This window comes from Myodes glareolus, chromosome X (genome assembly GCF_982192425.1).
Source record: "Myodes glareolus chromosome X, mMyoGla1.1, whole genome shotgun sequence".
NCBI lineage: Eukaryota > Metazoa > Chordata > Mammalia > Rodentia > Cricetidae > Myodes > Myodes glareolus.
In genome coordinates this window covers 69,352,478-69,496,656 of record NC_142053.1, presented here as the reverse complement: position 1 = coordinate 69,496,656, position 144,179 = coordinate 69,352,478, and the positions used below count along the sequence as shown (strand labels likewise).

At 34.7% G+C, this 144,179-nt stretch overlaps 1 protein-coding gene and 1 pseudogene across 2 annotated transcripts; both read left to right on the top strand.

Annotated features, from left to right (window-relative positions):
• Nucleotides 1–48,077: 48,077 nt before the first annotated feature.
• Klhl4 (kelch like family member 4) lies at nucleotides 48,078–133,064 on the top strand. 2 transcript variants are annotated; one of them, XM_048417960.3, is made up of 11 exons: nucleotides 48,078–48,732; nucleotides 95,202–95,366; nucleotides 95,930–96,066; nucleotides 98,238–98,434; nucleotides 103,132–103,344; nucleotides 116,775–116,961; nucleotides 121,696–121,920; nucleotides 123,369–123,531; nucleotides 125,366–125,578; nucleotides 130,957–131,128; nucleotides 131,681–133,064. In XM_048417960.3, exons 1-11 carry the CDS (start codon nucleotides 48,311–48,313, stop codon nucleotides 131,738–131,740), a joined length of 2,154 nt encoding a protein of 717 aa, XP_048273917.2. In that variant the 5' UTR covers nucleotides 48,078–48,310; the 3' UTR covers nucleotides 131,741–133,064. The 2 variants fall into 2 exon arrangements, with proteins under 2 accessions (XP_048273917.2, XP_048273918.2); XM_048417961.3 differs by having other exon boundaries at nucleotides 48,079–48,732; nucleotides 116,775–116,943.
• A 6,093-nt stretch (nucleotides 133,065–139,157) lies between these two features.
• Nucleotides 139,158–139,347, top strand: LOC148117364 (Nuclear RNase P; annotated as a pseudogene).
• The last annotated feature ends 4,832 nt before the right edge of the window (nucleotides 139,348–144,179 follow it).

Here is a 144,179-nt window from a genome sequence, read left to right as displayed (position 1 = left end):
AAAGAGCTCACAACTTTAAGTTATAAGAAAAAGCAGAAAGAGTACACTGGAAGTAGCCCATAGATTTTTGAAACCTCTATGTTTGCCCCCAGTGACATACTTTCTCCAGTAAGGCTGCATTTCCTAACCCTTTCCAAACTGAGGACCGAGTATTCAAGTACCTGAAACTCATGGGAGACACTTCAGTCAAATCACCACAAAATTAAAACTATGAAGAATTCTTTTCTTTTTAAAAATAGTTAAAATAGAGTTACATCACTTTTCCCTTTCTTTCCCTCCTCCAGTGCCTCCTAGGTATCCTTATTCCAACTTTCCCATGCCCCCTACCCTCACTATAATGGCATCTTTTCCTTTTATTATTGTAGTTACACATACATACCTATGTGTGTATGCACAAATGCATAGATGCAATCTGTTGAGTGCATTTTTGTTGTTTGGGTGTATATTGTTTCAGGGCTGACCACAAGGGTCTCATCTTTGGGACAGTCTAATTCTCCATCTGTAAGAAGTCATTGCTTGCTGGAAGCACTTCATCTAGACTTGAAACTCACAATTTTCCCCTTTCATGTTACAATATCTTTTCATATTGTCATTGTTCATGTCTTATTTATGTAGGCATTTCTGAGAAAAAGTGTTTCACAAAAGAATTCTCGGTATTCTCCTGCAATCTTTTATCCCTGTTTTCAGGATGTTGTCTGAACTACAGATGCAGGAGATGTGATGATAAAGCCAAATCTGTTGTGGCTAGGTTTCCCATGATTCATTGATCTCTGCACTGTCTCCAGTTGTGATTTTCTGTGATAGCCTTTGTTTTCTATAAAGAAAATTTTCTTTTATGAGGGGTGTTAGATAATCTTATCTATAGGTATCAGGAAAAGATTTAGAATGTAGTTAGGAACTATGCATATCGAACAAAACTGGAGAAGTGGATTATTTTCTAAGGTCCATGAGTTCACTGCCCTTAGGAAGTTGGCTATATTTTTAATACCAAACATGATTTCCTTTCCCTTGAGTGGATATTTAAGTCCAATAAGACAGTGGTTGGTTACCACCAATATGTGACTGCCAGTTCTTGGATTTTATGTATATCTTGCCATGTTGATAATTGTTTATAGGTGTTTTAGTAAGGTAGAACTTGAACAAAAATTTTTGTAACTAGGGAATCTAGACTATGAATAAAAGGGCTCTGTGGTCAGATAAAGCTTGAATCATCTGAGTTCTGTGCCACTATTATGCAGTATCTTCAGAAATGGGGGGCTTGGAGAGGCAAACAAAGGATCCATAGATAGTGTATACTGTTTTAAGAGTTGTTTAGGCTACCATGACCAACCACTGGAGAAGAGGTTTTTCATGTCTGGTTCTGGTGGTTTTGTTAATTTATGGTTGTTTTGAGGAACATTGTCAGTCCTATAATAAATATTTTGTTTATTATATCAATATTTACTATTAACATATAATTTATATAATTTAAAAATAGATAAATATATATTATGTGCATGTTTTAATTTGCAGTAAATATAAATATAAAATAAAATGATTTCTTTGAGGATTTATGAAACAATCCTGGAGTTATTTGTCCCCATACCTTCCTTCTTGTATGTGTGTGTGTTTGTGTGTGTGTGTGTGTACATGTGTGTTGGTTTTTCTTCAAATTTGGGGTTTCTTGAGCCTAAGCTGGGAAATTAAAAATCAGACTATCCAATTAAATATAATAACAACATTTTCTTCTTGTTTTATATCTTATTTTAGTGACTCCATAATATTTGTAATGATTTTCTCGATTTAAGAAACTCTGAGAGATTTTATTTTGCATTTTGTTTACTTTGCCAAATTTATTTTAAAGCATGACTTTTGTTGTTGTTTTTCTCTTTATTATTAATTCTTTCCTATAATATATTTTAATCATAAACTCCTCCAAGATACTTCCCATCTCTCTAACCACCCAATTTTATATATTTCTCTATATCTAAAAATAGAATAAAATAGAAAATAAAAATAAACCCAATTTAACAAAAATAAAATGAGACAAAAATGCCAACACACACACACACACACACACACACCACAAATAAAAAACATGGAGTTTATTTTATGTTGGCCAGTGACACTTGATTATGGGACCTGCCCTAGGTTGAGGTTGATATACACAGTGACACTCCATTGGAGGAAATTCTCTTTCCTAGCAGGTATCAATTGCAAATGGCTTCTTAGTTAGGGGTGGAATTTTGCATCCACTTAATCTTTTCTTTGCTAAGATGTCGTCTGGTTTGAAACTGTGTAGATCTTGTGTTTGGTGCCACAGTTTGTGAGTTCATAGGTACAAAGGTCTTCCTGTGTCTGAAATATACTGTCTTTTCTTATCCTACTGCCTCCTCTTGCACATACCTCCCTGAGTCTTGAGGGAAGTGGTTTGACAAAAACATTATGTTTAGGACTGAGTGCTCCAAAATCTCTTCGTCACTGTACATTATTCAGTTCCAGGCCACTGTTTTAATTTATATTATTGCAAGCAGTTTTTCTGATGAGGTTTGACAGCTGTACTGATCTACTGGTATATGTCATTAGGAGTCTTTTTATTACTAAGTTTCTTGAACAGAATAATAATTTTAAGTTTCCCCCTAGGACCATGACTTATCTAGTCTCAGATTCTTAGCCAATTTAGTAGTGTCATGTATGTGTTCCAGTGTGTTCCACCTTGTGGAGTGGGCCTTAATTTCAATTTTTAAAAACTGATTAGTTAGTCACAGATCATTTGTGCACTAATGTACCAATATATATTGCAGAAAGGTCACTTTTATAGATCACAAGATTTGTAGCTAGCTGATTGTGATGATTATCTTTCTTCTCTAAGAACATGGAGAGTAACTTCTAGTACCATGACTAGTCAGTAGGAGTGAAGCTTCTAGCTGTGAAAATTTCACCTTTTCCATATTTCATGACAAGTAAGTAGTATTTTCAGCAACCAGTCATAGCTATCAGATTGTGAAGGGTAATGTATTACTTTGGCAATATCCTGTGATATTTTGAGGGGTCTGGGGAAACCCTGTGGCCAATTACTCAACAAGATGCAATCCATCCTTGACATTAGCAATTTTGCTTGGTGGCAGAAGGTGTGGGCATTGTCTTCCTCATTATATGATAAGTCGATTTAAATTTCTTTAATATATATATATATATATATATATATATATATATAATTAAGGAAGCTTCTAGAGTAGAATATTTCAAAATGGAATTTCAAGACACCTTTAGTGTTAATTATCCCTTTCCCATTCCCCTCTTGATTTAATCTTCCTATTCTAGTTTCCCCTTTGTCTATAACACTATGTTTTGTTTCTTCTTCCTTTGGAGATTCCCTCTTTCGACTAGTCCCTTACTAGGCACCTAACATCTGTAGTTATTCAGATTGGAGCAGTCATGTTGAAAGCTTAAATGCTAACTTATACAAGAAAACAGTCAATATTTGGTTTGGGGAGTCTGGGTTACCTCATTAAGACTGGTAGTATCTAGATCCATCCAGTTACCTGAAAAAATCATAGTATATTTTTTCTTAACAGAAGAATAATATTCTGTTGTATAAATGTGCCATATTTTTTATTTATTCATCAGGTAATTATGTATGCCTCAGCTGTTTCTAGTTTCTGGCTATTGTAAAATTGAGCAGAAGAAACAGTAATTTGCAAGTATCTCTGGAGTAAGATATAGTCTCCTTTGCATATGTTTCCAGAATAGAATAACTGGATTGAGGTAGATAAGTTTTTAACTTCTGAGATACCACCACAATAATTTCTGCTGTGGTTTTCGCTCCCATCAGCAATGAAAAAGTGTTCTCAAAGTAGTTTTAATTGCAATTCCCTGAGCATAAGGATGTTGAATGTTAAGTGTTTCATCTTCCAAGAATTCTCTGCTTAGTTCTGTATCCCATTTTAAGTGGATTGTTATTTATGTTCATTTATTTTGATCTTTATGTATTCTAGATAGTCATCCTCTACCAGTTGTATAAGTGATAAATATGTTTCCGCTCTTTAGGTTGCCACTTTGTCCTAATGAAAGTGTCCTTTACTGTACATAAGCTTTTAACTTTCATACCATTGCATTTATTTGTTGGTGGTATCAATAATATTTGCAGGTGTCAAAAAATGGAGATGTGCTGGAAAGAAAGGCTCATTTTGAAAAAAAATAATTTCAAGTGTATACCCCTTATTCATACTATTAGAAAGTTCTGACTAAAATCGTATTCTGTAACTTCTATATGATGGTGCAGGAAATAAGGTCTTAGAAAGGTTAAGTATTTAAACGTCACACCAGCTGGTAAGACATGAAGTAGACTTCTCTGGTTCAACTTTTTCTTTTCCCTTTTTCGCTGCTAATTTTTCTCCCTAAGTGATTCATTTTCTAACTTGTTTTAAAATTCAATTTGAACTATTAAAAATAATTTCCATGACTCTAAATATTGTCATTATTTTGTTTCTATAGTGACAAAAATATTACTTTTGGAACTTTAAAATTCTTATTAATTTTTTCAAAAGTTTCTGAATAGTGAAAATGAAGAACGTTCTTTAATTTCTAATTTCTGTATGAGCATACCTAGCATTTTCACCTCCTTGCCTGGCTTCATTTTTACTTAACTTGCAATTACTAATTGATCAGTCACCATTTAAGAAATGGGGTTTTGTCGTATTATTAAGAGTGCACAAAATTTTACTCCACTCTCCGTTCTATATCTCACATGCTGAATTTTCATTTTCCCATGACACTTGAAAGTAGTTTTCATGAGATTATCACTATTGCATCTACAGATTTTAGACTAATTTCCTGGTATATTCACAATAAATATTATGTATGTACTACACAAATGAATCAATACATTAACAAATAGTATGACCTAATTTCCAATACTGTGGGTTTTATTTCTGAAAATTTATTTCTTTCTTACTGAATTTTTGCTTTTATTTTCTTTTCAGATATTGCTTTATCTGTCCAATTGTCACACCTTTATTTCCTTCTTAAAACTGGACTGATTACTAGATTAAAATTACTGATTAAAATATATTCCTATATGTATTGTTTAGTTTGACATATGAAAGAATTTTTTCCAAAATTCTAATTAAAGCACAGTTGGTAGTATTATACAAGCATGTTTCAATTTTTGGTACACTTCGAAGAAAAATAATACCCTAGAATAAAATGTATATAAGTAGTCAGGGTTTGATTCATGAATATACTAATTCCTAAAACAATTCATAATCATTTTACATCCGTGTCATTTTACTATAACCATAAAAACATAACTAAACAGTAAGGGACAAGAATATTTTTCCTTTATGTATTTTCATGATACATACTGAAAAAAATATAATGATAACATTTATTATCATATGAACATGTGACAAATAAAATTTTTTTGTGCATGCTATTCTCTTGAGGTTGTTATCTACTCATAATTAGTGGTAATTATATTCATTGGAAGATATTAAAAATAAAAGATTATTAATCCTGTCCCAAAGTAATGAACTACACAATACTCTTTGATTTCATCATCACAAGTTGTATTTCTGAACTTAAAAGCAAATAAGTGAAATTTGTTTTATATGATTGTGCTGACTACCCTTGAAAATTTGACAGTATTTTATCATTAAATGATGTTCAAAATTTTGTTGAATGGATAATTCATAGAGTATCATTTATTCCTACAAAGTTCCTCTAATTTTACTCAATTTTGAATATATTTTTGCAATGTATAATTGCTGATAATTTTTCATTTTCTGTTAATTACACATGTTTAAAATATTATTACCTTTATGATACAAAATGTGATAATTAATGATATAAATAGGATTTGTTAGACTGAGCTTAGGAAAAAATATTTTCTGTAAATAGAAATAGTTCTCTTATTAGGAAAATAACTGTTATCTTTAGGTCTTAATTTTATTGCTATACTTAAAACCAGTCAATATTTGTATACTGTTACTTCATCTTCAATAAAAATCTTAGAAGCACAATTAACAATATTGAAATAAAATCATAACTGTAATAATATCTCATAGAATAGAATGCACATTTTTTGTAAGCTTTCAACACTTGTTTCCTCTCAAAGAATACCTAACCATTTCAAAGAAAAGAAAGTGTAATTTTCTGGGGGAAAACAGTTAAATGTAATTAAAATAGTAATTAAATTATTTCTTTCTTATATATTACTTGAATAGTTTGGGGGTCTAAGAAGGGAAAAATTAGAACCTAATTATTAGAACAGAGTGAGCTATTAACCTTGTGAGTAGCTATGTAAGCTGCAATTAATCACAAATTGATGTTTGTGTGCTTCCATGAAGTGGATTTATTGAGCCTTGACACATTTTTCCTTCATAAATGAAAAAATAGAAGTACATGCTCCTGGGGAATCAAGGTTAGACCCCAGAAATTTAATAGGATTTTGTATCCAAGTTGCCATGGAGATTTGTAAAGCTCTATGAGTCTGTGCTTCTGTGTATTGATGGCTTCTGGTAAAAGCTTCACCTTCTTTTTACTGAAAGGTTCTAACAGGACATTACTTGAAAGAATCAGGACTTACTTCATTCATTCTGTCCTGAAAGATATTAAATCATGCTTTTCTCACTTCCCCCTTGCTCCTTTGTTCCTTCTCTTCCTCCCTCCCTCCCTCATTTGCCCTTTAACACAGCATAAAATGTACTGGTATTAGGAAACATACTACTGAGTAAGCTGGGCCCAAATATAAAACAAACCTAAGAGAATTGAGAAGCTAAGAATAAAAGGAAAATTAAACACATTAAATTATCTTCAGTTATGCTTTTTTTCTTAAAAATGTGTTTATATTCTCTATTCAAATACATTCTAAGTCTTATGGTCTTTTCAAAGTGCTTTTTATTTTATTCTTTAGATGCATAATTTAATATTGAACAATATTTCTATTTACACAACTGCATACATGAATTTTAATATTCATTTAAGACTATTTTGTTTAGTAACAAACAAAAGACAAGATCAAAGCATACATAATACAAACAACATGAAAGAAGTGCTTGAGAATATATGAGTCTACATTCTTGGTTGTTAAGGGGTGGACAAAAATTTTATCTTGATAAAAATATGTAAGGATTTATGAAAGTTTTGTGAAGGATGGGGATTTTAGCAACCAATAGTAAAAACACTGTAAACAGCATAATAAACTTACAAACACAAAGATTTGCAGTGTCCATTGTGCATTCGATGAGTAATTGAACTGGACTTGAAAAGAAAATAAAGAAAGAGGGAGACAAAATGTAAAATTACAAAGAATAAATGTTAATCTCTGAATTTCTAGAGATACATAAAGTAATAATAGCAACAACGGAATTTAAAGAGAATTATAAAAAGGCAGAATAGAAATTCTTCACCTGAACGCACTTCAGAATTCATTGCAAAACTTAAAAGAAGTTGCTGTATTTGTAATTTCCTGGTCATTTCTTTATTTATAGTAATCTAACCAAAGCTGAACACTGGTTACTGCTCATAGAGGACATAGAAAACGTACTTTGCAGTATCTCATATTCAGATTTTATTCCATTTAATTATGCATGCAGTTGCATAATCTGCTGGATATACAGCTCTATTGTTAATTTTTAACCATAATTAATGATCTAAGATGGCTAAAACACTAAGGAACATTAAAAGTTTTTAAATTGATTTAAATGAAGCAGAATAAAGTTCACCAAACAACGAAATTTCTCTCTCTCTCTTCTCCTTTCTCCTTCCTCTTCCTCCTCCTCCTCCTCCTTCTTCTCCTCTCTCTCTCTCTCTCTCTCTCTCTCTCACTCTTTCTTTCTTTCAGCTTTCTCTGTGCAACTCTAGCTCAAGCTAACCTCAACAAATTTCTCTTTCAACAGAGGTTTTTCATGAGGTAATTTTACTTTCTAATGTTTTTCTTCACTTTAAAAATTGAAAATAATAGTACATGATTGTTTTGGCTATCCTGGGTTTTTTGGTTTTCTATATGAAGTTGAGTACTGTTCTTTTGAGGTCTGTGAAGATTTTGCTGAGCATTGTATTGAATCTGTAGCTTGATTTTTGTAAGACTGTCATTTTTACTATGTTAATTCTATCAACAGAAGAGTTTGAGATTTTTCCACTTTCTGGTGTCTTCAATTTCTTCCTTCAAAGACTTAAAGTTCTTGTCATACATATCTTCCACTTGTTTGGTTAGAGTTATTCTGAGATATTTTATGCTATTTGTGGCTATTGTGAAGGGTGATGGTTCTCTAATTTCTTTCTCAGCCGATTTATCATCTGTGTAAAGGAGAGCTACTGATTGTTTTGAGTTAATCTTGTATCTTGCAATATTACCAAAAGTGTTTATGAGTTGTAAAAGTTCCTTGGTAGATTTTTTGTAGTTCCATATGTAAACTATCATATCACCAGCAATAGCCAGAACCTGGAAACAACCTAAATGCCCCTTGACTGAAGACTGGATAAGGAAAATATGGTACATTTACACAATGGAGTATTACACAGCAGGAAGAAATGACATCTTGAAATTTTCAGCTAGAAAACATCATATTCAGTGAGTTAACTGAGACCCAGAAAGACAAATATCATATGTACTCAGTTATAAGAAGTTTTGGATACAAAACAAGGAAAACCAGCCTACAAATCACAATCCCAGAGAACTTAGACAACAATGAGGACCCTAAGAGAGAAATATATAGATCTAATCTTCATGGGAAGTAGAAAAAGACAAGATCTTCTGAGTAAATTGTGAGTATAGGGACCATGGGAGAGGGTTAAAGTGAAGGGGAAAGAAATAGAAGGGAGTAGATAAAAATGTATAGTTCAATAAAATCAATTAAAAGAGGAAAAGAAGTGGCTGAGAACTCAGCCAACTTAAGGCTGGGAATGTAAAATGTCAGAAAAGTCTTCATAATTGTAAAATAAAGTTTTATTGCCATTTTCACATTGTGGGCAATAATTTCTATCTTAGAAAGTTAAACGATTTGTTTTTAAATAAGTAATATCCTTAACAATGTCTAGCATATGCCATGTAGTCAATAGATTTTTCCCTTTTTAATAGACTAGTAACTGAATTCATAGTCTTCAATCTTTGATATTCATATTCTGCATAGATATTTGCATTTGTTTATGAAGAATATGACAATTATTTAACTAAGTATGGTAAGTGGCTTTGTCCTTTAAAAACACTATAATCAATAACAATTTAATATACTTAATTCCCAAATTATAACAAATTGCCTTTTTAGAATTCTGTAAATAGTACAGCTAAAACTATGATTTAACTAATATATACTTCTTTGTAGGTTGAATCAATTGTATACCAGATCTAATAATATGAATTTTAAAATTAAATCCACAATAATTTGACAATTTATTGAGTTACTTTTTAAATTACCATTATGAAATCTCGAAAAACTTTTAAAACAAATAAAATAAGAGTAGCCAACATTCAGTATCATACAGAGGCCAAAACCAACCAAAGCTTGTAAGTGTATATACTCTCTAAGAATTGGTTAAAGTCATAAAAAGATAATTACATAGATTTATGTGATATAGATGTACAAATAACTTCTATCTTGTAATTGCTGTTTTTGAACATTTATTATTGTAATTACTATTTGATTAGTATTTACATTGAATGAATCTACAAATGGCTCTAGTTTCAACTGAAATCATTTCTCTTTCTCTTCCCATTGACTAAGTCTGGAAACACATGTATCCTATTTCTAGTAAAAAGATACATATGGGGTGGCTTGAGTAAGAATCACACACACACACACACACACACACACACACACACACGCTCATATATTTGAATGATCAGTCACCTAGGAATGAAGCTGTTAAGATTTGAAATATTAGGGGGTCTGTTGGAGTAGCTGTCGCCTTGTTGGAGGAAGTGTGTTACTTTGTGGCATGGGATTTGGGACTTCAAAAGTCCTGGAAAGGCCCGGTTGCTCTATTTCAATGCAGCTTGCAGATCCAGATGTGGAATTCTTAGTTACCTCATCTGCGTGTTTGCTACCATGTTCCTTGATATGAGAATGTTGTCCTAAACTTCTGAAACTGTAAGCAAGCTCCAGTAAATGTTTTCTTTTATAAGAGCTGTCATAGTCATGTTGTTTTAGAAGACTAAGATAATATACATGATGCTTTGCATATTAACATATTTATCCTGCATATAAGGTTTACTAAAAGACTTCATATACTTTACTTTTCTGAACTGAATAATGAGTAGATATTTGAGGATGCAAAAAATAACTTTGTGATGGTAAATATGTTAATTTTCCTCATAATATTAATTACTTCCCTGTTTGTATGCATCAAATACTGTTAATTTTGCAAACTTTGAATTTTATTTTATAGTGAATATAATGTGGGTTCTAGAAAAACAAATAAAGGTGAATGAGGCATAGGCTGGATGTAAAACATGAAACACTTTCAGTAATGTAGCAGGATACTAGAGCAACTCAAAAAAATTAGTAGCCCTCCTGTACACAAATGATAAAAATACTGGGAAAGAAATCAGAGAAACAATACTCTTTACAATAACCACAGAGAGCATAAAAAATCTTGAAATACCTCTAACTAAGCAAGAGGAAGACTTGAATAACAAAAACTTTAAATCTTTGAAGAAAGAAATTCAAGAAGACGCCACAAAGTGGAAAGATCTCCCATGCTCTTAGGTAGGCAGAATTAACATAGTAAAAATGGCAATTGTACCAAAAGCAATACACGGATTTAATGCAATGCCCAGCAAAATTCCAGCAAAGTTCTTCACAGACCTTGAAAATATGGTACTAAAATTTATATGGAAAAGCAAAATACCCAGGACAGCCAAAACAATCCTATACAATAAAAGAACTTCTGGAAGCATCACAAACACTGAGTTCAAACTCCACTATAGAGTTGCAGTACTGAAAACAGCCTGGTCTTGGCATAAAAACAGACAGGAGGACCAATGGAACCAAATAAAATATCCAGATATTAATCTGCACACCTTTGAACACCTGATTTTTGACAAAGAAGCAAAAAATATTAAATGGAAAAAAGAAAGCATATTTAACAAATAGTTCTGGCATAACTAGATATCAACATGTAGAAGAATGAAAATAGACCCATATCTATCACCATGCACAAAACTCAAGTCCAAATGGATCAATGACCTCGACATAAAGCCAGTTACACTGAACCTTACAGAAGAGAAACTGGGAATTAAACTTGAACGCATTGTCACAGGGGACCACTTCCTAAGTATAACCCCAGCAGCACAGACACTGAGAGAAACAATTAATAAATGGTACCTCCTGAAACTGCAAAATTTCTGTAAAGCAAAGGACATGGTCAAAAAGTCAAAATGACAGCCTACAGAATGGGAAAAGATCTTCGCTAACCCCATATCAGACAGAGGTCTGATCTCCAAAATATACAAAGAACTCAAGAAATTGGTCATCAAAAGAACAAATAATCCAATAAAAAAATGGTGTACAGACCTAAAAAGAGAACTCTCAATAGAGGAATCTATTATGGCTGAAAGACACTTAAGGAAATGTTCAACATCCTTAATCTTCAGAGAAATGCAAACCAAAACAATTCTGAGATTCCATCTTACACCTGTAAGAATGGCCAAGATCAAAAACACTGATGACAACTTATGCTGGAGAGGTTGTGGGGAAAAGGTAACACTTCTGCATTGCTGGTGGGAATGCAAGCTGGTTCATCCCCTTTGGATGTCAGTGTGGCAATTTCTCTGAAAATTGGGAAACAACCTTCCTCAAGACCCACTAATGGTGTGGGAGAATTGTCTGTATTCTGTCAATCATGTTTTAAATAAACGCTGATTGGCCAGGCATGAGGTTTAGGTGGGAAAACCAGACAGGAAGTGGAAATGATGCAAGGAGAGCAGGAGAATTCTGGGAAGGAGGAAGCTGATTACTCCCACTCCTGCCCAGATCACTGAAGGAGAAGGATGTGAGCTGTCTCACTGAAAAAGGTACTGAGCCACATGGTTAAAATAGATCAGAAAAATGGGTTAATCAATATGTGAGAGTTAGCCAATAAGAAGCCTGACCTAATGGGCCAATCAGCTTTATAACTTACAGAGATTTCAGTGTGATTTTTCTCTGGGATTAAACAGCTGGGGGAACCGGGCAGAACAGAAATCCAAACAAGCCTAGCCCCTCATGTTACACACTAATACCACTTTTGGGTATATATCCAAAGGATGCTCAATGGTGCCACAAGGACATGTGCTCAACTATGTTCATAGCAGCATTGTTTGTCATAGACAGAACCTGGAAGCAACTTAAATGCCCCTCAATCGATGAATGAATAAGGAAAATGTGGTACATTTACACAATGGAGTACTACACAGCAGAAAAAATAGTGTCATATTGAGTTTCGCAGGAAAATGGATGAAGTTAGAAAACATTATTTTGAGTGTGGTAACCCAGATACAGAAATACAATTATCACATGTACTCACCAATTGGTGGTTTTTAAACATAAAACAAAGATAACCAGCCTACAAACCACAATCCCTGAAAACTTAGACAACAATGAGGACACTAAGAGTGACTTACATAGATCTAATCTACATTGGAAGCAGAAAAAGACAGGATCTCCTGAGTAAATTGGGATCATGGGGTCCTTGGGGGAGGGTTGTAGGGGAGGGGAGAAGCAGAATGGGAATCGGAGAAAAATGTAAAAATCAATAGAAAGAATTAAGAAAAAAAGACAGTTTTGAAATTCAGTCCTTGTCTTCTAACTTTTGTTCTGGGGAAAAAACACTAAGACCATCAGCTTAGTGCAGAAAGTACCTTTCTCCCAACTTCACTTTGAAGTTATCTATCTGTCTATCTCTCTGTCTCTGTCTCTGTCTCTGTCTCTCTCTCTCTCTCTCTCTCTCTCTCTCTCTCTCTCTCTCTCTCTGTCTATATATCTATTTGAGATCTGGTCTTTCATTAGGAACTGGGGCTTGTCAATTTGGTGATACTTGACGTAAATGTAAGGAATCAACCCATTTCTACTTTCTCAGCTTTGAGATTACAACTCTGTACTTCCACACCTGGATTCTTAATAGGGGTTCAATACAGGTCCTCATGATTGAGGCAATCAGTCTGAAATTAGTTTATAATTAAATTTAAAATTATAAATCTACTTAAAAATATATAAGGTACAAGCAACAATATAATATCCTTTGTCCTATAAGTTTAATGCTTTTGCTTCTTTAGTGTAGTCCCACAATATTCAAGTAGATTAGCTTATTCATGAGATACAGAACACAAAATACAACTGATTATTAACATAACTTAATATACTTATTTACTTAAAATTGGTGATAACTAAAATCACAGATGAAATCTCTACATAGTTTTCTTTTGTTTCTTCAACTTTGTGTTACCAATACAAATGTTTATAATTTTTACATGTATATCTATTATGAAGTATTGTTGTACATTGCTATTTTTAATTCTTTGATTTAAACTTTTGTACTAAGGTTAAGATTGATTTAATTACCACCATTTCAATTTGTTTATGAATGTACTTTACTAGTAAGATTTTTGTTCTTGTATGATTTTGTACTATTGTTTGAAGTTTATTCAGCTGGACTCCAAGGTTAAACAGGTTGTTGGCTAGACTCCCTGGTTAGGTGGTGCTGTTATTTAGGCTTTTGGTTAGCCTCCCATCTTGGCTAGGCTTCCTGCTTGGGTGTGAGCTCTCCTGCAGAGTTCAGCATCATTGCGGATACTAACTTGCTATCACAGTCAAACAGTACAAATTAGAGGAACTCCACATTTTCATGAAGGTATTGGTGGCAATTCAGGTGACGGAACAAGTGCATATGGGTGTAGTGTCAAGAGCAGTTCTGTGTAGTGAATAAGTGTGATGCCTCCTGTTATACTCCTTGCTTTCCCTAATAGTATAACTGCACCAATAACAAAATGTTCAGTTTCTAAAACAATATAATAATATTTAGCCCAGAATTTTCTGTTCCAAAATGATTAATAATAAATACTGGGTATCTTGCACAAGGTGTTAAAGTATTGCTATTGAATCCTAACCTTTGTCTGTCTTTCTTGCTCAAAGAGAAATTGATTTCAATGGTATCGTTTCCTACATGTGCTTTCCTGACCCAACTAAGAGTACGTAGAAATTAGTGTCATTTGTACTCTTATCATTTGTCATTCCATTTGTATGTTCTGTTAGGGTTCCATGGCCTCATCCTATATTATGGAATTCAAATAAAGACATTCTTCTTTATGAATAATACTAAAATCGTGTTTTAATCAAGGAATCATAATTGTGGTCTTATTCCCATCTTTCTGAAGTGGGTCCAGTGTGGGAGAATTTTCTGTATTCTGTCAATCATGTATTTTAATAAACACTGATTGGCCAGGCAGAAAGTATAGGTGGGTCAACCAGACAGGAAGTAGAGGTGGGGCAATGAGAACAGGAATATTCTGGGAAGCAGGAAGCTTCCTCTGCCACTCCTGCGCAAACCACCAGAGGAGCAACATGTGAGCTGACAGCTGAAAAAGGTACCAAGCCATATGGCTAACGTAGATAAGGATAATGGGGCAATATATGTTATAAGAACTAATAAGTAGCCTGACCTAATGGGCCAATCAGCTTTATAACTTATAGAGATCTCTGTGTGATTGATTTTCTTTGTGACTTGCCGGTTGTAGAGTACCAGGTGGGAACAGATACCCCAACAAGCCGGCCTTCATGTTACATGGGTCCAGAGTCACCATGAAGTTCTGTGTACTAATTAGTGTGCTGATTTCTATTCTAATATATTTTACAAACTTTGTAATTTAGGGCATTATCTCTGAGCATAATTTGTCTTTTCTTTTAAAGATTATTTTTATTTATTTATGATGTGCAAAACGTTCTGCCTGCCTGTATGCCTGCATTATAAAAGAGGGTACCAGATTCAATTATAGATATTTGTGAGTTACCATATGGTTGTGGGGAATTGAACTCAGGACCTCTAGAAGAGTTATCAATGCACTTAACCTCTGAGTCAGCTCTTAAGTCCCATAATATTTCCATATATTTATATATGCAACAATTACTATCTTCTGTATCTTTCCTTCATGTTTTAATATTAAAATGAAACCCCCATGTAATTTACTTGTACAAAACTCCATCTAATTGCTCCATAATATTTTATTTTCTTAATACAATTCTTCAAAAACACATTTCCTTATTTTAGTATTAATTCCAAATAATTCTAATTTTTGTTCATATAGTTCCAGTGGGTTTCCTAAGTCATTTTGTGATTATGATATCTGATCTGTGAACTGTATCAAGTAATTATGTTGAGATATGTGGAATGTCTGTGGAATCCTTCAATTGAATACTAAATAGAAATGTTTTGTATCATGTGGATTTCAGAAAATATTCATGAAATTAATTATCTGTTAATAATAAGGTTGAGTAATAAAAATAGAATCTCGGTAGAGTTCTATTATTAGCTGGAATGCTGATTACATTACTGAGGCAATCCTAAAGAGGTGACCTAGAATGATTAAAAGGTCAAACTTTGCATCATTTTTAGGTAATCTCACAACCATAAAGTACAATTGAATTCTTATAAAACTTCTTTTTTGCACATATTAATTTTAACAAATGAAATGATAAGTTTTAGTTATGGCAATTTCATACAAATATTTCATGCACATTGAAAATATACAATGTTTTTCTAAGTCTGGTTTATTTCATGTAAAATTACCATCTCTGTTTTTATCCATTTTCTTATAATTGATGGAATTTCCTTCTTCCAAAGAAAATGTGGTCTCCATAAGCGATGAAGTTTGATTCATTCATAAATTGTGCTATAATTCTAATAATTGTTTACAGTGAGATACAGTGTTTGTGTACACATATAATATGGCATAGACATAGGAAAAACACTGCCATATGATAAAAATTAGTCCAATGATCAATCAATTCTATCTTCAGTAGCTACTGTATCTATCAACATTTACTTTCTGTTGAGAAGGTAAGAGACATATAGATAAGTAACTTCTGAACTAAGTGAAATAATGAGAATTATGCATTTAGACAGGAAGCTATCAAGAGATCATGACTGTGCAAAATGGAAGTGTTAAGTCATTGATTATTTTACATTTTATCTGAATTAATTCTTTGGAATTGTCATAAAACCTTCTGGACTTTCTCCTATTGAGAATGAAGATACTATATTTTACAGGATCCAAAGAACTTCAGAACTCCCCTCAAATGTCACACAGAGGTACAGAAACCATGATGTCAGAAGAGAGAAGAGATCAATAAATATGGAGCAAGTAGATGTGAGTCCTGAAGAAAGATTTAGGTTGTTCAGAGTGGAAATGGTGATCTTGATTTTTAAATCAGAGAAAATTGTGTAAACACAGACGAAAGTTGATAATAGAGTGTATTATTCACTAATATAGCTAGAACTGAGAATCTCACACAGAAAATTTCAAGCAATATAGGTGAATAACTATACCACATTTTGGAATTCTTAATAAATGGGGAAGTGAGAGGACCAAAATAATATTGAATTCTTTTTACATAGCGCTTTCTCACATACTTTCTTCATCAATTTTACTAGTATTCTTTCCTCTCACTGATCAGTATTGTTTTAAAACTTCAGCTAGTGCTATAAAGCTACAGGTCTAATGAAGAACAATCTCAGCCCAATGTTATTTACACTTTCTTTTAAGAAACATGTTTATTGTTTCACATTTTCAACTTAATTTGAGACTAGCCTTTTAGGAGGAGGAACTGAAACATTATACTTCATAATATATTGGGCTGCTATATACGAACAATAACAGACCCATCTTTCACAAGAATATCTATTTCTGAAGCACAGCAAATTATTCACAGCTTTTACTCATGTCAGAATTTATCTCTTAATTTACTGTTTTGAGTTGATACTCAGTAGTCATGTTTTAGTGTGTGTGTGTGTGTGTGTGTGTGTGTGTGTGTGTGTGTGTGCAAATGGACTATTTGCTGTTTAGGAAATGACAGCTATACATATGCCAAGTCACTATAATACTTGTAAGTAAGTTATAAAGTAACATCTATTACACTGCATCAAATAATTATGGTTTAGAAGAGTGGTAATTTCTGTTTTAATGGAAGGAAGAGGTAAGAGAAAACAAAGAGCTCTAGTCTTTAAAAGGCCTTAAAGTAGCATCAAAACCATGTTGCAGCACTTCTTTCTCTACTACAGACCATATAATTTCATCTGGCTACTGGATTCCAATATTATATCATATATACATCTTCAAGCTCAACCTATTTCCTAATCAAACAACTTATTCCACTAGTGGTCATCATGGTTGGTAAAAATACTTCATTTAAGGTAGGATAGAAGGTTGTGAATATGGACAACTATTCTTTACATCTTGTATGCATTGAAAAATCTATTAATATTTCATTAGAAATGGACCAAGCATTTTTCCTTTCATTTGTATTCATACATCTCCCTATTTTATGCAGGTCTCTACCACAGTTGTTATGACATCTGTTGTTCTGCAATCTTTAATATTTAAAAGTTTTCTCATCACTGAATTCCCAATTCAAATTAATTTGCTTATTGATTTTGTATTTTTAATTTGGTAAGGTACTTTAAAAATTTTTACATGTTGTACTTTCCCTTGCACTTTACTTGGCAGACACATTGGTTGATTTATGCTAAATACACAGTTAATGAAATAAATTGAACTTCACTTAGAAACATATTACATAACATTGTATCTGTTGCTTGTTTCCCATTTTTATAAATAAAGTTTTAAAAGAATTTTGAGCCAGTGATATGGCCAAATGGGTGAAGTCACTGGATGCATGCATTCTAGCAGCATGACCCACAGTGAAAGGGGAGAATGAACTCTTCAAAGTTTTCCTCTGCTGTCCTCATGCACGCTCTGGTAATTTAGGTCAAATACATATATACATGAACACCTGGGCACATGTGAATGCATGTGTGCATGCTTGTGCACGCACACACACACACACACACACACACACCAAATAATTTCAATACAGTACAGTGTTTTCATTTCAGAATAAAATGTTCTAGAAGTAACTTCCATAAAAAATGCACACCACCTTCTACCTGCAATTAAACTTAATGCTTAAATATAATTATATATAATTAAATATATATGCTATATATTATTCTAGCACACACATACACACACACATACACACATACATATATATAATGATAACTCGGGCTGTAAAGTGTTTTCCATACAAATACAGGGATCAGAGTTCAATGCTAAATAACTATATGAAAAATAAAGGGCAAGAACTACAGGGCGCTGTAGTGAGGGGCTGCGGGCAACATATAATCAGGCCCAAAGCTGTAGAGAGGAAGAATTCCTGGGTATTGATGGTAAGATAATCTAAATACTTCAGTGAGCTATATGTTTAGTGAGGGACCAACTCAAATTATACAGTGGAGAGCAATATATGATAATACCCAAAATTGATTTCTGGTGTACACATCCACACTAAAACAGATTTACACACTCTAGAAACAGGTATAATACATGAATAAACACTCATACACACACACACACACACACACGTACAAACATACACATCTACTTGAAAGTATTTTAAAAGTACTATTTTCGCTATGATTGTAAACTGCAACCCTGCCAATAGGTGGTACTGAAATGGTAGAATCACAGTGTTATTATCTGCATATAATATATAATTTACCATAAAATTAAAATTTAAAAAGTTGTCTACCACCTAGTAAAACCATTGGATAGAACTGATTTTTAATAGACTCATCTTGCATAAGCAAAAATATACTTCCTATGCTTTAGGAATTATGGTAGGATAGTATTGAAGCTTTTTAGATTATCTTTAGTCAGTAAAATTGATTAAATATAGAAACCACAACATATATGCACTATTTAAATATTCAACAAATATATTCATAATAGTCCTTTTCAAAGCCTGAACTGAAGATGATATGAAATTTGAAATGTTTTGAAATTTTTGATAATTTGATTTATTTTTTACATATGTCTAGGTACAATATGCATTTACCATAATTTTTACTGTTAATGGTTTATATAAATTCATAATTAAATAGATGTTATAATTAGAAATTTGGAACTGAATTCCTGTTGCACCAAATTAGATTGTCCTTGCTTTATATTAGCTATATAATAAAGCAATCATATTTGATATTTTACTTTCCTATTATTTACATACTTTTATACTGATTCTGTAACTTCAATGTTCCAGTTTTGTGATAATTACACAAGCACAGCAAATTTCAATTATTTGTAGTAACTATACAAATAATTGTAACATCATAATTAATAATAATGAGGCAAGTTTTCTACATAACTCTGACTCCTTGTTCATAACATTTTCCTCAACTGGTCATCCTATAGGGTTCTTTTAAAACTTGTTATTTTTAGTTATGCATATATGTATATATGTGGTATGCTCATGGTGCCTGCACATGTGAAAATGCATTAAAACTTCCTGGAGTTGTAGTTTCAGAAATTTGTGAGCTATTGAATGTGGTTGATGGAAACTGAACTTGGGTCTTCTGCAAGAGCCGTCTTCACTCTTTACTGCTGAACCATCTCTCCAACGTTCATGGAAAGTTCTTAAATGCATATTTCTTCTTATAGGCATCTCATGATTTACAATCAATGTATTTTCATGAGTTCTAACAATAAATTCATAACAACCAACATTTTAACTCATGCTTGAATTAACTCTAACACTTTTTTTTTTTCCTGCAAGTCACATTATAACTTCCTTGTTCAGAAGCAAAATTACAAAGCACTATGCTTTGGGGGCCATTTCTAGCAATAAATTACTAATGTAAATTATGATGTACAATAAATTTGACACTATATAGACTATGGAAAGCACTTATTTGGGATATGGAATACAATACAAGAAAGCAGAACAGCTTACCTGACTTTATACAGAAATATATGCATATATATAACTATATACATGATATAAAGCAAATCAAATTTTTTTTCACTCTCTTCATAAGGGTTAGCAATGAATATGTGTGATAATATACTATACTGCTAGGGTATAATGTTAAATGGTAGTTATATTTAATGTATATTTGTCTAACAATTTCTCTTTACTGTTCCTGGGTTTATTGGAAACTAACCTCATTGTAATCAAGGAACATGAACACTTAGAGTGTTTAAGGAATGTAATTGATTATCTATTATGTACTCTTATATTAGCAATTTGAAGATTTGAAGAGTTAATGCATTAATTCTCTGATGCATTATGACTTCTCCTAAGAAACGTTTCATAATTTATGAGTCATTTTTAGGTGAAAGGAAATGTAAATTCACTTTATGTTTGGAACTTGTGTATATTCTCTTATATAAACAAGAACACAAGATTGTTTTAAATTAAATTGTTTGTGTTCAATGGATAGGGTATGAAGTTTAGGAACAAATTTAAATTACACCCTCACAAATGATAAGCAATCATTAATAGTTTTAAAAATACAGTATTTGATGGAATATATATTCCCAATATTTTATTTGCTTTCATGTAGAAATAAAAACTGGATTATACCATTGATTTGTATAAGCAGAGAGTTGTATACATTTTCTTTTATAAAATGTTGCTCCTATAATAGTACATATTTCAATGATAATTCACCATAGCTTGGACTTTTTCAAAAGTCTATGCTTGTACATATGCAATAACATATTTTATTTTACATTGTAACAAACTCCTAAAATGAAAGTGAATGCATTTTAAAAGGTCTTTAGAGAAATAGAACTGATAGAATGAATACATACAAGGTTTATTAGCTTGCATTAAAGCTTATGGTCCAACTATTCTTACAATCGTTGTCTCTAGATGGAAAGTCCAAGAGTTGAGTAGTTTTCGGTCCACAAAGCTCTGTGTCTCCAGTGGTCTTCAGTATATGCTGGAAACCTGAAGAAGTAGACTGTGATACCAATGAAGGAATGGATGTGGTAGCAAAGCAAGGGCAACCCAGCAACGAGCAAAATCTTTCTTCTTTGTCCTTACATAGACTGCCAGGAGAAGGTGTGACTCAGATTAAAGGTGGGGTCTTCTGACCTCAAGTTACATGAATGTAGCAAGGATCTTCCTTCATCAAATGATCCAATTAACTAGAAATCTCTCACATGTTTGACCAACCACTATGGAATTTAGTTAATTCTATATAAAGTCAAGTTGGCAGCTAAGAATAGCCATCATAAGTATATCCCTTTTCAACATGACACATAATCATATATCTCTAGCTTGCTTAATTTCCAAATAAAAACAATAACCATGACATAATCACACCCAGCTAGATATAAATAGCTCACATAGATATATACCCATTGAATAATTGCTTAATGGGTAATAACACTGGCTCTTCTTTCAGAGGAGGTGTTTGATTCCAAACAAAGTCACCTCCTAGGAATCCCTGCTCCAGCCCTCCAGGACACTGACTGTATATTTGGGCTATAACTTTATCTTCTAAAGGCTATTTCTTCCTTTCATGGAGCCAGATGCTACAGGAGAGTGGAGGACATGCTAATAAAGTGGATTCCATGATTTTGTGTCTATTGTCACACTTCTCTGGCTGTAAAGTGAGTTCCTTGATCAGAAGCAATACTGTGCAGAATGCAATAATTGTATATAAAGCATTCTGTAAATCCACACATCCTAGTTTTGGCAGAAGCATTATGTGCATTAAAGGCAAATCCATAACCAGGATAAAGATATAGCCTTGAGATATATCCATGAGGTAAAACTGCAAAGCCCTTCCTCAGAGGTACTTTGCCTTCAATCAAGGGGTGTCAGAGTCTGCAAACTGGTTTAATTCTTGATATTGGTTCATTCACTGATATTTTCTCTTGCTTCAATATAATGTAGCCATTCTTTTATTTGTTTGAGACTTTTCCCCTATTATACAGACAAACAAAATTCCAGTAGGCATCTTATCTATTTTATTCCTAGAAATATTTTGACTGATTTGCCAATACCAATGTTCCATATGAGTCATGCCACCATAAATTGCTTTGCCTGTGCTGCTTATTCTGGATCAAGCCATTATGAACATTGTTTTGCCTATACTAAACGTTACAGTAACTATGACCACTTTGCCTTTGGTGATTGAGTGCTGCCACCTGGCTCTTCTCTTGCTACTTCAGGGCCCGATTAAATTCATCAAATTTAATTCATCCAACTGAACAGCATCCATCTTGATTTATGAGAGATTGTGAGCCACATGAAGTGGCTGGTGGGAACCACGCATTGGTGCTGCGGCAGAGGACTACTTGCTCATAACTGCTGAGTCATATCTCCAGCCCCATCTTAAAAAAATAATTCCTTATTTTCCTGTAGTGCTTGCAATCAAATATATGGGTTTGTGCATGCCAGGCAAGCATTCAGCCAGTGATTCACAACCCTGGCCTTTTCTCTTTTCTTTATAGTGAGTTTTTCCTCAGTTTGTCTTGAATTTTTCTCTTTTTCCATTATTTCTTTCTGTTCATAGGTATATCGAAGGAACTATTAGCTCAGATATTGTAGTTTTGCTGCATTAGATTTCCATTTTTTTCTTTTTAATGGCATTTGAATTATTTAAATAATTATCTTTAAATAAACTGAGTTCCTTCAACTTTATCACAGATAATTCTACCAAAACTGATTATGAACCCTATTCCACTCAAACTTTTAGCATAATGATATTTGCATCATATTGGTTTTAACATCTCAGGTAGGAAAAAACCTCCAATTATTTATTTTTCTAACTATTGGCAATGGAGTAGTTTAAGGTTTGATTTAGATGGTAAAATTGACTAGGAAAGCTCATGGAAAAAACTCTGAAAGTTTATGTTAGAATCAGTGATGTTGAGCCAATTAGCAGTGCCTACCATTGTTAGATATTTGGTTGCTAAACAAACTGGGTGATGAAATGCTTGTCTAAAAAAATAGAATTCAAAGAATTAAGGTTCAGTAAGTGAACCCATTATTCCTAAATATAAATCATTCTAAATTCAGCCTACTTCTGCTAGTAATTATTCAATCTAGTATTTGAGTGCAAATAATACTCCAACATGGCAAAACTTATCTAAAAACAGAGTCATACACATTCTAAAGTGATATATTTAAAAAAATTAGAAATATTCTCAGAAGATTTTCTCCCATTATATTAAAGAAAAATTACTAAATTTGTTCAGCAATTTGTTAAATTTAACTGGCAAATACTTTATAGAAGAGATACATTATGAATGCAATGCTTAAATTAGTTACTTGTATTTTATAAATGCTTTTCCCAAGTTAGATACCAAGGCTGAATGCTTCCCTTTATTTTGTAGAGCACACACAGCTACAATAAACAAAAGTGAACCTTTGAATTATAACTTAACCTCCCAATTTTACATCTTGCAAAACGCTAGTAGGTATGGAATCTAAGGCAGGATGTTGACATGAATACAGACAGGACACAGAACAGATTTTTTTTACCACACATAATCACTATGATATCTTTCTATAGACAAATCTATACTTATTTTGTGTCTGTAACTCTTGTAAATCAGCAATTATTCTCCTTTTTATAACTCAATGCTTCTAAGAATGTAATAAAAGGAGAATCACAATGAATAGAATCAATATGAAAAATGGAATCATTTTGGATATGACCCTTATTTATTAGGCATGAATTATTTGAGGTTCATACAAATGGTTTCATATGTAAAAAGTTTATTACTACTGATGGTAAGTAATATATCACTAGATAAAAATACTATTGGCTATTTAACCATTCATTTCTTGAAATATATTTGAATAATTTTCCCATTTGGGCTATCAAAATAATAAATCTCATAAGTATTATGTATGTTTTTGCCTAAAAATAAATTTTAATTATTTGTGGAACAAAATACTCAAGAGTGAAACTGTTTGGTTGTATGGAAGTCACATACTACATTTTATACATTTATGAGACACTATTAAACACTTTTAAATTACCAATTTGCAACATGTGAATGACATTCTAGAGATGCTCATTAATACTTGATATTGTAGCAATCTCATTTTTGCCATTTTGTTAGACTGTCATTGTCTTAGTTCATTTTGTGTTCCTAAAACAATGTATTTTACAGTGGATAATATAAGAAGGTTTATTTTGGTACACTGTTCTGAGGGCAGAGACATGAGATTAAATGATATTACCCCGTGTTTATTAGTATGGGAGAAATGGAGGAAAGGTGCTTACTTCCCTTGACAGCAAACCCTTTGAAAACCTACTCATTTCTCCTTAAAACTAATCTTGATTTCCATATAATCCTTTCTTGAGTGTCATAAGCTTATAATCTTATTAACTTTCATAAATCTTACTATTTTAGAAAACTATGCTCAGAGAGCAAATCGCAACATGTGGCGAGCCACAGTCATACAAGAGCAGAACTCATGATGTAAATCTACAATTTTACCAGCAGTCAAAGATACTGAATAGCTCCTCATACATTCTCAAATGGCATCTTTACATTCATTTTGTCTTTGTGTCAGCTTGGGTCTTTTGTTTGGTTTTTAGTTGAATGATGTATTTTCATTTCATTGAGTTACTTATGTATTCTAAACCTTATTCCTTTTCTACCTACATATCTTGCTGACATTTTATTTTTATTTTTATTTGTGTGGGTGTTTGTTGAGAATATATACCTGTTAAATGCCCTCAGAGGTCAGAAGAGACCACCAAATCCCCTGGTACTAGAGTTACAGAGGATTATGAGCTGCCATGTGTGTTCTGGGAACCAAAGCAAGGTTGTCTGGAAGAGCAGCCAGTGCTCTTGACTTCTGAAAGATTTCTCCACTCTGCCTGTTGAAGGGAGGTCCCTTGTTTGTCCCAGTCACCCAAAACTAAAATAACCACACAGAAATTTTATTAATTAAAACACTGCTTGACCATTAACTCTAGCTTCTTATTGGCTAACTCTTATATTAATTTAACCCATTTCTATTAATCTGTATATCACCATGTGGCAGTGGCTTACTGGCAAAGATTTGGCATATCTGACTCTCCTGGTTTCATGGCATCTCTCTGACGCTGCTTTCTTCCTCCCTTCTAAGAAATGTTGTTTCTTAGAGTAATAGCCATAGAATCCAGTTAATGACTCCCACATGTGCCTTGGGTATAGAGTCACTCACTGGAATTTGTGAATACGATCAGTCCTCACATCCCTAAAAATAATTTGTCTCCTTCTTCTAGAAACTATCAACTTCCAATAGATCCTCAGTTCAGGGTGTGGCATGGAGATCATCAACCCCATCTATGACAGAATTCTGACTCTTCTGCAGTCACCCCTAGTTGTCATGAGTTTGTACATCTGTTAGAAACATCAAGCCAAAAACATAGTGCTTTATAGCACCCATTCTCCTATCCTCAACTTTTAATATTTTTTAACCTTTTCTTTCATAGTGTTTCCCGAGACTTGGTGTGGTTAACTTAAGATTAATCAACTATTTATGGCCACAAATACATTCTTGGCAGTTTTACACATTTACACCAACTGCTATCCACCACAAAAAGGAAGCTTTCCCAGCCAAGATTGAGAGAAGTCTAGGTCTATACCTTTAAGCATAAACATTTAGTAGCTTTCAGCATAAACATTTAGTGGCAATTTTATTTACTATAGAGTGATGCTCCAACGTGGTCTGCTAACTCCATGTAAAACCTGAGAGGGCTTTAAGAGGAGAGAGAGAGAGTTTAACACAGCTTTTTGTTGTTTGTGGGTGGCATGCCACAGAGAGAATTTCCTGACTCAGCAGCCTTAACAACAACAACAACAAAAAGCTGCACAATTTTAAAATGCTGCTTCCTGGGCCCTGCCCCTGGTACAATCTCCGTCTATGGAGCATTTCTGGGCCAGGATGTTTGTGTGCCTACTCAGGGTCAGGAACAAAGTAGCTGAGACCATGCTCATAGCTCAGCTCTTCCTGCCTGAGTAGGCAGCAGGATCAGGTCTACTAGAAAGTGGCAGTTTTGAAATGCCAGTTTCTGGGCTGTGCCACCAGCATGACCTCTGGCTCCTGCGGGAGACAGAGCATTTGAATGGGGTTTTGTGAGTAAAGTGCTACAGTTTGTTTGATGGTAATGTGGACTTGTTACTGTGTTCCTGGAACTGTGTGCGGCTTAGGGGCACCAAAGGGCTCTGAGGCAGGAGCAGCTCTACCATGCTGAACTGTGCTGATCTCAGGCAGGAACTATCATAATTATCATAATAACAGTGCAGTTAAGGTTTAGAATGGGCAGTAAACAGGTGGTACTTTATTACATCTATATGGTGCAATTTAAGTTTTTAAGAAGTGCTTACATTTTAAGAAGTACTTCTGGACAGTAAAGAATTACAGATTCACAATAGGACAGATTCAGATATAAAACACCTCTAAACGTGTCATAGTGTTAGATATACGTAGGCTTGGAAGAGAGAAGAAAAAGAGTATAGAGAATAAAGTTAATGCCTTAAAAAGAGGGGTAAAGTCTTTAAAAAGACAGAGTATAGATAGTTAGAGATTAAAAGAAATAAAGAAAAATAAGCCACATAAAAATGGAAAATTCACAGAGTGTCTGGATTAAGTTTATTGTGTTTTCTTTGAATTTTTTTTTTGACTCTGAAGGAGCTAAATACAGAGAGACATTTCATTGTGTGGCCTACTAAGCATATACATTTTAAAGATATCATGACTTACAAATTTGGGTCTGAGGATATGGTGCTTTGGAAAAGAGGTTCTTCTTTTGTTTTCTCAGAGGATGAGACCCTGTGGATTGTTTCTATCCCAATATGGCATGATAGACCATGCCCTCCTGAAAGGTTGCTGCGAACAGCCTCAAAAAATTACCTCACTCAACTGCCGACTCAGATTAACCTGGCACACAGGATACACCATAAAAGACCTGATTGGCAGTACCCCTATACAGCAGAAAGAAGTTTGGAGAGAAATAACTACGTCCATATTCCCAGATATTATTTATAAATGTTCTTTTACACTTAAAGGAAGATATGATATAGATATGAATAATTTGCATTGGTTTAAATTTTAAGGTAAATTTTGTTATATGTATATGCATCTCTGATCTTGATTAAAGTATTGTGATTGTGTAGTTCATTTAAAAATGTAATGTAAAATTTGGAAATATAGATTGATAATGGATTATCATTGAAAATAGTCAAGCTTGTTGTCATGTTAGTTAGATTTTCTAGATATATAGAGATATATTTCAGTTAAATAGGCATTCTTCATATCTTTCAAAGACTACAGAATATGGCATTTAATGTTTTAATAACTTAAGACTTTTCATAACATTGAGACACATCTGCTCCTGGCAGCACCAATCTGCTTCAAGAAGAGGAAGATGGGCATCAAAGAGGCTCCTTATGGAGTTGGTTAGACATTTGGACAAGAAACTGCTCTTACCTGGACTGTTGCATAAACTGGACACAAAGAACCTACAGAGAGAGGAATGCTGAACTTGCCTAAATGGGAGATGATCCTTTGGGGTTCCTGATTCGTGAAAGAGTCTGCGAGACATTCTGCAGGACACAAAAGAAAGTGACTGAACTGTCTTTGAAATTTCTGCTTCATGGAATTGTCTGCTGGATACTATGGGCCTGTAGGCTGAAGATGCATGCCCCAATGGTACAGAGGAACTTTGGGTGACTGTCCAAGCAGCAAGATGTCTCTGTCATTTCTAGAGTTTGGAACTTGCTTATTTCTTGTTTACTTGAGTAATATTATATCCTTCTGGAGTCTTTGATGGAGTTGAAGGATAGATAGATAGTTATAGTTTTCCTTAGTTATGATAAAAGATAAAATAGATATAAATATTGTAACTGTAATTCTTGCTTGATAACTATTTTGCTATATGTAATTTTACTATGTTAAAGTTAAAGCCTTCTTTTTTAATTTAAACAGAAAACGGGGAAAAGACGTAGGAGGATCTTCTTTCTATGTTTTGCTTTCATCAGTCAAATAAAGAAATTGCCTTGGTTTTTTGAAAGGGCAGAATTTAGATAGGTGGAGTAGACTGAACAGAATGTTGGGAGAAAAAAAGCAGAGTCAAGCAGATGCCTTGGCACTCCTCTCTAAGACAGACACTGGCTAGATTCATGCCAGTAAGCCACAGTCAAGTGACAATACACAGTAACCAAGATGGGTTAAACTTACATGTGAGAGTTATCCAATAAGAGATTGGCTAACTAATGGGCCAGGCAGTGTTTAAATGAATACAGTTTCCATGTAATTATTTCAGGTAAAGCTAGCCAGGCAGCCCGGAGCCAGGTGGGATGGGAAGTGGCCCACTGCTCCCCTTTACAACACACAGCCATTAAGTAAAATAACAATAGCAAGTACCATAGGGTTTATGACAGCCCTAAATATGGAATTTTATCCAAGATTGAGGATCTAGGCATAAAGTTCTCTTCTGTGAAACAGGCCTCGATTTCAATCTGGGGGTAGCTAGTTACTCAATAATAGCCTTGCCACCATTTTATCAGTGTGCCTACTTTGTCTGGCAGGTAATTATTGCATTGTGCTGCATCCAGTGTTGAGTAAGACCATTGATAATATTTTTCCTTCAGCAGCTTATAACACTTTCTGGTACAATGACAACCAGTCAGTAGAGAACAAATTTCCCTCTTGGTTTGAGATTTATTTTCCTATGTCCTACAAACAAAGTATGTGGTAACATTTTTATTTATATTTTTTCATTTTACATACCAACCCCAGTTACCCCTCCCTCTCCTTCAGCTGACCCCCTTACTCCTCCCTTACTGCCCCCCCAATCCAGTACTCAGAGGGGATAAGATTTCCCTTGGGGAGTCAAAAAAACTAGAATTCCAAGTTGAGGCAGAACCAGCCCCTCCCCCACCCCTCACCCAGGTCTCAAGGCTGAGCAAGGTATCCCACCATAGAAAATGGGCTGCAAAAATCCATTTCATGCATCCACAATAAATCCTCATTCCACTGTAAGGAACTTCCCAACAGATCAAGCCACATAACTTTCACCCACATCCAGTGGGTTTGGTTCAGTCACATGCAGTACAGAGTCTGTAAGCTCCCAGTAGCTTTCTCCATCATGATCTTGACACCTCTTGCTCATGTTACTTCTTCTTCTCTTCAACTGATCTCTAGGAGCTCAACCTAGTGCTTGGCTGTCCTTCACTACATCTGCTTCCATCAGTTACTGGATGAAGGTTCTGTGATGACAATTAGGGTAGTCACTATCTGATTATAGGTGAGGGTCAGTTCAGGTACCCTCTCAACTATTACTAGGAGTCTTAGCTAGGGTCATCCTTGTAGGTCCTGAGAATTTCCCAATCACCATGTTTCTTCCCAACCCCATAACAGTTCCCTTTATCAAAATATCTCTTTGTTTGCTCTTCCTCTTTGTTCCTCCCCATCTCAGCCTTCTTGATCCCTATGTTCCCACTCTCCATTCCTTTCCTATTACCCCTGTCTCCCAGTTTACCCAGAAGATCTTAACTATTTCCCCTTCCTGAGGTCCTCCATGTGTGTTCCTCTTAGGGTGGTTCTTTATATAGTTTCTCTGAGCTTGTCGATTGTAGCCTGGTTTTGCTTTGCTTTACATATAAAATCCACTTATGAGTCAATAAACACTCTGGGTCTGGATTGTCTCATTCAGGAAGATTTTTTTATATAAAAATTCAATGCAATCACCATCAAAATCCCAACACAGTTCTTCACAAACCTCAAAAGAACAATACTCAACTTCATAGAGAAAAACAAAAAACCCAGGATAGCCAAAATAATACTATTCAATAAATGAACTTCTGGAGGCATCATCATCTCTGACGTCAAGCTCTACTGTAAAGCAATAGTAAGTAAAGCTGCTTGGTATTGACATAAAAACAAACACATGGTTCAATGGAATTGAATTAAAAACCCTGATATTAATCAATACAATTATTTTTTTAAAGTAAATGTTATTAAATTATAAAAGTTTCCATTTCCGCCCCTCTTCCCAACACCCTCCCACTCCCCCCATTCCCTCTCCTCCTCCCTCTTCGTCCCTTAGGGTAGTCAGGGTTTCCTGCCCTGTGGGAAGTTCCAGTTCATTCCCCCTCCCTCCAGGTCCAGGAAGGTGAGTGTCCAAACAGACTGGATCCCCAAAATCCAGTATATGCAGAGGAAACAGGTCCCAGTATCATAGTCAATGGCTTTTCAGAAAGACTTCAGGCCAGCAACAGTCAGAGAATCCGGCCAAATTCTGAGAATCTGGTTAGATCACGTCCTCTTTCAGTCCCAGTCCAACTGGCCTTGGTAAACTCTCATTAGATCCGTTCCCTTGTATCAGTGGGTGATAACATCCCTCGCAGTACTGATTTCGTTTTTCATGTTCTTCCTCCTTCTGCTCCTCATTTGGACCTCGGGGGGCTCAATCCGGTGCTCCAATGTGGGTCTCCGACTGTATCGCCGTCCTTCGCCAGATGAAGGATCTATGGTGATAAGCAAAATATACATTAGTATGGTTATGGGCCACGGCCGATTCAGGCACCCTCTCCTCTGTCCAGAGAACAATCTGGGGGATCTCTCCTTGGACTTGGGATCCCATATATAATCAAGTCTCCTGTAAACCCTAAAATGACTCCCTTAGTTGAAATATATTCTTCCCTGATCCCATATTCATCCTTCCTCCCTCCCCCCCCATCCCAGGCCACCGAGCTTTCCCCGTTCCTCCCCTACTCCCTTCTCTCTAACACTCTCCCCTTCCATCAACCCTCCCACGCCCCCATGCACCCGAGGATACCTGGGACTCTTGTCTATTTCCTACCTCCTGGTGGATAGCTAAATAATATTCATCAGGTTCATCTTCTTATTTAGCTTCTCTAGGATCACGAATAATAGGCTCAAAGACCTTTAATTATGGTTAGAATCCACTTATGAGTGAATACATACCTTGTTCCTCTTTTTGGGTCTGGCTTACCTCACTCAGTAAAGCGTTTTCTATTTCCATCCATTTGCATGCAAAATTCAAGATGTCACTATTTTTTACCGCTGAGTAAAACTCTAATGTGTATATGTTCCACACCTTTTTTAACCATTCTTCTATTGAGGGGCACCTAGGCTGTTTCCAGGTTCTGGCTATTACAAATAGTGCTACTATGAACATAGTAGAACAAATGCTTTTGTAGTATGTTAGGGAATCTTTAGGGTATATTCCCAAGAGTGGAATTGCTGGGTCGTGAGGGAGGTTGACTCCCAGTTTCCTGAGAAACCGCCACACTGATTTCCACAGTGGCTGCACGAGTTTGCATTCCCACCAACAATGGATGAGTGTTCCCCTCACCCCACATCCTCTCCAGCATAGTCTATCGTTGGTGTTTTTGACTTTAGCTATTCTAACAGGTGTAAGATGGTATCTCAAAGTGGTTTTGATTTGCATTTCCCTGATCGCTAAGGAGGTTGAGCATGACCTTAAGTGTCTTCTGGCCATTCGAAGTTCATCTGTTGTGAATTCTCTGTTAAGTTCAGTACCCCATTTTTTAATTGGGTTAATTAGAGTTTTAGTGCCTAGTTTCTTGAGTTCTTTGTATATTTTGGAGATCAGACCTTTGTCTGATGAGGGGTTGGTGAAGATCTTCTCCCAGTCAGAAGGCAGCCTTTTTGTCCTACTGACAGTGTCCTTTGCTTTACAGAAGCTTCTCAGTTTCAGTAGATCCCATTTATTCATTGTTTCTCTTATTGTCAGTGCTCCTGGGGTCCTACTTAGGAAGAGGCCTCCTGTGCCTATATCTTGTAGACTACTTCCCACTTTCTCTTCTCTCAGGTTCAAAGTGGACAGATTAATGTTGATGTCTTTAATCCATTTGGACTTGAGTTTTGTGCATGGTGATAGATATGGATCTACGTTCATTTTTTTACAGGTTGACATCCAGTTATGCCAGCACCATTTGTTAAAGATGCTTTCCTTCTTCCATTGTATACCTTTAGCTCCCTTGTCGAAAATTAGGTGTTCATAAGTTTGTGGGTAAATATCTGGGTCTTCTATTCGATTCCATAGGTCGACTTCTCTGTTCTTATGCCAATACCAAGCTGTTTTCAATACTGTAGCTCTATAATAGAGTTTGAAGTCAGGGATGGTAATGGCTCCAGAAGTTCTTTTATTGTATAAGATTGTTTTGGCTATCCTGGGTTTTTTGTTTTGCCATATAAACTTGATTATTGTTCTCTCAAGGTCTGTGAAGAAGTTTGATGGGATTTTGATGGGGATTGCATTGAATCTATAGATTGCTTCTGGTAGAATTGCCATTTTTACTATGTTGATTCTCCCAATCCAAGAGCAGGGGAGGTCTTTCCATTTTCTGGTATCCTCCTCAATTTCTTTCTTCAAAGACTTAAAGTTTTTGTCAAATAGGTCTTTCACTTCCTTGGTTAGAGTAACCCCAAGATATTTTATGCTATTTGTGGCTATCATGAAAGGTGATGTTTCTCTGATTTCCCTCTCTGCTTCTTTATCCTTTGTGTATAGGAGGGCCACTGATTTTTTGGAGTTGATCTTGTATCCTGCCACGTTACTAAAGGTGTTTATCAGCTGTAGGAGTTCTTTGGTAGAGTTTTTGGGGTCACTTACGTAAACTATCATATCGTCAGCAAATAATGAAAGTTTAACTTCAACCTTTCCAATTCGAATCCCCTTGATCTCCTTATGTTGTCTTATTGCTATTGCTAGAACTTCAAGCACTATATTGAAGAGGTATGGAGAGAGTGGACAGCCTTGTCGTGTTCCTGATTTTAGTGGAAAGGCTTTGAGTTTCTCTCCATTCAGTTTGATGTTAGCTGTCGGCTTGCTGTATATTGCTTTTATTATATTTAGGTATGATCCTTGTATCCCCAGTCTCTCCAACACCTTTATCATAAATGGATGTTGAATTTTGTCAAATGCTTTTTCAGCATCTAGTGAGATGATCATATGGTTTTTTTCTTTCAGTTTATTTATATGATGGACTACATTGATAGATTTGCGTATGTTGAACCAGCCCTGCATCTCTGGAATGAAGCCGACTTGATCATAATGGATAATTTTTCTAATGTGCTCTTGGATTCGGTTTGCCAGTATTTTATTGAGAATTTTCGCGTCGATGTTCATGAGTGAGATTGGCCTGTAATTCTCTTCTCTTGGTTGTGTCTTTGTGTGGTTTTGGTATTAGGGTAACTGTAGCTTCATAGAAGGAGTTAGGCAATGACTCTTCTGTTTCTATATTGTGGAATACATTAAGGAGTATAGGTATTAGCTCTTCCTGGAAGTTCTTGTAGAATTCTGCATTGAAACCATCTGGTCCTGGGCTTTTTTTGGTAGGGAGATTTTTGATAACAACTTCTAATTCTTCGCGACTAACAGGTCTATTTAGATTGTTCACCTGGTCTTGGTTCAACTTTGGTATATGGTACTTATCTAAAAAAATGTCCATTTCTTTTACATTTTCCAACTTTGTGGCATATAAACTTTCATAGTAAGATCTAATGATTCTCTGAATTTCCTCTGTGTCTGTGGTTATGTCCCCCTTTTCATTTCTGATCTTATTAATTTGCATGTTCTCTCTCTGCCGTTTGATTAATTTGGATAGGGGTTTGTCAATCTTGTTGATTTTCTCCAAGAACCAGCTTTTTGATTCATTGATTCTTTGGATTGTTTTCTCTGTTTCTATTTTGTTGATTTCAGCCCTCAGTTTGATTATTTCCAGTCTTCTAGACCTCCTGGGTGAATCAGCTTCTTTTTTTTTCTAGATCTTTCAAGTGTGCTGTTAAGTCTCCAATGTGTGCTTTCTCCGCTTTCTTTAATTGGGCACTTAGTGCTATGAACTTTCCTCTTAGCATTGCTTTCATAATGTCCCATAGGTTTGAGTATGTTGTGTCTTTGTTTTCATTAAATTCAAGCAAGAGTTTAATTTCTTTATTTCTTCCTTGACCCAGGGGTGATTTAGTAGTTGACTGTTCAGTTTCCAAGAGTTTGTTGGCTTCCTGGGGGGAGCATTGTTGTTGAATTCTAATTTTAGTCCATGGTGATTTGACAAGACACAGGTAGTTACTAATATTTTTTTGTATCTGTGGAAGTTTGCTTTGTTACCGAGTATGTGGTCAATTTTTGAGAAGGTTCCATGAGCTGCAGAGAAAAAGGTATATTCTTTCCTATTTGGGTGGAGTGTTCTATAGATGTCTGTTAAGTCCATTTGATTCAATACCTCCAATAGATCTCTCAATTCTCTGTTTGGTTTCTGTCTGATTGACCTGTCCATTGGTGAGAGAGGAGTGTTGAAGTCTCCTACTATTAATGTGTGTGGTTTGATGACCGCCTTGAGTTCTAGAAGAGTTTCTTTTACGTATGTGGGTGCCTTTATATTAGGAGCATAGATATTCAGGATTGAGACTTCCTCCTGATGAATTGTTCCAGTTATGAGTATGAAATGTCCATCTCCATTTCTTCTGATTGATTTTAGTTTGAAGTCGATTTTGTTAGATATTAGAATGGCCACGCCCGTTTGTTTCTTAGGTCCATTTGCTTGGAAAACCTTTTCCCAACCCTTTACTCTGAGTAGGTGTCTGTCTTTGTGGTTGAGGTGTGTTTCTTGTAAACAGCAGAATGTTGGATCCTGTTTTCGTATCCAATCTCTAAGTCTGTGCCTCTTTATAGGTGAATTGAGTCCATTGATATTAAGTGATATTAATGACCAGTGGTTGTTGACTCCGGTCATTTTTTTTTTTTAGGTAGTAGAGTGTATGTGTTTTTCTTCTTTGATTTGTGCTTGTGAATGATCGCTAGATGTTCGAGTTATTGTAGGCCGTGTTGGGACTGTTGGATTCCTTGTGTTGCGATTTTCCTTCTAATATTCTCTGTAAGGCTGGATTAGTAGCTACGTATTGTTTAAATTTGTTTTTATCCTGGAATATTTTGTTTTCTCCGTTTATAGTGAACAATAGCTTGGCTGGGTATAGTAGTCTGGGTTTGCATCCATGGTCTCTTAGTTTCTGCAGTACCTCTATCCAGGATCTTCTGGCTTTTATGGTTTCCATAGAGAAATCCGGTGTAAGCCTGTTAGTTTTACCTTTATAAGTTACTTGACCTTTTTCCTTTGCAGCTCTTAAAATTTTTTCTTTAATATTTATGTTTTGTGTTTTGATTATTATATGGCGAGGAGATGTTTTTTTCTGATCCAGTCTATTCGGTGTTCTGTATGCTTCTTGAACCTTCATAGGAATATCGTTCTTTATGTTGGGAAGGTTTTCTTCTATAATTTTGTTGAATATATTTTCTGGGCCTTTGATCTGCAGTTCTTCTCCTTCTTCAATCCCTATTATTCTTAGATTTGGTTTTTTTATTGTGTCCCAGATTTCCTGAATGTTTTGTGAAAAGAATTTGTTGGATTTGCCGTTTTCTTTGACCAGAGCATTTATTTTCTCTATGGTATCTTCAGATTCCGAGATTCGTTCTTCTATCTCTTGTATTCTATTGGTTGTGCTTGATTCTGTAGTCTCCGTTCGTTTACCTAGGTTTTCTATATCCAGCCGGTTCTCCGTTTGTGTTTTCTTCATTGCCTCCATTTCAGTTTTCAATTCTTGCACTGTTTCCTTTACTTGTTTGATTGTTTTTTCTTGGTTTCTCAGGGTCTCATTCACGGATTTACTTATTTCTTCAAACTTTTTGTTATATTTCTCATCAATTTCTATACTCATTTCTTCAAACTTTTTGTTATATTTCTCATCCAATTCTTTAAGGGAGTTATTCATATCCTGTTTAAGGGACTCTATTGCTTTCATAATGGCACTTTTTTTCCACTTCTTCTGGGTTAAGGTGTTCAAGCCCTTCTGTTGTAGGGTCCTTGGGATCTGGTGTTTTCATGCTGTTTTTCAGATTGTTGGATGAGGTCTTGCCTTGGCGTCTGCCCATCTCTTACTTCAAATGTTCTCTATTGGAACTTCTGTTACCGGGTCAGGTTCTCTTCTTGGGCAGGGACTTCACTGACAGAATGCCCACCTTTCCTCAGGCAGGCTATTGAAGCAAAGGCACTCCCTCTTTCCTGGATGTGCTTACAATGCAGGCTCAGCTTGCGAGGCAGCTGAGCTGGGGAAAATTTTATGGCCCCAGGGGGAAGGGAGAAATATAGGAATTCGTACCTGGATGGGAGCTGGAATGGCAGGCGGGAGGGGGTAGCCAGTACTGCAAGGCGACCTGGGCGACTGTGGGGTCGGGGAACGCCAAAGCTCTTCCTCACCAGGACCCTGTCAAGGTCCGAAGCAAACTCACCCCTCTGATGGCCCTCTGCTAGAAGTCAGGGCCCCTGCTGGTCAGGAATGTGGCTGAGCTGGCACCTGGTCCACCTGTCCTCAGGGAGGCCTTTAAGACCCAGGAACTGCCTCGAGCCAGGCTGCGCCTACAGCCAAGGCCCAGCTCGCAAGGCAGCTGAGCTGGGGAAATTTTATGGCCCCAGGGGGAAGGGAGAAATATAGGAATTCGTACCTGGATGGGAGCTGGGATGGCAGGCGGGAGGGGGTAGCCAGCACTGCAGGGCGACCTGGGCGTCTATGGGGTCGGGGAACACCCAAGCTCCTCCTCACCAGGACCCTACCACGGCCCCTCAATACAATTATTAATACCTGGTTTTTGACAAGGTCTCCTGTGCCCATGTGTCCAATACCACTTCCTACTTTCTCTTCAATGAGGTTGAGTGTGGCTGGATTTCTGTTGAGGTCTTTGACCCATTTGAACTTGAGTTTTATGCATGGGCATAGATTTGAATCTATTTGTATTCTTCTACATGGTGACATTCACTTATGCCAGCACCATTTGTTGAAAATGTTTTCTTTTTTCCATTATACAATGATGTCTTCCTTGTTAAAACATACACTTACAGGAGACCACTTTATAAATATAACACCATTAGCACAAACACTGAGAATAATAATGAATAAATAGGACATTCTGAAGCTGAGAAACTTCTGTGAAACAATGGACACAGTCAATAAGACAATGTGACAGCCCACAAAATGGGAAAAGATCTATATTTTTACTTTTCAATATTGTTTTGCCTTTTAGTCTTATACATCTTTTCATAAATATTCTTGTATTTTGTCTTTAGGCTTATACCTCTCTTCATAAATATTCTTTTATCCTGTATACATCTGCAAGAATCTTTAGTATTTTTTAAACATCATGGTCAATTTATTGTGTCTTCATATTCCTGGAAGTGTGGCCTTCTAATGTACCATGGTCATCCTACTAAGACACTTAGCCTTAAATAACTGAGTTTCCCTTACCCAGCAACTGTCAGTTGATAATAGTTCTTTATCTAGGCATTGGACTTTATGCCTACCTCTTCTTTCCATGCTGAGACTTGTTCTGACTTGAGATTTCACAGGTATTATGTATGTTAATAAAAACTGCTATGAGTTAATATGTTGAACTTCTCTGTTCTATCCTGAAAACATTATTTACTTATATTCATATAGTGTCTCTCAGTCTTTATGCCTATCTTTATGCTTTATTTTCTTTGATGATTAATGAACCTTGGAAGGGAGGTTGTTATACAGATGTCCCATGCACTCTGCAGTCTTTTTCTCTGCACAACTATGAATTGTATGTCACTTTATTAATATCTGTGCTCTGCCAGAAGACATTTCTCTGTTGAGGGAGGTGATATGGAAGAATCTATGAGTACAGTGATAAGTCATTAGGAGTTTGCGTAGTACTGTATCTATTTAGCAGATAAACAAATGCAGTACCGGGTGTGGTTTTCACCCTGTGGAATTGAAATTAAATCCCATCGGAAAGTGGTTGGTTGCTTCTGTGATGTTTGTTCCACTATTGAAGCAGTGGACAGGTCTTTTCAGACCAGTTTCCCTTGTAGGTGGTAAGGCTTAGAGCTTGATAATATTGCTGTTTACTTTTTTCTCCAGGTAGCCAGCATAGAATTTTCCTGCACCATGAGAACCAGTCAGTAAAAATGAAGCTTCCATATTTGTACCAACCAATTTCTTCCTATTCTAAACTAAGATATGCAGTTTCTTCAGCAATAGAATTTTACCATCAAGTTCTAAAGGATAACTATGATACTTCTTGTCAACTTGGCTATATCTGCAATTAATTAAAATTCAAGCATTTGAGAACATCTGCAAAGGAGTTTTTTGATTGGATTATTTGTGGTGAGAAGACCTGCCCTAAATCTCAGCCGCAGTTTCTGATAGCAGTCTACATAAAAGGACATTGACAAAGGAAGCTTTTTACTTTTTGTTTGCTTTCTCTCACTCTCATTGGCAAGTTCCTCTATCCTATTGCTGACATGGCTTCACTGCCATTAGAACCTACTTAATCAGATTGCAACATAGCCTGAAGACTGGTTTAGACATCAAGATTTAGGGACTGTTTTGTTTGTTTCTATCATCAGACAGCCATTATTGAATTGACCAAACCATAGCATGTAAAACTACTCTGTTCAATTAAATATTTACATATTAACTAATTCTGGGCATAAGTTTTTTTTTTATATGTTAGCGTAAGGTCTTTTTATATGTTAGTGTGAAGTGGCTGTTTAGGTATTTTCTCCCTGTTATATAGGAGCTACATTTATCCTTTCTTATGTGTGTATTTCTATACTTTAGGAAGCTTCTACAGGAATATGCTTCCCTATGACTTTTTTCAAATATATTCAACGTTATATATCCCTTTCAGTATTACTTATAGCAGGCTGCCCTCTCATTCTCCACCCAATTTAACCCATACTTTTCTATTATTTCCTTTGTATACTGCAGCTACTCCTTTATTTACATAATATATGTATATAACATATACATATATAATTTACTTTTTATTCTATTTTCACTCTGTTGCAAACATATCCACAAGGGATACAAATGACTCAGTGATTTTGAAAGAATTTTTTGACCTTGCAGAGGACCCAATTTTAGTTCCCTGTAGCAACATGGTGCCTCACAACTAAATGCAACTCCTATTTCAGGGATGAAACACCCTATTTTACCTTTCATGTGCATCAAGCAAGGAAGGAAGTGGTACACATTCATGGATGCAAGCAAAATACGAACACAATTATTTTTAAATTTATTTTTCTCTCATACATTGCATCTAGACTGCAGTTCCTTCTCTACTCCTCCCAGTTCCCCTCACACACATCTCTCCTCTCCCCAAAATCCACTCCTCCTCTGTTTCCCTTCAGAAAAACACAGGCTTCCTAGGGATATCAACTGAACATGGCATAATAAGAAACAATAAACCTAGGCACAAACCCTCCAATCAAGGCTCATTTTAAGACATTAAAAATAGTACTTCCAAAATGATTTGTTGTACATGTATCTTCACTACTCACACATATGTGAAAATTTTATCACAGTCATATATTTGGAGTGAAACTTCAGTTTAGTGGAGTTATATCAAAAGTATTTTGAAATTGTATTACTCAAATATAACTGAGAATTATATCCTGTGGTATTACTTCATATTATAGTCAATGATTGATATTTTGATGCTATTCAATAATATTTAATAGTTGTACAATTTGTTGTTAATATTTCTGATAGTTTTTCATGTTTGATTTTTCAGTTTGTCTAAATTTTGGATTGTCTTTACGTACCTTGATGTTTTTAAAATTGGTTCTTTTCAGGGAAACCACTACAGAAAATGCAGAGTTTGGGGGCTCAATCTCAGTGGATATATCTACAAAACAATTCCACACCTGAGGGTCAGGGAACATTGTTAAAGAGAGGACATAAAATTTCAAAGGATCAAAGACTTTGCTCTGAGATTTTTATATCCTAGGAATGACAGAAGCTATACTCATAACACCTCATCAACATGACTGACCAAACATGAACTGAACAAGGATTTCACCAAGCAACATCCTCAAATGGATGGGGTAAGCCCTTAACCCTACACAAAGAAGTATAGAAAACTTGAAGATATCTTGGGGCAGAAGAGTTAGTTCTCCCCAGAGTTAAATACACCAATTGGTTATCCAATGCATACTTGTCAGCCCTTAAAATATATAGCACTTAACATATGAACCAAACAGATTGTATATGCAAAACAATGAAAACAGAGGTCAAGAATTGTAAAGAGCATAGGGAGGAGTATATGGGAGGATTGAGAGAAGAAAAATGGAAAGGAAAAATGTCCTAATTATATTATAATATCAAAGATAAAGTTTATATATAAAAATATTTGCTTAAATACACTTATTTTAAAATTTAGTTATAAATAGTATAGATTTCTAATATACATGCAATGCATATATATCATATATAATCAATACTATATCCGTCAATGCATACATATTTTATATATAATATACAAATATATTTGAACACACAGACATTCCACATATACACATAGAGAGAGAAAAACAGGCAGATAGATATAGCCAGAATTAGAGAAAAAAGCTTTTTGTTAAAATAATATAATCACATTAAAACAAATTTTCTCAAGTGTTTTGGTGAAATTCATATATTTTTTAATATAAGAAATTTAAGCATTGATTTTTGAAAAAAGTTTGAAAAACAGGAAGATCAAGGTACCTCCCTCATCTTTCTGATCTTAATTTGGTAGCCTTTTCTCTCTGACAGCACTAATAGGAGCAAAATTTTATATATTTCCTTATTACATTGCTTTGATCTTGCTAAACTGGCAAAACCATACATGCACTCACAGGGGATAAATGCATTATTTAGGTTGATAGTTAACTCTTTGAAGTGTGTTAACTTTCATTAAAAGAACTCTAGCTTCTTTTAAATATAAAACTGTAAACCTCGATTCTCATAATTGCAGTGTGTGTGCCTATCTAAGGTGGTCTGAATGTAAGTGACACCCATGAGCTCATAGGGAGTGGCACTATTGGGAGGTTTGTTTTTGTTGGATTAGGTGTGACATTGTTGTAGGAAGTGTGTCCCAGTTCTCTTTCTGTTGCCTGCTGATCAAGATGCAGTACTCTCAGCTAACTCTCCATTACCATGTCTGATTACACGTTGCCTTGATTCCTTCCTTGATAATAATGGATTAAACCTCTGAAATTCTAGACCAGCCTTAATTAAATGTTTTCCTTCATAATGTCATGGAGTCTCTTCACAGCAATAGAAATCCGAACTAAGACACCATTCTATTATATATTATTTTATTTACAACTGAGAATTAAGAATTATAAAATGTTCTATCATGGCAGTTGTTAGACAGAAACATGTAAATATATGTTTCTAACAGTAAAAATACTCTTAAATAACAGTGATAAAAAGGCATTTTTTACATTGTTTATAGATATCTATAAACACTTTATAGTTTAAATTACCTTTTCTCAATACATTTTATATACTAAAACACTGCATTGTTCTTTATTTTCTTTTATGTAGAAATTCTGAAGCACGGGATAATTTTTTTTCATGATTTTTCGATTAGATGGAACTGGTAAGTAAGCTGAGAATACTATTATTAAAATTATTTTCTTTTAAGTAACTATGATTGTTTCATTGTATGTCATTATTTTAGATATATTGCTATATGTAATTGTTTTAAAAATCTAGGATGTTCTTTTAAATGTAATTTTGCTCATAATATCTCAAATATACACCATATGCCTTCTGTGGAGCTCATCATTTCTACATGACCAAGTAGACATTAATCATATTTAAATGAAATAAAATTGTAAATTTAGTTCTTTCTTGAGTTATTTTTAGCAGCTGTATAAACATATTCACTGAACCTTGATATTAATTGCAATTTCCAGTTATCCGGAATGCTTGCAGTGAAAATTGAGAGTTGTGTGCATTTTCATGTATGTTCACAATTTATATCTCCCAAACTGCTGAAGATTCTGGTTATATAATGCTCATGTGAATTTCTTCCAGTTTGATAGATAATTAGTTTAAAGAATGACTCATGATGTATGTCTGCCTATTATTCTTTACATGAAACAATGTGGTGTATAAGCAAATACTAAATAGAATTTTTCTGAGCATATGCTCAGTGTTATTTTCCACACAATATTATATATTTAAGTAATGTTGGAACTGTGGTATATGAATTATATCATACAAATATCAGCCTTAATGTGTGTGGTTTGGGTAACTCAGCATGAATCTAATCTTTACTATATTTTAGTGTCATTTAAGCTCCATGTTGAACATTGTAGGTTCCCACTGAGTGGGAGGAAAAGCATGAAATTAGGTGGGTGGAACATAAAGGTGTGTGGGTAAGGATATGGGTTAAATTTGAGAGGAGTTGATGGAGGGAAAAAACATAATTAAAATATATTGTGTGAAAAAGATTAACTTTAAAAAAATATTTCCTAAACTCTGACTCTCAGTAGTTATTTTTATTTCTTTCCTCTATATTTTGGTTTCCATTTCTGTATAAATTGTCACATAAACTTACTTTATTTATTTTAATTGGACAAATAATTACCTACATATTAAGCTGTAAAAGTTGATAATTTGGTAAAAAGACTAAATCAGGCTAATTAACATCATTTGACTTCCATTATTTATTGTTCCTTTATGATATGACTATAAAAAAATTATTGCTCAAATATTTTGGAATATGCAATCCATCATTAATTACAGCCATCTTATTGAACAGAACAATGAAATTCACTTCTGACATCTGACTGAAACTTTGTACTCCTTAACTAGTTTCCCCTCTTTTCAATTGAAACCCTTTCCCAGCCCTGATAATCATCTTTTTATTTTGTAATTTTGTGAGTCCATTCCCTTTTGAGTCAATATATAGATTAGCTAATACTGTGTTTCTCTGACTCTTGCGTTTTCTTCTAAAAATTAATGCTCTCTAGATGAAGTGTTGTTGTCACAAGTGACATAATTTGTGTTTTCAAAGTCCAAAGGCTATTGATTTGTGTAGTTACATGAGAATTTTAGTGCATTTACCCACAGATGAACACGTAAGTTATTTCTCTATCATCACGACTTTGAATAAAGTTTCAATGAACATAGTAATATTGATGCCTCTTCAATGCATAGACATTAATTTTTTGTTTATATTTCCAGCCATAAAAGTATTGATTTATATGACAGTTTTACTTTTATTTTTTTGAAGCTTTCTTACTATTGTCTACAATTACTGTGCTGGTTTATCATCCTATCAAATGTATGAAGTTTCCTTTACTTGAACATCTTCTAGACACTTGTTTTATTTATTTAATAAGGTTTAGATTAAAATATAACCTATCATTTCCTCCCATCCACTTCTTCCCACAACATATTTTCCATCTCCAGTCTCTTCCATCTCCCTCTTAAATTGATAACCTAATTTTCTTTGATTATTACCATCTTGTAATTAGTAACTAGTTAGAGGGCTTGTCCCTGGAAGAGGTTGATTTTCCTCTCCCAAACTTAGCAGTCATTATTTGCCTGTACTTCTTTGTCTAGAGGGTGGGACTCCACCTGTATCAGTATGTCTATTGATATTGATTAGGCAGATATTCTAAAAGACACAGTCTTATAGCTGACTTCCTGAGCATCTGTCACTTAAAATCTTTGTACTGCCTTCTCTGTCATGTTTTCCGAGCCTTGGTACAGTTTAAAAGTATCAAATAGATTAAAAGTGATATTTCATTGTATATTTAATGTAAATTTCTTATTACAGAAAATGTTGAACATTTCCACATGTATCTGATGCCAACTTTATATTCAAAATTCTCAAATCTTACTTTGGCATAAATATGAAACAGAATCTCAGATCCTTATTTCCATCCTTGACCAATATTGAACTCCAGGTATAAAAATTCAAAGTTAAAGTCTATCATGTTAATGTTTCCCTAAGATATTAAAATCAATCAATTTCATACTGAATTTATCAATTCACAGTAACTATCCTTTCTTTATAATTAAGAATCTTTTACTATTTTTGTAGTTTTTATTTTTCTATCAGTCTCTGCTATGAAGAGCAAAATAATCTTTTCACATTCTTGAATCAATTTTGATTAAATATCTTAGTTAGAAGAAAAGTACATTGGTAGGTAAATAACTGTGATAAACCAAACTGGTAGATCTATAACATTGCCAGAGTACATTTAATACAGTCTACACTGCTTTACTTTCTTAAATTTATATTTGCTTAAAATAATTGTAAATTTATATGTGTTTACACTTATTGACATGCCATATGTCCCTGCCAGGTTTGTGTGCTTATCAGTGTACTTTTGTAGCAGTGGAAAATGAATATTATTTTATACAGAATCTTCTGATTTAAACTTTTTAAATTTTTATCTATAGAGCACAATTTCTTTCATCCTATGTCAATGTATGTATAGTTTTCATCAATTTAACAAGTACATGTATGTCATTTGCATTGAAAAATATGTATTTATTAAATATTATACTGAATTTGTACCACCTAAAAACTTTGGATTGGATTTTTCTTTTTTTTTTTTTTTTTTTAGTAAATTTTATTAAATTATAAAAGTTTCCATTTCCACCCCCCCTCCCAACACCCTCCCACTCCCCCTACTCCCCCTCCTCCTCCCTCTTCGTCCCCCAGGGCAGTCAGGGTTTCCTGCCCTGTGGGAAGTTCCAGTTCCTTCCCCCTCCCTCCAGGTCCAGGAAGGTGAGTGTCCAAACAGACTGGATCCCCAAAATCCATTATATGTAGAGGAAACAGGTCCCAGTGTCATAGTCAATGGCTTTTCAGAAAGACTTCGGGTCAGCCACAGTCAGAGAATCCGGCCAAATTCGGAGAGTCTGGTTAGATCACGTCCTCTTTCAGTCCCAGTCCAACTGGCCTTAGTAAACTCTCATCAGATCCGTTCCCTTGTATCAGTGGGTGATGGCATCCCTCGCAGTACTGACTTCGTTTTTCATGTTCTTCCTCCTTCTGCTCCTCATTTGGACCTCGGGGGGCTCAGTCCCGTGCTGCAATGTGGGTTTCCGACTGTATCGCCATCCTTCGTCAGATGCAGGATCTATGGTGATAAGCAAAATATACATCAGTATGGACATGGGCCACGGCCGATTCAGGCACCCACTCCTCTGTCCAGAGAGCAATCTGGGGGATCTCTCTATTACTTTGAAATTTCTAAATTCACTTCCAAGTTTCCTCTGACTTTTCTTATTTTCGAGAAGTGTTAGGAATTAAATTTAACTGTGGACCTTTACAGAATTTAGATATTAAATTATATAAAACTGCAGATATATTAATCTAATTATGCATAATTGTATGCATTTTAAATCCAATTATTTTCCTTTTTGAAAGCAAGTACTCAAAAGTGAAAAATAGTTTCAGAAAAAAAGATTCTTCTGAAAATATTGTAAAACACACATAGGTTCCTCCCACACAATTTAAGGTATTTTATTATAAAGTCCACTTTTCTATATTTTCATATAAAATAAGGAAATAGAATGCAAATTAAAAAGAATATAGTCTACTTTAATTATTACTAGCTAAATATAGTATATATATTTAGTTTTTAAAATTAAATGACAATAGTAACCAATTTTGCATGATTCTATATTCTTTCTGCTAGAAATATTTCAGAAGTCTAATACTTCAATATGTTCCTTGATTCTATATGATGTTATCTTGTAATTGAATTTAAATAAGTTAATATGAATTCTTATTTAGCATATCAAAGCTATAACACCTTTGGAAACTTGCTTCTAGATAAAGTAATCTTCTCCATAATTTCATCATTGTGATAGGAGCACTTATAAGAGGGAAGAAAAACCACATGATGACACAGGAAGTCTGAGAATAACTCAAGAATCAATTTTTATATTTTGTTTTTTTCTATTTGATAAACTGTTTGGTCCTATGACAGCTATGTTAATTTTTTCTAATGATAGATTCTCTAATCACTTTACTACCATCATTTTCATCCCTTCAAGGTCCCATCATCACCACCCATGGCTACATAGCAGAAGATGCTTCCAGCGCATTAACTTTTGTGGGGGAAGCTACATTCAAACCTTGGTATTGTTTAGAGCTAAATTTATTAAAATCCAGTACTTCTTATTCCTGTCACACATCATATACACATCTATTAAAACTCTCCAATCATTCTATCCGGAACATACATTTTACTTTCTCTTTGTGAAGCATTGTATTTTATGTATAGTGGGAAAAACATATACCATGAGTCTTAGGTAATTACTGGATTCCAGTAATACCTATTCCAGATTTTATTGTTTGTGCACATTAGCCATATAAAAAGAACTATTTGAGGATTTATTCAGTTATTTAGAGTTTGCATGATGAGTACTCTGCACAAACTGTCAAAGACAGGTGACTATAGATGCTAACACTTGAACTAAACAATCTATGGGGAGTAGAGTATAAATTTAGAGTTGAGAACAAATGGCCCATCACTCCTAAAATGAGCTCTATATCTGATCAGTATGTATTTAGTGACTTTTGGAAATCAGACAAGCTTGAATTAACCAGGGCTCTCTAAAGAATATAGCTAACGGTGTGCATGGTAGGAGAGAAGAGGTTAGAGTTCTCATACCTCCAGCAAGGAAGCTGGAGAAACACATGTTCTGATGGTATAGTTTGGGTTTGAATGATTTCAAGCATGAGTCCCAGAAAAAGGCAGCGTTAGTTCAAATTCGAACAAAGATTCATGCTTTCAACTGGTTAGATGTCTTACATGGAATTACACCAAAATATTTTACTCACTCTGTTGATGTAAGTGTTAAACTTACACTGACACCCTCAGAGAAACAGCCAAATGAGTGTCTAATCAAATATCTGTGGATTTTTTAACCTAGTCAATTCGCCATAAAATAACAGTCATGCTTACAAAAGCAAGATAGAAAAGGGAAAGTTGCAATAAGAATTATACACATCTAGAGATAAACACCAAACTTAGAAGAGTTAATTTCCTTCTCTAATTTCTTTTTAAAGCCATTTTGCACTGGTGTTGGTAGTTACTTAAAAATCAATTTAACTTCTTCATATTATAATAATTTTTCCCGGAGATACACAACTTATGAACTACAAATCTGAAACTGAAAATCTTACCAATTCAATATTGATTTTAAGGATGTGCTAAGACAAGTTCCCTTTTTTATTATTTTGAGTGTAAACCACAGATCTGGATATACTTCAAAATAAATTGCACAATGATGTTGGTATTCTACTAATGATAAATGTTAGTTTGAGTTAGAAATATTTGCCTTGGCATGAAATAGTCATTCTGAACTAGATGTCAAAGAATTTTGGATACAACTCAACACTGTGGTGATTTTGAGTTAATTTAAAACATGCCCTGCTGCATCCTTTTTAAAAGACTTCTGAACAAAGAAAATAAGCCTTATCACTGCCTGTGAAAGTACAGGGTATGACAGATAAAGAGGTGTTTATATAGGCAAGAGGCCAGAAGATGCATTCATTTTCAAGCTATGGTCAACGACAGAAAAACAACTCTTTCAAGTTAACTCAGAAAAGCAGTCTCTCCATATGTTAGCTTAAGTTAGTTACTCTTCCTACAGCACTTAGTGGGATGTGTGTGTGTGTGTGTGTGTGTGTGTGTGTGTTTTGTAGGGGTGTGGGGGTGTAGTCGTGGCTAATCAACATGATTTTACTATTTTTATATTTTCTATTTTCAAACAGAATGTTTATCCAGAGTCGTTCACATTTTCAAAAGAGCTTTGCATGTAATAACTGCAGATCCGCAGAAGGGTACTAAGGATACGATGCTTTTCCTTAATGAGCTATATTCAAATTTTACATAAGAAGAATCTCAAAATAGATCATAACGAATTCTCCATGACAAAATTCTCCTGAGACAAATTAGCACAGTTTTGGAAGTGGGTTACTGAAAAGTGAGTATGCCAGTGGGCGAGGGCAGGGGGGATGGAGAAATGACTTTAAACAGGTTGCTTTTACTCACATGTCTGTGTTTATGTAGCAGCTATGCACTTTGGCATCAAAGAACCTGGGTTCAGGCGTGAGGGCTGTGAGTTTGCAAATCTAGCAGCTGGAGTGTGTTTGTGGTAGCTGCTTTCCTGTGCTAAGCTGATTTACTTGTTTAAGGTCTGACCTCATCATCCTGTCAGTATGGGTTCCCACCTACACTGTTAGCGGCAGCTTTTTGCTTCAGCTAGGCTGGAAGTATTCACAGTGTATCACAGGCAGAGGGGGAGGGGAGTGAAAGCAAGAAAGACTGCTCTCTCTCTCTCTCTCTCTCTCTCTCTCTCTCAGCACTTGTGCTTTTGTTAGTTCTACACAAGAGGCAGAGAAACAAGATAACAAAGGCTCCATTTCCTTTCTGTTAGAGAAGGCTTTTGTCTTTCCTCCAGCAACAATGTCAGTGTCCGGCAAGAAAGAGTTTGATGTGAAACAGATCCTGAGGCTTCGCTGGAGATGGTTTAGTCATCCTTCTCAAGGATCGCCTAACACTGGAAGCTGCCTTCAGCAGGAAGGATATGAGCATAGAGGGACCCCGGTTCAGGGCAGGTTGAAGAACCACTCACGGGACAGAAATGGACTGAAGAAAGGCAGTAGTCCTGTCCACCACAATATACTGACGCCGGTGCCAGGATCAGCCCCTGCCCATCAAAGAGTCCTTCAGAATTGGCACCAACAGAACGTGATAGTACATCTTCAAGCAAATGAAGGCACTCCTAAAGCGGTTCCAGAGGAGAATTTGCTCAAAGAAGCTTGTGAGAAGCACTCAGGAGATTTGGAGATGATGGGTGATGACAGAATAGAAGATTCTAAATCACGGTAAGAGTTTTTGGTTATGTAAGTGAAAGCTTTAGCCTAGATTAACTTATTCTACAAAACTCCCATTTCGTTCTAAATAGAAATGTTACACTATCTCTGAGTTTGTGAACAGCCAATCAGGGTCTTCAAGAAACCCCCGCCTCTAGTCTCTGAAAGAACAGTGTAATCATGCATATGTTTTGATAATTAATGAGAAGTTATTATTCCTATGGTAGCTTTACTTCTGTTACATTCAGAATTCTCTTTTAGGTTTTAAGAGAAGTTTCTTTAAGTTACTAAGCTCTGTAGATGTTTTCAACAGTTTAGATGTTCCCACAGTGAGAATTGTTTTGACAAGTGCATTAAATAAGAACTCTTTCTGATTTTGTGAATGGGGCAACTTTGAAAAAATAAATACAAGTTCTAACTGCAGAGCAAATCGTTGTTTACTGCTTAGGATACAGTAATAATTTAAAAATTGTGTTTCTTTTAAAGTAAGAATATATAAAATTCCTTGGCATTTGAGAGTCAGTTATTTCCAGTGGCATTGCTTTCATAGCCAGTTTGTAGCACAGAAATAAATTACATTGGCAAGTAATAAAAAGCTGCTTGCATCAGCAGGATCTTAAAATAAGAAATGCCAGGTTTCAAGACATTAAAATGAGATAAGAAAATGAAATACATATTTTGGGGTAGATTTCTTATAAGATTTTAACCTAACTTGCTTTCATCAGTAAGGTCTGAACGGAAGAAATATTTATGCTATCTTCGAGCACTGTCAAGTATAAGTAAGCCTAGTGCATTGCCTGTGTTTTGTATTGCCATTAAAATTTTATATTATTAATTTGGTAAGTCATAATTTAGTTTTCAATTGAAATTAAGTTTTAGAAGTGCTGTAGAATAGAGATTTTGCTTTGATATGTTGAAAAATCACATACTAATGAAGAATGAAACTATACTAACTTCTTTGAAAAACTAAATGTTTGATATTGTGTTCCTATTAAGTACTGGGATATTTTCCTCATCATGTGGGTCTATTTAGTATATTTAGAACATGCAATCTTATTTCCATGAGTTTAAAACAGAATATCAAAAGAAAATTAAGTGTATCATGATAGAAAAAAAATCACATATGCAAAATGACAGCTTTATAAGAACTTGGTCTTAATGAACTGTGAACATGTAAAAATTGTCAAATGGCTTTAAGCACAATATTAGATCACTTGCAATATAGATCTTTTAAAATATCAAGTGTTTCTTTGTGAGCATATGAATTTTTTATTTTCCTGAAAATTAATATAACTACAGAAATATAACTACAATGAATGAGTACAGGATATAGCTCAACTAAAAGACTTTCATAATAGTATGAAAATAGTGTTTTTCAATTAAAGCATTTTCTTGTGAACTACTTCCATACTTCCTAACTGACAAGTTGAAGGTTAAAAGAAATATTTGTCTCTACTATATATAAATTTAAAAGTCCACTGTCATTTTCTAAGAAAACTCTGGGTATATCTCAGAATAAAACTAAAGAGAATAAAAATGAGTGTAATAAATTAGGCGCTAAAAGAAAATGACAGATATTTGTCCAGTTTAAAACAACACCAGATGATTTTATTTGTGATTTTGACATTCCTCATTTGCTAAAGAATTGTTCTTAATTATTAAATTTTCTTTGGAAAGTTACTATTTTCTTAAAATAAACACAGGAAGTATTTATGCATGTGTCAAACTATGAAGGCAGAAGGGAAAACTAATTTGAGGACTTTATTAGATAAAATATTATGTCTCTTATTACCTATTATAAGTTTACATGTTTTGTTCCAAGATAATTCAAAGAAAAGCTCTAGGATTTCTTGGTCCTTTAATTCTCTCTTCTGTAGCAAGATTGCAGAACTGGAAGAAAAGATTGCACTAAATTGACAGCACCCTGCCATATCCTTGATACAATTTCAGATAACATAAAAACAGCAATCAGTATAGAGAAATCATAAATCTAGCATGGGTGAGCTCTCATACCTTAAAAATGAATACTTTTCTAAGACATTCCACTTCCTGTAAATATTATAAAAACTGAATCCATAATGAGATAATTTATTAATTTCCAGTATTACAAAATAAATCAAATTAATTCCCCAAAGAAATTAAAGTCACTATGTCAATTTCTCTTAATATGTTCTTATAATAATTAAAATTCAAATATATACTTACAAACTTGGATCAAAAGTTAGTAGTATATTTAAGAATGTCTGTCACAGGCTTAATCACTGTGAGGATGCATATGTCAATATTCCCCTCATCAGAGTTCTAAATTCTTTTGTCATTTCATTTTTTGATAGTCATCTGCCAACTCTGCATCGTTGCTTTTTTTGCAACTACCTAGTTCAAGAAAAGATTTTCTCTTTTTTGTTTCAACCATAAAGTTCCAATGATAAACACTGTAATGTTAAATCATGCTTGTGCTAAATGACAAGATACTTAGCTATAACCATGATTAATTACTCCTAAATAAGTAATTATATTAGTGTTTAGGTGGAAATCAAAGTGTTAACATTAATCCACATTATACATCAATTATTGAATAAAACGTACATGACTTGTTTATGGTACAAACACACACCCTAATAGAGACCTTCCGGATAAAGTGTCATTTAGTTTAAAGATATCAAAAGGAATGGGGATCATATCACTGGCCTGTTGGGCCTATAAGTTTTTGAAAAACTGACAACTGTAAGAAAAATTAATCTGCATATATTTCTAATTTGGGAGTATGTGCTGAGAATCAAAATTCTGTCTTCACTGAACACTTTCAATTTTTCAAGTAAAATTTGCTTGAAAAATTGTAATTGCCATTGTAAATATCTGTATAGAATAGGAAATGGAAACTGTATTAACAGAAATTTTCAATAAGTAAATCAACAAATACTTAATATCCATTATGTTCAGGAATTCTAGATGTTAGTAGTGAAATGGAATCAAAGGATATAACCCATTTTTATACCATATACATATTATGAATTTATATACAGAGACAAAGTGAAAAAGGGGATAAACAAACAAAATTATAAATTTGAATGGATATAAGTGGTCTTAAAGAAAATTAAAGGGGATAGAGTAAAAAGAATATTCTCCTTCAGAGAGTGACAGATTTTTTGAATCAAAGACAGTTCAACAGAGATTCAAATGCAATGAAATAAGAAGCCAAGCTTATGATTAACAAAAATGAGACAAGCAAAAGGTCACTGTGCTTGTTCTACAAAAGTGTCCTTAACTACTACACATCATCTTTTTTTTCTGTGCAAATCAGTACTACAGGCCCCCACAAAACCAATTGAATCAAGTACAAAACATCCCCAGACTAAATGGTGAACTAAACAAATTCACTTTACACTGTTCATTGTGGTGATTTTATGATCACATTCATGTCCTTTAGACATAGAGGTGAGTTCTCAGCCATCCTGTAACCATGGTGGCATTATGCTATCTAGGGAACTGGATACTCCGCTCCCACACAGTATGCCTCATGCACAGAGACCTATGCCCTTTGTAGGAAGTATGAACATGACATTGCACAAGATTTTTTGCCAAAATATTTATTTAGAGACACATTCAGTATGGGCTTTCATTCTCTGTCCAAACCCATTTGTAATATAGGATCTACTTGGAAAATACACATAAGGAGAAACATGAATTAAAAATGATGAAACTTATTCTAATATTTTTTCTAATACAGTGAAGAGGCAGCTGTATAGTATTTGTAGACAGGCTCTAAGAAAGTAAAACAGTAATTTCAATGACCCTGTGCCTGAAATATGCTGAGTATGTTCAAATACCAGTGCATTTTTTACAAGATTGCACAACAAAAACAGTGAGAGAAGAGAGTTTTGAAAGGTAACATGAAAATAAATACTAAAAATAAGACAATAGTAATGCAAAAATGAGAGGTTCTTAAAAATGTCATTGTTATCTTTATTTCTGGGCATGAAACGTGGTTTAAGAAACCAGTTTTATATGTGCAAGTGAGTGTTAAATCAAAATGTTTAAAATATGTCTTCAGTCCTCATTAGGGTAAGGTTCCTTTTAAATGAACGTAAGTTTCAGAACAGGATGATGTGTATATAAACAATCACCAGTACAACATTGATGGTTACAATACGTGTATACAGGAAACCTGATAATGATAAGTATCTGTGAGAAAAAACTAAATTTACCTTCCATTTGTTAAAAACCCATTTCAACTTATAAATTACACATTTTTATATGTATTAGAAACAAATTTCGTCTTATGTAAGTTACAAGTTGAAAAACTAAAGAATTATTTGAGCACAAATGAAGAAACAAAAAGTACTATTGTTTTTAAAAGTGATAGAAGAAAATGTTTAACATTTTTTATTTTACAATAAATATTATCACTGTTTATTTTGTATGCCTTGTTTAGTGCCTAGACTGAACTGATCAGTCCAATTTTCTCCTCCTATAGGAGCTCTTATTTCCATAATAAATAGTTGTACTCTTGCATTTGTGTTCTCATACAAGCAAAATACAAACATATTTGTTATATTGAATAATATGCTTGGTACATGTTTTAGGAACACAAAAATGCATGAATGTTTTTATTTTGAAAAATCAATGCTAGAATCTATTTGGAGCAGTCACAAGTGTCTCACTGTTTTGTTTATCATCCTCTGGTCACATAAACGTATTCTAAGCAGTTCAAATGATTAAGAATATGTAACTTATAGGTAATTTAAAGTTAAAAATCATGTGGATTTGGTCCACTATGTTATAATTAGCAATGACAACTATTAAAGTAACCATGATCCTAAAGATTCAGAGTTTCTTTCTGTAATAAAACTTTTTGAAAAGCAGCATTTTTGTATATTAAAAATACTTGCAAATTCTCAGCTCATCCATAGTGAATTAAAATGATTTATAGCAAATGATCAGGGTAGTAGCAACTGGTATTGACATGGCATACCTGAATATCACCTTATTTCAATATTACTGGATTCCATGTGTACACACAAACACACACACACACACACTCACACACACACAAGATTTTACATGATTTTTCTTTCTTTCTCATGTTTTCAATGAAAAAAAATCATTTAAAGTTTTTATTCTCATGGATAAACGTATGTTTCTGAAAGTTTTTATTCTGGGTATGATTGTTGCATATCATTATGCAAAAATATTGTGGGTTTCTAAGGAACAAGACCTGCATTATTTAATTCTATACCACATTATTCACTAGAAACTGTTTTCAAATGAAAGAATTAGGAATAAATACAATTATTTTTTATAGAGTAGCTGAGGCTAAATTTTCTTAAATGTTATTTAAAACAAAATATACAGAAGTATATGAGTTCCTGATGTATTTTCCTGAATATAAACCATTTTAGCACATATTTTAAACTTATGAGATAATTACAGACAATTTATAGATGGAATCTTTTGATTAGTTATTAAACAATTTTTACCCATAATGCCTTTTCTGAAAATTAGATTCAATGATCCTAATATTAAATATATTTATGCTTTTTTAACCCATAGTTTCTTTCTGACAATTAAATCCTGTGATCCTTATATTAAATAGATTTTCTAAGTCAACAGCAGTGTACCAAAAAATTATAAGAAGTGAATATTTGCTGCTTCTTAATTTGCTTGTATTCTTCCGTAACCATTAAAATAACGTTGTTGATTAACAATTTCTAATGAATATGTCATATTTTGTTTCAGCAAGATAATATTCTATAAGCAATCCTAGTGTAGGTAACTTCTGCTCTAATAATAACATGGAATATTTTTATCCAGATGAAATTACTCATGGTTAGTATTTAATATGTGCTTATTGTGGGAGTACAGAATTCATAGGATTACAATTTTCCATTAGAGAAAAATCACATTTCTTTTTAATAACTAAGTATACCATGGAGACTAGTGACATAGTGAATGTTCATTGATATTTTCAAGTACAAAATCAACCATAATTTTAAAATGTATTTATATTGCTGTCTACTACTTCATTTTGGGAAGAAAGTATTGATACATATAAATCCATAATCATTATATAAAACTTTTAGTTTCCAATACTAAATACATCATATAGCCATTGAGTATACTTTATTTATAGTCATTCTATTCAATTCATATATTTTCACTAAAGAGAATGCCAAATTCTTAGGCATAGTGGGATGGATAATATTTTCTAATTGTATATTTAAAAACAACTGCTTAAGGCAAATAAACAAGAAGGAATGAATCTATATCAAATTGTTTCTAGACATCTAACTGTAAGGCTGGGAAGAGAATTGCTGACATTTTAAACAAAAAGAAGTGTGTGTTCTAGAAATAGTATAAAGTACACATTTTCTTATGTCTATAAATAGACATGAAACTTTAGACAGCATTATTATTTACATTGAAAGAGAAATTTCAATGATCGTGTTGATGCAACTTCCAGAAATAAATCTTAAATCCTCCCATGATCTTCATTTTATTAACCTGTCCTGTATTGGTCACAGTGTCTTACCCTTTGTTTACCTTCAAAGATTATTGTAAATGTACCTCACACCCTTTGCTCTTCTATTTTTGTTGGATTCTTAGTATCCAAAATTTAGTAGCACTGACAACAATTACATGCTATAGGAATATTTAATGAAAAGCAATTCAAAATGCAGTTCTCTAACAAGGTAAATTTCCAATTAGCATATTTAAAATATCATAATTTTTTAAGTTCCATAATATCTGGGAATAAAAATTTATTGTTTCTGAATCGCAAAGGGTAACATGGCAGGTTTTGAAAATTCTAAGAATATTGTTTTTTCTATTAATTTATATGTTATAATTCTAAATTGTACCATTATTAATGAATAAACTTACTTTTCTTTTATTAATAAAAAGTTTCAAAAACTTTAATAAAATAATCTTAGACTGACTTAGAGACAAAAATTCATGTACTTTTATTCCCTTTGAATGAAGATGAAGCCAATTCTATAAAAATAAGATATGCCATAAGACAATAGATGGCTATATTTCCTATCATAAAATTTAACTATATTATTTAATTACCAAATCTCTAAGTTAATAATTAGCTATCTGAAATCTCAGGCACTTCCTTTTCCAAATTTATTAATCCATTAGCATATAAAGTGACGTTTTAACAAGAATAAGCAAATAATGTTCAAAATAACAGGCCTGGTATGTGAAAATTCATTTCCTTGAAACTAAGATATAACATAAAAACTAAAACATAGTTTGTTAGCTCAAGATTTTCTTTTTCACACCTAAATTGTATTAACAAAAATAATAGTGTAGTGCAAGAAATATGATTAAACACAGGAAGTTGAAAAGAAGTAATTGCACTTTATTAGGTAAAAACTGGAAATTTCTTACCTATATATTTATTTACATAACAGTGGAAGTATTTTTCTGGAGTAAAATTAGCAGAAAAAGCACCAATATTGTAAAACTAAACTTTAAAACTCAACAAGAATATAAAGAAGAAAACACCCTTAGTTAGTCTCTATGTCTGTAAAGATTACAGCAACGATGCCTGAGAAACTGGACAGATAATACACTCACCTTCTCCTTGGAGAAATTCTAGGGTTTATAGTAACAATTTCTCATAGTATTTCTAAAGGAAAATTCTTGACAAATAGTCCATAGTATTACTTAAAGCCTTGTGCCACTTTGATATTTAATGGTCTTATTAAGTTCTACTATAGAATTGTAAATATTTTAAAGATAATGCCTTTAAGAAGTTTACAATGCAATTTGAATGATAAAAAGTAAGGGAGGGGGTATACACTTCCTCCATAAAAGCCTTAAATACCGTTACAATGGCAGCAACTTGTTTTAGGTATCCTGGTGTTTAGTGGAGGACAGTGAAGATGGAAGGAAGTCTAATGATTCACAATACAAACAGGGAAAGGCTCAATTCAAGAATAGAAACAAGTTCAACAATATGGAAAATTCTTATTTGGTTTCCATTTTCTAGCAAGAAAAGGAAAATAACAAAAATGTACTATTATCACCAGGGTTCCATTCAACTCTCTGATGAGCAGTTTGGATGATTTCAAAATAATCCTATATATGCTGAAAATATGTATTCTGCCAATCACATTCTTCAAAGTACTCAAAGATTTTTCCTTGCCTTCCCCTTGTCCTACAACAAATTCTCATAGATATCGTATATTTGAGGATAAGCAATACTCTTGCACAGAATTTTGGTCATTTTATTTCTACTGAGCCGTTCATGATAATCTCACTTTAAAATATCATGGTGTTTCTGAGTTTGAAAAGACTTTTAAAGAACTGTGCAGATATACAAAATAAACCCAAGTATAAAATGATCACAGCTTATTCAAGGGAGAAAAAATCAAACTGTAAACACAATTTTCTAACTGTTGGCTGCTCACCATACTCCTTTCTCAATTTCAGGTTTGACTCTTTCATTCTGAAAGAAATACAAGCCTGAAGTTAGCATTATAGTTGAAATGAGATTAAGTTGCACAGAGGATTTTGTGGAATTAAGTAATTGAAGTAATTGTACCATTATAAAATGGAAAATTATCATGTTAGAGAGATTCACTTTAAGCTACTTCACAAATCTTTAGAGAATGGATATGGCTAAATCACTTTGCTTCACTATTTAGAAAAAATACATAAAGTAGGTAGTCAATTTGTAAGTAGGTATTAGTCTCTATAAATTGTATATTACAAAAGAGGAGCTTTGCAGATTCTGTGGTTTAAAATACAGGAGAGAAGGGTCAACTGTTTGTAATTTCTGCCTCAGTAATATACATAGGAAAGTATTTGGAATGTTTCAACTATTGTTTTCATTTTGATTGCTTTAACTTGGTTTGGATTTAAGACGGTTTTTTTTTATTTTATAAAATGTACTCTTATTATGTTTATACCTACCTTTTTTCTAGTTCCTCCCCATCTCCTCTCTGATCCTGATACACACTCTTTCTGTCCATTATTAGAAGTCAAACATATATCTAAGGAATAAAACTGATATAAAACACAATAAAATAAGATAAAGCAAAAACAAACAAAATAGTACAAAACAAGAATAGCCAAAATAAAACCATATGAGATTCTTATAGACCAGAGACACACATGTGCACACACAAGGGAATATAATTAAAAATATATACAGAAAATACATGTAAGATACATGTGTATATATGTATTTGTGTGTAAGATATACATTCACAAAGAACTACTAAGGTATATTTTTTAAAAGCTCTGAATTAATATTATTAAACAAAGAAAATCCAAAAATTATAATGACTTTGTATTTTTGTTGGTCATCTACTACTAGGCATGGAATCTGTTCCTAGAATTGGTTTATTTCCTGAGTGAGACTCCTTTGGATAAAACTTACTTTTGTTTGAAAGTGGTTATCAATTGGAGATAGCTTCTGGGTTAGGGATAGAGATATGTTTCCACATCTCCTCTCAACTCTACAACCCCATATGAGGCAGTCCCATTTAGTCTCTGTGTATGAACTACAGTTTCTGTGAGTTCACATGTGCATCATCTCTGTTGTGTCTACAAGACCTTGATTCCTTGGCATGCTTTATCCCCTGTAGATCTCATACTTTTTCTGCCTTCTTTTTTGCAGAATTTCCTGAGTTCAGATAGGGATTTGGTGGAGACCTCCCTAATAGGGCTGAGTGTTCCATGATCTCTCACTCTCTGCAAATTTTCTCATTATGAGTCTCCATATTTGTTCTCCTTTGCTGTAGGAGGGAACTTCATTGATGATGACTGAATAATGAACAAATTTATGAGCATAGCACAATGTTATTAAGTGTCATTTTATTGCTATGTTTCTTTATCAAAGCAGCAATATTTGGCATTTCCTAAGTTCCTGGCCCTTCTAGTATCAGATTCATGGCTTCCCAGGGTTATGGATGCCTTACATTTCATGGAATAAGCCTTAAATCAAATAAGATATTTGGTGGCTACTTCCACAGTCTTTTTGCCACTATTGCACCTATGTATACTGCAGGTGGCTTACTCTTGTAGATCATAGGATTTGTAGCTGAATGGAGAGATGGTTCAGCTATTAATGGCTAGGCTCACAACTTTTTAAAATGTTGTTTTGAAGGAAGAATTCTTTTTGTGACAGATTTCTGGAAAACTATAGTAAAATATAAAGAAGTTCTCAATTCCACTACCATATATTATTCATGATATGAATTAATTTCACCATCACTCACTGTCCATTCTATTTTCCTCCTCCAGTTAAGCCTTAAGGGTTAACTACAAGAAAACAAGGCAAGGAGATAATACAGACCCCATGATGCAACTCATATTGTATTCAAATTGTTTTTATTTCTGTACAATTCTACAAAACCCCTTTAATTTTTCTCATATTATAGTCAAGACTATATGTCTTTTAAATAAAAGAAACCACATGAGATGTTTATATTTTTTAAGGAATAGTTGTTATGGCAGTATCTATCACTATTTTTTATTTAATTTATTTTTTTGTTTATAAAAATTTCCACTTCCTTCCCTCCTCCCCATACCCTCCCATTCCCCCCACTCCCTCTCCTTATCTATCACTATTTTTTCATACAATATATTTTAGTCATTTTCTATCCCTTCCTCCAATTCCTCCCAGATCCTCCCTCTTTCTCAATGCTCTAAATTTAAGGTCTTTCTATAGTCAGCACTAAAAAATATCATAAAAGAAAGAGTCAATGAGATCAAAAAAAAGTAAAAATAACAAAATATTCACAACAAACCAAAGTTAAGTCTATTTTTGTGTGGGTCAATGTAGGATAACAACTCCTGGGCATGGGGCCTGCCCTGGATTGTAGTTGATAATACACAGTGACATGCTACTGCAGACAACTTATTTTCCCTTTTCTAGCAGGTATCAACTGCAAATACCTTCATGACTAGTGTGGAAATTTGAATCAACTACCCCCTTTTAGTGTTAGGATTTTGTCTGGCTTGAACCTGTGTAGGTTTTGTGCCTGCTGCCACCGTTTCAGTGAGTTCTTAAGTGCATCAGTCCTGCTGCTTCATGAAGACTCTGTTTCTTTGGATTCATTCACCATATCCATTTCTTACATACTCCCCACCTTCTTTTCTACATAGATCCTTACTGGAACAAGACATCCCATTTATTAGTGTTTACTCTAACTAACTGTTCTTTGAATAATGTCCAGTTGTGGATGTCACTGTTAATTACCATCTATGGCAAGAAGAAGCTTCTCTAAAGAAAGTTGAGTGGCACAGTGATATATGAGTATAGTAATAGTTCAAAAGTTCATTTTTTTTACTAAGTTCTTATATCAGAATAAAAATGTAAGATTTCCTCTAGGACCATTGACTCATTTAGTCTAAGATTCTTGGCATCATTAACAGTCCTTTATTTGGGTTTCATTTCATGGAGTGTCTCTTAAATCCAAGTAAGCAATGGCTATTTACTCCCATAAATTTGTATCATTAATGCACCAGTATATTTGAATGCAGATTGTTGATGCAGGTCACAGAATTCATAGATATGTGCTACTGATGATTATGTTTCTCTTCTGGTAGTATAAAAAGTTATCTTATAGTACCATGAACTCTAGTCAGTAGGCATGAAGCTTCTGAGAACAGCTAAATATTACCATGGATGGTGTAAGTAAGTGTTAATCTTCAGCAACAGGGACATACCATAAGGTTATGAATGCTAATCAATAGCACTGGTGTAGTAAAAGGAACAGCAGGCTGTGTCCCATCCTGCCCGTCTAGCTTAACCCCGAAATAACTACCTGGAAATTGTATTAATTAAATTACTGCCTGGCCCATTAGCTTTAGCCTCTTCTTGGCTAACTCTCACATTTTGATTAACCCATTTCTATTAATGTGTATTGCCACTTGACTGTGACTTACCGGCATGAGTCTAACCAGAGTCCATTTGGGGAAGGAGAATCATGGGGTCTGCCACACATCCCTTCTTTCCAGCATTCTGTTCTGTCTACACTGCCCACCTAAGGGCTGCCCTATCAAAAGGCCAAGGCAGTCTCTTTTTTAACCAATGAAAGCAAACACAAACAGAAGACCCTCCTATACCACACTGGCAATAGCCTATCATGTTTGGGTGATGTATGGAACACTTTTGGCCAAAACCTCAATGATATATAATCCATTTCTGGCATTGTGGATTCTACTTGGCATCAGAAATAGCTAATTGAAACATTGTATAGCCTGTTATGTACTGACTTCATTTAAATCCCTTTCGTTTTAAATATGCAGTTTTAGAAATCTTCAAAAGAAATTTGTTTTAATATGGCATTACAAATGAAGTGTAGTATTGTGTCTTTGCCTATATTCTCTTTTATCCTACCTTCCCTCTCTACTTTCCATTTAAATACCTTATTCTACTTTCCTCTTTACCTCTTTGTAGGGCTATATTCTATTTCTGTTTCTTGAAAGTTCTCCTCTGCCCTGATGGCCTCTTAATAGTTATCTAAACTCTGCGGTTAATGTGCTTGAAACACACATGCATAAAGCTTAAAAGCTAACATCTGCAAATAAGAGAAAAAATGAATATTTTTCTTTTGGGCTTGGGCTACCTCACTCAGAATGGTTGTGTATAGTTCCATCCATTTACCTGTAAATTTCATAATTTCAATTTTCTTAACATATGAATAATATCCCTATGTGTAAATGTACCACATTTTCATTTGCTGTTCATTAGGTGATGGGCATCCAGGGTTTTTCCAATTTCTAGCTGTTATAAATAGAGCAGCAGCAACCATGATTGACCAAATACATCTGTTGCAAGATGTGGAGTCCTTTGATTATATGCACAAAAGTCAAATAACTACTTTGATATTGCTTGGAGGACTGCTCTTTCTTTCTTATCTCATACTTTTCCTTTTATTTTCAACCCTTCCTTTCTATTTTTTTTCTTTTCTGATTGGAATATATAGAAGGAATTGATCTGTGGAAAAGGAAGAGGGATGGTCTGGGTAAAATGGAAGGGGGAACTGCAGTGGGGCTATAATTTATGAGAGAAGAATAAAAGTTAATAAGATAAAGTTAAAAAACAAAACAAAATAAACTAATTTGAAAGTGTGTACCTAAAACAGATGCAACTGTTTTTTTAATTTTTATGGGATTAACAAATACAAAATAAATCAAGAATACAGAAATTTATTCTGTATATTTTGTATAGGCTGTAATAAAAATAAATCCTCATGTGGTAATAATTGGATATTTTAATCATTTTATGTTTAGATTATCTCTATGCTGTTATGTCTATAATTTCCAACTCCTGTGGATTCCCCACATTATATATCACCTACTACATTCTATGAAGAGAAATAAAGATAATATTTTCTTCTAAAGTCAATGTTGCTTTCACTCTTTTCTTTTTCTTCCATTTTTGTTTGTTTGCTTGTGTTTCATTATGTAATCTGGAGGTGCCTTAGTCAAATTTCCTATGTAGATCAGGCTGCCCTGGAACCCACAAAGATCTTCCTGCCTCTGCCTTCTGAGTGTGATTAAAGGCATACACCACCACACCCAGCTCACATGTCTCTAATAATTTCATATATATATATATATATATATATACACATATATATCATAAGTCTGCACGCACACATGCACACACACACACACACACACACACACACACACACACACACACACACCAATTTTTACCCAGAGAATCATGTTGTTTTAATGTCTCTTCTCTATATGGAATATATCTCCTTTGCTAAAACATCAGAGTTTTCTAATTTCTCTATATTCTTATGTGTTTAATATATCTAATGTACAAATTTACATTTCATGGCTGCTTCCAATAATATAAAACCTAATTTCTTGTGTTTTGCAGCTTTCCTCATTACTATGATACTGTTATACACAGTTTTTCACTTCAAAGAATCACAGGTGTCATTATGTTAATCAGATACTGGGAGTGGCTAAAATCTTCATATCTGCCATTATAGATGAAATAAAGATTCTCACTAAGAGGATTATAATTCAGTACTCTCTTGACCTGTTTCCATCAATCAAGTGACATTTCATTACCATTTACTATTTCATTTTGTTTTTCATGATGCAGTTAGACAGCATTGGGGAGAAATAGTGCAAGATAAGATTTGCATGCATTTGGAGAGAAAAGATTGCTATGTATATATTTTTTATTTAATTTCATTAATTTTGCTAGGCAAAATGGAAATAATTCTCAAATTTTGACTCAATATTTGTTAATATATTATTATGTAATATTGACTGCCTAATATTTAATGCCTAACATTTTTAGACATTCTCTACCAGTTCATATGGTTTTATGGCCAGGTCAGAGTAGTAGAAATGCTAAATTTAATTTGATTTGATATTCACTAAATAAATATGATCATTAAAACAGTTTTGCACTTTTATTTTATTTTAACATATAGTCAAATCACTAAATGAGTATTATCTCAATTATGACTACACTTTCTTGGTATCTGTAGTCATTGTACCATTGAAAAATTCTTTTGTACCAAAATTTATCTTGCTTGTTGTTAAATGGACACACATTCATTCCCACCATTCCTGCTCCATTTGCATTTGTTTTCTCAATTCTATAAACCTTTATTAAAATTATTATTGGACTTATATAAAATCATCAAAAAGTCTAGTACAATAGCAATAAGATATTATTAAAAGCAGCCTATATCATTTAAAATTGGATAGGAAGAGTATTTTGCAAGTCCCTTGAGATAATGAGATAGTGCTGTTATTCTTCTCATATAGCAGAATTTATTTCTTGCCCAAGTCAGTTTTTATAACTGACTTACCTTTTATCATGGAGGACAATTATGTTAACAAGAGGACTTAGAATAGAAATTATGTACTCAAGATGAGAAAGAGAAGATGTACATTTCTTTGAATTTTAAATGAACAAATGAAAATGATTTTATTGAATAAAGGAAAACATTTTGACATACAGATACACAGAAATATACATAATTCTAGTAAACTGAACAGATCTTTCTTGTAACTGAAAATTATCTTAGAATATTTTCTAATACATGCAACCTGTACATTGAGATTATATATGTGCAATTTACCAAATATCAACAAGGAATGATCAATGGTGAAGTGGTCTTGACATAAAGCAATTCTAAAATAATATATAATTAATTTTCATAATGATTTGTCAATAAAAACTGAAATTGTTATTTGTTAACTTTAGTTACTTGAATCAATACCTCAGGAGTTCAAGACAATTTCACCATAGTTGAGGCTGAGCTTACTTTTAAATATATATTATTGCTGAGCAGATTCAAGCCAGTTTTTCTCCGAACCTTTGATTTTTAATTTGGCTGCTGGCTCAAAATGTAGAAATTAATGAGTAATTGTTATGGATAACAGACAAAGTGTGACATTGTAGTTAGTTTTTGTTTTGCTGACATCATTTTTGTTTTCGTTGTCTATGTCTGTTCGCAGTCAATTTATTAAAATATTAGTCATTACTGCTTTTATAAAGATACCAGAATGAAAAAGAGAACATTTTGTTCACTTTTCTAATATACTAAACAAATAAGAAATCAGTCAACATAAGCAATGGAATGTATTATTAAATTAAGGAAATCAACTTCTCCAAATGTTTATTATAGCATAAAAGCTACTGCCCTCCAGATGAAATTTGTGTTTATTGCATACTCTATAAAGAAAGGCATGATTGAGTGCCTTTGTAAAGTATCTAATTCCACTTCTGTTATTTAATGCTGTTATGAACTCCAGTGAACTGTTTAATCTCTCTGAGCCTCAATTTCTCTCATCTATGAAATGAAGAGTAGCTACAATTATTTCATATAGCTATGTGAAATATAGGCTGAGGCAATAAATTGAGAAATTTTGGAATATTTTCTTATCCACAAGTCTGCAGTAAACACTAGCATTATCAGTTCAAATATCTGAATAATTTTAGAATGCCACATTTGTATTTTATGAAAATTAAAATAATTAAGGAAATTTAGCTAACATTGCTTTAGAGTGAGGAAAAATGCCTCTGAGTTATTTCTGATTCACTGAATTGTTCTACAGAGTGATAAGTAATTGTTAATTTTATTATACCTTCATTTTTCATTTGGAGAGATTTCTATAATCAGTCTATTATAAACATCATTTTCTAAAATTAATTTTCAGAATAATAATGTTTAAAAGCTAACATTTTTTATTACAAGAAGTTAATGGATAGGAAATTCAACCTGAATACAAGAATAAGTGCTTGGTCTTATGGCAGCTTGATTGCATTGCTTTGCTGATGGCCATGGGAAGCTTGCCTTTTTCTGAGCAAATACAGAGCAGTGGATTGATGGGGATGCAGGAGAGGTAGGGAAAGGAAGTGGGAGAAAAGGAAAGAGGGGAGGCTAAATTTGGGATACAAAATAAAAAAAAATAAATAAAAATTAAAAATATTGAAATAATAAAATTTGGAAAATTCGTTTATAATAGTTTATAAAATGTGTACAAGTTTAAATGCTTCTAAATCAGAAGAAGATCTGTTAAGATATTATTTAAGTTTTACTCTCAAATAAAGACAACCTGAATTTTAGCTCTCAGAAAGGAAGGCATTCAAGAATTGATTATGTTACTTTACTCTTAGCTTCTTGGGGAGGGTAACTGGAACCTTTTGTCCACTGCTGTCACTCTGGCCTACTAACTTGCAGCTACCATGCATATTTGAATCTCCATAAATGTTGGTCAGGCTGGTGCCCAGATAAACAATGCCTGATGGTATCTCTACTACCTGAAACATGATATCCAGCTGATGGCCAGATGCCAAGTGACAAGACCATTGAGGGAGGAGATGCCACCTTCAGTACCTTCTTCAGTGAGCCAGGCACTGGCAGGCATATTCTCAAGCCTTTAATCTCAGCACTCAGGAGGCAGAGGCAGACGAATTTCTGTGAGTTCAAGGCCAACCTGGTCTAGTTCCAGGACAGGCTCTAAAGCTACAGAGAAACCCTGTCTCAAAAAGTATTATAAAATAAAATCTTAATTTGTGCTTCATAAAAAAATGGCTAGCTTGTGTTATTTAGCCCACAAGCTGTAATTTGTCCTCTCCGATTCTAACATGCTATGAGACACAAAATTAATATTGCCTAGAAGAGAAAGCCATGAAAAATGCTCTCAGGTTGACAGACTTCTCTGAAATCCTTAAAGCTTTGAACTTTCTCGAAATTCTCAGTAGATGACTCTTGCTTTCTCTTTTAGAAGAGTTTCGATTTCATACTACATTTTGACTAAGCTTTGAACACTGTGGAAGAAGCTAAAATAAAGCTGACTGCAAGTTGTTTTACACTGATACAAAACAGTAAAAGAGCATGTAGAAAGTACCTCTACACCTGATCTTTGAGTTCAATAGATATTATTAGTATGTATAATAAATGTATTAAAGGTCAAAATAGAAAATACATCTTAAAACTTTGCTTTCTATTTGTTTACATTCTAAAGTAGTACATGTATGCTCTAGTAAGAAACTATAATAATATAGTAAGTTTCAGTAAGTATAATAATATGGTAAATCTTAAATAACAATATATCTCAAAAGTCATAAATAACATGTTTTAAACTAGAGTAGAAAAACAAGCCTGCAAGAACTAAGTTTTTAATCCCAGTATGATATATCTGTGTGTGTGTGTGTCCATGTGTCCATGTGTGTATGTAAATATGTACTTCTCATTTGAAGTATATAATTTATGTACCAACTACTTTCATAAATGACTAGTTCTTTTATGTGCACAGGAAATGCATTTATATAAAAATAAAACCACAGTACTTTATAGGGATATTGCCAACAAACATTTGTCTTCAGGATCCTATCAAAAATTATGTCATTCTTCCTTTAAGACTCTTAATAACATAAAGCTTGGTATGGAGAAAATAACTTAAGGACTAGTAGAAAAACATTTCACAGCCAAAATATTCTGCACTCATATATCGAGCTTATTTTACGAGTTTATTTTTGGAGATTACTTCCTTTCTTTCAAGGCTATCATTGTCTTTTGTTTAGCTGTAAATAGCCATGGTCTTTCTGCTAATATTTTCAATAAGAATATGTTAATTTAAGACAACAAATACACTTTTCCATATGTTATTGGTTCATTGTTTTATTGTGGTAAGTATACTTAAATTTTGGTCTAACAATTTAACAAATTTAAATGCACAGTGCTGTATTAATTATAGAATGTTATTGTGTAGCAGATCTCTAGAATTTATACTTTTTGCATAACTGAAACTTAACCCTTAATCTGCAGCAATTCCAACTTGCCACTACCTATAACTTCCTAACAACTGCTTTTTCCCTCCACGTTTCTATGAGACTGGCCCTTGAGGATATACCATATTAGTTAAATAAGGTAATATTTATCCTGCTGTTGCTACAGAATTCTATCTGGTACAAAAATCTTTCAAATTCATTCACATTATATGTCACTGGATTCTCAGTACTGAATAATAACTATTTCATTGTATGAATATACCATGATTTATCCATTAAATTATCCATTTTAAATTTACATGCTTCCCTATTTGTGAATAATGTTGTAATTAACAGGTGCTTAATATTTGGTGTCAATTTCACAGGGTTTAGAATCTTTCAGTAGAAAAACCTCTGAACATACCTTTGTGGAATTATCTAGATATCTAGTTATCCCCCTTAATCCAACTATTGCTGACCAATGACAGTGGAACTATCCAACGGGGCACAGGAAACCTACCAGCAGCTGCACCCTCAAAGAAAGCTTACTCTACTTCCCTGTGCAGACATCAATTTCCAATAGTTTCTCAGCTGGGGAAGTAGAATTCTGAGTCCCTTTCCTACTTCATGCTGCAATTTTGAACGGCTTAGATATTATGCCAGTATTTTGAAGTCAACTACATCATCTACTATGAGTTCGTGTGTTCATCAGCCATGACACGTTTTTTTCAGCCAGATTAGATCCATTCATCTAGATGTAACACCAAACCTAAAGGAGGGTTTTGTGGTCCTTGGGCTGGAATCTTGAATATTTCTCACTCCCTTGGACATGAGTATATATTAAACGTGAACAGTAAGCTCCTCCTCCTGCCACAGTGACATTTTCCCCAGAATAGATTGTACCAAAAACTATGATCCAAAAATAAACCCTTTCTTAGGTTGATTTTGTTGGGTATTTTGTCAACAGCAACATAAAAATAGCTGATACAAGATTCCAGCCTCTCTTATTTTCACCAATCCCTCATATCTATTACTAGTTTCTAAATAGCCAATTTCAAAAATGTTAAATAACTTTTCACAGTAATTTAGATTTATAATAGTTCTGTGATTAGCTGCATATTACCTTCTGATATACTTACTGGGGATTTTTATATCTTCACTAAAAAATATTTATTCAAGTCACTTACTTTTTCTTGTTGTTTTAGAAGTGAGTGAATAATTTTGCACATTATAAGCAATAATTGAGGGCTTATATATGGTTAACCAACAACAGACTGATAATGAACTGTATAAAGCTTTAAATCACATGTAGTTTTGGAATCAATAATATTAATATTATAAAATCAGAACAAACACTAAAGAAATCACATTCTAAATACATTGTATGCAATATTTTGTATGTTATTATTAATCGTCAAAAATAAAACAAAATAATGTTCAAATTTATTTTGTGATAAAATTGTGAGTTAATTATTTTCCTTTCTTTTAGATTACTTTTATTATTTGAAAACATCAAACATGTTTATAATGTATTTGATCTTGTTAGTCCACCAATATTCCTTCCAGCTCCATGGAACCCACCATTTTTTTTCTGTCTTCCAACTTCTTTGAGCAGACATCAACTGCCAAAAGCTACTTAGCTAAGGGAGAAGATTGCTAAGCCACTTTGATAGTTCAGACTGTAATTTTGAATGGTGTCATATCATGTAGGTATCATGAAATCAGCTACAACTACTGTGAGTTCATGTGTGAATCAGCCATGTCATGTCCTTTTAAACCGAATAGTTACTACTTCTTCCCTAATTCTATTCCTGTCTACTTCAACATGGTGTTGCATCTTCTATTCATTCATTTGCTTTGCCTTTTTGCAAAATTTAAAAACATATATGCCTTTCACCCCTCAGTTTTTAAAATTTCAATTATTAGTTCATACTTCTTTTCTTTTTAGATTTTCTATTGTGGGCTTATTCTGAATTTGGTACCACTCATTTATATAATGCTTAATGTATATAAAACTGAAGGTGCAAATAAACCTAAGAAATAGAGAATCACAAGAATCTCTCATCAACAATACACCATCACTGTTCATCTTCGAAGGAACTCAGGACAAAAACACAAACAGGGAAGGATCCTAGAGACAGAAGCCAATGTAGAGGCAATGGAGAAGTGATTCTTACGGGTTTGTTTCCCCTGGCTTGCACAGCCTGCTTTCTTATGGAACCCAGGACCACCTGCCCAGGGATAGAATCACTCCACAATGGACTGTACAGTACCCCATCAATAACTAATTAAGAAAATGCCTTATTTCTGAAACTTATGAAGGAGTTTTTTTCAGCTGAGTTTCCCTCCATTCTGATAATACTAGTTTGTGTGTCACGCTGGTATAAGACTAACCAACAAACAGCTCTAATTTTTAAAATTTTTCATTCAGTTAATTTGTGTGTTTTTTGGCACACACACACACACACACACACACACACACACACACACACACATATATATATATATATATATATATATATATATATATATATATATAAAATGTGTGTTCTGGTTACCCTAACTCCCTCCCAAACTTGACTCTCTTTTCTTGCTCCTACCACTATTATCTTCCTATCCTCAGCACAAGCCCCTTTCCCAAATTCACAAACTTTTTGTTTTTGAGTGTGTGATCTCTGATTTTAATAATTAATGTACTTATGGCCACTGATTTGGAATTACTACTGAAGTCTGATGAGTAGAACTATATACTAGAGCTTGGTGAGTCCATCAGTTGCCAAACCTGCAGGGAAGGGAAAATGCTTCCTGAGCTTCCCCATGATTCATGATTGATTATTAACCATCACATTCTCAAAGTAGGCTCCATGCAGACAAAGGCCAGTTGTATGATCACATGTGTAATGGAGATGCCATGCCCTAAAGATAGCATCTTATATCTCGTCTACCTCTCTTTTAGCACTTACATCCTTCCTACTCTCTTCTTAAATGTTCTTTGAGCCTCTGATGAGGTGGTACAAATGTCCTGTTTAGGACTGAGTTCTAAGCCCTCATTATTGTACTGCTGTCAATTCTTATATAATACAGAATATATAATAAAAATCACCTCATCTAATTTTTTACATCATTTTGTCTCTTGTTGTTAATTTCTCATGTAATGTCTAAAACATTAAATAAACACAGAATTTCTATTACACTTTTACACAAGGAATTATACTTTTAGTTTTAGTGCTTTGGATGTTTAGACTAGTTTTTTGTCAATTTAAACTTTGAAATTTCATGAATGTGTATTGTACTTAAATTATATCACTCTACCCTTTCTCTCCTCTTCCTGTATCCCTCCCACCCTACCTATAGAATTGATGGAATTTTCTTATTTAATTGCTATCATTTATTATATGTCCATATGTAACTTTAAACAACACTTTCTTAGTTCATTTAATGTTGCTCACAAATATATATAAATACACACACACACACACACACACACACACACACACACACATATATATATATATATGGAGAGAGAGAGAGAGAGAGAGAGAGAGAGAGAGAGAGAGAGAGAGAGAGCTTACTACTTAGGTTTACATAACCTACTAGGTAGTCCATCTGTTAAAAACAATCTCTAAGGGAGGTTCATCACTGAACATAAATTTTTGTAATACAGACATTTCAGCTGTTTCCATACTCTGCTGTTATACGAAACTAGTTTTGTTCTCAAAAAAGTCTTACCCTTCATCATAGAAATGAATGCCAGTATTATTACTTTTTTCATCAATAATATACATTATTAATAATCATGTGCCATCCTGTCCTTCAACTAATTCAAGACCCATTTTCCATTGTTCCCTATTCAAATAGTATTTCTTTATTTTTTCACAACACTAGTCACTGATGAAATTATCTTATATATTTACTTATTTACTAATGTCTCAGTCTCCCTTCATTTCACAGTAAAAGCACCAAAAGAAGTAAAAGCTTGTATGTCCCATTGTTTGGTACATAGAACATGCTTAGTATATATATTTGGTTTTGTATTTTAACAAAATAAAATATAACATGATAAAACAAAACCATCACCTTGAAATTGGTTAGTTGGGGCTGAAGAATCAGCTGTGATTAACAAGTTACCAGAACTACCAAAGCAAAATTTTGCTTTGTTGGAACAATTGATGCTGGCCCACGGGAGCTAAGAAATTAGCAATGATTAAGATACTAGCACCACTGAAGTAAAATCTTCTGAGAAGGTGTTTCCTGAGAGCCTATAGAAACTGTGTTGCAAAGGCGGTCATAATTTGCCTTATGCTAGTAGCCAGACATGATAATGTGTTAAGTGTCACCCAGGTGGTACTGGTCTTGAAGGAATGAGGCTGTCCTGGAGATGGGCTGAGGTTTAGCACTGTTAAGGGCCAGGAAAGAGAACTGGTGGAGTTGTAGCCTCAGCAGCAGTTGAAAACCCAGAACTGAAAGAAGTTGAGGATTGGTAACATGATGAAAACCTATGAGAGCCTATTGATGAAAGTGCAACATAGTCACAGCAAAGGACCCCAGCATTTTGGAGATGCCAGTAACCATGTGATGACCAAATACAAACAGCAACAGCAGTGGAGTGAAGCTAGTCCGAGCCTAGAAGACAAGCTGTGTTTGTTAAAGTGAGCAGAGTTGGTGAAGTGACCCAAGCTCTTTGCAGGTGTCCAGAAGATTAAAAGTGGATCCCAGATATTGGATGGTTGAAATTTTGTTTTGCTTTTAATTGATTGTGACTGTGCCCTGATTTTTTTTCCTCTTGAAGTAAAATAATATATTTTTTTCCACTGGAGCTCACAGTTGAGACAGAGAATTGAATTTAAGAACAAAACACTTTGGATTTTTAAAAGAGATTAGCTGTTTTAATGGAACTTAAATTTTAAGTGTTAAATTTGTAAAGACTGTGGGATTATTGAAGTTATTTAAATCTTAGGAATGAATAAAAAGGAAGGGTGTGACTTAATGGTGATGTGTTTGTGTGTCAAGTTGACAGTGGGTCAGTTGTAGTTGGTGCTATTGTTCATCAAATTGACACAAGCTAGAGTCACCAGAGGAAGCAGCCTCAGCAGAGGAAATGTCTCCTTTTCTCCTTGAGTTCCAGATGTAAGGTATTTTCTCAATTAGTGATTAATGGCAGAGGGCCTACCCCATGGTAGCTGTTGCCATCCATGGGCTGGTGGCTTGGGGTTTTATAAGAAAGCAAACTGAGAAAGCCATGGGAAGCAAGCAAGTAAGCAGGCCCCTTTCATGGCCTCGTATCAGCTCCTGCCTTGGGAATTTTACCGTTTGAGTTTCTTTTTTTTCCCTTTTTTTATTATTTAAAAAAAATAACAATCCAAATATGCACTCCCCCCTCTTCCCAGTCCTCTCCCTCTCCCTTCGTAGATCCTTCCCCCACCACTCCAACCCTGTGGAAAGTCCAAGGCCCTCCCTACTACTTCTAGGTTGAGCGAGGTTTACATCCAAAGAGAATAGGATCCCATGAGGCCAGTATATGAAAGTAGCGACATATCCCAGTGTCACTATCAGTAACTGTGCAAACTGGCCCAGCTGTCAAACCCCTTCAGAGGGTCTTGGTTGTTCCCATGATCATTCATTCCCAGTCCAGTTGGAGTTGGTGAACTCCCATTAGCTCAAGCAAACTGTATCAGTGGATGACCCATTCATGGTCTTGAATTCCTTGCTCATCCTTTCACTATCTCCAATATTCAACTGGATCTTGGGAGTTCAGTCCAGTGCTCCGATGTGGGTCATTGCCTCTGTTCCCCATCTGTTGTTGTGTGAAGGTTCTATGGTGATATTTAAGATAATCATCATTTTGACTACAGGGTAAGGTCAGTTCAGACACCATTTCCTCTATTGCTTAGGGTCTCAGCTGGGTTCATCCCTGGGAGTTCTTGGACATTTTTCTAGAGTCAGGTTACTTGCTAACTCCATAATGACTCCGTCAATCATGATATCTCTTTCCTTGCTCTCATATCTGTCCTTCCTCCATCTCGACCATCCCATTCCTCAAGTTCTCCTCCACCCCTTTCTCTCCCCCTCTACCCCCTGCCCCCCAGTTCCCAATTTTTGTCTGATTCTAATTTTCATAAGGGTCTTATTTATGTTTCTCTTTGGGTTCACCTTATTACTTAGTTTCTCTAGGATCCTGAACTATAGACTGGTTGCCCTTTGTTTATGGCTAGTATTCACTAATAAGTGAGTACATACCATATTCATTTTTTGGGTCTGGGTTACCTCACTCAGGATGATGTTTTCTAATTCCATCCATTTGCATGCAAAATTCAAGATGTCATTGTTTTTTACTGCTAAGTAGTACTCTAATGTGTAGATGTGGCACACATTTATTTTTTTATCCGTTCTTCAGTTGAGGAGCATCTGGGTTGTTTCTAGGTCCTGGCTATTACAAATAATGCTGCTATAAACGTAGTTGAACAAATGATCTTTTAGTATGATTGAGCATCCTTTGGATATATTCCCAAGAGTAGAATTGCTGGACCCTTAGGTAGGTTGATTTCCAGTTCTCTGAGGAACCGCCACACTGATTTCCAAAGTGCTTTCACAAGTTTGCATTCCCAAAAGCAATGGATGAGTGTTCTCCTTGGTCCACAACCTCTCCAGTATAAGCTATCATTAGTCTTTTTGATCTTAGCCATTCTGACAGGTATAAGATGGTATCTCAAGGCTGTCTTGATTTGCATTTCTCTGATACCTAAGGACGAAGAACATGCCCTTAAGTGTCTTTTGGCCATTTGAAATTCTGATGAGAATTCTTTGTTTAGTTCAGTATACCACTTTTTAATTGGGTTATTTAGAATTTTAATGTCTATTTTTTTGAGTTCTTTATATATTTTGGAGATCAGTCCTTTGTCTGATGTGGGATTGGTGAAGATTTTTTTCCCATTCAGTAGGCTAATTTTTGTCTTATTGACTGAATCCTTTGCTTTACAGAAGCTTCTCAGTTTCAGGACGTCTCATTTATTTATTGATGCACTTATTGTCTGTGCTACTGGGGTTATATTTAGGAAGTGGTCTCCTGTGCCCATGCATTGAAGGTTACTTACCACTTTCTCCTCTATCAGGTTCAGTGTGGTTGGATTTATATTGGGAACATTAATTCATTTGGACTTAAATTTTGTGCATGGTGACAGATATGAATCTATTTTAATTCTTCTACAGGTTGACATCCAGTTATGCCAGCACCATTTTTTAAAGATGCTTTCTTTTTTCCATTATATCTTTTTGCTTCTTTGTCAAAAATCTGTCTTGACTTCTTTTCATGATGGACAGCAATATGAAAGTGTAGGTCAAATAAAGCCTTTCCTCCTCAGCTTGCTTTTTGATCATGGTGTTTTGTCACAGCAATGGAAATCCTAACTGAGACACACAACACAATATATTATATCACAATAAACTGGATATGGTTTTATTTTTATAAAACTCTCTAACCTGGGTACTAAGGTTACTATAAGAATTCTGGATTTTGGCTTGAGGATATGGTGCTGTTTGAACATATTGCCAGCATTTTTCTAATGCTATCCTTTAGTTGGTCAATCTTTGAAAGCCAATCATCTATGGGATATTTAATTTTGTACTTAGAAGATTTATAAAATTCAATCTCTGTTATATCATCAAAATGCATTAATCATAAATTTTACAATGTGGTAATTAAAACAAATACATTTTATATCTATAATTTCATTTATTACCTTTATATTTTATTGATGGACACTGAGAAACTTTTATATGAAAATCTTACTGACTTATATGAATCTAGTCAAAGAAATTCTGAGTAAAATCATATTTAGTATTTCAATGCTTCAGCAAAAAAGTCTCTCTTACAATGAATTTGTACACTTAAGATTTTATAAAATTGGGGCTGGAGAGATAGCTCAGCAGTTAAGAGCATTGCCTGCTCTTCCAAAGGTCCTGAGTTCAAATCTCAGCAACCACATGGTGGCTCACAACCATCTGTAATGAGGTCTGGTGCCCTCTTCTGGTCTGCAGGTACACACACAGACAGAATATTGCATACATAATAAGTAAATAAATAAATATTTTTTTAAAAAGATTTTATAAAATTTATGACAACATGATTTTCTTTTGTATTGGTTCATGTCAAGTGCACAATAAACTTTAATGTTCAACTGTAAAAACTAATTTTCTCTGTATACCCAGTAACTGTCTGTTTTATTTGAAATGGTAATTTGTATTTAGGGCTTTCTTTTAAAATTTTCCTTCTGATTGTAATTGCTCTTTCACACATATTTTTAACATTTTCACACAACATACACCCTATGTATTATATTTAGGGATTATATTGCGACAACAGAATTTTTACATAAAAACCAGAACTATCTTTATTTGGGTACATATATGTATATGAGTATTAGTCATTCAAAAAGTAGAAACTCTTGTCTTTCTCTTGTTAAAGAAACTCCTAAGACTAGATACTACAATTCACCCTGTCTTTATAATTATTTTCATGGAATTTTGTTACTGATTTTGTGGATTGAAGAGCTATACTTGTAAACCAATGACCAAATTTCTGTTGATGCCAGAGGAGAGAAAAGGTGGTAGATAATTTGAGACTCTGCATTCTATGTACTTTAGTTCTCAGTAGCTCTTAAAGTAATATGACTCATTGAGAAGTGTTTCCATGCGAGAGCTTTTGAATGCTACTTGCTCTGCTGTGAAATTGAAGTTTATAAAGCATGCTGTGTTTACCAAGAGACAAAAATACTCACTTTAATGTTATTTTTAATAAATAGAAGTACAAATAAAGTTTCAAGCTATTGCTTAAATGTCATTCTTTACTGCTTATAAAAAGAAGAGTTTATTATTTTAGCTAGTGAATCAACTTGTCCTTAATGCCAAACATTAGACATTCTATTCTGTTTTTCTTAATGTTCCTTTATCTTTAATTTTAAAGATAGTCAACATACCGTTCTCAATGGTATCATAAGAAACAACCAACACATATCACACAGAAACAAGAAAAATAGACAATCCAACCAGACAAAAAATATTCCTGACAAAAATATATGAAATTATCTTTTATAAGAAATATTTTTATAAAGAATGTGTATACTGCAGTTTAAGGGTAAATGTAAGACTACTATGAGTAAATAAATTTCACACGATATATAACACTAAAAAAATTGTTTTTAAAGTCCTTAAGTATAGCCAAAATTAGAGGAAGCTTTTGTTTTCCTATTTCCATGATCCCATTTTGTGTAGTGATATAGTGCAAATCAAATTAAGGAACCACTACATTTCTTTTCACCTTGCTGGAGCCACATCTTTCTTGATATTGTTAAATAATTTGGTCATTAGAAAGACTGTTAAAACACAGCATTGTTCTTTGCTCTATTTGATAAATACGTTTTAGTTATTTTATTGTCTGGACAACCTTTGAGTTTTATCAGTTGGGAGAAAAACATTAATCCTGATGCTTAAATTGTCAAAGAGGGGCATGATCATGGGAAATTTTTATTCTTACACTTTCCTTATTTGCTCTTATTTTTTGTATTTTTACTGAAAATAGATTATTTTCTCATACATACATCCTGAGCACAGTTTCCCCTCCATCTATTTCTACCAGCTCCCCCACTTCCCCTATTTCCCAGATAAACTCTCCCTCTATTTCCTCTTCAAAAAAAATTAACTTCCAAAAGATAACAGCCAAACAGGATAAAGCAAGATACAATAAGGCAAGACAAAAGCCCTGGCATGAAGAAGACTGGGCAAGGCAATCTAAAAAGAGAAAAAGATTCCCAAGAACATTCAAAAGAGTGAGTTAGAGATAAATCCATTTCCACTGCTAGTAATTCTACTATTAAGAGTCCCACAAACCTCAGGCTAACAACCAGAGTATACACACAGAGGAGGACCTCTTGCAGATTCAAAGAGGCTCTGTGCTTGCTCCTTCAGTCTCTGTGAGCCTATGTGAGCCCTGCTTAGTTGGTTCAGTGGGCCATGTGTTCTTGGTGCCCTCTATCTACCCTGATCCCCTACAATCTTTCATCCCAATCTTCCCTGGCATTTTCTGATCTTTGAGAGGAGGAATTCATTAGAGATCAATGAATTTATACTCTTTTTTTAAAATATGTACACATTGTAATACAATTCTGTACTCATGCTAGAAACCATATACAAGACTATTAGCTTTAAAATATATGAATTTTGAATCACAGTCTACAAGCCTCAATGAAAACAATATTCAACTACTTTGATATTGATAACAGTTTTTCTGACATACATTACAAAATGCATTGTACTTCACAACTATCCATAACTCCAGTTCTAGGAAATAAAATTTCCTTTCCTGACCCCCATAGACATAGGACATATATGTAGACATATACGTAGCATTTGTTATAGATATACATATATATGTAAAACACTCATGCACATAAGTATAAATTAAAATATTTTATACTATTGTATAAGGTTTCCTTTTAATGATGATTTTTTTAATACTCTTGCTCTCCATGTCTGACTATGGGTCTCTGTAACAGCTCCCATCTGTTGCTAGAGGAAGCCCCTCTGATGATAATTATAACAGAATGTAATTAGAAATGATTTCATTGATTTTTTTGCCAGTTGTGTTTGGTTCTACCCTAGATCTCTGGGATATGCAGTCCTTGTTCCTAGCTATCCAGGCAGTGTAGGGCATGGGATCCCTCTCATGGCATGGATCTCATGTTAGACCAAACATTGATGTTGAAGAAATGGTCTTCCCCAGGGATGAAACCCCTAATTGGTTATCCAATAAAAAGTGATTAGTCCTGTAATCATACACATATGACTAACAATAAATGAATTGAGTAAGTTATATATTATATATTTAAGAATTTATATGTATATGTGACAATAACAATGAAGAATATGTCATTATTTCAAGGCAATGTGAGTAGTAGGAAGGATTGGAGAGAAGAAACATTTTTTTGTTTTTTTTCTCTTTTCATTTTTTATTGATTTTTATTGAGCTCTACATTTTTCTCTGCTTCCCTCCCTGCCTCTCCCCTCCCCCTTCAACCTTCCCCCAAGATTCCCTGCTCCCAATTTATTCCGGAGATCTTGTCTTTTTCTACTTCCTATGTAGATTAGATCTATGTAAGTCTCTTTTAGTGTTCTCATTGTTGTCTAAGTTCTCTGGGATTGTGATTTGTAGGCTGGTTTTCTTTATATTTAAAAACCACCTATGAGTGAGTAAATGTGATAATTGTCATTTTGTATCTGGGTTACCTCACATGAAATAATGTTTTCTAGCTCCATCCATTTTCCTGCAAAATTCAAGATGTCATTATTCTTTTCAATTAGGAATCCTCAAGACCCAGTAATATTACTTTTGGGTCTATATCCAAAGGATGCTCAATCATTCCACAAGGACATGTGCTCAACTATGTTCATAGCAGCTCTGTTTGTCCCAGCCAGAACCTTGAAACAACCTAAATGTCCCTCAACCGAAGAATGGATAAGGAAAATGTGGTACAATTACACAATGGAGTACTACACTGCAGAAATAAATTTAAACTTTTAAAATATCTTACAACAATTTCCCAGAGTTTAATGAAAATTTATTTGAACATACATGGCATATGTATAGAGCAAAATGTTATATTTTAAGAAATTTAACCATTATATAAAAATATATAAGGACTGCATAATTTAAAGATTTAGTGCTATTGAGAGACAATATATTCCTTATTATAAAGGATAAAAGGCATAAACACCTTAAAATAATAATAAATTATAGCAAAACTCTTGAATATTGCAGAATTATAATATATAGAAAATAGCAGAATAAAGGTCCAAAACAATCAAATTCTTAGATTTTAAAGCAGATACTTTTTGTTGCTCTACCCAGGATGTACCATGCACTCCATCTAGGATACTTTCCACATCATTCTCACTGAGTTTGAGAAAAAGTAATAACCTGTTGTTATTTCATATTGTATACTAACTTATGAAGATTTGGAGAACGATACTGCATAGGAAAAAAAAAACATGCTGCATTTGTTTTTCTACAAGTGGGTTACAACACTCAATATAGTATTTTCTAGTCTATTCATTTGCCTGCAAGTTTCATGAGTTAATTTCTTTTACAACTGAGTACTATCCCTATTCCATAATGTATATATACATGGCACATTCATTATCCATTCCTCTGTTGAAGAATATTTAGGGTCTTTATATTTTCTAGCCATTGTGAATAGGTGGCAATGAGCATTGCTGAGCAAGTTTGAAGTTCTTTGGTGATATACCAAGGGCTTGTGTACCTAGAAGATTTTATGTGTGTGTGTGTGTGTTTACATATACATATATATGTGTGTGTATGTGTATATATATATATATATATATATATATATATATATCTTTTGTTCACCTGTTTTCTTCCTTCCTTCCTCCCTCCCTCCCTCTTTCTTTCTTTCTTTCTTTCTTTCTTTCTTTCTTTCTTTCTTTCTTTCTCTCTCTCTCTCTCTCTCTCTCTCTCTCTCTCTCTCTCTCTCTCTTTCTTTCTTTCTTTCTTTCTTTCTCTCTTTCTTTCTTCTCCATACTGATTTCCAGAGCAGCTGCAGCAATTTACCTTCCCATGTGCAGTGAAAGATTGGCCACATCTCCCAGCATGTTTCCAGTTATTTGGTAATCTTTGCCATTCTGAGAAATGAAATCTCAAAATTGCTTTAATTTGAATTCTTTCTTTTTTGAAGTGTTTAGAAAAAGATTGGTTGTAGTTCTTCTTTGAAAGTCTCATATAATTCTACTGTCAATCAATCTGTACCCAAACAGTTTTTATTTGGAATACTTTTTATTATTGTTTATATCTCCTCCGTTTTTATAGATCTGTTTTGGCTATTGGAATTTTCTTGGTTTAACTTTATATTTTCTGTTACATTAGTGTGGATTGTTGTAGATATATAAAAAAACCACACAATTTTGTCCATTTTTCTGGCATATTATGCTTCAAATAATATCTTCAAAAATCATTCATGTTGCAACATGTATCAAGATTTTAATCTTTATAAAGTAAAGATGATTCCATCACATGAATATATTATTTTGTTTACCAGTAGATGTGTACATGTATTGTTTATTATACCTTGTATATTTTGTAAATAATAATCTGTGAACATTTCAATAAATATTACTTTGAACATCTGTTTTTAATTTTTTAAGCCAATCTCTACAATTACAACTGCTTAATTGGCCTGATTAAGGAGTTGACGTGTTTTCCCCAAAAGGTCATATTTTAAAGAACTACACAAAATGTACAAGAGCTCTCATTTCTCTAAATTCTTTTGAATATTTATCCTTTACTTTTGGGGGGATTGTTTTGGTTTCTGATAATAACCCTTATAAAAGACATGTGGTGGTATCTTGTTATGATTTTGCATATCTGTAGGATAAGAGCTTTTGATATGTATAACCTATCAAGTTTGTTAAGAAATTTTATAGAAATAATTTATTTCATCAGGAGTTGTTATTAGACTGTATCAATGTGTTATTTTACTGACTGGCACGTTTTCTTTTCATTATTTTAAAGGGTTTTAAATATTGCCTAACTTTTGACTATTGAATCAACTTTTATGGGATAAATTCCACTTACTCATTTCTTGTATTCTTTTAATATGTTGATATTGGATTTTGGGAATTACATTAATTATTAATTTGTGTTTGTATTCATGAAATAAGTATTTTTATTTTTGTCTTATTTATTCTTTCTGTATTTTTAATATTTTATTTTTTCACATAACATAGAAATACAAGTTTGGTTAGATTTACCTATATACTTAGCTTTATGTTCCTACTCTTCCCCCACATGCTGTTCCCTTATCTCTTTCCCTTGAAATCATTTATGTTCTACTACAAGTATTCTCCTTTTTGTTTCTTTATTGAAAAAAATTAAATTCATTTTACATCCTAATCACAGTTCCCCTTCCATCCCCTCCTTCTGCACCCACATACATCCCTCCTACCCCATGGCCAAAGGGTAAGGCCTCCCATGGTGAGTCAACAAATCTGGTATACCAAGCTGAGGCAGGACTGAGCCCTCTCCGCCCCCCCCATCAAGGCTGATCAAGGCATCGGTATCCTAGGGAATGGGCTTCAAAAAAGGAGCACATGCACCAGGGGTAGATCCTGGTCCCACTGACAGTGGCCCCACAAACAGACCTTGCCACACAACTGTCACCTACATGTAAGCCGAGTTCAGTCCCATGCAGGCTCCCCAGCTGTCGGTCCCGTGTCTTTTAGCTCTCACTTGTTCTGGTCAGCTGTGTCTGTGGGTTTTCCCTTCATGATCTTGGTTATATAATTCCTCCACCCTCCCTTCCACTGAACTCCCTGAGCTCGACAAAGTGTTTGGCTGTGGACTTCTACATCTGCTTCCACCAGATACTTGATAAAGGTCCTAGGATGACAATTAGGGTAGTCACCAATCTGATTACAGGAGAAATCCAGCCAGTTCAGGCACCCTCTCTACTCTTGCTATGAGTCTTACCTGAGGTCATCCTTATGGATCCCTGGGAATTTTCCTGGCTCCAGGTTTCTCCTTAACACCATAATGACCTGTTATACCATGACATCTCTTTCATTACTCTCCCCCTTCATTCCACTCCCAATTTGACCATCCCATTCCCTCATGTTTCCTTTTTACTTTCATATCACATATATTGTTAAACCCTTTGATCTTCCTTTGAAGACTCATTTTATCCATCTTATGGAATATTTTCTAATTTTGGAGACTCTACCCATACTCATTTCTACATGCATGTGCGCGTGTACAAATACACACATACACACACACACACATATTTTAAAAAGTAGTATCCACATATGAGAGGAAATGAACTATTATGAACTATTGGTCTTCCTGGGCCTAGATTGCCTAACTTAAATATAGTATATTCTAGTACCATGTATTACTGAATTTTAGTATCTGGGCTGGCATTCTTACTGCTTCTTGGTCTCAAATTTGAAATAATGGCTCATAAGGATTTCAAAAGTAGTAAGAAAACTATATACAAAGAAAATCAATAGTTCAGATCATAAAGAAATATGCTGTCAAAATTGACAACAATCTACATAAAAGAGGGTAATCATAGGCTACCATTGTTTACTAGTGATTTTCTTTAGTAGAGTTCAAGAGAAAGAGGAGTTTGGTTGCTAAGAGTTATAGTGTAGATGGTTCCCTGTTTTGGATTATGAAACCTTTGACTAATCTATCTGTTTTTCCCCTGATTTTTCAATTTTAATCTTATGTATGCCCAAATATTCATAGACATGGAATGGTAATGAAGAGATTCTAAAAGTTCACTTTTATTATATAGACTCTTATTACACGTATACCCCAGACTGTTTCAGGTCATGTTGCCCCTCTTACCCTTACCTTTATATTCACAGGTATTATGGATGATTGTAAGAGAAATTGCCCAATTTTCATTGTCATAATTGGAGAAAATCATATCCATTGTTCAGAAAGTAGTGTGCCTGAACCTCCATACAGGTGGGGTCCTAGGTTGCCAACAGGTATACACTTAGAAGAGGATGGAAATCTCAGGTTGTCAAGTACATTATTAGAAGTGGTATGTATAAATAACTTAAGCAAAGTGGAATTCCAGGTTCTTTAAAGCTTTTTCTAATGCTTATCTGCCTTACAACTATTTTCTTGAAACCTTCATATTTATCTATGAATAAATAAAATTTCTTGCATAAAATTATCACATGGATAAAATTATCCATTCATCTGTTGCTAGGCCTGTAGTTTGAACCCATTCCCTTGCTATTATAAATACAGTAGCAACAAACATGGATTCACAAGTATCTCTGTGGTAAGATATAAAGTTTTTTGGATATATACCAAGGAGATGGGATATAACTGAGTCATAAGGCAGCCTTATTTTAGGTTATTTTTGTTATTTTATTACTATTATTACTTCCCTAAGCTCAATAGGGTTTATTATCTACCTAGGCATGTGCATTTGACCTGTCTAACGGCACCAAATTTGAATTCTTTCCTGTGGAGGAGACCTCTTATCCAATCAAAAAGTGATCACTACTCACATTTAAGTCATAACACTATGACAATTATCATATTTTCTATTGTAGGGCAGAAGTGTAGTATGTGATATCCAATAATGTGAATGATGAAAATTCTCCCCCAGAAACATATTCTAATATCTGTAGTAACTGCAGCATTTTACTGTCCCACTAGCATTGAATAAATGTTTTATCTTTCCCCTATTTTCAATGACATTTTTGTAATGTGTTTGGTTGTTTTGTTTATTTCTTAGAGACTAGCCATTCTGGCTGGGGTAGAATGGGACTATAAAATAATTTTGATTTTAACTTTGCTGATGGATAAGGATATTGATCACTTTTAGGAATATTTATTGTGTTTCTTCTTTGAAAAACTATCTTTTATTTAGTAGAGTTGATTAGCAGATAGATTTGTTTTTCAAAACTCACTATGAATTCTACATACTAAACTCTTGTTTGAAGTGTAGATTGCAAAGATTATCTCCTATTATTCTGGCTATTCATTCTGTAAGTAGTTTCTTTTTCTGTGCATAAGCTTTTTAATTTCATGCAATCATGGTTGTTAATTATTATGGAATTTCCTGTTTTAGGCCTCTATTCAGAACTTTTTACTTAAATCTATATCCTGAATATTTTTCCACTGCAGTTTTAGTATTTCAGGTTTTGTGCTAAAGATTTTAATTCAGTTTGAATTGATTTTTGCGCAAATTGAGAGATCTCTGTCTAATATTATTCATCTCCTTATAATTATACTGTTTTGGGAACCATTTACTAAATAGATTGTCGGATTTTTTTAAAGGTTTGGAGGAGGATCATTTGTAATCAGATAGTTACAGTGATGAGTATGAGAATAGAGTGATCATAATAGATGACAGGAATGACGATGAATTGCTTACCTGAGTCCCAGCCAGTTGTGACCACTGCTGGTCTCTGGTAGAAAATGTTCCTATTTATCAGCAGCTGACACAAAGCAATGTAGATAGGTTAGAATGGAGGGATAAAAGGTCAGCACAAAAGAATCAAGCTGGGACCCCACTAAGATGTAGAGTCCCCAGGGAATGGAGGTGTAGTGACACAAGGGACTCAACATATTTGAGAAAAAGGATAATAAAAATCACCCACATGAGCAGGTGTACTTACCAGCTTGGTGTGGCAAATGGAGGTCCCTGGTAGAAGGTCTTTTGGATGCTGATGGCTTAATCAAGGTAATGGAAGTAGGTTAGAAGGGAAGCTGAGAGAATTCACAGGAAGGAGCCAGGAGCAACGCTGACTCTGTTCCAAGAGCCAGAATCTCCAGAGAAGGTGAAATGATTTGGTGTGAGTGAGAAGAGAACACAAAATGCGAACCAACCCACTTAGGAGTTTATTAAAGGGGGAAAATGCACAAAGGCCTGGGAAAAACAGTGTAGAGAGAGAGAGAGGGAGAGAGTCTGCCTCTCCCAGTGAGGGACAGAAAGGGCAAAGATGGCATGTCCAGCTTTTAAAGGCTGCCTAGCACATGCGCACATGGGGAAGACATGGCTATGTCACATGCTGATGACAGGCGACCCATGACTTACACATGTGCACAAGGGGTTTGTGTGAGTACGTGACATGCTGATGATGCAGATGATGGGCAACCCGCACATGCATGAAAGGATTTTATTTGAAACATACGTGGAGGTAACCATGCATGTGTGCACGTCGGTCATACAGGACCCTTTGTTCCCAAGGGTCCGACCACATGTGCCTGCCTTTAGGACACGGAAGTGCAGTCTTATGGGTGGCTGAATAATTACATTTCACTCTTTTGTTTATTATAAAAATTTGGGGCGTTTGGGGATCTTAATAGGTGGGAATGGGGCGTCATAAGGTCTTCCATGACTGCTTCACGCTGACTTTGTGGGCGTTGAGGAGTTGGGTTGTTTGACCACATACTGGGGTGGCTGACTACTGCTATATTTTCTGGGCTCTGAGGAACTGGTCGGCTGGCAGCTTGGATCTCGCAAAATGCTAGAAAGAGAAAAATTATGTTTGGAAAAAAAATTAGATCCTAGGGATTAACAGAGGAGAGTCCCAAGATGGAAGATAGAGGGTTTTTTTCCCCCCCAGGGGTTCCCGAGACAAGGAATGACAAGGAAAGAATTAAACAATACTTAAACTGGGCGAGTCTGTTCCATTTAGGTGGGTCCAATTGGCTCCCTGGAGCTTATAAAAAATTGAAAAGAAATAAATTTTGGACATATTAAAAGTTTATGATTATAACAATAGAATGAAAGATGGTGGGAGGGAGGATGAATGAGGAAATTACTGAAAATGATAATTATTATTAGACTCTTTAATGTTTTACCTGAAGTAAGTTCTTTTGCATCCTTGTATTACCTTAACATCCAGGAAACACTGCTGTAGTCAGTAATAAAACCTGTTACGTTAAAGTTTGTTTTGTGAGTTTTTGGAGTTTGGATCTACAAACTCATTGTTTCTTACTGCCTTGGCTTTTGACAGTCCTTGTACCTCCAGCTCTATGTTTAATGATGGTTCCTGTAATAACAGCTGAGTGGTTAACTGGAAATTTAAGCATGATATTGAAAGCATATAGGAGAAAGGAGAGTATATTCAATTTTTGGCACAAGAGAGTTGAGTAAGGATGAAACTTTTATTTTTTTGAAAATGGAGAAAGAGTGGCTGATCCTGATGTCCTCTGGAACTTAAGAGAACATGACCCTGTTTGAGTTACTGTACAGGAGGGGGTATCTTGAGCTGAAAGAATAAAAGTTTTAAGATGCAACAGGTGAATCCAATGAGGAAGTCCCTCGAGCTTGGCTGCTGTGGGAGTTACAAGAACTACTTTAAAGGGGCCCTGCCATTTACAAGAAAAGGTGAGGGATATTGTTCTGGGGGAGAAAATAATACCTGATCCCCTATTTTAATTGGCAACTGGCATGAATTAACACATGGTTGAGTGATTAGTGAAATCCCATAATAGGGAGCATAAATGGGATAATAGTGGAATAAGCAAGAGATCAAGAAGGGGAGAGGATTTTGGTGAGGGGCCGGGGGTTAAAATTGACTGCCCATATATGAGTTCAAAGGGCAGAACAAAATAAAAAGGGGACCTTTGGGGAGAGTCTTAAGCCTTAATAGGGCCAGAAGCAAAAGTTTTACCCAATCAAGGTGATGTTCCTGTGACATTTTGACAAGAACATTTTTTATGGAACCATTAGTTCGTTCTACTTTCCCTGAAGACTGAGGGTGGTATGGGATATGCAAATGCCAAGAGATGTTAAGAGACATGGACAAGTTTTGGGAAATCTGGGAAGTAATCTCTGGGCCATTATCTGACTGAAGAGAGGTTGGGATTCCAAACCGGGGGATGATTTCTCAGAGATGAACATCAGAAACTGGGCCCTCTTATTAGTGGAGGGAAACACTTCAATCCACCCAGACATTGTATTCACCAAGACCAAGAGATATTTATCTATTCTGGCCATGGGCATATGAGTAAATCCAGCTGCCAGTCAGTTCCTGGAAGGGAGCCCCTAGGCTGGTGGGTGGAAAAAGGAAAGCTAAGGTATTTGGTCTTGGGATCTGACTTTTGATAGATTTGACAAGGGGGAGTGATAGCTTTGAAGAACTTTAAGTCCTGAGGAGTAGGTTTGAGGTGAGCCTTAACAAAATGAAACAGAGCTTTGTTATTAGAATGAAAGAGCTGATGTAGTCAGGATAGAATTTTCTGGGTGTCAGGGGGTGTCTGTGAGAATGTGGGCTATGCTGTATGAACCCCCTGAGGTGACTAAGGTAGGTTTGGGCTTTGGAATGCTGTTGTTTTAGCTGCTCAGTCTTCCCAGTTATTTCCCTTGGAAATAATGGAACTGTCAGTCTGATGACACCGACAGTGAATAATTATTATAGCCTTGGGGAGATGGGAGACTTTTAACAGGTCCATAATGTAGCCTGCGTTAGTTATGGATCCTCTTTTTGTTGTAAGAAACTTACGCTCCTTCCAGTTAGCTATGTGGGACAAAGGATATAAAAGGCATATTTGGAGTCTGTGTAAACATTTAAAGATTGTCCTTTTGATAACTGGAAGGCACAGGTAATGGCTATCAACTCAGCCTGTTGGTTAGTGGTATGGGCAGGGAGTACCTGTGCCTCCATTATCTCAGTATCTGATACTATGGTATAGCCTGCTGCCATCTATGTACCAGATATAAGTGACCTAGGACAGTTTGCCCTCCTGCATATGTGAGGGGTGGGGCAATAGATCCTCTAAGATTTCTATGCAGGAGTGAGATGGGGAATCATTAACATTAGGTTGAGACAGGAGATTTGAGATATTAAGGGGTGGGCATCATTGGAAAGTGAGTGTGGCATCTTCTACCAGTGCCACCTGGAGGGAAAGAACTTGGGAAGGGTACCCCAAAGGTTTGTAAGCCTTTGTAAGTTAAGATGTGGAACATATTATGGTGGGTGAAGACAGTGGGGGGTGACCCAAAGGTGAGGGTTTACTTTTTTTTGACTCACGAATAAGAAGCTCAGCAGTCGCTAAAGCATGTATTCAGGGTTCCCAGCCCCAAGTGGTGAGGTCCATCTTCTTTGCCAGGTATGCTACAGGTGCAAAAGAAGATCCCAGTTGATGTCCTAGGACCCCAATGGCATATCCCTCCTTCTCTGCTTCATAGGGAGAAAAGGGATGAGTTAAATCTTGGAGATAAAGAGCTGGGGCCTGGATAAGGGCTTTCTGTAGTCTCTGGAAGGGTTTAGTAACGGGATGGAGAAGAAGCTCATGCAGAGAGCCGAGAGCTGCCTCTTATAAGGGACGGGTGAGGAGAGAGAAAGAGGGGATCCAGAAACGCAGGAAACCAGCTACTCTTGGAACGATAAAACCTCTTCTTTTGTAGAAGGAACTGCAATAGACTGAATTAGTTTTTTTTTTTCTGTCTAGAGTGCCTCTTGGGTTGGGGTTATAGTTAATCCCAAATAAATGACCTGAGGGGTAGACAGTTGAGTCTTAGAAGGTGAGACTCTATAGCCCCTTTGGGACAGGAAATTTAAAATAGCAGAGGTATCAATTTTGCTTATCTCCAATGATGGCCTGCAAAGTAAAATGTTATCCACATACTGTATGAGCTTAGACATAGGGAGAGACAGTGAGAGCAGGTCAGATGCTGAAGCCAGGCCAAACAGGTGTGGGCTGTCCAGGAATTCCTGGGGAAGGACAGTCCAATTGAGCTGTGTGGAGAAGTGAGTGTCAGGGTCAGTCCAGGTGAAAGCAAAGATGTTTTGGGATTGGGGGCTGAGAGGGATTAAAAAAAAATCCTTGAGGTATAGAACTGAGAAGTGGAAGGTTCCTGGAGGAATATTGGATAAAAGTGTGTGAGGATTAGGCACTACAGGATGAAGAGGGACCACTGTGGAGTTAATGAGACAGGAGTCTTGAACCAGATGAGAGGTTCCATTAGGTTTCTTAACAGCAAGTATAAGCTGTTAACAGCAAGGAGTGTTAAAAGGAGAAGAGGTGGGGTGAAGTAGCTTTTTTCATAAAAGGTCAGAGATGATAGGCTTAAGTCCCTTAAAGCTCTAGAGAGAGAGAGAGAGAGAGAGAGAGAGAGAGAGAGAGAGAGAGAGAGAGAGAGAGAGAGAGAGAGTGAGTACTGGGCTTGGTAATGTACTTAGTGGGATCTTGTAATTGAATAACAATGGGGGAACAGTGTTTAGCAATGGAAAGGTTTTGGGTTTCCAAGACTTGGGGGTCTACATGGGAGACTGGTAGAGGAAAAGACACATTAGGGTTGGGAGGTTGGGAGGCTAGGAGAAGTAGGAGTGGAGCTACTGGCAAGTCTGGAGTAAGGTAAATGAGAGGAACAAAGGGAATGGAAGCTCCTACCTCTGCTAAAAATTCTCTTCCCATGAGAGGTACCAGGCAGTTTGGAATGACTAAAAATGAATGAGTGAGATAAATACCCCCTAAACACACAGTTAAGTGGTGGGGTTTGTTCAGGTAGATTAGGTTGTCCACCTATCCCAACAATAGGGAAACTAGAAGGAGAAGTAGGCCCCCAGAATTCTCTCAGTACTGAGTATGTGGCTCTGGTGTCCAAGAGAAAGAAGATGGGCTATCCTGATACCATGATGTCTACAGATGATGGTTGTGGTTGAGTCAAAAGAACCCAGGCAGCCTTACTCATCTATGGCCAGACCTAGAAGGTCAACTTGGGAATTTTCTGGGTCTGATGTCTCCATGCCACTATGTACACGAGGACAATCTACTGCCCAATGACCTTCCCCATGACACCTTGGACAAGGTCTCGTGGGACTAAGATGAGGATTAGGGCATGCTTGGGTCCAGTGACCAGCTTTGCCACATTTAAAACATTGACCTGGTGGTTCTTGATCCCCAGGGGGCAAGGGAGCAGCACGGACAGCATGGATTGGGCAGTCTGTCACCTCAGCCAGTAGGGAGACCATGGTTAACACATGACAGTGATGCAGGCTTTGTCATTTCTTTGTCATTTCTTGCATGGTACACCTTAAAAGCCAACTCTATGACTTCTGCCTGCAGGGTCAAGGGGCCTTTCTCCAAACATCTAAGCTTAGCCCTAATGTCAGAGTTGCACTAATTAAAAAAAGGGTCATGAGTAACTGTCTGCCTTCAGAAGTTTTTGAATCGAAGTTAGTATACTGTAACAGAGCTTTTGTGAGGCGTTCCAAAAATGTGGAATGATTTTCTTTGTATCCTGAATGATCTCTGATAGCTTACTTAGTATAGTTTACCGGCTTGAGGGCAGCCTTACAGAGACCTGCAAGGAGACAAGTCAAAAACCGGTCCCTAGCTAAACTCCCACCCAGAGTATTATAATACCAGGTCTGCTTTTGCTCTGGGACCTCATCTGCTCCAGGAGGGTGGGAGGCAAGAGTTTGGTGAATCTTGTCTGCATGTAGTCTGGCCTGCTCCTAAACTCGCCTGTGCTCTTCAGGAAGTAAGTTATTAGATAGGATCATACAGATGTCATGAAAGGTGAGATTATAAGATTGGGTAAGATTTTGGAATTGTTTTACAAAAATGGTAGAATTAGATGTATAGGAGCCCAGTAGTTTTTCTATATGGGAAAGTTCTGAGAGTGAAAAAGGAACATGTACCCTAATCAATCCATCTACACTGGCCACCTCTCACAACGGGAGAAATGTAGCGGGCTTGGCTTGGTTAGGGTTAGCTTCCATAGCAGCACATGAGCATGTGAGAGAAGAGGTAATGGTGGGTGCAAGAGCAGGGCAGCTGCTGTGGCTGGGCACCGGAAAGGAAGAATAATTCAGTGGGGCTGATGGAGCAGTTGGGGGGGGTTTAGAGAGCTGAAGAGCAAGCAAAAAGAGTTGGCGAGACAGCAGGAGGTATAGGAATAGCATAGAAGTTGGGGCTGCAGGAGGTAAAGAGACAGGCATAGAAGCTGGGGCTGAAGGGACTGGAGAGACATGGGTAGAAGCTGGGGGAATGAGGATAGCTTCCTGCTGAAGTTGAAAAGGCTGAGGTTCCTTAGATGGGTCCAGAGCAGAAGTGGGGGATCTTCAGGTACAGATGACATAGCCAGGAACATGTGAGCAGGTGAACAGTTTGCAATGACAGAGGGCTTAGACTTAGAGCTTAAATAGTAAACAGCTTGGAAACTACTTCAATTTGCCTGTGTGCTGACAATTGTTGGAAAGTTCCTGTAAAATATCAGGATTAAAGGTGCCAGTAGGTGTCCACTTTAGATTACCATCTAAATTGTAAGGAGGTCATTTTTTTTTTTGAACAAAGGTGGACAAGTGTGGGAATCTGCAGGTAGGGCATTAAGGCCTGAGGTTTTAGAGCATCTAAAAGGCACCCCGGGCGGGGGGGGGGGGGAGGCTGGATTGATAGGTTTGCAAGGTTTGGTTCCCATGGTCAAAGTCATGAAAACCCGAAAAAAAGTGACACCGAAGGTTCACACAGTAAGATGTCTCTTGACTGTGGGCAGGATGTGAATCAGCACTAACAATGCAGGGACCCATGGCCAGGTATCCCCTGACCCTGGGTGAGGTGCTGTGACCTGGATGAATCTGGTTGGGGTGACTCAGAAGCCAGAGAGGCCAGAGGCCACTCCAAGTGGACCTTTTACAGTGAGGGAAATAAAGGAAAAGAAATGGGAAAATGAAGAAAGAAGAATCTGTTGAATGCACCGCACAGAATGTGCAGTGCTAGTGCAGGCTGACTGACCCCGTGTCAGTCCAAACATGATTTTAGTTGAGAGAAGCAAACCGCAGATGATTGTCAGTGAAGGGAACAACCGTGGCCTTGAAGACCGTGGTTGGGGGTCGTCCCCCATCTCTAAGAACTCCAAAGGTTTTCCAGGAGCACAATGGTCAATTCCTCGGGTTCAGAGAAACGGTTAAGCTGACTAGAATGGGAAGACTTACCAATCGAAGCCAGTGTTGTTTGGAGAGGTCGTGTTTAGGCATATGGAACATGTGGGTTATTTTCGAGAAGTTCCCTGGTTTTGATTCTGACCCTAGGAGAGGGGCCTGGGGTGGATTCTGACGCTAGGAGAGAGGCCTGGGGCAGAAGAGTCTCAGCACCAATTAAATGATCTGGTGCAAGCAAGAGGTGAACATGTGAGAGGTGAACACGAGACGTGAACAAACCCACTTAGGAGTTTATTAGAGGGAGAAAGTACACACAGGCCTGGGGAAAACAGTGTACAGAGAGAGAAAGGGAAAAAGGGAGAAAGGGAGATAGAGAGAGAGGCTGTCTCTCTGAGTTTGGGACAGAGAGAGCAAAGATGGCGCGTCCAGCTTTTAAAGGCTGCCTAGCTCCTGTGCACTGGGGGAAGACATGGCTACGTCATACGCTGATGATGGACAACCCACGCCTTGCACATGCACACAAGGGGTTTTTATGAGTAGGTCACATGCTGATGATGCAGATGACAGGTGACCCACGCATGCACACATGGGTTTTATTTGAGTCATATGTGGTGGTAAACACACATGCATGCACGTGGGTCACAAGGGACCCTTTGTTCCCAAAACTCTGCCCATATGTGCCGGCCTTTAGTACCCGGAAGTGCAGCCTTATTGGTGGCTGAATAATTACAGAAGGAAGCATTAATATAACTTTCATCACAATTTTATAGGGTAAAATTAATACTTGGAAAGGTAAATTATTTTTGTTCATATAACTTATCTAATATGTAGCTATGATTGCACATAATGTAAACATTTCAACCCCATAGACCATTTTTTCTGATACCTTATGCTCCCCACCCCATGTTACAAACTGTGGGTAGAACATCATAAGGGAAAGAAAGTCTAATGCTATGGTATTAATGATTATATCTGACCTAATGGTATAGTATTTAAAATGAGGGTAAGTGAAAAACTTAAGAATTGTATGAAATTAGTAAGAACAAGTCAGGAAAATGGACTGGCTTTGTTTGTAGTAGTAGCGGTTTGTTTCTTTGTTTCATTACCTTCTCTTCAAATAATAATGAGGCATATATTATATTTTTAGTTTCATACTATAAATTAAGTTACATATGTAATACATTTATATAATATATTAATTATACTTATATTGCATTTTCATCTACACGTCTCCCTATGCACTCATTTCTTATTTCTTAAACTGATCAATAATAGACTTACATCTTTGCTTTGAAATACATGAAACTTGATGATCCAGTAGTGCTACTGCTTAGCTTGTGATACTTACATGAAATATTGTGAGCTTATGTAGGGTTCATCTTTGTAGGACTTTTAGGTTCTAAATATCTTCATGAAAAAATAAAATATGTTCCAAGTATCTCATTAGTCATTATAACTGAATTAAATTCTGAATTAGCTTGTATTTAGAGAAATTATTTTGTTGTTAACCAAATTGGTCAAAAAAAAACTTAGAAAAAATTGTTTCTGATAACAAATTCCAAATATCCATTTGTCTCTATTGAGACTATATTCTACTATTTTAAAAACTACCAGTAATAACTAAAAATTATTAAACAGTAAATCATTAGAGGAGAGAAAATATTAAAATTTGGTGCATTGCCAGCAAAACTCTTGAACCAAAATTAGTGAAAGTAGGAAGGAAGCTAGTTGAGATGTGAGTAAGCATGATCTTTGGGAGGGGCTAAGTAAAGACAGTGACCATTAGAAAAGAAACTAATATTTTTTTTAAGTCCATTTGATGAAGAAATTGTATTTCAAAAACTGGTGCAGCCAATTCATAGAAAACAGAAATCTATTTTAGCTTTAATTTTTATTGTATTTTAAATATTGTTTTCATTGAAATGCAAGCACATGATTTTCTCCTTCCTTTCTACCCTCAAGGCATTCCTGTTCCTCTTTTCAAAAATCCCTCCCATTTTCACCATTCTCAAGTTGACAACCACTTATTGACTATTATTGTTACATTCATAAATGTGTTTAGATATGTTTGTACATTACATATAACTACAAGCTATTGAGTCGATTTTTGTTATTGGTGTGAACATTACTTTTAAGCCTGATCATACTGTTAGAGAATTCATAAGGGACCTCATGCATGGAGTAAGCTGATTCAACTTCCAGTAGTCATTACCTGCTTATAGTTCCTTTACATCTGACAGAGAACTCATATTCAGAATATACAAACTCAAGAATAAAGTGTCAAGAAAACAATTACCACAATTAAACTCAATTAAAAATAGGCTAGGGATCTAGACAAAGAGTTCTTCATAAAATAGATTTTATTTATGTTTGTTTGGTTTTTGGTTTTGCTTGTTTTTAGTTTTTTTGTATTGTAAATAGATTCATTTCTCAGACAATACATCCCAACCACAGTTTCTCTTCTCTCCTAACTCCCTCTCACTTCCCCTCTCCCCCAGAGCCAATCCCCCTTCCATTCCTCTTCAAAGAAGAGGAGACCTCAAAGAGACAACAGCTAGACTGGACAAAACAAAATACAATAAAACAAGAGAAAAATCCTCATATCAAGGCTTGGCAAGGCAAACCAATAGGAGGAAAAGAGTACCAAGATCAGGCAAAAGAGTCAGAGACACATGTGCTGCCACTGATAGGAGTTCATCACTAAGTTAACCGCCATAGCATATGTACAGAGGACCATGCTAGCCTGTTGATTGTGACTTGAGTTTCTGTGAGCCCATGTGAGCCCCTTTTAGTTGATTCTGGTGTGTTATCCTGATGTCCTCCATCCCCTCTGAATCCGATAATCTGTATGCCCCCTGTTCTGCCAGATTCCATAATCTCCAAGGGAAGGAACCCAATGGAGACATGCAGTTTAGACTTTTGCTGCATAATGGCTGGCTGTGGGTCTCTGTACAGGATCCTATCTGTTACCAGAAAGAGCCTCTCTGATAATAAGAAAGTACTCACACTCACTGTTCTAACAATATGTAATTATAAATGACTCATTAGGAATCATTTAACTGTTATTTTCCAGGTTTGTTTGGTTCTATCCTAGGTCTCTGGGCTATGCAATCTCCGGTTCCTGACAGTCAGTGTAAGGCATGGGGTGTGCCTCGAGCTAAATCAAACATTGGTTGACTTCTTCACATGTTCTAGATCACCATTGCCCCGCCACATCTTGAATGCCTAGCGGGTTGTCAAGAGTTTTATGATTAAGATGGTGTCCAAGTTTCTTTTTCCATAGATTGCAGAGTACTTTCTCACACAAAAATGACTAGAATGTAGAGGTGAAATATGACTTGAATCTGTCTATAAAAAAGAATGTCACAACAGTGCTGGTAAATGTGATATATAGACTCACTTTAGGCAAAGATGGACATGTCTTTGATCTATATCTATACATCTATATCTATCTACCTATCTGTCTGAGTATGATTGAAGATATTATTTTGTATTAAGTCTAAACATAATAGTGGTAACTATAAGAATTAAAGAAATAGAACAAATATAGGGTGGTGTTATATTTTGTTGATTGTATTTATATAGAGAGAAATACTAGTTGTAATGTTCTAAATAGAAATACTGTGACTCTTCATTTGAATAGAAGTTTAGGCAGAAATCATAATGACATATTTATTATCATAGAGAAAATTTTAATGTAATTTATTAAAGAATGTTACATATAGAAGTCATGACTAGATTTTTACTAGACTTATATATTATGTATTAGAAGATCATAATGTATGAAAGAATGATATGATAAATCATATTTTTATTTTCACTTAACTTTCAGACTGTATGCTGAGGAACCTGAAGAAATGAATATCAGTTCTGAGGATCACTTCCATTCTCGAAACCATGCAAATCATATTCTCTGTAAAATGGAAAACTATTTGAAAGAGAAAAAATTGTGTGATGTGCTCCTTATTGCTGGACCTCTCAAGATTCCAGCTCACCGGTAAATATTATAATGTAGACAGAACATGCAAAGAATGCAAGTATGAATGAGATGGAAACTGTAGACTTATTGCAAATTATATGGTGGAGAAATCATTTTTACTTTGAAATATTGAAAAATTATTATTATTTGTCCAACATCTAAAAGAGCCATAATTGGAGATTTCATGATGCAAACAAAATACCAAAACCTCTGAAAAGATCAGTCTACTTAATGGCCCTTTTTAACTTTAGTAAAATTTAATTAATTTAATAGCAAATAAAATTTAACAAATTTAATACAAAATATTGTGATATAGTTTATATTTTTTTGAGACAGACTCTTATTATGTATCACAGTCTAGCCTGGAGACTGCTATGCCAGACCAAGCTGACCTAGAACTCAAAGAATCTGCCTGGCTCTGCCTCCCTGGAGTTAATGGCATTTGCAACCATGCATGGCAATTTTGAACATTTTATGGAACAAGCAGACTGACAAGTTTCACAAACTTATTGAAAACATTGTATGATTATTCGTGATGCTGTTGACTGATATAAGTATTGATTTAACTTTTCTCATTCTAGATTGGTTCTCAGTGCTGTGTCTGACTATTTTGCTGCAATGTTTACCAATGATGTGCTTGAAGCAAGACAAGAAGAGGTCAAGATGGAAGGAGTAGATCCAAATGCACTTAATTCTTTGGTGCAGTATGCTTATACAGGTAAGCTCTCATTGAGAATTAACTAACAGTAACTTTACATTGTACATCATGCATTATAGTTATTTGTGTTCTACAAGAATGGAAATATACCATTTAGCAGTTAAACAACATTCTAAAATTGGAAAATTTAAAAAGACAAAATAATGAATTAATCACCATAATGTAAAATATAATGAATGTGCTGTTAAATATTGTTACCATGAAAGTAGAGGGATATTTTAACATAAAATGGAAGATTGTGTCTTATATAGGTTAAAAGTATGGAGTAATTTATCTATATTAATTTTAATTATGTGTATTTGGTGGGGAGGCTATGTGCATCTGATTGTAATTGCCATTGGGGAAAAAAGAGATTATTGGATCATGGAGCTGGAGTAAAGGGCATTTGTAAATTCTTGAACATGAATAATTAATCAAAAAGTTCGAACAGTTATAAATATAGATATAGCATCCATCTGATCACAATAGAGTAAAGACAGAAATCAATAAAATAAACATAGAAACTATACAAACACATGAGCATTTACCATCATATTATTAAATAATTAATGTATCAACACAGACATCAAAAAGGAAATTAAAATATACCTACTTTCAAAGGAAAATGTAAACATAGCATATTAGAACCAGTGGGATAAAATGAAAGCAGCTTAAATAGCAAAAATTTATAACTATAAGTGTTTACATTAAAATATTAGAGACATCTCAAACAACTTAGTGAACAATATAGGCATCACAATGATTTAATTTCATTATTAGTAATCATAAATCAAAAATTAAGATCAGGGCTTACATAAAATAGATAAGAATAACACAGAAGAAAGGATCAATAAAACAAAGAGTTCGGTCTTTTAAAATAAACAAGTTTAATAAGATTAGAAAGGAAAGGGAAAACATCACAGGAGAGACCAATCAAACTCAGAGAATTATTAGAATGTAATTTGAAAATAAATATTTCAATAAATTGAAAAATCTAAAAGAAATGGATAAATTGTAAGCACACATGAATTACTAAAATCAAGTTGAGTTAATGTAAAAAAATACTTTAATAAATCTAAAAAATTAATGAAATTCTCAAAGTCATTTAAAGGCTCCAAAAATATGATTTAAATAGTTCAATCCCAACTGCATTCACCATTGAATTTTACCAGACATTTAAAGAATGACTAATATCAATACTTTTTGTGTAATTCCACAAAATAGAAATAAAAAGAATGTTACCAAACTCATTTTATAAAAAGAGTGCTACACAAATAAATACCAAAACTGAATACACAACAAAAATACAGTTATAGGTCAAACTCCAGGGTGGACATGGATGAAGACAGTCTTGATAATATTTCAAGTTCAACAACACATAAAAATGTCAATTGCCATTATCAAGTTGAAGCAAAGGAAGAATATGAGCATACAAAAATGTGTCTGCAAGTGATATAATAGTTATTGTTAGTCATAATTATAAAGAATGAAAAATCAAAATATCTATAACCTAAAGAAAAATATATATTAGTTAGATAGATAATACAAACTGTTTATAGGCAAGGAAACATGAAGGAAACACTGATAGATTCTCCAATTGGAATGAATTTTTAAATGCCATGCTAGTTGAAGGAAAACTACCATAAAGATTATTTATTATAGGATTCCATAGTTGCAAGAGTATAAGAGAAGTCAGCAGTTTAAAAATATAGGATGTGATTATACTTTCCTTTTTTTAAGATACTAGTGATTCTCCCCTTTTAAGACCCCAGTTTAAAAAATAATGCAATAAATATGTAGATTTACTACACACCTTGGAAAATATTTTATAGTTCCAAATAAATATAACAAATGACAATATATTATATTCTTAATGATTGTGAAATGATTAATATAATATCAAAATGTAAGCTATTAAGTTGATAAGAAAATACTAACTTACAATTCTTTATAATATTCACTATTCGTTTGCTGAACTGATTTTGTTTAATCTTGTCTGACAGCCTTTTTCCTTCTTTATTTGTATGTTCACAAAGATTCTTTTGTATTTCTGTCTTAACCATATTCCTAAAGAAGCTACTGAACAAAAAAGACATAGATGTCCTATAAAGGCCAACAAAAATGTAGCCTAAAATATCTGTGTCTTATTTTATGTGATATATAGTTGTTCTTTACTAATTCAAACCATTTAGGTGTGCTACAACTGAGAGAAGACACCATTGAAAATTTGCTGGCTGCAGCATGTCTCTTACAACTGACTCAAGTCATTGATGTCTGCTGCAATTTCCTCATAAAGCAACTTCATCCTTCAAACTGCCTAGGGATTCGCTCATTTGGAGATGCCCAGGGCTGTGTGGAGCTCCAGAATGTGGCACATAAGTACACCATGGTAAAATCATTCGTTTCAAACTAACTAATTGTAATAATATATACTTTCTCTGATGAAACCGAAAGCCTACAAAAACTTACATAATTTTCAGGTAACTTGTACATAATCAATAATTTAAAATTTTTTTCAGATGAATGATACTCAAAATTTTACTTTAGAAATAAAGTTTTACTAAATCTCTAAACTACAGAGAATTAAAATACTGTTTATTCTAAATTGAACAACTCTGTATTTCTAATTGAATATACAGTATTGAAAACATTACCTGCATAACTTTTTCAATAACTAGCAACATATTTTGTAAAATTGGATAAATTACGGTTTTTATTAAAATTATATATTATTCTATTTTAAAAAGTAAATACAACTCAGTTTATAGATTATTTGTTTAGCATGCACAATGTAGTTGGTATAATTCCCAGGACTTTATAAATTGGGCATGGTGTTTAATATCTGCAGTCTAGCCTGGTTGCTAGAGGTAGGAGCATCAGGAGTTCAAGGTGATTCTCATTTTCATAAAGAATCTCAGATCTGCCAAGAACACATGAGACTGTTTCCAAAAAGGAGCAGAATAAAAGAAAAGTGTAAATGCCAACAGCTCATCGAGATTAGTAACTCAAATGATTTTATTGAATTGGCTTTAAGTGTTAGAAAAACCTTGTAGTTTGGAGAAAACAATTTTCATTTCACTCATTGAACTTTAAAAATTCCTCTTAACTCTACCAAGTTATAATGAATCAAGTGATTATCAGTAGATAATACTTATTTACAATTTGTACAGAGTAAAACCATCTTTATTTATTTAGATAGCAATCAAATGAAATACAGAATATAAAGGGGAAGGGAAAACAGGACATTAGATATAAAACAAAATCTTTACTATGGTTACTAATACGTCTCTGATAAAAAGAAAACTAACTAACCCCTAAAGCAGTAGATTACAAGAGAGGTGGATAACTTTGAAACTTTATTAAAAGATAAATACTTTGAACAAATTAAATTGCTCCTGTCGTTTGAGTTTTTAGAGAAAGGTAATTTCATATTAATGAAAAATAGAGCACTAAGGGTAAAATTATTCAATACAAATAATAGATTGTAGGACAGATTCATACATACCTATATACATGCATACACACATACAGATATATATATATATATACATATATATGTATATGTGTATATGTATATATACACAAACACTTCTCTCAAACTCAACACGTAAAATATGAGTTGTCTATGTTTTGCATAAATTTTATTCTTTTTTCCCTACCCCTACCAGCTCACTGCTTAGAATTTGAAGTTTCAGATATAGTCTTGAAACAATACCAGAATGTGGAGAATCACATAACCACAGATTGATGTTGTACAATGTGTTATTTAGTCATGCTATTTATATTCCTGTGTCCTAAATATGGATACCATATAATCTAAAAGAACAGCAGTTATGTAGTTCAAAGGTTAATCCTACTATAAAAGCCAAACATGAAAACTTCCTGTTAAATTGCTTAAATTCTTGAAGTAAGTATTAATAGTTTCCTGTCTGGTATCTTACTCTTACAGACAAAATGCACTCTGATAAACAACTTGTATTATTTTTGCTGCTCAAAATGAACTTGCCTTCCTCTTTATATTGTGGTATCCAAACTGAGTGTCAAAGCAGGATGTCCATAAAAACGCAATAGAGCTTTGTCCCTTAACGCCCTTTTCAATAATATTCGCATCTATTTAGAATACAATAAAATTAGAAAAAGTACTTCTTATAATGTTTTTATAATTTTTTTTGATAGTATTTGAGTCCAAATAATTACTTTCTAAAAATACTGTTAGGCAAATTAGGTGTTCAGTTATTGGGGCTATGAAATATTATCAAAATATCTCTTACATTTTAAGAGACTGCAGCTTTGCTGGACCTAATAGCCAGTTAATAGTGCACCTTGAAGTCACTGCAGACTTAAAACTGTTCCATGTTATGTACTGCAATTGTCTGCTTAGCTTGATTTTAACAGAAAAAAAAGTGACAACCTTACTTCCTTTGGATTTCCCACATAATTAACTTTCACAGCCTAAGATAATCAATGCATACCTACAATTTGAAATCATATATTTTTTCTTGACACTGATATAGACTATTCTTGTGTACTGTTTGGTGAAAGCAGCAAATACAGAAGTTGAAAAACAACTTTTTGTTTAAAACAGTGGATTTTGGTTGATCAACAATGATGTTTGTTCCTTGAATAAGTCGGGATTAGTTGGAGCCAGTGACTTACTACCTTATAAAATTCTGTTAAAGGTTCCTGTAAGGTATGCCATTCCTTCTCCATGTGATATTTTTATGCAGTTCAATAAATACAAAGCAAATTCTTTATCAGTGACAGATTCAGAGACTCACGTATATAAACACAGAAGGATAGATACATATATAAGAACAGATTCAGAATCATACAACAAACAGAAGAGAATACACAGGGAGCATTAAGTAGAGAATTCAAATCTGGACTCACTCTTGGTTAAATGAATCCAAGGGTAAGTGTTTTTTTTTCTTAATGAGACACCAATGCATTATTGGTGACACATAGAGTTATTCACGAATGGACAAAAATGATAGTTGGGTTGATAGAATTAAAAAAAAAAAAAAACAGCTTGCCTGCCCTGATTTGGGTGGTTTTTATCCTCAGTCAGCTTCAGATGCATACTGCAAGTTAACACATAAAAGTCTCTATATCAGTCATATAAATAATCAGAATATAAGAAACAAAATATTTAATTTATAAATACTGCATGAAGTTAAGTACAAATCATAAATGGTTAACAAAAACATAAAGGAAAATTTTGCTGGAAGTTGCGTAAACAAAAAGGCATTAGGTTCAAAATACATTCAAAATAAAACCATTTAAAATGCTTACTTGTCTACAGTATGAAGTTCCACAGTGGCATCCACAGATGTTTGAAGATAATATATATACTTCTGTTTACAATAGTCTATATTGTTCATCATTTTTCAATACTCATTTGAAGCAATGACTCTGAAATGATAGCAATTGGACCACAAAGTAAATATATGCTTGTGTATTACATATCACATCAACATATCTTATGTCAACATATCTTATATCATATATATTACATTATAACATATCTTATGTTAACATAGCTTATGTTAACATAGCTTATATCAACATATCTTATTTAACTATCTTACTTTAACTCTCAATAGAGACATTTTAAATAAACTTCTCTATGATTAAATTTGGCATTGAGTAAGTTTTACACTCAGAAATACTCTCTCTTGTTTTTATTTAAGGAATAAATACAGTTTCAGAATTAACATCTGATGACCATGACAGTTAACCATACATTTAATTTTTTATTTTTTAAAATTTCATTTTACATTTCAACGACAGTTTTCTCTCTCTCCCTCCTCTCACCTCCCTTGTTTCATCCTCACCTCCTCCCAAAGGGCAAGACCTCCCATGGGGAGTCAACAAAATCTGGCACATAAAGTTGATGGAGGACCAAGACCCACCCTGTGTTAAGGCTTCATATGGCATGCCATCATAGGGAATGGGCTCTAACAAGCTAGCTCATGAACCAAGAATAGATAGATCCTAGTTCTACTGCCAGGGGCCCCTCAAATAAACCAATCTGCACAGCTATCTTCTATATGCAGAAGGCCTAGTTGAGTTCTAAAGTGTCTCCACAGTCATTGGTCTAGAGTTCATGAGTTCTCATGAGCTTGGTTCAGTTGTCTCTATAGATTTCCCCTTCATGATCTTAACCTCTTTTGCTCAAATATCCCCTCCTCCCTCTTTTCAACTGGATCCCTGGAGCTTGGCCTGGTGTTTGGTTAATTTTTGTAACAGTTCATTTTTTCTTAACATTTCTATAAATATTCTGTCCCCTACAAAAGATAGTTGTATAGTTGAGCAAAATAAAGTAAGCATGATTTCAGTTATTAATGTTAGAGTTCAGAATTTTGAATTCATATAGGAGATCAAACAATGTGTACTGCACATCTGTCATTAGAGTATATCCATCTCGTCATAAGATCCCATAGTGATTACTTACCACTTGCATAATTATTCATTACTGTATGAAACAACATTACAATAATATTTTATAAATGGGAGGAATGTTAGCCAGAGTGGTATGTGACAGGAAGAACATCAGTTTTGTCTCAACTGATTGCCTTAGTCACAAAAGGGTTCATTGTCTAAATAGGCATGCTGATTTAGGAATTTAAGCCATCAGCATTTCAACATGGAATTATCAGCCTTCTTTTTTACTTTATGCAAAATTTTGATACATATTATCCTTTGCTAATGATTAAACTAAAAGTATAAGTAATGTAATTATTTGATTTAGTTAAAACTTCAATTATTTACAATCTGTTTTAAGATTATAATAGCTTATTATACTTAAAAAAGATTGAAGCATTCAATTATATAAATATTTGAAATAACCAATATATTTAATATGTATTTAAGAACTAGAAATTATGGGTATGCTTTAATGAAAAATTGAAACATAGCTGCTTGTACTTTGATATTAGATTAAATATATATGGCAATTGCAAATGGAAACTTGAAATTACATACAGTAAAATGTGTGTTCTGATCTTTATGGAAGTTAACTAAATAAAATACATTACATTTTTATTTTATTAAACAGATTCTCAAAGATGTTGTATTTTTTTGTAGGAACATTTCATTGATATAGTAAAGAATCAAGAATTCCTTCTGCTTCCAGCTAATGAAATATCAAAACTTCTGTGTAGTGATGATATTAATGTGCCTGATGAAGAAACAATTTTCCATGCTCTTATGCAGTGGGTAGGTCATGATGTTCAGAGTAGGCAACGAGATCTGGCGAAGCTGCTTTCTTATATCAGACTGCCATTACTTTCACCACAGGTATGAAAATTTATTAAGCTAATATAAATTGGATTTCTAAATTACCGCTAGGCATCAGACCAGTCATTATCCATCCAGATTTACAAAGAATATCTAATAATGTGTATACGGGATTCACATCATAGAACAACATACTCTTTAATTGAAATTATTAATAATGGAGAAAAAGAATCATAGCTGAAAAAACATACAGATAATCCTAAACATCATAATATAAATCAGTTTCAGTTTCCTCCTTTGTCAGATAGCATTATAACAAACAAGGAAAATGATTGGGGCTCATTTCTTGATTCCATTCACCTTATAAGCAAAGTGACTAGTAATCAGGAGAGCAGCTTCAAGTAAGGGGCTTTAGGAGGAGTTAGATACAATATATTACCTACAAACATGGGCAAGTGTTTCCTGTAATTGTAATCAAGATCCTGTCCTTTCAGGTGCACTCATTATAATGGTATTCTCATTATGTATACTGAACTAAAGGATTACAGAAAAGACGATTCTAAAAATAAATGTCCTTAGTTAAGACCTAAGATTGGCTCATATGTTGTTCGGGGTTTTTGTTTGCATTCTTTTGTGTTTTTTTTGGGGGGGGGGCAGGGGGTTCTTTTTGTTTGTTTGTTTGTTTGATTGATTGATGATTGATTTTGTTTTTTTGAGATAGAGTCTCCTTGTAGATTTGGAGCCTGTCCCGGAACTATCTTTTGTAGACCAGGCTGACCTCGAACTCATAGAGATCTGCCTTCTCTGCTTCTTGAGTGCTAGGATTAAAGTTGTGCACCATGACTGCCCAGCATGTTGTTCAGTTGTTGGTTTTTTTTTTTCGTTAGACTTGTTTATTCAAGTATCCAAAAACACTCTTTCCACTTCCTCCCCTCCTCCCAATACCCTCCTGCTACCCCTACTCCCTCTCCTCCTCCCTCACCATTCCCAAGAGCAGTCAGGGTTTCCTGTCCCGTGGGGAATACAAGTTCCTCCCCCCTCCCTCCAGGTTCAGGAAGGTGAGCATCCAAACAGGCCAGGATCCCAAAAAGCCAGTCTGTGCAGACTAAACAAGACCCAGTGACATTGTCAATGGCTTCTCAGTCTTCATTTGGACCTTGGGGACTCAGTCAGCCCCCATGTCAGCCACATTCAGAGAATCCGGTTTGATCACATGCTTGTTCAGTCCCAGTCCAGCTGGCCTTGGTGAGCTCTCATTCAATCAGTCTCCTTGTTTCAGTGAGTGAACGCACCCTTTGAGGTCCTGACTTCCAGTGCTCAAATGTGGGTCTCTGTCTCTATCTCCATCCATCATCGGATGAAGGCCCCCTCTGATTTTGCTTTCCTTGCTCACGATCTCCCTCCCTCTGTTTCTCATTTGCTCCTAGGAAGTTAAGTCCAGTGTTCCAATATGTGTCTCTGTCTCTATCTCCCTCCATCACCATATGAAGGTTTTGTGGTGACATGCAAAATATTCATCAGTATGGATATGGGCCAAGGCCAGTTCAGGCACCCTCTCCTCTGCTGCCCAGAGTACAATCTGGGGACCTCTCCTTGGGCCTGGGAACCCCTCCAGAATCAAGTCTCTTGCAAACCCCAAAATGGCTCCCTTAGTTGAGATATAAACTTTCCTGCTCCCATAACCATCCTTCCTCCCCCCCCATTTCCCCAAGCCATCCCCAATCCTCCCCCTCTCCCCTCTCCCTAACAATCTGCCCTTACTTCCACCCTCCCACCCCCCATGTACACAAGTTTGCCTGGCAATCTTGCCTACTTCTAATATCCAGGAGGATAACTATATGATTTTCTTCAGGTTCACCTTCTTATTTAGCTTCTCTAGGATCACAAATTATAGACTCAAAGACCTTTAACTATGGCTAGAAAGCACTTATGAGTGAGTACATACCATATTCCTCTTTTTGGGTCTGGGTTACCTCACTCAGTAAAGCATTTTCTATTTCCATCCATTTGCATGCAAAATTCAAGATGTCATTTTTTTTTACCGCACAGTAAAACTCTAATGTGTATATGTTCCACACCTTTTTTTAACCATTCTTCTATTGAGGGGCACCTAGGTTGTTTCCATGTTCTGGCTATTACAAATAGTGCAGCTATGAACATAGTTGAACAAATACTTTTGTAGTATGATAGGGCATCTCTTGGGTATATTCCCAAGAGTGGAATTGCTGGGTCCTGAGGGAGGTTGACTCCCAGTTTCCTGAGAAACCGCCACACTAATTTCCACAGTGGCTGCACAAGTTTGCATTCCCACCAATAATGGATGAGTGTTCGCCTCACTCCACATCCTCTCCAGCATAGGCTATCATTGGTGTTTTTGAGTTTAGCTATTCTGACAGGTATAAGATGGTATCTCAAAGTGGTTTTGATTTGCATTTCCCTGATCACTAAGGAGGTTGAGCATTTCCTTAAGTGTCTTCTGGCCATTCGAAGTTCATCTGTTGTGAATTCTCTGTTCAGTTCAGTTCCCCATTTTTTAATTGGGTTAATTAGAGTTTTAGTGTCTAGTTTCTTGAGTTCTTTGTATATTTTGGAAATCAGTCCTTTATCTGATGAGGGGTTGGTGAAGATCTTCTCCCAGTCGGAAGGTAGCCTTTTTGTCTTACTGACAGTGTCCTTTGCTTTACAGAAGCTCAGTTTCAGTTGGTCCCATTTATTCATTGTTTCTCTTATTGTTTGCGCTACTGGGGTTCTACTTAGGAAGTGGCCTCCTGTGGCTATATCTTGTAGACTACTTCCCACTTTCTCTTCTATCAGGTTCAAAGTGGACAGATTAATGTTGATGTCTTTAATCCATTTGGACTTGAGTTTTGTGCATGGTGATAGATATGGATCTACTTTCATTCTTCTACAGGTTGACTTCCAGTTATGCCAGCACCATTTGTTAAAGATGCTTTCCTTCTTCCATTGTATACCTTTAGCTTCCTTGTCGAAAATTAGGTGTTCATAGGTTTGTGGGTTAATATCTGGGTCTTCTATTTGATTCCATAGGTCTACTTCTCTGTTCTTATGCCAATACCAAGCTGTTTTCAATACTGTAGCTTTATAATAGAGTTTGAAGTGAGGGATGGTAATGCCTCCAGAAGTTCCTTTATTGTATAAGTTTGTTTTGGCTATCCTGGGTTTTTTGTTTTGCCATATAAACTTGATTATTGTTCTCTCAAGGTCTGTGAAGAAGTTTGATGGGATTTTGATGGGGATTGCATTGAATCTATAGATTGCTTTTGGTAGAATTGCCGTTTTTACTATGTTGATTCTCCTAATCCAAGAGCAGGGGAGATCTTTTCATTTTCTGGTGTCCTCCTCAATTTCTTTCTTCAAAGACTTAAAGTTCTTGTCAAATAGGTCTTTCACTTCCTTGGTTAGAGTCATCCCAAGATATTTTATGCTATTTGTGGCTATCGTAAAAGGTGATGTTTCTCTGATTTCCCTCTCTGCTTCTTTATCCTTTGTTTATAGGAGGGCAACTGATTTTTTGGAGTTGATCTTTTATCCTGCCATATTTCTAAAGGTGTTTATCAGCTGTAGGAGTTCTTTGGTAGAGTTTTTGGGGTCGCTTATGTACACTAACATATCGTCAGCAAATAACGAATGTTTAACTTCATCCTTTCCAATTCGAATCCCCTTGATATCCTTATGTTGTCTTATTGCTATTGCTAGAACTTCAAGCACTATATTGAAGAGGTATGGAGAGAGTGGACAGCCTTGTCGTGTTCCTGATTTTAGCGGAAAGGCTTTGAGTTTCTCTCCATTCAATTTGATGTTAGCTGTCGTCTTGCTGTATATTGCTTTTATTATATTTAGGTATGATCCTTGTATCCCCAGTCTCTCCAACACCTTTATCATAAAGGGGTGTTGAATTTTGTCAAATGCTTTTTCAGCATCCAATGAAATGATCATATGGTTTTTTTTCTTTCAGTTTATTTATATGATGGATTACATTGATAGATTTGTGTATGTTGAACCAGCCCTGCATCTCTGGGATGAAGCCTACTTGATCATAATGGATAATTTTTCTAATGTGTTCTTGGATTCGGTTTGCCAGTATTTTATTTAGAATTTTCGTGTCAATGTTCATGAGTGAGATTGGCCTGTAATTCTCTTTCTTGGTTGTGTCTTTTTTCAGTTTTAACATGAATTTTTCCTCAAATGCAGTGCAAGTGTATTATTGCAACATTTGTGTTAATAACAATTTATCATTTGTAAACTGATCTTACAGTGTGATTCATACAATATAGAAAAGCACATTCCTCACATGAGTTTCACATTTATTGAGTCTCGCTAAAGTGCCCCAAAGCACTTACTGTAGAAAGAAAAGAGGTCTTGTAAAATTAATACAAAATTCATATCTTTTATAACATATTTCCTAATTAAATGTTAATATTGACAAATAAATGTTAATGCATTGATAATTTCTCTCTTAATTTTCATCTGTTACTTATTTGTATGTGATTGCATAAGCCATTATTATCAAACCAAACAATAGGACAAATGTATTTTCTAAGATGACTGTTATTCCCATTCAAATAAAGTGAAAAATGCTTGCTTGACATTATTTTTTATTTTTAAATTTATATACAATGCAAATAAGGTTTCCCTAATGACATTTCATTTATATGCATCTATTACAGTTTGTTGATATACAGCTTACTGTTACATCCCATGTCCTCCTTTTGCCTTCCTTTTATTCTCTTACAAATAAGCATGTCATGAAAGTAGAAGAAACACACACACACCAGAACACACACATATAACTATGATTAGATTATGTGCATGCATTGGAAAGGTGTTATTTGTGTTTCTGAATAGCTTATTTTGCTTAGAATATTCTTTAGTCCACTTGCTTAGCTTGCAGATAATATTGTCTAGTTCCTCTTTATGAAGCACTATTTTATTTCATACAGTCATATGTTGGTAGGCATCTATATTTATTGCATATCATAGATTTTTGAATAGTGTTGAAATAATCATGGCTGCACAGGTAACTATCTACATAGGATGCTGAATTATATTTCTTTGGAAATATTCCTCAGATTATGTAGCTAGATTATATAGTAGCTCTATTCTAGATTTTTGAGGAAACTTCTTGCTAGTTTCTTTTTACCACATTACTTTTGAGACAGCAGTGTTTAAGGATTTCTTTCTCCTTATATCATGCCAATATGTTACCCATTGAAGATTTTAAATTTTTGAGTTTTATATCTTTTTAAAATTTTTCTCTTAGAGGTATGTATTAATAGAGAATTTCAATGCATTCTTATTTTGTGTTATCCTGTTGGCTAAGGATGTTGAAACTTGTTTACATAAGCTAAATGGCCATTTGTGTTTTTTAATTTGAGGATTATCTGTTTTTTCAATTCATTTGTCCTTTTATTGATTGAATAAATTTGTAGTAGGAGGCCACTTGTTGTTTCCTGGCCACGCAGACTCTTGAAATAATCATAGAGAAACCATATTATTTGCAATACTGTGTGACCAATACCTTAAGCATATTTCTGGCTAACTCATATCTTAAATTAACCCATTTCCACTAATTTGTGTACTGTCAAAAGGCTGTGGCTTACCAGGTAATATTCCAGCATCTGTCTTGGCTGGGAAACATGGTTTCTCACTGATTCCACCTTCTTTCTCCCAGCATTCAGTTTAGTTTTCCCTGCCTAGCTAAGTTCTGCCTTGCACAGGCATAAGACAGTTTCTTTATTCATTAACCAATAAAAGCAACATATATACAGGACTTCCTACATCCGTATTTAATATTTAAATTTCAGAGTTTACTGTTGATTCTAGATATTAACCCTTTCTAAAATCACATTTATTTTTATTGTTTTAATTTCATTTTAAATTCCCACCACAGTTTTCCTACCCCCTTGCCTACCAACTGCCCAATTCCCATTCAATTTACGCAGTGGGTATGGGGACTACAATGGGGAATCAACAAAGTATGGCACATTAAGGTGGAACAGGACAAAGTCCCTCCCCCCTGTATTAAGGATGAGCATGCGGTTCCATTATCGAGAAGGGGCTCTAACAAGCTAGCTCATGCACCAGGGAGAGATTCTGTTCCTACTGCCAAGAGCCTTTCAGATACTACAATCTTCATCACTATCTCCCATATACTTGGAGGGCATAGTTTGGTCCCATGGAGGCTACACATCTGTAAGTATAGAGTTCATAAATTTCCACAAGCTTGAATCAGCTGTCTGTAGATTTCTCCATCATGATCTTGCTCATATATTCCCTCCTCCCTCTCTTTGATTGGATTTCTGGAGTTCACCATGATGCTTGGTTGTGGATCTCTGCATATGTTTCCACTGGTTACTGGATGAAAGCTCTATGATAATACTTGGGTTATTCACCAATATAATTACAGGGTCAGGTCAGATTGATCACACGCTGCTCTACTACTTCTTGCAGTCTTAACTTGGGTCATCCTTGCAGATTCTTGGGACTTTCCTAGCAGGAGGCCTCTCCTTAACTCCATAGTGACTCTCTATAAAGATATCTCTTTCATTGCTCTCCCACTCCATCCCTCTTCCCACTTGAGCATCCTGTTCCCTCATATTTTCATCTCTCATCTTTTTCTTTACCACACCCTTGCCCCCAGTTTAGCCAGGAGATCTCATTTAATCCCTCTTCCCAGGGCAATCCATGTGCCCCTCTTAGTGTCTTCCTTGTTACCTAGCTTCTCTGGCACTGTGGATTGTAGTCAGGTTATTCTTTGCTATACATCTAATATGCTAATATCCACTTATGAGTGAGTATATACTGTGTTTGACTTTCTGAGTCTGGGTTACCTCACTCAGGATTTCTTTTTCTAGTTCTATTCATTTGCCTGCAAATTTCACAATGTCACTTTTTTTTGCAGTTGAGTAGTGTTCAATTGTGTAAATGCACCATATTTTGTTTTCATTCATTCTTTTCATTCTTTTTTTCAGTTGAGTGCCATCTAGGTTGTTCTGAGGTTCTGGATATTACAAATAATGCTGATATGAACATTATTGAGCAAGTGTCCTTGTTGTATGATTGAGCACCCTTTGGTTATATGTCTAGTAATGGTATATCTGGGTCTAGAGATAGATTGATTCTCAATTTAATGAGAAACTGCTATAGTGATTTTCAAAGTGGCTGTACAAGTTTGCACTCCAACCAGTAGTGGAGGATTATTCCCCTGACTCTGCATTCTGTTAACTAATTAAAATATATAGTTGACAAAGAATTTTCTTGCATTCTCTAGAGGTTTGTTACATTTCTTTTTATGATGCTTTTTATTTATTTCATGTAATCTTGTTCTTCATCTGTAATCCCTTTAGAATTGATTGGTGCAATGTGAGAGGTATAAAATTTATATTTATTCTTAAGCATGCAGATATCTGATTTTCCTCCCTCCATCTGCTAAAGAGAAAATCTTTGCTACTGATAGTTTTTATCAAAAGTTAGGTGTTGGTGGAGGATTCTGTCCTACCTAATGCCATAGCTGTTCATTCCCAAAAATTAGACAGAGGCCTACATTAATTATAAACTGCTTGGCCTATAAGCTCTTGTTTCTTATTACATCATTTCTTACATCATTCTTATTTCTTACATCATTCATTAATCTATTATTCTTGTCTGTGTTAATCACATGACTTAGTACCTTTTGTCAGTGAGGCATTCTCATCTTGCTTCCTCTGTGTCTGGGTGATCACTACAAACTGAGCCTTTCCTCGTCCAAGAATTCTCCTCTTCTTATTTCCCACTTATACTTTCTGTCTGGCTACTGGTCAATTGGAATAGTGGCCAGTAAAAGTGACAAATCTTTACAGGTACAAGACCACTGTCCCTCAGCACTTCCCCCTTTTTTTCAAAACAAAAACTGAATCTAATCTCCTTTTTTTTGCTTTCTCCATGACCATTACCCATAACAACTTGGAACCAAAACTCTTAAAGAAAAAAAAGAGAGATAGAGAGAAGCATCCATAATTCATTTTTGGGAATGTGGTCATAGTTTTCTGCAATATTTCCTGCTGATTAGAGATGCTGATAATCTTATGGGGACCTAAAGAAAATTTAGAGTTATACGCAAGTCCTGACTGAAATATTTTGTGAGGCTTGATCATCTCAGCCAGCAGTCTTGAGGCTGTTCTGGATGTAGAACTCAGACATCTGGGCCATATGTCATTATTGGATATTTCTCAGTGGGTCTTCCATGATCACACCTGATTTTTCTAAACCCAGAATGAATCCACAGCCTCTCATTTTTTGTGGAAACAAAAACAAAACCTCTTCTTCAAAGTAACATATCTTTTTACTTAAATTTTGAAGTCAAGGCATTTTTCATAATTTATATGCCATGTTAATACTGCAGCATTTATAACCAAACATCTTTTCGCAGCTGTTGATTAATCCTCAGTCATCAAACAACTCAAAGACAGTACAATAGCATACAATACCCAGATTCTCTGTATATTTTCCATCATTGCATGGCTTTATTTTGAATTCTATTTCTTTTCTTTCTCTTTTTAATTTCTGTTTTTATGAGACAGGGTTTCTTTGTGTATCTTTGGTTGTCCTAGAATTCACTGTGGAGACCATGCTGTCCTTGAACTTACCAAGACCTGTCTGCCTCTGCCTCTCAAGTGCTGCGAGCTGCGATTAAAGGTGTGTGCCACCATTTCCTTTCTTCTCTCTCTCTCTCTCTCTCTCTCTCTCTCTCTCTCTCTCTCTCTCTCTCTCTCTCAAACTTATCCTTTTATTTTTCTCTCCCAAGCCTACCTACATATATTTTTAAACACACTGTAAACCATTTAGCGGTTGGTTTGGGTTGGTTTTGTCTGAATCTTTCTTTACTGTATATCTGTCCTTTTCTGACCACATGAGTCTTTAATTTGCTAAGTGGTATGGCTAGGATTAAAGCTGTAGATTTGACAACTGGTTCCACCCCATTCCTTAGCTTTCTGATAGCCTTGCTTCATTGTGAAGCTAGAACCATGTTTACTGCTACAACTGTATGGCACTTCAAGGTCCCTGGAACCACCAAGAAGCATGCTGTTGGCTATTCATATACACCATTTAAGTGTTTTGTGGTGGACCTCTTAAAAGAGCTGCAGCGATTTACAGCTAACCCTGAGTCAGAAAGCCTCTCTTAAATGAGATGCATTTTGCTCTAGCAAATGGAGCCCACACAAGAAAATGCTGTCACCAAAATTCCATGCTTAACTCTGTTCTGTTGTCTCGAATTACTTCCCAAGTTCTCTCAGGTTTGATGTGGATGTAGTTGTCCATATTGGCACCATTTGTTGGTGGAGGTTACTGTCCTGCCTGGTGCCACAGTCCTTCAGACCCAAAGAAACACACAGAGGCCTAAATTAATTATAAACTGGTTGGCCTATTAGCTCAGGCTTTCATACTAACTATCTCTTACATTATATATTAATCCATTATGCTTGTCTGTGTTAGCCACATGACTTGGTACCATATGTCAGTGAGGTCTTCTCATCTTGCTTCCTCTGTATCTAGGTGATAACTGCAGATTGAGTCTTTCTGCTTCCTAGAATTCTCCTGTTCTCATTGCCTTGCCTATACTTCCTGCCTGGTAGCCCCACCTATACTTCTTGCCTGGATACTGGCCAATTAGCATTTTATTAAAACAAACAAGTGACAAATCTTCACAGTGTACAAGATCATTGTCCCACAGCAGTTAGGATATAGGAATGTAGCTTTTTGTTTATTTCTCAGGTCTCTATGTTGTTACATTACTCTACCTCTCGGCCCACACCCCTCTCTCTCAGTGTGTGTGTCAATGTGCATGTGTGTGCTTTTGTGTATATATTTATGTGCCATAAACATGTTTATTTTTTAAATAATTTTATACTAAAATTTTTAATTGAATATTATTGTAACTTTAGCATTATTCTCACTTAAGATTTCTTTGGCTATTTGTACTAATTTTTGTATTTCTGTTTGCATTTTAGAATTATTCACTCTTTTTCTACATATGAATAATGCTATTGTCATTTTGTTTAGGATGGCATTAAATCTGTACATTGCTTTCATTAATGTAGCCTTTCAAATAGTGTCAATTACCTTCTTCATTCCTTTAGGGTTTTCCTGGTAGAATACATTGACCTCCAGTGTATTAAATAAATAAAATAATAGATTTATTCCTAGGTATTTTCTTTTTTGCAGCTATTATGATTGGAATGATTTCATCAGCACAACTGTCATTGTCATTTTAAAAATCTACTAATCATTGCATATCAATTTTTTATCTTGCTAATTTTTTTAGATTCCTCATTGCATCTAAGACTCGTAAATTTTAAAGCCTTTTATATATATAATCATAACGACATATAAATAATTAAAGTTATTTTTCTATTTGAATCAGAATTACCTGTTTGTCTTATTGATTTAGCTAGTTCAGTTTATTAAGTAGTAATGGAAAAAGTGGTCATGCTTGTCTAGTCTCTGCTTTTAAACTAAATGCTTTCAGTTTCTTACCATTTAATAACGATCCAAGTAATTTAGTTTCTCTCACAATCTTCTGCCTGTTTTATTGCTGTATATGTGTTTGTTTGTGTGTAAACGCACAAATTTTTGTGCCAGTACCATGCCAATGTTGTTACAGTGGTTCTATTGTACTATATGAAATTGGATATTGTGATACCTTAAGCAAGATATGGATTTTCCTTATATATTCTTAATTATTTTGAGGTGTGTTACTTTTAGTCATAATATCTTTAAGGCTGTTTATCCTGAAGGGGTGTTGAAGATCTCTGAAGGCTTTTGTTGTCACTATTGTTATAATATCTATTAAAATCATTTTGTGGGTTCTATTCCTGAATCTATTAATTTATTGTTTTACATATGTTGATATACATTTACTGTACCTTCTTCACATACTGAAAATGAAACATATTTAAAAAATATTGTTTGTCAGTTTTCATATATTATTCAAGACCAATTTAAAATATTTTATTGAGATAGTTTGTGTCTAATTTCTCTAGAAAAAAATGGTTTGAATTTTTATATTTTTTGTGTGTGTCCTCTGGTTTCAGGTTCAGGATAATGTTACCTTCTTTTGGTATGATTTTTGTAGAAGGCTTTTCTTTCTGCTTTATTGAATTTTCTGAGACATAGTTATGTTAATTCTTCTTTAAAGATCTGGTAGAATTCATCAGTGAAACATTCTAGCCTTTTTCTTTTTTGCTGGGTTACTTTGATAATGCTTGAACATTTTGGCTTGTTATTTTATACTATTATTATCACTTTTTATAACCTCTGAATTTAATCTTAGTAGTCTCTATCTGTCTAAGAATTTATTCCTTATCATATACTTTCCAGAAGCTTTTAAATAAACATTTTGAAAGTATTCACTAACAATTCTCTGGATTTAATCTGTTTCAAATGGGGTGTTTCTTTTTTCACCTATCATCTTGGTAAATTTGGCCCTTATATTAGTATATTTCATTGATTTTTGTTATGTTCTTCTGGTCTCCACTCCACTTTTTATGCAATAGTTTTTGTTAATTTTTTCCATCTATTGATGTTGAGTTTAGTTTGTTATTAATATTTTTATGGTGTCAAAGCATATTTTAAGTTGTTTGTATTTTCTGGGGTTTTTAAAAGCATTAATATCCTCTTAGAACTGCTTTTGCAATCTCATAGTTTCTAATGAGTCCTCTTGTCTATTAAATTATGAAATTTGATATTTTCATTGAGAATATATATATATGTATATATACATATATAATGACATAATATCAAGTGCCTTTTTTGATTTTTCAAGACAAGGTTTTTTTCAACAATAATGGCTAAAACATAACTACTCTCTATATTTCTTTCTCTATCTATCTATTTATATATAAATATATATATATATAAATGTTTCTCTCAAAATTCTAAATAAAGAACTGATAGTTGAAATTCAGATTTTGTAGAAAATTTCTATTTGTGTAAGCATAAGAAACTAGGTAAATTATTAGATTCTGTAATTCCCCCAGAACAACATCAAGATATTTTCTATAAACTTTTTAAAATCTGTTTTTAGACCCTATAATTAGGTTGAATAATATATATTTTAATCTGTACATCATATTTTTCAGGCGTGAAAAATCCTGGGAAGCACTTGTGTATACCAGACTATTAAATTTAGAGTTCTTTATTTAGATTTGATATTTTCCAACAGGCATTAGTTTAAACTTCTCTGTATTAGAATAAAGGGATGTGTCATACCTAATCATACAACTATTGTTCTCTGAACTTTAATAATGCTTTAAACTTAACATATGTCTTTGAAAATTTTCTAATATTGTTAGTTCTATGAAAATTTAAATAGGCATGTAGCGTTTCTAAGACAATTGATTATATTTTGTCAAGGACCAGCCTTCTTACCAGGGTAGAGGCATGGGAATTTAAGAAATATAAGTAAAGAATATGAAGATGCATTAAAATAAAAAGTCGGAAATCATGGAAAGTATTGGTAGGGCATTCCAATGACAGAAATCCTGAAATTCACTAACGTTTATTTTTCCACAATTTTATACCCATCATAAAAGGTGGGGCTTGGTTGGGGGTGTAGTTAGGGCAGACGTACATTTGCATATCCTGACTACCTATCAGGATGGCTTGGACTTACTAGAATGAGCTATTTTAATTTCAAAAGAACTAAGCAATCACCTCCTGACTTAGGACATGCAACAATGATTGTCAAATCTCCAAACTCTGACTATCAGACATGGTAGAAGTGGGCTGGTGTTTTTTGACCTCCACAATATTTCAAACAAACACTAAAGAAATAAAATATATGAACATGATGAATCTATAAAGTGTTTTTTAGAGGAAAGTTTTGTAACATAATCTTCAAACCTATTTCAAATATCATATTTAAGAAATTTCTGCATTTTATTCTGGCAAATCAAAATATTGATTCACCAGAGAACAAGTCAAAATAAAGCAGAACTAAAGATAACCAGAAAAAGAATTGCCATAGAACTCTTATGATATAAGATTAACAATTTACTCCAGCAAACTAGTTTGCTATTTCTTTTGATGTACTATGTCAGTGTGGATGGAACCAAAGCTTCAATAAAATGAACAAAGTGCAATACATATCAACATTCTGAAATATGTTTTTGAGTTTTCTGCAGTTCCACTTAGGAGAAATATTTTACCTATATTTAATAATTGTTATTTAAGATCCTATAACGTATTAGGTAATGACAATATCTATCACCCACTTTTCCTGGTCTTGACTAGTAATTATTCACACACATGCACAGACACACACACAGACACACACAGAAGAGCATTGTGTGCTATAGCTAGTCTCTTTGATTACTTTTGGTAAATATTTTTACTTGTCTGTTTCCAGACTTAGTATTCCATGTTATAGAAATAAACCATGTTCTTTCTATGTTGGACTCCTTATATATGTACCATGCATCATTACTTTCCAGTTACTAGCAGATCTGGAAAACAGTTCGATGTTTGCTGATGATCTGGAGTGTCAGAAGCTATTAATGGAAGCTATGAAGTATCATCTCTTGCCTGAGAGAAGATCCATGTTGCAAAGCCCTCGTACAAAACCTAGAAAGTCAACTGTGGGGGCACTTTATGCTGTGGGAGGTATGGATGCTGCTAAAGGTAAAAGCAACACATTAATTAATTGGGAAGCTGTCTCCATTTGAACAAAGAAGAGATATTTCTAACAGCCTCCACGTTATAAGGACACTATTAAGTCCTTGTTAAGTAAGTGTATCGGAAGCTGATTTTTCATTAATAGGGTAGTTGGTGTGATTTTTTTATTACCTCATTTTCCTCTTTATCTTATGGATCATCATCTGTCAATTATGATTTACTTAATTCTTAATAGAGATTTTACTTTAAGAACACAATACTAGGTTTGACTATTCAGTTTTCTCTTTCAAACCTTTACAGGGAAATTTTATTTATCTATACAGCTCTATCTATCTATCTATCTATCTGTCTGTCTGTCTGTCTGTCTGTCTGTCTGTCTATCTGTCTGTCTGTCTCTATCATCTTTCTTTCTTTCTATTCATGTTTCTATTTTTGAAAGAGATAAATGTATTTTCCCAAATACAATAGTGACATCTAGTTAGTGTTCTTAACTCTGCTACATGCTTAAGGACTAATTATAAAAAATACTGAAATGCTAACAGTAAGATCCCCAGTTTGAATTGCAATATAAGCTTAATTTTATATAAATAAAACTTCCATGAAATTAAAGGATCAGCTTCTGAAGCCATTATCCTTCCCTGTCTTGAAAAATTTTGTCTATGGCTTTATTATTATCATGTGACTCTTTCATTTTTATGATTCTTTTGGCTAAAATAACAAAGCAAAGATTATTTTTTATTCTATTTTACATACATGGGTGTTTTATTTTCATACATTATTGTAAATGCATGTTTAGCGCCCATGAGTAAAATCTCAAGAAGATTAGAAGATACTTCAGATCCCTTGGGATGAAGTTACAGGTTGTTTTTAGCCATTATGTGAGTGTTGGAAATAGAAACTGGGTCCTGTGAAAGGGCAACTGGTGATTTGCCAACTGAATCATCTCTTCAAACTATGGAAATGGTTTTATAAATAAGTTTATTGAGAAGAAAGTGAGACTACTGATAAATCATAAGCTGAAATTTTATTTGATACATTGAATAAATGACCTACAACTTGAAGGTTTATCCCAGTAACAATCCATTATTTCCATTTGAAACTGGAATAGATATAAGAAATATGCCAATTAATTACAAAGAATTTTCTATTGCTATAATAGAGTATCTGAATCTAAGAAATTTAAAACAATAAAAAAATATGAGCTTGAGGGACAGAAAAGAAAGAAAGTGAAAATAGCAAAGAACATATAGAAGAAAAACTTTGGTTTTTATTGCTGCCCATTAATTGTAGAATAAAGTAGTTTCACTATGATACTATAATGCATACATATAACATAGTTTTTTTAAAAAAAAAATATTTGCCCTCTATTGTATTTTCTCATCTCCTGTCTGATTGTTGCTTGGTAATAGTCTGCATTCGAATAACAGAGTATTTTGAGAGCAAAATTGATCAATTTGTGAGAGTAAATACTCATCATCTTAGCAGTTCTAATGCAAAAAACCTTTAAACATTACCATATTATAGATCAGCTTGTCAATATAAAAACTCTACAAAAGATATATCTAATTGAACACTTTTGAAAATGAGATTATAGAGGTAATAATTTCCAAAATTCTGGAACTACTTTATACAACTAGCGTTCTTCAGAAAATAACAAATACTATAGGATACCCTAATTAATTTCAGGTTTGACAGTTTCACATTTTACTGCTCTTTGATTGTCTTATTTTTTCAGATATTGCTTCCATAGCCTAGGCTGATTTAAAAGGTGATGGCAATCCTCCTACATCAGCCTCCCAAGTGCTGGTATTACACACATAAACCACTATACCTGCCTTTATTGCACTGAATAGAATAACATTAACAGCTTCTTGGTACTTAAATTAAAAACTGAAGGTATTAAGTGAAAAACATAAATGCAATTATCATTCGTTGAGATTTTTTTTTCTTTCGGTGCTGGTAATCAGTTCAGCGCTTTACTTATGCTAGGCTTATGCTCTACCTATGAGTTATAAATTCTGTTTCTAGTTTGTGATATCTTTAAAAACACAATCTGCAGTATGGAAACATTTCTAAGTATTGAGACTTTGTTCATTGTATTTATTAATTGTATTATGCACACATGTGTGTCACAGTGTGCATATGGAGACAATTTACAGACACCAGTTGTCTCCTTGGTATCAAACTTCAGTCATCAGGTTGAGCTGCCAGCACCTTGAGCCACTGAGCCATTTATCTGGTACAGTATCGAAATCTCTTATGTGTGTTTGTTGCATTAGCTCTATCTTATCATTTTCAAGTATTTCTTGTCTATGTTGTCCTTAAATGAAGAGGTTTTTTTTAAACAATGAAATGAGTGTAAGTGTACGCAGTTTTATATCTGATTCTAAAGATCAATGAAATAGGAACTTTTTAAAGCTGAACTCTATTACCACAGTTCAGTTTTTAAGGCAGGTAAACCTTTCATTTTGAGGGTCTCTATATAGAAACACCCTATAAAGCTCTATGGGAAGTTGACAACTATTAGGAAAATAGTAAGAGCTAGTAGTTTCAAGTACCTTTTGAATCTCTGACCATCATACTGGAAGAGAACTTCTATTATTTCTGCTTTGGGGAATTTAAGATTTGATAATCTTGAAATGTTATTGAATGAATTCTTACTAGAAGTTTTTTTTTTCCTTTATCTCCTTTGTCACGATTCTAGAAGGGATAGCAGTAAAACCCTCTGTACTATTTGTGGTTTCAGGTTCTTGAACAACCAGAGTGAGCTCCTATGATGAACAATAATACAATATAGAATTAGATACAAAATCTAAGTAGTATGTACAAAACGTTGAAAGGGTAGCATCTGCTTACATAAATCAGTATTATATTGAAAAACATTTATCATTACAGATTTTCACAGTGCTATATATGCCTTTTCTTATAGTATATTGTTTCAGTTTCCTTGATGATGCTTTTTGAAGTTTCACTTATTAATGTCTAGGAATATAGTACTCTATTATTAATTTTTTGTTCTGAATCATATAATAAATACAGAACTACAATTAAATTCAGACAACACACAAATGTCTAAAGCTAATACTAATGACTAGAATTTACCATAAAAGAACCATCAGAAAGCTGTAGTCAAATTCTGAGTCAAAATTTTAAATTTGAATAGTTGAATTATCAGAGATGATGACTAAAGAAACTGAGAAAGTCTTTAAAGTTCAAGATTCTAAAGTACTAATCCAAACTATTGTGATTGTGATAGAGAAGTGAAGTAAAATCTTACATTTTGTAGTTAGCCTACTACTCTGGATATCGAAATATTTCAAGTTCATTTTTCTATGATAGCCAATGTAGCCTTGTGTAATTTCCTAACTTATTACCTTTCCATTGTTATCTATATTTTCTTAATGATAAGCATAGTTTAATTTTGAATTCCAGTCTAAATTGACTATGATAATTTTCACTTAATAAACCAACAATAAAACAAATCAGAAGAATTATAAGAATGCTTCGTGAAAATTGTAATAAACAAAAACAAAACTTTCTCAGAAATCTGTATTTGAAATCATGTAACAATTTGAATGTATTTAAGTTTAACTGTATCATCTAAATATTTGTAGTGCAGAAAATATGACCCACATCAAAGTAAAATAGCTATTGACACAATATAAGCTCCACCTAAATTTTGCCTTTATATTCTCTTAGACCATCGCCTTACAGATGTCAATAACAACACTGCAAATGTTAACTTTATTTTCATTGTTACAGTGAAGCATTTTTCATACAAATCAACCAGTAAAGACCATGTGGGAAGTGTTTTGCTTGTCCCTCTGATAAAGTATAGGAATGAATACAAATTAAGTCTACTTTAGTTTTTTCATTATATTCATAGTCATTGTGATAAATCAGCCTTCTCTGAAAACTCTCAGCAGCAACTCGAGTAAATTACAAAATGCAATGTTTACAGAAGTAAAAAAATTCATTATAATATTAGTTAGAATTTACTATTTCACTGGTGAGAATATACTACTTCACTAAATTGATATTTCTGAAGTTTAACTTAAAACTTTCATCAATAAAGTAATTCTTCAGAATTCTTTAACTTCAGCTGCAATTCTTCACATAACTGCCATAACTGCCATGAAAATTTTGGACAAATAATGCCAAAACCTTATGTGAAATGAATTGTAGTTCATAATTATTTAGTCCTCTGTCTAATGTTTAATTCATTTTAAGTAATTTTAAACACACACATGTCTATAAACATACAACAAAAAAATCCTTACATTGTAGAAAATACAAAGAAAATTATTAGCATAATTAAAATTTCATTTCACTGGCTATAGTAAACTGTAGAAGGAAATAGTAATTCATCCTATATTTTATATAAATATCCAATAAAAGAACTAAGATGTGAGCTTTATATTTATGTATTTGAAACATGTATAGGTACCACCAGTAATTGCCCACAATTTTATTTCATGCATTATTTAATATTATCATTTAAATCATATTTTCATGTCAAAACCACATATACTATATTGTGCTCAGGGTTCCAGTTTAATTTAAAAGCAGTGGAACTATTACTCCTTGCCTTATATATCAGATAGTACTGTTAGTTGAGCTAGTTAAATTAATTTGAACTCTCTTTCCTGCTGGAATGTTGTGAATTAGAACACATAATATTAAATAACCGCACTTATAATTTTAACTTGGTTTCATTATTGCTAATTACATCTTTAACAGGTACTACTACAATTGAGAAGTATGACCTCAGAACCAACAGTTGGCTCCATATTGGCACTATGAGTGGTCGTAGACTTCAGTTTGGAGTTGCAGTTGTTGATAATAAACTTTATGTCGTGGGAGGAAGAGATGGTTTAAAAACTTTGAATACTGTAGAATGTTTTAATCCAGTTACCAAAACCTGGGTTGTGATGCCTCCTATGTCAACACATAGACATGGGCTTGGTAAGATATTTCTGTATAATTTCTGTATAATTTCTCAAAAACATGTAGAAAACTTTTCATACTAGACCAAGGAGCACTTAACAAGAAGTTATTCCAAGAATTACCGTGGCTTAAAGGTTCTGGGAAGGTTAAGCAAACTTGAAAAGCTCATGGAAATCTTTAATTGTAACAATGATATATTTTAATTCTATGTCCCTTCTACCAACATTTGAAAGGGTTATATTTCAGAGAAGAATTTTCTGAAGTTGTATTTTATGGAGAATATAAAATGCAACAGAACACTTTCCTCAGGCTCAATTGGGTGTAAAATTTTTGACAATGGTAAAGTATTATATGCTCTTGTCAGAAAATTATGCCTCTGTACAACAAGCAAATTTGCCTTCACTAAGAGATTAAGAGATTTTTGGATGCATATACAGGATAAATATATTTATGGTTAGTACTTTTGCTGCTCAGAGCTCTAAAGCATAATTAAGGAAGAGATTTTTACACAGTTTATGGATAATTAAGGTTGTGTAGAATATTGGAAAACGTTAATTCTCTTGAATATATATCAAGGTACATTGATCGCTGTATACTACGTTCTATGTGCTTAAATATTATAATTTTTATTATAATAAAATATATAATATAATATATTACATGTTATTATATATAATAAAATATATAAATATAATAAAATTATAATAAAAATATTATAATTTTTAAGATTATAAATCTTAAAAAATGAAGTATTTGACTTTTTTTTACACAGTATGCTTTTATGATATTTTTAAAATTATGTGTTAGCAAATACATCTATATGTGGGCTTACAAACATGCAAATGGTGCCTTGGAGATCAGAAGAAATTATTAGATCTCTTGAAGCCAGAATTGCAGGCAGTTGAGAACTGCCAGACATGAGTGCCATAACTGAACTCATCCAGTTCTTGATAAGATCAGTACCCACTTTTAACCACTTAGTTATTTCTTTAATTAGCAAAATAGTCTTTCATATGGTACTATGGTACTAAGTGTCAGTTCCAGGACTGGAATTTTCTCACCATTTGTTTTGTTAAGTTGTTTCTGTTAAATCATATACAATGTAGTTATTATTCATTATATCACTGTAATTCTTATGCATGTGCGTGTCCTGAAAAGAAATAAATGAAAGCTTTTAAAAATGCAATCTAATACGTTAGCAATCACATATGTGAGAAGAATGTACAAAAAACAATGAGAGTCTGATTATTGATAGCTTTCAATGAAATATAACGGTCAGGGGAAGTTTTTCTACAATAATAATACCATATTTAGCCTCATATGTAATCAATTAATGACTCACATGGGCAGAAAACTATTTCAGATACAAAATAAAGTTTTTAAAGCAGTTTGTTGGTTCAAAAGTGGAATTACATGTACTGCATGAGGCATAGGTAAGTGACCCTTTATACTATGCTATCCTTTAGGTGTAGCGACACTTGAAGGACCAATGTATGCTGTTGGAGGTCATGATGGATGGAGTTATCTAAATACTGTAGAAAGATGGGATCCTGATGGACGTCAATGGAATTATGTGGCCAGCATGTCAACTCCTAGAAGCACCGTTGGAGTTGTTGCATTAAATAACAAGTAAACTTAAATACAGAAGCTCTTTGTTACCAGACCATGTAGTACAGAATTTCTGTGTTATGATCATCAGTCAGTAAACATTATAAATTACCAGATCATCCTTATTAGCATTATAAAAGTCATTTGTTGGGATCTTCCTTTCTTTGTGATAGAAAATAGTTTTCTTCAATAAATGCTACATTAAAAATTTTATAGACTCTATTCAAAATTTGGTCCTGGAACCAGAAATAAAAGCAATCTTTGGGGAAAATTTTACATCTTAGTATTATCTTAAAAGAATCAGAATATGCATTTTACTTAAATCTTTAGGAAAATTATATACACATGAATTTGAAGAACACTATTTTAGATAATCATTTCCAATTTGCCCTAAATAAGTGGCATATTTTGCATTGTGAATTACTCTAAATTTAAAAAAATATTTTGTCTGCTAATGTTTATGAATAAGGTAAGTTATTGTTCACCAATCTCTCCTCTGAGAGTTTAAGGTGCACAAGTAATGAATTCCATTTGCTTTTGCCCTTCCTGAAGACTCACATTTTTCTGATTCTCTCAAAACAAGCTCTCCTGACGTTTCCAAACCTTGGTTTTTTAAATTTTTATTTTTCTTCTATTATTAAGATTATTAAATAATTACATCATTCCTTCCTTTTCCTCCCTCCAAACTGTCCCATATACCTTTCATATCTTTCTTGCAAACTTAAAGTTCCTTTTTCATTGTTTTCACATTCATATATGTATATTCAATTACATATATATATATATATATATATAATACAACCTGCTTAGTCTGTATAATGCTACTTACATGTGTGTTTTCAGAGACATGAAACCACTCAAAGTCACCTATATGGTAGCTTACATGGTAAATAGGTCAGACAATAGGGTAACCAGTGTCAAGATTTATGGGATTCTGTACTACTAAGTATAAAATTGGTACCTGAATATTAATGAGCTTAGTAAAAAATCAGCACAGGTGTATTTTAGAACTCAACAGACAAAGAAATAGTCAATAGTTAAAACAGAAGAGAGATTTCTATCAAGAATATTTTAGGGTTTTACATAATTGTAAACTGACTGTTCTAATCAGATGATATCAAGTGATTCAATTCCATAACCCCTCTATACACCATACCAGATTCAAATCATCAACTTGAATTTATTTCATTTTGCTTTATTGAATTATATTTCTTTCAAGTCAGTGTGAAAGAAAGTTTCAAGCATATGGTTTGGCAATTGTTTATCTTCTATATTGTTACAGTATAATATTTAAATTAAAGCATTATATATTATAATAATTGACATTTAAAGTCATTAAGCAACGTTTAATAGTTATATTTTCTTCCTAATGATAATCCACCTTCTTAATTTTATTACATTTCTTTAGTTGACTTATATAAACATCTTTTAGGAAAAATATTATATTTCATACTAAGCAGTTCATACAAGACAGAAAGTATAAAGTGAAACAGTTTAGCCTCCTGTAACTGCAACTTTGTTGAAACTGATTGTTGGGACTACATATGAAAATAAATCTTCTTGAGACCTTCTGAATTTCTGCACATAAATATTTTTCAGATCTTTCAGTGTTAAGTCAAATTTTCTTTGACAAAAATAAAAGAGGGTTGTTTGGAATAGACTAGGCTTTACCAAGTGCCATAGATAAATACTCATTCACAAATCCAGTCTTTCTGTTGACAACAGCAATGGACTAGAACATACATTATGAAGTGTGAGAAAATAGAAATGCCTTCATTGTCATTTATGTAAATGAATTTTGTTTGACCATGTACACACATATGGGTATATATGTATGTGTTTATATTTTTTGTAGGCTGTATGCTATTGGTGGGCGCGATGGAAGTTCCTGCCTCAAGTCAATGGAGTACTTTGACCCACACACTAACAAGTGGAGTCTGTGTGCTCCAATGTCAAAAAGACGTGGAGGTGTAGGCGTAGCAACACACAATGGATACTTGTATGTTGTAGGAGGACATGATGCTCCTGCTCCTAATCATTGCTCCAGGCTTTCTGACTGTGTAGAAAGGTATGTTTTTATACATGTGGTTATTTGAACTTTTTAAATGAGACAAAAAAATGAAACTACCAAAATGTCATCGGATACATTAGTTTTTAAAATAAATTTGTACATTGTAACATTCTACACTTATGCTTAAACACAAAGTATTTTGTAAAAGGTGCACAAAACTTTATGAAACATATTTGTTTAGTTATGTTATAAAATAGTGACACAAAAGAGATAAATGAATAAGGACATTTTATGCAAAGTTATCAATCAGTCATAATATTCAAATCAAATTAAGTTTACTGTTTCAAAACTCAATTTGGTCTTCAAAGTGATAATAAAAGGACTATCAAAAATATGGTCAGAATTTCCAAACAAAGTTACTTTTCTAAACAGCAACTTACTTATTGCAATTAATATTTCCTTTCTCAAAGCTAAGTTTATAGTTGGTTGTTTTTACTCTTTTCTCTTTGAGGGCCCTCCACCCAGATCATAAATAAAGACACAGAGACCTCCTCATACTTATGAATACTCGACCTTAGCTTTGCGTGTTTTTAGCAAGCTTTTCTAATTCAAATGTTCCCATTTCTCTTTAACTTTGTTTTGCATCTGGGCTTTTTACCTTTCTTTATTCTATGTATCTTTTTTTCTTCTTAATCTGTGGCTAGGTGGCTGGCCCCTGGTGTCTTCTCCCCTCTTTCTCTCACTTGTCTCTCTTTATCTTCTCTAGTTTATTCTCTCTACCAGGCAATCCCACCTATCCTTCTCCTGCCTAGCTATTTATTGGTCATTCAACTCTTTGTTAGATGAATCAGTTGTTTTAGACAGGCAAAGTAGCATAACTTTACAGAGTTAAGCAAATGCAACATAAAAGAATGCAACACATCTTTATATTATTAAACACATATTCCACAGATTAAACAAGTATATCTTTCACTAATATTCCATGACATTTCCCCCTTTTTCTAAATAAAAATAAAATATTTTAACTTTAACATTGTAAATATATACACAACAAAAGCAATTCTCAGGCTGGAGAGATGGCTCAGCAGTTAAAAGCACTGACTGCTCACCCAGAGGTCTTAAGTTCAATTCCCAACACCCACATGGTGGTTCACAACCATCTGTAATGAGATTTGGTGCCCTCTTCTGGCCTGCAACCATGCATGCAGATAGAACACTGTACACATAATAAATAAATAAATCTTTTTTTTTTTAGAAAAAAAGCAGTGATCAAGTAAGAGTTACATTTACAATTCAGTTCATTTGTATTTAGCAAATTCAAAATAAAATGCTCCATTAATTAATTATCTTATCTTTGTGATTCTGAAATTTTATGCCTAATTTATTTTCTATCATGCCTAAGTAAAACTATTACTCTATTTACTCTTTAACTTCACCAAAAATCCCAGATGAATGTAATATTACTTAATAACAGAGACATCATGTTTTCTGGACATTCACCCAATGTTTCTTTGCAATGCTGGGACTTCCATTTCAGCCTACAAGCCTAGCATTTCTGGCATACTTTTCAGTGAAGCAGGATTCTTGAAGGACTGTTCCATCTTGTCCTGGCAAAGTTTAACATTCTTTTTCCTGTGTGCTATAGTTGCCACATTGAAAACAAACTCCATATGGAGTTTCTTCAATGTCCATCATTCTTTTATGAAGTAAATTGTTGTTGTCAAAAGCAGATGTGTCTCATTATCATGCAAAACCTTAGACTATTAAACATCTTAACTGCCACATTCCATAGGTCTTTTAAGTGTTTGATTATCAGCTATCTGTCTAAAATATACTTACTTAACATTGAAAATATATCTAAAATAATTAAAAATCTCATTAGTATATATTAACTACTCAATCCATATCATAATTATACATTGTATTTCTAAATGAGCTGTATAAGCACAATACACAAAATAAAAGTAGAAACATATATACATTATAACAAAAATAACTTTAAATTTGTATACATATACCAAAATACATGCCTAAGCAAAATAACAGAGATTAATAATTGTATTCTTATCCTATATTGCTATATTTCTTAAATGAAAACAAACATCCATAACCCACCAAATAACCAACAACCATCACTCCGTCTTTTTGGAATGTACGTGTCATATTCTCCAAATTGCTTCCTGATATCTGTGGGTGAACGCTTCTTTAAGGGTTCCTGTAAATATTGAGATAATGGCCAAGTCCTGACAGATAAGATATAACTTTTACTGATATATATCACCTATCAATATCAGCAGCCCTTGCCCAATCAAACCTGATCCTTATCAACCTGGAAGGAATCCACAGTTTTTGTTTCTTGTAGAAATAAAAACAAAACTTGTTCTCCGAAGAAATGCATTTTTAAAAATTAAGATAGATCTAAAGTAGGTTGGTTCCACTTAACAGACTAGTTCACAATCTCATGTCTGTCAGCCTGCTGCCATTTGCTTATAGCAATCAAAGAATTCAAGGTCAATAGAGCAATATGTAGGATACAGACTCCATGTGTGTTTTCAAAATTTACATGACTTATTCTTTTTTATATTACTTTGCTTCTAGCTATAAAGTTGTGTCATTATTTTTTTACTTTTTTAGTAACTAATTTTACCTTGTCTTTTTTCTTAAACATACATTCATTGTAACCTGTTTAAATGTTTCCCCATCTAAACCTCTTTTACTGAACATAGTATAGTTGTTTTTGACTGCATGAGTCTTTCAGCTGCTAAGTGGTGTGACTAGGACCTCTGCTGCACTTTTAGCCAGCCTTTCTTAATTTAAATTATCCCATTTTTTCTTCAACTATGTTTTTCCTCTGTGTTTCTACCTTTCTCTAGTCTATGTCTTTCTTCTTACTCCATGGTGGCCTGCGTTGTTGGGGGATTGAACCTTGGCCTCCTCGTTTCCTTCTCCTTTTCTCACTCTTCCTCTTCTTTCTCATCTCTCTCATTTATTCTCTCTGTCTGACGGCCCCAACTATCCTTCTTCTGGTAAACTATTGGCTATTTAGCTCTTTATTAGATCAGTCTTGTGTTTTACACGTGTAAAATAACATTGCTTCACAGAATTAAATAAATGCAACTTAAAAGAATGTAACACATCTTTGTATCATTAAAGAAATATTCCACAGCATAAATGAATATAAAACAAGTTAAAATAATATTCTACATCATGAGTTCTTTGAGTGGAAAACATTGGTTTAGATAAATAACATTAGTTGTTGCTTAAAATAATGATCATCTGTCTGCATTCTCTTTCAAAATAGACAACATACATAGGCACAAAAATAGTTAAAACAATTTGTTAACAATTCACAAATTATCTTTTGGATCTCAGAAAACACAGATGATATAGGGAATATTCCCTTAAAAAATTCATGGAGCAGGTAGAATTTTTACTTTGTAGACATATATTTCTGTTGGAATTTTCTTACTAACACACACAAACACACACACACATATACACACTCAAACACAGAAATGAACAGAAATACACAAATGTCACACACATAAAAGTCATTACTATAAAGAATGAGAAGGTTTTCCAGTTTTCTGGTTTCCATCACTGTTAACCAATCTTAACTTAATGGAGGAATTGACTTATTTAGGTTATAATTCACTTTTGAGGAAGAAAAGTTAGGAATTGCAGCAAGAATATGGAGGCAGAAATGAAAGCAGAGATTGTGAAGAAACGCTACTTGTTCCTCATGGATTACTGAGCTTGTGTCTTTATACAGCCCAGGTGCATCTGTCCTGCAATGGCATTGCCAGTTCACATTGACCATTAATCAAGAAAGTGCACACAGGCATGCCTTCAGGCCAATATTTTGGAGACAATTCCTTAATTGAGGTTCCCAATTTTCCAGTGATTCCAGTTTGTGTCAAATTGACAATAAACTAACCAGCAAAACATAAAAAAGTGTTTTAAGTTTACGACATTATTACTTGTTGAAAAATGATGACTTGCCCATTTCCCTGGAATTGTCTTAACCATTACTTAACATAGAAGAATTTAACTTGGATGATTCCCAATCCATCAGTGTTTATTTTCTATAATGTTAACTTAAAAATACAGGTCAAGAAGTCAAAGAAATTCTTTCTAAGCATTCTATCATGTGTGCAATGAGCCCATTATTAAGTCTCCTGTTTGCAAGATCATTAGAAATCTCCATTAGAATTAATGTGTTTAATTTATGTGTCTTTAAAGACTGAGTGAAAAGACATATAAACAGGAAGATAAGTGGAGTCATTCTAAGTTGAATATAAAAATTTAGTCAGTGTGTTGCTTCATAACTACCACTCCATGTCTTTATAGGTTTCATATTAACTAATAATTTCTTTTCCGTCTTAAAATTCAATATTTCCTGAACTGGGTTAAAGCCAAGTGCTAGTGCCAGAACATTTGTCAACAATATTAAAAACCTAGTTTCGATTCTCAAGAATGCCAATAATGAAGAAATTAAGCAAAATCATAATAATCAACATTTTCTGAATTAAATAATAACCTGATAATATAAGTATTTTGAGATCTTACTATGCATTAATAGAAAAGACTTGAGAATTTATAAAAAACATATAAGTAATCCCCTCTGTGAGTTTTCACTCATCTCTTCTACATATAATTAATTAATTTGACTCACTATAGACTCAATTACATTATTGATTGGAAAATACTACACATAGAGAATCTACTGTAGCTTTTCTCACTCTAAGTTTCAAAATACCATAACAATTTAATATGACACAGAAGGACATTCAGAAATATAAAAGATACATAAAGATAATCTTGATAATTTGTACTTTTCTGATAGTATTAATATATTATTGAATTAATTTCAAATTCAGAAAAAAGTTAAAATGAGACATTTTAGATATCTATTGAAAACTTTTTAAGATTAAAGATGTACTTCTAATATAATTAGTAAAAGGTGACATATAAAAAAACACTTTCAATGTGCTTTTACAATTAGGTCAACGTGGTTAGAGAGCATTTCATGTATACTTGTATTAATTTATTTTTCACACTTTTTAGAGTCAATGTTACATAGTTTAAGCATACAGGTCAAAGTTATAGAAAACTTGTCTATGATAGACTTTAATGCCAAATTTATATAGCATGTGAATTGAGTATGGACAAAAGAAACGCATGATGGAAAAAAAAAGCACTTTTTCCATATGCTTTGTCTGCCCTCTTGTGGCTAGAGAGAGCTATACCATGTGTATATTTTTTTAATTCTTTATTTTTTTTAACTCTTTTGTATAGCAAACCTACGGTTGATAATGCTTTTCAGTGTTCCTAATTATGTATTTTACACAATAACACATTTTATTAATATCTATTAATTTTCATTGTGACATTACTGAATTTTCCCTCTCAATTTTCTTCCTAAATCTCCTAAGATATGATCCAAAAAGTGATTCGTGGTCAACTGTGGCACCTTTGAGTGTTCCTCGGGATGCTGTTGCTGTATGCCCCCTTGGAGACAAACTCTATGTTGTTGGCGGATATGATGGCCATACATATTTGAATACTGTTGAATCATATGATGCTCAGAAAGATGAATGGAAAGAGGTATTATAGTAAAAATCTTCATGTTATTATATTTTATAATTTAAGGAGCTTTTAAAGCTTAGTTTTAGGAATAATTTCACATTATTACTCTGTACAAACGCATCAGATATTTTCTTGGTAGACAAGTACCCAAGAGTTCTAGATTCTGACTTTGGATCTATCACTGTCTTGTTTGATCATTCAAAGCATAAACACTAACAAAATAGCAGTATAACTATATATATGTATATATATATATAATTTATATATATAATTCTTGTGATCCATTATTTCATTTAATCCTCAAAATAATTTTGAGTAGTAGTATCATTAGCTGTGTGAAAAAGCACAATTGAAAAACTGAGAAAATTGTCACAAATGTAAAAACTTAATGCTGAAGCACCTGATCTTCCAGTAGCAATCTACCTGCATTCTACAGTCTACAATGATCTGAGCTGCAGTTTTCTTATTTGAGGACAAGGCAAAAGTTGGGTCAAAGTAGGTAAAAACTCTTTGAAGACCCACCTTCTTGGTTATACTAAAGGCAGTGTTTCTTTTTTATTTGTGTTTTAGGAAGTCCCTGTGAATGTAGGAAGAGCCGGAGCATGTGTTGTAGTTGTGAAGCTACACTGAAACTTTCATTTGCTAATGCAATGGAATGGAATTATCACAAAAATGAAGAAATATTCTCTTTTCAGAAGTTGATAGCAGATTCAAATGCTGTTGTGTCGTTTTCATGTGTAGTTGAAATTGTTAGCATTCATAAGGCTGAAAATGTGGATTGCATGTTAGTGTTGAGTAAATGTACTGTCTCAGCTTATAATCTAATGCAAAATCCCATGGGCTATGTTTAGCCTCATTAGCATAAAATGTTAAATCACCTAACAAACATTTGGCAGTGGGCACTATTTGAAGGTGATGAATGCATTAACAGTTTTCATGTAAGAGTCTAGGAAGTAAAAATATTTTCTATTAAAGGTACTCTACCATCTGGAATAACTTAATAAAAAAGAATGACAGAAGCTTTGAAGCATACAGTCTTGCTTCAAACAATAGCTCACCTAGCTAATAATACCTCACATTTGCAAGAAGAAAGTGTTTTCTGTGTCAAGGGTGAAACAGGTCATTCACTAGTGTAATTTCCTATACTAATCACACAATGTCAAACTTTTCACAGGCTATTATTTTCAGTTAACTGTCTGCCAAAATATGTATATAGATTTTCTATCCCATGACATGATGTGTTGATAGATTCATTTGCAGTGAAGTATCATGATGTCGCATATACAATCTATAATCTGTAACAGTGAGTATTATAGTGTTACAAATTTTGCCTGAGCTTTATAAAGTGAGGGCCTCACTTGTGCAGAAGTTTATTCACTCCTAGTACATTTAATATGTTCTCAATAAACATGTTCCATTATGTTAACAAGTTGATCTAAAAAAGTTAAAGTTGAAAATATGGTGCACAATATTAACATATGGAAACACCAAAAAGTTTAACATACAAGTCAATTCTATAATTTCTCTTTACCTATCAATATCTGATTTTCTTTTAATTTCATAATCATGTTTACCTAGCAGTAAATAGTAAGGACACATGTACTACAAAACTACAGTTTTGAAAATAAAAGTAAAAAGAGTATTTGAGTAGTACTTTAGCTTTTATTATATTTTCATTTACACTACTTAAAGATAAAACAATATGTTAAAATATTGAAAACGCATGTTTTTGAAGGTAACTTTTCAAATAAATGTTCCATTTTTGAATTTCTATAATAACTTCTCATAAATGAACTTCATGTTGTAGAATATCAAAACAAACAACAAAATCCAGAGTGATGCTTATAAAATGCTACTACCTATTAATTTTTTTTTAAATTACAGCATAAGTTGAAAGAGGTATTTGTACTTTGGCAAACTGAATTTAAATAAAATGTTTTCCCTCTGACTATAATTATTGTCATTGTCATTCTAAAATATGCCCTGTGTGCGATTTTTCTGATGCTATAGTGTCCCAAAAGCTAAAATATTTTAATGCTAATACACAATTCCCCTCCTTTGTTTCTTATTTTGTCTATAATTCTCAACAAAGTGCTACAGACGTCTCCACATAAAAGGTGGCATAGAGAAGTTACCATACACAAAATAGAAAAAGAAGACTTTTCTGGATTTTAATGTTTATTTCAGCATATTTTAATTATACATGCTAATTAGTTGCCTTGTGACATTTCCTACATGTACATAAGACATGGTTATCATATTAATCCTTTACATACCATCTCTTTTCTTCTCTTACTCCTACTAATCTCCTCTCTCTCCTTAGCTAGCCCTTCCTTTAAAAACTTTTATATTTGCCTTTTTGAACTCACTGTAAACAAACGAGTTCCATTAGTGCTATTTAGAGTACCATGAGTGACAAGTTGGTTAGATGTTTTAAACTGCATTTTTATCAAATTAATGTCAAATGTACAAATGTCACATGTCTTTAACCCCATCACAGTTTTTTTTACTCAAGAATATAAACATGTTTGAAATGGAGAACACATAAATTTATTTTATTTATCCTGTATTTTATTTTTGAAAACTATCTTTTTTCATTTTACATAACAATCCCAGTTCCCACTCTCTCCCCTCTTCCCATTCTCTCCACCTTCCTCCCCACTCCCACACCCTCTTCAGAGAGGGTAAGGCACATTGCTTTAAGGAAAAACCAAGGCCAAGGCCTTCCCTACTATATCTACACTGAGCAAGGTATTCCCTCCAGAAACAATGGATTTTAAAGTCAGTACAAGCAGTATGGATAAAACTTGGTCCCACTGCCAGTGGCCCTGCAGTCTGCCCCAGCCATACAACTGTCACCCACATTCAGAGGGCTTAATTTGGTCATCTGCTGGCTCCTTCCCTGTTTAGCCAGAATTGATGAGCTCCCATTAGCTCAGGTAAGCTGTTTCAGTGGATATCTGCATCATGGTCTTGATCTCTTTGCTCATATTCTCACTCCTCCCGCTCTTCGACTAGACTTTGGGAGCTCAGCCCAGTGCTCTGCTATGGATCTCTGCCTCTGCTTCCATCAGTTGCTGGATAAAGTTTCTATGGTGATATTTAAGACTGTCATCAATCTTACTACAGAGCAAGGCCAGTTCGGGCACTCTCTCCACTATTGTTTGCAATCTTAGCTGGGGTCATCCTTGTGGATTCCAAGGAATTTCTCTCATGGCAGGCTTCTTGATAGACCCATAATGGCTCCCTCAATCAAGAGATCTCTTTCCTTGCTCTCCATCTCTGTCCTTCCTCCATCTCAACTATCCCATTCTGTCAAATTCTCTTCCACTCAGCCCATTCTCCTCTCCTCTTGCTCTTCTGCCCTTCTTCTCCCACTCCCCATGCTTCCAATATTCTCAGGAGATCTTTTCTATTACCTCTTCCCAGGGTGATCTATATATGTTTCTCTTAGGATACTCCTTGTGTCTTAGCCTCTCTGGAGGCATGCATTCATTATAGTCTCGTTATCCTTTGCTTTACAGTTAGAATCCACTTATGAGTGAGTACATAGCATGTTCATCTTTCTGTGTCTGGGTTACCTCACTCAGCATGTTTTGTTTTTTGTTTTGTTTTGTTTTTCTGGTTCAATCTACGTGCATGCAAATTTCAAGATGTCAATGTTTTATACTGCTGAGTAGTACTCCATTATGTAAATGTACAACAGTTTCTTTATCCATTCTTTGGTGGAGAGGCATCTAATTTGTTTCCAAGTTCTTGCTATTATAAATAATGCTGCTATGAACATAGTTGAACAAATATCTTTGCAGTATGATTGAGCATCGTTTGGGTTATGCCTAAAAGTGGTATTGTTGGGTCTTGAGGTAAGTTGATTCCCAATTTTCTGGAAAAATAAAAAAACACCATACTGATTTCCAGAGTGTTTTACAAGTTTGCATTCCCACCAGCAATGGAGGAGTGATCCCCTGCTGCACATCTGCTCCAACAATAATTATCATTGGTGTTTTGATTTTAGCCATTCTGATAGGTATAAGATGGTATATCAGAGTTAGTTTGATTTGCTTTTCTCTGATGGCTATGGATGCTAAACATTTCTTTAAGTTTTTTTCCCCGTTTGAGATTCTTCTTTTGAGAATTCTCACCTAGACCTGTACCCCATTTTTTTAAATTAGATTATTTGATATTTTGATGTCTAATTTTTTGAGTTCCTTATATAATTTGGAGATCAGTTCTCTGTCTGATGTAGAGTTGGTGATGATCTTTTCCAATTCAATAGGCTGCCTTTTTGTCTTATTGACTGTGTTCTTTGCTTTACAGAAGCTTCTCAGTTTCAGGAGTTCCCATTAATCGATTGTTCTCAGTATCTGTAATATTGGTGTTGTATTTAGAAAGTGGTTCCCTGTGCCCATGTATTGAAGACTACTTCCCACTTTCTCTACCATCAGGTTCAGTGTGGTCATATTTATATTCAGGTATTTAGTCCATTTGAAGTCTATTTGCATTTTCCCACACATTGACATCAAGTTATGCTATCAGTGTTTGTTGAAGATACTTTTTTCTATTGTTGTATAATTTTAGAATTTTTATCAAAAATCAGTTATTCATGTGTGTGGATTAATATCTTGGTTATCAATTTGATTCCATTGGTCAACCTGTCTCTTTTTATCCCCATAAAAACAGATTAGGAATTTGGATGGGGATTGCAGTGAATTGCTTTTGGTAGGACTGCCAATTTATTGTATTTATTCTACCTATACAAGAGCATGGGAGATCTTTTCATTTTCTTTTATCTTCTTCAATTTATTTCTTTGAAGAATTAAAAGCTTTTGTTGAACAGGTCTTTCCCATCTTTGATTAGTTTTACCCCAAGATATATTATGTTATTTCTGGCTGCTGTGAATGGTGATGTTTCTCTGATTTCTTTCTCAGCTTTTTTATCATTTGAATATAGGAGGACTACTGAATTTTTTTAGTTGATCTGTGTCCTACCACATTACTGAAAGTATTTATTAGTTATAGAAGTTCCCTAGTAGAAGAATTCTTGGGGTCATATATGTGTACTATCATATCATCTTCAAATAGTGAAAGTTTGACTTCTTCCATTTGAGTCCCCTTTGTGTTCTCTTATTGCTCTAGCTAGAACTTCAAGAACTATGTTGAATAGATAGGGAAAGAGCATATAGACTTGTCTTGTTCATAATTTTTTTGGGATCACTTTGAGTTTCTCTTTATTTAATTTGATATTGGCTATCTGCTTGTTGTATATTACTTTTATTATGTTTAGATATGTTCCTTGTATCCCTGATCTCTCCAAGACCTTTATTTTGAAGGAATGTTGGATTTCATAGAATGCTTTTTCAGCATCTAATGAGATGATTTTATTTTTTTTCAGTTTATTTATATGGTTGATTACATTGATAGATTTTTTTTATGTTGAGTCATCCCTGCATCTTTGGGATGAGGCATAATTAATCATGGTAGATAATTTTTGTGTGTGTGTTCTTGGATTTGGTTTGCCAGTATTTTATTGACTATTTTGCAACTATGTTCATGAGGGACAATGGTCTGTAATTCTCTTTCTTGTTTGAGTCTTTATGTGGATTCAGTATCAAGATAACTGTAACCTCATAAAAAGAATTTGGCAAAGTTTCTTCTGTTTCTATTTTGTGAAACAATTTGAGAAGTATAGGCATTTCCTTTTCTTTGAAGTTCTGGTAGAATTCTTTGCTAAAACCATAAGACCCCAGTCTTTTGGGGGGGGGCTTTTGATGACAGCTTCTATTTCTTTTTTGGTTATGTCTACTTAAATTGCTCACCTGGTCTTGATTTATGTTATCTTTGACTGATGAATCTATTTTCTCTATAGTATCTTTAACATCTGTGATTCTCTTTTCCATCTCTTATATTCTGTTGGTTATGCTTGCATCAGTAGTTCCTGTTCATTTACCCAAATTTTCCATTTTCTGAATTCCCTCAGTTTATATTTTCTTTATTGCTTCTATTTCAGTTTTCAAGTCTTGAACTTTTCGTTCACCTGTTTGTTGACTTTTTTTTTGGTTATCTTGAGTTTCTTTAAGAGATTTATTGATTTCTTTCAATTTTTGTTTGTTTTTTTCCTTTGTTTCTTTAAGGGAATTTTTCATTTCCTCTTTAAGGGTCTCTATCATCTTCATAAAGATATATTTAAGGTCATTTTCTTCTGCTTTGTCTGGGTTAGGATGATTAGGTATTCCTGTTTTATGCCTACTGGGTTTTGGCATTACTATGTTGCTTTTCATGTTGTTGAATGAATTTTTGCATTTGGTGCCTACATATCTCTTCCTCCAATTGGTGTCGATAGTGTCTTTGCCTCTTGATCCAATCCTTGCAGTTGGTTTCTGTGTCTTAGGGAACTGCTCTTAGTCTACTCTTTGCAGTCACTCTCTGTGTCTCAGAGAGCTGCTGAGATCTCTCTTGGCCTTCTTTCATGGTCTGCTGTGTGCTGTTGCCACTTCTGGTTAAGAGTTCTTCTGAAGTATCAGGGGAAGGGTGGGTTTGGGGGCAGAAAGGACCTTGTAGCTTACAGGATCAAATCAATTGAGGGTGGGGGTTGGAGATGACTACCTGCAGGAAGCTTGCCTGCTGGCTAGCTAGTGAAGCTCAGACAGGTCACTATCTGATTTTCTTATCTCTGGATTACTTTAAAGTAAGACAAACCTTGCTTCAGTGCCCTCCACTGTTGGGAGCCACCTGGAGGCACAGGTGGTCCTGCAGTTTGGAGGTAGCCATGTGGGGCTGAGCACCCCTGCCTGCACCCTTGCCTGCACATGCTCAGACCAGCAGAATGGCATTAACCAATCAGGACAGCGTTCAAGCCGCTCCACCGTTTAAAAGCAGATGCCTCGGGACCCTACTTCCTCTCTCTAAGCTTTCTCTCGTCCCTGTTCTATCGTCCCTTCCCCCAATTTTCCTCAAGGGAATGCTCCAAATAAAGATGTGACCAGAGAAGGAATTCTCGTTTTTGGTGGGGTTCTTTCCTGCTGGACAGGATGGCGCCCCGCAACTGGTGCTCGAAACCCCGGGACGCTGAGGGACCCTGACAACTACGCCGGGGGACCCTGAGAAAGCCCGGGAGAAAAAGCTGAAATCAGACACCAGCACAGAGAGCCTTGAATTTCAGAACTCTGAGAACATGGAGCGGTGAGTGACGTCGGTTGAAATCCCCAGAAAGGGGAGGAAAAGAAATGTAAAAAGGAATTTCAAAGGATAGGCCTAAATAGAAAAGAAAATACAAAAAAAAAAAAAAAAAATCAAAGTTAAGGTATCTGAAAGAAGGTACAGAAAGCAACGGGGAAGAAAAATCCCTTAAGTTCAGTGCAGGAGGAATGTAAACAGCAGCAAAAAAGGCGAGGTAACTAAGGCGGGACTATGAGGACGAAGGGGTACGGGAGACCGCGGCTTCCGCTCCCTTTCCGTCCACCTGCGTACTCGCTGATAAGAGACTTGGAGGCAACAGTCTCGTAGGGAGGCGAACTTGATCACTGCCTTCCCTGTTCTTAAAGAGCCACAGAGCTTTTGGAGGTGATTTTCGCCTAATTTTGTTAAGAGAGCTCAGTCTCTGGCTCTCACGTACAAAAAACTTTAATTTTTGACTGAGAAAGACAAGCTGCTTGATCGTGCTGAGAGTGCTGGCGGCAGCCGGCCCGCCTTTGAGCGGTAATGCCTGATTAAAAACACGGAAGTGGGCCAGGCACGGTGGTGCACACCTGTAATCCCAGCTACTCAGGAGGGAGACGCAAAATTGCACTCTCCAGTGCTAGCTCGTTCGGGAGGCATGGCCATGCTAACCAGTTGCTGGCGGGAAATTTGCTGGAGTCCGCAGAGGCCTGCGAATAGCCAGGTCGCGGGCAGGCTAAAGTCCGTGTGACATCAGAGGCTATATGTCCCGGCCTTCTGGCGGGGCTATGGTTTTTGGAGGACTTTTTCAGCACCTGAGCGGACTCGCCTGACTGAGGCGGAAGCTGCGTGGTGAGCAGCGGCGCCATAGAAGGCAGAGAGGAGCTGAATCGGCTCTGCGGAAAAACTGTGTTTCCATAGCAACATGGGCGAGCGGGGAGGTGAGTTCCCAGAGAACGGGGCTCTGCGCGCGGGCGGACCGGGCAGGAGAAGCCCCTCCACGGGTGGGCGGATGCCCCCCCTCGCCGGAGCTTGAAAAAGACTCACAGCCGGTGGTGCGAGTTCATTGCCTGAGGTGAAACGGCGAGCCCGCGCACGGCCCGGGGCGGGGCCATGCGGAGCGCGCCACATTGGGCCTCAGAGGCGGAGCTATGGCAGCCGCCGCCGTCTGCTGCCGCCGCCGTCCGCTGCCGCCGCCCTCAGCCAAGGTCGCTAAGAATTCAGTCAGATAAAAACATTTGTCGCCAAGAATTCAGTCAGATAAAAACATTTATCCCCCAAACATCGCCCCTTTGTCAGCAGGAAGTAGCCAGATGATCGACGTCCATTCTCCCTCAAAGAACTGGTCCTAATTATCATAATAAAGGCGCGTCAACCTGGTTATCATTACCTATTGCCCCTGGCAACGGGTGAAATAAACAATGCTACCTAGAGGTTTTTCCATCTGAATAGGGGAGCTGGAGAGATGGCTCAGAGGTTAAGAGCACTGACTGCTCTTCCAAAGGTCCTGAGTTCAATTCCCAGTGACAACTGCTTTGGTTTTTAAACAATAGAGGGGGACTACACTACCAGTGACAGCTTCCCCCAGAGAAAGGATTTCTCTTGCATTCTTTACACTTAATTTTAATTCAAAATTTTGCTGGTACAGGCAAACAAGATTTGCTTTTTGAAGCAGAGACCTACAGGTCTCTAAGTTCAAAACCAGCCTACTTCCAGTACTGATTGTGCTGAATTTTTACACTGAGAGTTTTTAGTACTCTTAAATGTTAATTTGGGAGGAGAGTTTTGTTTATGTTTTTCTAGGAATGCTGACATACATCTGGATGCCAGCGAGACCGACCAGAGAGATAAAGAAGATGACCCAATGGATGCTGAATGTCCTGCTGTGGAAGATTCGTACGGAGACAGCAGAGATGACCTTCTGGGCGGTGCCAAGAGCAGCTGTTTCACACCATCGACTTGAGCAACACCCTGTGCAACCTCTTATCTCTGACTCTATTTTGCCTTTTCCCTCCTTGGGGATGGGTGGGAGCAGATATCCTTGGCATGCTGCGTCTAGGTGGGGACCAGATTGGAAAATAGTTTTGCCTTATTGCTCTTAAAGACAATAATTAGGGGGAGATGTTGGGAGCCACCTGGAGGCACAGGTGGTCCTGCAGTTTGGAGGTAGCCATGTGGGGCTGAGCACCCCTGCCTGCACCCTTGCCTGCACATGCTCAGACCAGCAGAATGGCATTAACCAATCAGGACAGCGTTCAAGCCGCTCCACCGTTTAAAAGCAGATGCCTCGGGACCCTACTTCCTCTCTCTAAGCTTTCTCTCGTCCCTGTTCTATCGTCCCTTCCCCCAATTTTCCTCAAGGGAATGCTCCAAATAAAGATGTGACCAGAGAAGGAATTCTCGTTTTTGGTGGGGTTCTTTCCTGCTGGACAGGATGGCGCCCCGCACTCCACTGTAGTTCATACTATTTCTTTCAGAATAAATAAGCCTTTCAAATATTTTCTATTAATTAAACTTTGTTTAAACAGTTTTGCATGTGTGTGACACACATTCATGTTCCCACCTCTATCTCCCTACCACTCCTGTGAGTGACTCTCCTCCCCACAAATCTCTCTCACACAATACTAATCCTTTTAATTTTGTGACCTACCATAGGTCATATAACTCATCTCAGATCCACCTAACCCTCTCTACCTACACAACTTCACATGCTTTTTTTTTCCCCCAAACCTATTGAGTTGAATTACTGTATTGGGTTCGGAGTTACTTCCTAGAGTGAAGGAAATCTACCAGGAGTCATATTTTTAAGGGAAACTGATACTCTTATTACAGTAGTTGTCAATGACCAATTTTCCTTTGTCCCTACCATTGACTTCCATGCTCACATTTTGTTTGACTTGAGCTTGTGAAGTTATTGAATATGCTATTATAGCTCTTGAAAGATCATATGCGTAATTCTTCTATTGGTTCAGAAAATACAATTAAACTGTAGTATTCTACCACCTTGACTCTTGCATATCTTTCTGTTTTCTGTTCTTCTAATAACCCTGAGACTTGGGAGGATGGGGTAAGATGTAATTTTACTATTTATGGTTAAGCATTTCACAGTTTCTTATTTACCACATGTAAAAAGGCTAAAGGCCTTACTGTATTTCAGTATCTCTTGCAAAAAGAAGTTTCTCTATGAGGGTTGAGAGATATACTAGTCTGTGGTCAAAGGCAGAAGTCATTAGGAATCCATTTAGCAGCACAATAATAGTAAGTTCTCTCATAGAGCCTATGATTTGTCTAGTCACAGGTTGTTGACCCCAATATTGGTGCCAGGTATAGGGTCCATCTTGTGGACAGGGTGGTAATCCAATCTTAAAGTTTTTGACTATCCCCTATAACATTTGTGTATCACAATTAATAAAAATCCAGAGACAGTTGTTAATGTTGAACCTGAAGGTCAGAAAAACAAAACTGTCAGTCACTTGCTTTTACCTCTACCTCAGCCCAAAATGGCGATCCTGCCTCCAGGAATCCTCAGAATGAGACTGTGCCTGAGAATTGTCTTCTCCTGTCTTATATTCCTCTCTAGTTCTTGAATTAAAGAGGCATGCACCAAAATGACCAGTTTCTATGGCAAACTAGTATGGCTACTGGGATTAAAAATGTGTTTCACGACTGCCTTTTGTGTGAGGCTCACCAAGAAGGATGTTTTACTCTCTGATCTTCAGGCAAACTTTATTTATTAGAATACAAATAAAATATAAGTACACGTTTGTGCCACTATTTCATCAATGGGCATATCTTGCTGGAATAGTGAATATGGTAGCCTTCGAGGTTCACAGTTGGGTAAGACTGCTTATTACTTTTCTCTTTTGGTAGCTTGCATAGCACCTCCCAGCACTCTGAATGCTGGAGAATAGATATGAAACTTCTAGGCCAGTATCAGCTAGATTTCTCTAAATTTTATGAATCATATATATGATACCATTAGCAATAGAATCTTACTGTCAACTTTTGTGGGGAAAGGTATAAACAAAAGCAGTGGTAAAAGCCTGCAATCTTTAGAAGTCTACAGGATCCCACCAGCAAACAATTCCAAAAGAGCTTACTGTTGTTGGTTGTTCCCCCCCCCCGCCCCCTTTTTACTCTGTTGTTCTTTATACTTTGATCTTTGAACTCTTTGGGGGACTTGCTACCCAACTATTAAATAAATCACACCCCAAATGATATATTATTACTTGTGGACAACCAGCTTCAGTTTGGCTTGTTTCTAGACACCTTTTCTTATCTTAAATTATCCCATCTACTTTTTGCATTTGGGCTTTTTTCTTTTATTTATTTATTTACTTATTAAAAATTTTCACCTCCTTCCCACCTCCCTTTTCTCTCCCCCTCCTCACCTCTCCCTACCTCTCTAGTCCTAAGAGCAGTCAGGGTTCCCTGCCCCGTGGGAAGTCCAAGGTCCTTCCCCCTCCTTCCAGGTCTATAAAGGTGAGCATCCAAACAAGCAAGGCTCCCACAAAGTCAGTCCATGCAGTAGAATAAAAATCCAGTGCGGTTGTCCTTGGCTTCTCAGTCAGCCCTCATTGACAGCCACATTCAGAGGGTCCAGTTTGATCACATGCTCATTCAGTCCCAGTCCAGTTGGCCTTGGTGAGCTCCCATTAGATCAGTCCCACCGTCTCAGTGGCTGAATGCACCCCTCGTGGTCCTGACTTCCTTGCTCATGTTCTCCCTCCTTCTGCTCCTCATATGAACCTTGGGAGCTAAGTCCAGTGCTCCAATGTGGGTCTCTGTCTCTATCTCCATCCATCTTTTATTGCTTATGTATATCTTACTTTCATTCTTATTCCATGGCTGACTAGGTGACTGAACCCTGACTTCCTCCTCTCCTCATTCTGTCTTGCCCCTTCTTTTCCCAAGATTTCACCCCCTATTTATACTCTCTGCCTACCAGCCCTACTTATACTTTCTTTTGCCTTACTATTCGCCACTCTGCTCTTTATTAGAACATCATCTATTTTAGACAGGCAAAGAATCACAGCTTTACAGAGTTAAACAAATGTAGCATAAACAAATGTAATACACCTAAAATAATTTTCTAGAACAATTTACAGATTTCTGGCATTGGTCTTTTTATTTTCTAGTCTGGGTTATAGTCAACTGTCATATGAATGATATATTCAAGAAGCAACATTTGTGTCTACTAATTGTAAAGTGTTTAAATGTATACATTCTTATACTTGTAGAAAGAATGCATTAATTAACAAATCATTTTTGGTAGTTGTTTAGATGAGAATGACCTCCAAACTCTCTTATATGTACATGCTTATTCCCCAGTCAATGAACTATTTGGGAAGGATGAGGAGGTATGGCCTTGTTGGAGTAGTTGTGTTTTTTTGTGGGACAGTTATATCACTGGGAGTAGGTTTTGAAGTTTCAAAAGCCCATGACAAGCCAAGTCTCTCTCTTTCCCTCTCTCTCTCTCTCTCTCCCTTTCTCTCTTTGCCTGCTGTCTGTGGATCAGAGTAAAAACCTTTTAACTACTTCTCTAGCACCATGTCCATTCGTTCCCCTCTCATGATAAAAATGAATTAACCCTCTGAAACTGTAAACAGGCACCCAATTAAACACTTTAATTTAAGAATTACCTTGGTCATGGTGTTTCTACACAACAATAAACCAGCAAATAAGACATTTCCCTACCTGCATCTGCCTAAATTAGCACTGATAAGTGATCTCCATAAATAAATGAACAGAAGGAACTGCCTTCACTTTATTTCCAAGTTATGTTTTGCTGTGACAAATATAGCTATATTTTTGTGTCTAGGCCTCTGTAGGTTTCCATCCATATTGGTCACACCTGCTCAGATTTTTTTCCACTTCATTTTTAGTTCATTCTAGGCTAGAGAGGTCTAGCATT

Excerpts from the sequence above, each read along its gene's own strand:
- Klhl4 (XM_048417960.3), top strand. The coding sequence starts at position 48,311 with ATGTCAGTGTCCGGCAAGAAAGAGTTTGATGTGAAACAGATCCTGAGG. Across the intron at positions 98,435-103,131 it reads TGGCACATAAGTACACCATG|GAACATTTCATTGATATAGT; the intron begins GTAAAATCATTC and ends ATTTTTTTGTAG. Across the intron at positions 123,532-125,365 it reads GTTGTTGCATTAAATAACAA|GCTGTATGCTATTGGTGGGC; the intron begins GTAAACTTAAAT and ends TATTTTTTGTAG.